Source organism: Rhinolophus ferrumequinum, chromosome 12, assembly GCF_004115265.2.
Source record: "Rhinolophus ferrumequinum isolate MPI-CBG mRhiFer1 chromosome 12, mRhiFer1_v1.p, whole genome shotgun sequence".
Lineage (NCBI taxonomy): Eukaryota > Metazoa > Chordata > Mammalia > Chiroptera > Rhinolophidae > Rhinolophus > Rhinolophus ferrumequinum.
The window spans coordinates 77194511-77331357 of NC_046295.1; the positions used below are offsets into that span (position 1 = coordinate 77194511).

Genomic DNA, 136847 nt, shown 5'->3' on the forward strand with positions numbered 1-136847 from the left:
CCCATTTTGCAGATAAGGAAACTGAGGCTCAGAGAGTAGAAGCAACTTGTCAAAGTCACACAGTGGCAGAGCTGGGACAAGAGCCCAGGCTTATTGGCTCCTGACCCCAGACTTCTAACCTGGACCCCACTCCGTGAGGCCTTGCACTGGCCTCAACAGACCAAGTACCCTCTAAGGACAAGACTGTCAGATTCATCTCGAACGATGCCCTTCCCACCTGCACCTCACGCATACTCAGTACTTGCCTAATTGAATGTGGCCCTGATCCTGTTCCCTTAGGTCTTGGGTGACAGCTAGCAATCTAGCTGGAGATAGAGCCAGGACTAGAATGGACTCCTGAGATTCTTAACGTCTTAGGCCACACAGGTGTCACCTCACCTGATGCACTCCCCTCTCAACTTTTGGGCCACATCATTTTACAGTCGAGGAGGAAGAAGAGAGGTAAGTGGCCAGGCTCAGAAGGGTGGGAACTCCAGGAGAAGTGACCCCCTTCTTTGGGTTTCCTCCGCCTCACCCCATTTTCTCCACATGGACAGTTGGCTTGCCTTGCCTCTTCCCACACAGAGGCAATGCCAGGAACTGGGGAACCATGGTCTCTGGGTCTCTGCCACACGGGGCTCACCTGCCAGCAGGAAGTAAGGGAACTAAGAAACCAGTACAATGCAGTTCGATCAAAGGCTGTTACAGGAGCCCCTCTGAGTGGCACCTAACCAACTTGGGACATTGGGGAAACTTCTCAGGAGAAGAGACATCGATGCCTGCGCTGTGGAAGGAGTCAGCCAGGCAAGGATGTGGGAGAGTGTTCCAGGAGGGGCGATGGCATTTGCAAAGGTCCAGAGGCAGATAACTTATTGGGCCCCAGGATGCTAAGGGACTCAGTCTGCTTGGAGAGTGATTGGGAATAGAACCCTTCCCAAACACAATCGTAACCCAACTCTGAATTTTGGACCAATCTTTTTTATGGGGGGGATGGGTACAGTTTTTATTTTCTACAACTCACATGTTTTATGATTTAACTCTTATGAGTTAAAAAAAAAATCCAATGAAGATATTCAATCAAATACAGACACTAAAGGCAGACACGTAGGAAAAAAAATACCAAAGGGAATGCACCAAAATAATAGTAATGTTTATTTAAGATGGTAGGGTCATTGGCGGTTTTTCTTTTGTTCCCACAGTTCTATACAGCACACAATGTTGTTATACGTGTCCAGCAGTTGTACAAGCCCCGTCTCCACACCCCCACCACGGCACCACTTAACTTGTTTTACTTCTCAAAGTAGCTAGTTCAGGGGCCGGCCCGGTGGCTCAGGCGGTTAGAGCTCCATGCTCCTAACTCCGAAGGCTGCCTGTTCGATTCCCACATGGGCCAGTGGGCTCTCAACCACAAGGTTGCCAGTTCAACTCCCGCAAGGGATGGTGGGCTATGCCCCCTGCAACTAGCAACGGCAACTGGACCTGGAACTGAGCTGTGCCCGACGCAGCTAGGACTGAAAGGACAACAACTTGAAGCTGAACGGCACCCTCCACAACTAAGATTAAAAAAAAAAAAGGACAACAACTTGACTTGGAAAACAGGCCTGGAAGTACACACTGTTCCCCAATAAAGTCCTGTTCCCCTTCCCCAATAAAAAATCTTTAAAAAAAAAAAAAAGTAGCTAGTTCATTCTGACCTTCCCGTAACTAATGCTTGCTTTCTCCCATTTTCTTTATTTCTCCCACTCCTTTTTGGTATCTAACATCAAATTTTATAGCAAGATATTTTTCCCCCTTTTCCTTAACTCTATACTACTTATTTTGCTTACCTCTGACCTTATCCTCAACCCTAATTTCACATGTTACTGGAAAGCAAGGACACTTGTCACTTGTTCTCTAAGCCCCTTGTTGTTGTTTTTTACAAATTAGAGATAACCTAGAGTCCTAAGTCCGCTCTATAATTGCTTTCTGGCAGTCACCCTGAGTTACATTTCTTCTGGAAGGCACTAGAGTCGAGTCCAGGCTCTCAAGTTGAGAATTAATACCCTGCCAGTGCTCCAAAGACTTTTGCATTTGGGGGCAATTTGAAGGCACTAAATAATTGAGGACACTTGGAAGGAAAGCGTCATCTGGGTTCACTGTGCGAAGTCCCCTCTCCCAGGTGTCATAGCGGGCGGTGGCCTCAAGGGGGCAGTGTCTGCTCAGAGATTCACCCAACCATCGGGAAGCTACCCCTGGTAGGGCCTACTGGGAAGGTCCAGGCCTGCCACGCCACTGGCCAGCTGCAAACTAGGAGTGCCCCACACAGGAGAGGGGGTTCGCTCTGGCAGCACCCCTCCCAGGAATCTGAAGTGACCCCCCCAATGGCAGTCAGGAGCCAAGCGATTGGGAGATGTGGATAGTGACATGTGCCATTTCTCAGGGCCTGCCCAATGGTGCTGGAAAACAGGCAGCCCAGGGTAACTGACATGGCGAGAACATGAACATAGCTTGATCACATCCAGGTAGATGTTACCTAAAACTATTATCACCTGGCACATGTGGGAGTTCACATCACTAACGCCATACAGCCAGCTTTCTCATCCCTGGGGACCGAAAGGGGTCACTTCTGGGCAGCCTGACCTCGTGGAGTCAGTGTCACCTAATAGCACCCCATTTAACTTCGTGCAAAAGAAGGGGACACGTCAGGAAGGGAAAGAGAGGAGGGAGGCCAGGTCAGGGGCCCAGTTACAGTCGAGGTTTCCCACAGAAGAGGTTGCTGGTAGTAGTCAACATTACAAAAGACTGTGGGTCAGTGTGCTGGGTGGAGTGACTTGCTCAAGCTTGGATCGGGGTGCAAACTCCAGATCCTGGCTGACAAGGTGCTGTCCTGCCTCCTCAGCAGACATTCAGCCTCTCTTGAGTCTCGTCCCCAAGGTTACGCACTGCCAAAAGGAGTCAGAACTTGAATCCAGAACTCACTGAGCCCTTACGCCCAAGATCTTAACCATAAATCTCTGCTGTGCTTCTTACCAGTCATATCTGCCCAAGGCCCTGACCTAGTGGCCAGGCCGGTGGCCAGAAATGAGCAGCCTCGGCCTTGGCCTTGGGCTTGACCTTGGCCCCTCTCTGCTAATTCCTCTGAGTAGGAGGCTCTGCTCTCTTCTCAGTGAGCTTCTCATTCCCAACCTCAGGAACTCTGAACAGGAGCAGATCCTCTCCTGACCTTTAGCTCCCTCGGCTTCTGGTGTTCATCCCAGAATCCCAAAGGATCTCAGCTGGAATAACAATCATAGCAGCTAACATGCTGAGCGCATGCTCTGTGCCAGGCCGCAAAGCCTAGCGCTCAAATGTGACTGTTGCATGTTTTCCGAACGGCAGCCCTAAGAGGTATACAGTGATTCCCATTCTCCAGATGAAACACATGAAGCTCAGAGAGGTTAAGCCCCTTTCCCAAGGAAACACAGCTAAGTAGCAGACTCAGAGATTGAAGGTTCCAGAGACATGCTCTTTAAGGATCTGGTAATAATTTCCAAACCTCTGAGTATCACAATTATCTGAGCGTGCTTTAAAAGTAAAGATTTGGGTCCCTAACCCATCCCTAGGGATTTTGATTTTGCAGGCCTGGGGCAGGCCTGTATTTTTTTTAATGAGCAGCCCAGGTGTTGTCGGAATCTGGCCTCTCCAGTGAATGTTCCTTAATGATTGACAGCTTTAAATACCAGTAATAACGTCTGATCAAATCCTGCCTCCAAACCAGCTATCTTTAAACCCATCTCTAGAGCCACCGGCCCCTAAGAGCCACCTCTAGATCAAACCCTGGTGCATTTTCTCTGGCTTCTCCCCAGAGCTCTCTCACAGGCCCAGGCATTTGTCAGCTCCGTTCCTGGGCTAGAGCTGACCTGCTGCTCCACCTCCACCCTGGCACCAGCAGACCTGCCCAGCTGGTTTGCCAGGGAACAGCTCGCCCTATTTTGCCATCTTAGTGCTCTTTTCGATTCTGATTTAGTAGTGCCTCAGACAGTGCCTGTATGGCTTGGGGATGCGGACCATGTGGAGCAAAGTTCTGGGCAAGGAGTCACTTTGAGCGCAGGCTCCTGTGTGTAGACACAAGGAGGCTGGAAGGCTCCCGGGACAGCCTCACCACCCCACCAATCACACTGGGCCGCCCACCTGATGCTTGTCTCTTAGTCAACTTCCACCACCCCCAGCAGTATCCTGAGGGAGTGTCACCAGACAGGAACGTCACCATGTGACTAATGTGGGTCCCGCCTGTATTCCAGCCCATCTCCAGATGAGTCCCACGCCTCCTGCTAAGGTGCTCAAAGGAGAGACAACAGGATATGGCAGAGGAAATCAAGATGCTGATGGTGCTCTAGGTACAGGGTGTGTGAGGGTGTGTGTGTGTGTTATCTTGTGGCCACACAGAGAAAGCTCAGCAGGACAGCAGGATGTGCCCTGTGTAGACCGATGCAGGAGGCTGGACTGGCGGCTCCACCTCACCAGACCTGTTTCTTCATCTATAAAGTAGGTAAAATAATACCCACTGTGGCCACTTCACAAGTGATCACAGATATAAAGGCTGATTTAATGATTGTAAAGATAGAGGCAAATGTCAGTTCATTTTATGATGATACACTTGTGAGTTCTAAGCATATTCCTGGTCCCTGGGGGAATGCAATGTCCTGATAGCTTAAAGTGGGACCTTAATGAGCCAACATCCTGGGTGCAGTGGGGTCTGGGAAGGGGTAAGGAGAGGGGAGCTGTGAAGGAATAAAAGAGGGGGCACTTAGGAGAGGGGGGAGAGGGCAGTGGGTTGGGAGCATATGAAGAGAAAATTCTTACCGTGAAAGCTGCAGATATCTGGGCATTGATATTCATTCATTCATTCGTCCATTCATTCAACAAGTATTTTTCCTTGTGGAGATTACATTCTAAGGTGGGGGAGGCAGACAATAAAGCAAATAAAAAAGAAATCCTTCTTTAGATGGTGATGAGTGCAGGGGGGAATAAGTCAGGGAAAAAGGATAGAACCTGACGCTTACTAAACTTGGGTCTCTCTTCTACCCCAATATATATTTACTGAAATCAAATTGAGGTCCTGGGCCCAGGAAGGGGCCTACTCTGAGACAGTTTTTATCAGAGGAGTGGAGACCTACAGGAGTGGGGGGGGGGCCTGTGAATACTTGGGGGGACCGGCAGGAGGAGGCAGGAGCATTTGAGGAACAGTGTAGAAACCAACATGGACTCAACGGGCGATCAAAGAGGAGAACAGGGAAAAGAGAGGAAATAGGGCAGATTTGGGGGCCTTTCAAGCCACTGAAAGGACTCTGGCTTCTATTCTAGACAAGACGGGAAGGACTTTGAGCAGAAAATGAACGAGATCAGACTTGCAATTTTACAGAATGCCTCTGTCCACCTGGTGGGGGCGATGCAAGGGTGGACGCAGGTAGATGGTAAGAGGTGGTCGGAATCTGGAAACAACAGTATTTGAAGGTAGAGCCAGTAGGATTTGCTAATGGAAAAAGGTCTGCTAGGATTTGGGCCTGAGCACCTGGAAGGGTGGAGTTGTGATTTACTGGAATGAGGAAGTCTGTGGGTTCTGTTAGGTTTGAGACGCCAACTCAATGTGGAAGTGAAAATGTTAAGCAATAGGCATTTGGGGATGGAGTTCATGGCATAGGTAGGTGAGACGTATAAATGTAGGCACCAGCAGTATAACATATCGATGGTACTGACAGCCAGGTGATTTCCGACTGAGATCACCGAGGAGTGGGTGTGGACTGAAAAAAGGACCAGAATGGAATCTGTGGGCACCAGTGAGGAGAGCTGGGGGAGGAGGAGGATCCAGCAAAGGAAACTGAGAAGGAACGAAAAGACCCAGTGGAAGGCTCCCGAAACTGTTCCAGGGGGAGGCAGAGACCAGCTGTGTCACTTGCAGCTTAGAAGGAGCCGATGGATGTCTCGAGGTCTTTGCTGATCTTGGCGAGAGGCGTTCCTGGAGAGCAGTGGAGAGTGAACCTCTGATTAGAGTGAGTTCCGGGGAGCATGCAATGAGAAGTGGGGACAGCGACTAGAGATGGCCTTTCCAGGAGTTTTTCTCTTATAGGAGGCAGAGAAACAGTACCTGGAGAGATGTGAGGCCAAGAGTTCAGGTTTGTTTTTCTGCTTGGGACTTCTTTAGGGTAAAATATATATTAAATATACATAAAATGTATCACTTTTACCATTTTTAAGGGTACAATTCAGTACCATTAGTACATTCACGTTGTTGTACAACTATCACCACCATCCATCTCTATAGCTCTTTTCATTTTGCAAAACCCAACCTGTCTCCATCAGATACTAACTCCACACTCTCCAGCCCTTGGACCCGGATGCAGGGAGGAGGGGAAGTGGTGAAGCGAGTCCCTTTCCAATTGTTTCTAGTTTCTCAGTGAAGTAGGAGGCAACAGTATATATCAAAGAAAGAAGCTCTCTCTAGCTTTATTCATAATCACTAAAAACCTCAAGAAGTCCTCCAACTAGTGACAGAGTAAACAAACAGTGATACCTCCATGCCATGGAATACTACACAGTAATAAAATGGAACGGACTCCTGATGTAGCCAACATGGGAATCTCAGATGCATGATGCTGAAAGAAGCCAGACTCCAAAGTTTATACACTGTCTGATTCCACTTGTAGGACATTCTGGAGTAGACAAAGTTACAGGAACAGAAACTAGACCAGGACTTGCCAGGGACTGGGCGGGGGAGGGGTCGACCGCAAAGCAGAAAACTTGAGGGACTTTGTGGCGTGATGGACCTGTCTGCCACCTGACGGTGGTTGTGGTCAGGTAGCTAACTGCAGGCACTTGTCTAGAACGGTGCACCAAAACATGTGAAGTTGAAAATCGTATTTAAAAGAGAATAGAGATCACTACTTTTTCAAAAACTTCTCTCTGCTTCTATTCCTGGTACCTACTATCACTACATGGCAAAGGTGGGTAACCATGAAGCTAATGACATTCAAGCTTCATTCTTTGTCTTAGAGGGCCCCCAAATTGTACAAGCTTCAGGCCTCACTCCCTGGGGACTGCCCCCCCCGGAATGGATGCCAATGGTTTCTCCTCCCTGGGCCCCCATGGGAGCCCTGTCTCCATCCTTGGCCCACTCTGAGCCAGCCACACCACCTCAGGGCCTGGTATGCGGTCCTCTGCCTAGAAAGCTCTCCCTCTGGATGTCTGCACAGGTGGTCCTCTGGCATCCAGGTCCCAGCTTAGCTGTCACCATCTCAGAGAGCCCCTCCTGGATGCCTAGACTCTACTTCACTCATCTTCCTTGAGTTCCTTCCAAAGGCACATCTCTCCCATTATTTTCTGTCTTTTTTTTTTTCTAATTTTTTTCCTGCCTTTTCTTCTTTTCCTCCCACTATTTTCTTGTCTGCTCCTTCCACCATCCAAGCTCCCTGAGTCCAAGGACCTGTCTGTCCTTCCACACTGTGGATAGAAAAAGGGGTTCTATGGAAAGTGATCTCACAGAGTGAGTGATCTGATCATCCATTCCTAACTGGCAGGTCCTGGTGGGAGTTCACGCCCCAGACAGATAACTTTTTTAGTAAAACGTTTATCGTTGCCTCAAGCCAGCTCTGTCCGCTGTTTCTGTGCCTCTAGGTGAACACCCCTTTGAAATGCCTCTTTTCAGACACTCCTAAGATGCAACCACATTCAAGAGAGAAAATCATCTTAACTATCCTATCCCGTAATGCAACCCCCTTTCCCCCCACCCCGCTTTCTCCCATCTCCACGGTAATCTTCCTTAGGTATCCTCCTTAATTTCAAAAGCATAACAAAACCGCAAAACTTTTGTTTTTCCAGAGTGTATGAGATCTTGCTCCCCGGCATATGTCGTCAGTTTGGCTCAAATAAACTCATAAACATTCTCTACAGGTTTGGATGTTTCTTATGTTGACAACACCCAGTTCCCAATGCCAGAGGAGTAGCTGGCCTGCAGAAGTACATGATTACTACATGGAGTGGGGGGACAGACTTAGGGAAGGACCAAGTGGGTGTCATTTTAATTCCATTTTACAGATAGGTGGTCTGGTCTGTAAAAAAAAAATAATATAAATGGAGCCACTTTGAAATGGAGTCTGAGCTGCCATATCAGAACTGCCTTGCCAGTCTTACTCCCCAAATCTTTGGAATGCTAAAACAGGGCAAATTAACCTTTGGACTGGGCCGAAAGCAACATTATGTCCCAAACAACTGTTTGCAAAGATAACTTAGAAAGCAGATACTATCAGGACTACCAGACTAAAAATCAAAAACATTCTTTAGAATTAGCATCACTATGTTAGCTTATCTGTACATATAGAAATTCCTTCCTTTTATTGATGTAATTGTTCCCCTTCCCTTTTTCATAAATACCCCTTGCCTTCTATTTTTTTCTCCTTTGCCTTCTAATCAGAACACTGGGTTTCTGCCGGAATCAGTGCTTCCCGATTAGCTGTTCTTCTTGATCTCAAATAAATGCTGTTCCCTCTCACTTGGACCTGTTTTTTTTAGGTTAACATGTCTCACAGAGGTCAAATCATCCAGTGCCAGTCAGGGTTCACGAACAGGCCCTTCTGCCACCAAAGCCCAGCTCAATGAGCAGCCAAGGAGGGGCCGCACCCCTCCTCCCCAGCGAACCCCAGGGCCCATGTTACTGGCACGCAACTGGCAAATGTGGAGGCCTGTGGGTTTGTTGAAGTTGCTGGTGTCCTTGAGAGCATGTTTTGTGCACAGCAAGAATTTTTCACACTTTCTTTGTCTTTAAAAACCGTCTACTTATTGAAATAATCAACCCAATAATTTGACTTAAAATTTAAAGCTCAACTTACAAATCTCATGTTGCTTAAAACATTTGGCACAATTAAGCAATCATTTTTCATTTCTAGCCTTTTCAGGGTTAGACACCTACTAAGGAAAACATTTTCCCATTCCAAGGGATTTGGGGTGGTTTTCCCAGCAGACTGAGGCGGCATATCGAATGTTTGGCCATGACTCAGGGGTCCTCCTGCCCCCCTCAATCCTGAGACCATGACAGGCCACTCTGACCGCTCATTTATAATTTCTGTGTCAGTAAGGACTCCAAGTGAGGTGGTATGATTGCCTGTGTATGCTGGGTTCCAGGTAACTAATTTTTTTCCAATTAACTGAGATTTGAAAACACCCTCTGCCCCCACCCAGGTTTTTTCACCATTGTATTAAATCCCTCTAATCCAAGTATTGCTTGATTTTATTCTGAATTTTCCACATGCAGAAATATGTATTTCCATATGCTTCCTAACAGAGCCACGACTCTTAGATGAGATTCGATTATACATATCTCCCCCTGACTCAATAGGAAAATCTCACAGGGGACACACCCAGGGCACACATGGGCTGGGCCTAGGTTCAGCCAAGGTCAAGAGAGGGAGGCCATGGTTAAGAGAGATTAAGAGCATGGGCTCTGGAGCCAGACCACCCAATTTAAATCTACCCTTGACAGACTGTGAGGCTCAGGCAAGTATTACCTTCTTGGTGCCTCAGTGTCCCCATCTGTAAAATGGAGATTAAATTCCCTGGGAATTCTGGTGTGAGGGAGGGGCAGTGTTAAGAGTGGGTGGTAGGCAGAAGTCTGGAGGTCCTGAGCAGGAAGAAGGGCTAGCTGCCTTGGGCAGTGCGTGTGGCTTCAGTAAGCACAGGTGGCGCAGGTACTTGCTCATAGCTCAGCCTAGTCACAAGTCAGGGTGATCTTGAGGTAGGGAAGATGGGTCCAAACCCACCTCTGGGGCAGAGATGCAGGAGGCCTGCAGGTGAAACTGACACCTCTAGTAGCTGACACCTGCTCAGAAATCACGGAGGGGCAGGTCCTAGGAAGGCAGATGTTCTCTGCTGGGCAGGATGTCTCTTGTCTCTCCCTTGCAGCTTTCCGCACCCATAAAGTCGGGATAAATCATAATACTTCCATACTAGGATCGTGGGAGCAACTGCGGTGGTGAATGGAAAGCTCTGAGCACAGACTCAGGCATGTCAGAAGCCCTTGATAAATGGCAGCCACTATTACCAATATCACTGTCATCATCTTCCCTTCAGGTTACTCGGCCTGCTGCCCAGCAAACCTGCCCGGGTTCAGGGCTGGTACTGGGCCCTGGGAACAATTTCCAGTGACAGCATCCGTCCAGCCTTTCAGGGAAACAGCGTGGCAGCCAATTTCTACTTTCTCTTGAAGTTATCGGGGTAAGTGCCGGAGGAGAGACCCAAGGAGTGGGGGCCCCTCCAAAGGAGCAAGCACAGAACACACTCGCTTTCAACCCTGTGAGGTTAAACAAAATGCACAGAGGACCGGGGTTCAGATCTTCTGTCCAGGGTCCTGGCCGCACAGTGGATTCTGGGTTACAGGCAATTCTGATGCATGCGGTCCAAGGCCTACTTTGAGGATACAGGACAACTTGCCTCAGGTGTAAAGGCCTCAAGGTGATTCTCATTGTCAGGCAGTCAAGCCAATCAGTGGACAAGCCATCTCCACCTAGGACATGGTTGTCCTGATAAGTCACACACCATTTAAAACTGTACGGGCTGTTCCCTCGGCCTCCAAGGCTTCTTCCTCCAGCTCCCTCCTGGCTCCGTGTCTCTTCTCCTTCAGCTTTTTATTCAAATGACCACTTCTCAGGCAGCCCTATTAAATAAACATTGCCCCCTCCCTGTCTCCCGCTGGTGTGTTTGGCCTGTCTTGTTTACTGGTGTCGTTCCGGTGTGTACAACAGGATCTGACAAACTGTAGGCACTAAGTAAATATTTGTTGAACCCACTGGCTGGAAACCAGACCTTTGGGGAAGCTGCCCCATCTTAGCGGCAACAATCTGCTCCATGGGGAAGAGGTTGGGCCTTCTTCAGAGACAATCTGGTGTGTCTGGCCACTGCCACAGGGTCTGGAGCAAAGAGCACCCATACCCGAGGGACAGACGGGGAGAAATTGCCATGCTCTATTGTTAAGTGAAAGAAGCCAATTGTGACCTGCTGTGTATAATTCTACTTTAATAAATTAACCATTTGGGTTCATTCAACACACCTACACTAAACACATAGGCAGGTCAAAGAAAATTTTGTCTCCTCTCCGCACACAGTACTTCTGACATCCTAATGTGTGGGGTTTTCCACACCAAGCAAATTCTGCAATTCTCGGTGGACGCGGACTGGGTGTCCTATAACTGACTTCTGTCACTAACTGCCCGGAGTTAACACAGATCCCACAGGCCAGAGTTCAGATGCTAATCACAAGTCCCAGGTTGTCACCTGTACTGATGACCGACTGGCTATAAATTGGGAGTTCTCCCGACCTCCTCCTCGTTTGATAATTTGCTTGAACACTTACTTATGTTTACCATTCTATTATAAAGGATACAGCTCAGGAAGAGGCAAATGGAAGAGGTGCATGGGGCAAGGTACGGGGGGAGGGGTACAGAGCTTCCAGGCCCTCTCTGGTGCGCCATCTTCCCAGAACTTAGATGTGTTCACTAACCCAGAAGCTCTCCGAACCCCATTATTTAGGTTTCTGGGCCCCACTCTAGACCTACTGAGTCAGAATCCAAGAGCTCAAGTTAGAATCTGGATTCTCAAAGATGTCTCCAGGTGATTTTTTTTCCCCCAAAAGACTATTTTTTAGAACTTATTTGCAGAAAAACTGAGGTGACAGTACTGAGAAATTCCCACACACTCAGCACCGAGTTTCCCACATTATTATATTCTCAACATCTTACATTAGCATGATACGTTTGTTACAATTAATGAACCAATACTGATATATTATTATTAACTACGGTCCAGGGATTATTTAGGTTTCCTTTACTTTTACGTAGGTCCTTTCTCTGTTTCAGGACCCATACTACATTCAGTTGACTTGTCTCTTTAGGCTCCTCTTGGTCATGGTGGTTTCTCAGCCCTCACTGCTTTTGATGACCTTCACCGTTTTAAGAAGTACTGGTCAGGCGTTTTGGAGGATGCCCCACTACCGGAATCTGTCTGATGTTCTTCTCATAAGATTGGGAGGAAGACCTCAGAGGTCAAGGGCCACTCTCATCACATCCTGTCAGAAGTACATACTAGCAACATGACTTATCACTGTTGATGTTGACCTTGATCACCCGGCTGAGGTCGTTTGTCTGCTTCCCAACTCATTTTTATGCCAGAGAAATAACAGGTGATGGAGAGAAAGGTCTCTGACGACCCTTTAAGGTCATGTTCAAAAGAAAGTAGCCACAGCAATGGGACAGCTCACAAGCAGAGAGCAGGTCTTATGTGCCAGGTAGGCACTGTGACAAGCACCAGACCATGACTTCATTTGCCCCCCCACAGTCCCACAAGGTGGGCAAAATCATTCTTATGTTATGGATGAGGGAGCTGAGCTTTCTTTCTTTTTTTTTTCTCTATACCATATTAGTTGCATCTTTAATCTGCTGTGGTTTTTATGGATAAACTTTCAAATATGACTATTAAAGTAGCAAAAATTGTAAGTTTATATCATATTTTAACTTGCCAGGGACACATATATCAGATCCTCAAATAGTGTTGTTTCACTCAATGTTGTTTCATTGATGAGGAAAAAAACAATCAGTTCCGGGCCAGGGCCACTGTGCGTAGTCTGCTTGTTCTCCCCATGTCCGCGTGGGTTTTCTCCAGGTACACACTCTGGTTTCCCCCCACATTCCAAAGATGTGCCCGTGAGGTGAAGAGGCAGGTCTCGGTTGTCCCCGTCTGAGTGAACGTGGGTATGGGTGTGGGGGAGCTGAGCTTTCGAGGGCCCACAGCCAGAGGCTCACGGAGCCACACCTTCTCAGCGCTGCTCTGAGCTGCGGGCTGCCTGGGAGTGTGGGGTGAGCCATGGGGTGAGCCATGGTGGCAGGGCCTCCCCTCCCAGGTTGGCAGCAGAGACAACAGACAGGTAGTGCTTCTTCCCCTCAGGGCCCAAACCGGAGCCCTAGTCAGAGGCCGACTGGCTCCTTCTGGCACGAGTGTTCCAAGCGGGAAATACCCACATGCCTAGAGGGTATAACCAGGCCAGGAAAAAAAGTACACAAGGGACCAAGGCGTCCAAAGCCTAGAGAAATAAAATCGGCTGGAAAAAAAAGGCTAAAATTTTTTCTTTTGGTAAATTTTCTTGATGGTATCAAAACAGAGCCTTTTAATCCTGTATCTGCCACATATATTTAACCATTCCCTTACTGATGGATGGTAATCACACTTCCCATTTATAACTACTATAGTCAGCTATGAATATCTATGCACCTGTAATTTTCTGTAGCCTACGCTAGAAGATAGATTCCTGAAACTCTAACTGCTGAGTTACAGGGCGGGAGTTTACATTTCGATACATACTACCAAAAGCTTACTTAGTTGTATATTCTTAGCAACTGTATACATTGTCCATTTACTTACATTATCACCAATGCTGGATGTTATAATATCTTTTTATTCCTTTTTTTGAAAGGCAAGGAAAACTCGTCTTATTTTCATCTGTATGTCTTTCATTATTAGAGAGGTTGAGCATAATTTCTGGTTTACTGGACATTTGGATTTCTTTTCACATATATTTATATACATTATGTATATATATACATACACACACACAATTCATGTCATCTTTTTCTTATTTTATAAGAACTATATATTACGGATATTAGTTCATTAAATATATTGCAAATATTTTTATCAGTCTGTCATTCATTTATCGTGTTTTCCTCCACACAGAAGTTTTTTCCTTTTCCGTTGGGTCAAATCTGTTGATCTTTTCTCTTACAGCTCGTTTTATGTCACAAGTAGAAAAGCTTCTCCCACTCTTTGCTCAGTTATCAGTTCCAGCTCATGAACAACTCTTAGCAACTCTTACCTTTATCCACCCACTGCCCCACCTGCCTGACCTTTCAAGGCAGAACTTGGCCCCTCAGAGTCCCGGTGCTGGCCGGAACCAGGGAGCTGCTGGGTACCCAGCCGTGGCCTCAGGCTCTTCTGCAGCTCTGCCGCCACCCGGGGGGCTGCAGCCTGGATGGCATCCTGGATGCTGTGTAGGTCCCACTGGGTCCTCAGGAGGGCATCGTCCAGGGTGAAGAAGCCATCACGCGTACGCCGCACTTGGGAGCAGACAGCAGTGGTCTTCAGCTCCAGGCCGATTTCATGCACCAACCTTCGCAGCTGCTTCTGCGTCTCATGCATGCACTGCACCTCTGCCAGGGACACACCAGGACACATACAGTGGTCAAGGGCATAGTCGCTGGTGTCCACTGAACTAGATGCACACCCCTTGCTACCTCTTGGCTGTGTAATAACCTTAGCAAGACACCTTCGTTCTCCAGGGCTTTGCTATTCAAAGTGCAGCCCAAGGGGCCACCCTGTGGGTGCTACCTGAAAGCTGGTTAGACCTACAGAATCTCAGGCCCCACCCACACCTGCTGAGGCAGACTCTGCCTTGTAAGAAGACCCCCAGTGATGCGTGGGCAGGTTGGTCAAAGCGCTGCTCTAAGACTTGGTTTGCTCATCTGTAAAATGGGTGGTTATGAGGAGTCTAAGGGATAATTGATATAAGGGGCTTAGCATGGGGAGTCTTGGTCAATGCACAAGAAAAGGAGTCTCTGTTTCACACGGTCGACAAAGAAAGGAGTGTGTTGGGGGCCGGGTGGGGGCAGTTGGGGCGGCGAGAGTGCTGTCGATGGCCCACATCAACTTGAAGGCCTGGGCAGCTCTGCAGACGCGCTGCTTGTTAAGGTCTGGCTTCACAGGGCGACTCAGCAGGAGCGAGGACAGCATTTGTCCTGAGTGCTGTGTGCTTGGCCAAGTCCAGCCCAGGACTTGGGAGGAAGCTGGCCCTGCTGCCACGGCCAGCCGAGATCAGGGCTGGGATGTGCTGCCCTCTGCAAGGGCATTCTGCAGGGACCCCCCGACACAGGAGCCCCGTCTCCCTGCTCCAGCTTCCGGGGCGACTTACCTAGGAGGAACTCTGGAGGCGCAAAGTGGAGGCACCGGATGCCGGCGATCAGCATGGGAGACTTGGTCGTGGGCCGGATCAAGCCCGTCACAGCCATCTCATAGGCCTCCTGGGTCTGCAGGTCGACGTTGGAGTACCTGGGGATCAGGAGCGGGCAGAGTCGGGGGGCCGGCGCGGGGTGGGGAGCTGCGCGGACTGCTTACCCCTGGCCCTGCCCACTCCTAAAAGATGCCTCTCCACCTCCCCTGCCCCTGCACGTGCCTTCGCAGCAGCCGTTCTGTCTCCCTTCCAACCCCTAAATGCAGTCTACCCTCCTCTGCACACTCGCCCTGGCTTTCCTCTCCACTAGGTCATACACTCGCTGGGAAGGAGGCTGGCGTCTCTTGCTGCCCTCAGCTTCCCAAGGGCTGGCCCAAGACCCAACGCACAGGAACACTTCCACAGGCTGTGGGAGAAATGAGTGGTTCATGGATTCTGCCCCAGGGCAGGCGGAGCCTACAGGAGCCCTGTGGGCATGTCTTGCTCTCTCAGCACTTCCTTGAGGGCCCCTCTCAGGAGGTGTGGGTCGGGCCCCACTTACAACACCAGGGCCTTCTGATGGGAGCCTTGGATCAGGGCCAGGATTCGGTCCAGCTTCTCTCTGGTCACATGATCTGGAACAGCCAGGGAATGGTTAGCATACAGGTGCCCACTGAGGGTGGGCAACAACAAACTGACAAACTCCCTTCCCTCAAAGCAGCCCTGTCCCTGGAATCTGGAAGGGGTTCCAGAGCATCCTCTGGTCCCAGGATGGGGGTTAAGAGTCCTTTGAGAATCTTCTGAAAGCTCGGACCTCTCTTCTCAGAAAAATACACATGAATTCAGCATTTTGAGGACATTTTTAGGGGGCTCACACACTCCAGGTTAAGTACATCTTCTTCTGGAAATGAGGCTCAAAGATGTAATGTGACTTGCCTAGTATTCTGATCTGGGCTTCCTGAGCCCCACTCTGGGGTTTTCCACGCTAGGAACCCTGGGAGAGAGGGTGTCATCTGCCTAAATGCAGAGACAGGTGGCAAGAAGTAGGAGTGGCTCTGCCTGCTGGTCCCACCAAGTGACCGTGGGGCAGACAGCGGCAAAGCCTGGGGACACTCACAAACTCTGCCGGCAGGCTGATCCTGCAGCCCAGCTGGGGCAGGCAACAACTTCTGGCTCCAAAGGCCAGAGTTCTGGGAGCAGGTGTGGTGACCAAAAGCTTGCCAGCTTGGAAGGGCCTGGGCCTCTCATCCTGTCTTCCTAGCTTCATTCATGCTGTTGTCTTACCTGGAATGCACCTGCCACTGCCTCCTCCCCTCTCATTTATAGCCCAGCTCAAATGCTGCCTCCTCCAGGAAGCCCCTCCTGGAGCATGCTGCTTCTTCCTCCTGGCCCCTGCCACTCTGCACCTGGGTCTCTTTCCCACCATCTAATTTATTTGGTTTTTACATTACATTTTAATTGTGTAATTGATATGTGAATCTTCTTTAAAAAATTCAGTCGGCACCAACAAACATCTCCCCTTCTCCAAATTCTGGCTTCCTCCCTCCCAGAAGTGTCAACTTGGTTGTTGTCTTTAGATGTGTTTGAATGCTGACACACACCTACACATACAAATATATAGTGTTGCCTCGCCATAATTGTAATCTTCTCCAGGAGAGGCAGAGGTGTGTGTCTCTTCTCCTTGCTAGACTGTGAGTTCATTGAGACTGGGGACCCCATCTGATTTACCATAGGCACCCCCAGTGCCTGGAACAAGGTTGGTGCTCAAAAACACCTACCAAATAAGCAAATGCAATCGATCCTATGCAGTAAACCACATAGGGAGAGCGAGAAGTGAAGAATGGGCCATCTGGACATGCACCCCTCCCTTCCTCCTTCCCTCCCTCCCCTATGTAACAAGCACCTCCCACATCCCAGGCCCGGAGCTACGTGTGACCACAGGATGGAAATTACAGTCCCTGCTCTCAATGCTGACAGTCTGGTGGGGAGATGGCTATTAAATCGTCACTAATTATGAGTTCATTACTATTCTGAAAGTCCATCCAGTCCAAGCCTGGAGGCCAGATAAGTTTTCCTGGGGAGCTGACATTTAAGCCAGTTGGGGAGGCAAAGGGGAGCACAGCGCACTCCTGGAAGACAGAATGACATGTCCGAAGGCCCCAACAGCACCCTAAGTTTGGTGCATCTGAGTAACTAAGAGGGAGCCCACGTGGCCCTTGTGGGGGTGAGGAATCGGGGAAAGCAAACGCGGAGGCAGCCACAGCGGCTCCTCCCATGTACCCCGGGCTCCCCCAGGCTCTCACCGTACGTTGTCTTCTCCACCAGCCGCCCGTCCTCACAGAAGTCGTCTGTGGCTTTGCCCAGGAGGCCGCGTACTGTGTAATCCTACGAGGACACGGAGGGTACTGTCCAGACAGTGTCCCTACTCTAAGCCTCAGTGCTGAGGGAGGTGCTAGACTGAGGCTGGGGGTGGGGTCCCTCAGGTCCCCTGGGGAAGGGCCCTGGACTTTTCAATGCAATGAGGACTGGCAGCCTGCAAAGGGTGCTGGCGACTAGACCGTGACCGCGCCATGCCTCCACGCCACTCACTCCAGCCAAACCTGACAATTGATCAAGCTGGGCCCCTCCTAGCATAGCCTGTCAGCTTCTCTCAACCCTCTACGTATGATTGATGTAGCTAACTGCCACAAATCAGAGTAATGACGACGAGATGACAGAGGATGCCAAGAGGGGCACTGACTGAGCATTTACCATGTGCTAGTGACTGCACTAAGTATATTATATGTAGTCACTAAATTAATCTTCAAAGTGACCCTACAGAGGAGGTACTACTACCATTCCCATTTTAGAGATGAGGAAATGGAGGCACACAGATGTTTAGTAATCCACCCAAGGACCATAGCTGGTAGAACAGTAGAAGCTGGTTTTGAACCAAAGCCATTTGGCTCCCCAGTTTGCGCTATTAACCATTAAAAATTCACACCCTCTAACGTGACACCTCTGCATACACTGGTAGTGCCAGACTCCACGGCCCCAGCCTGGACGCAAGCTCCCTGACACCTGGCCAGTGACGCCCACTTCTCAGTCTTGGGGAGAGAATGGAGTGGTGTCATGTTAAAGTTCTAGTGTCGGACAGGCCCAGATTCAAATACCAGCTCTGTCCCTTTTGGGCCGCGTGACCCCAAGCAAGCGACATCCTCTCTCTGAACCTGTTTTCTCCTCTGTAAAATGGGTTCAGCACAGATCCCACTTCACAGGGAAGTTGTGAGGTGTCTACGTACAGTGCTCAGCACAGAGCAGTGAACATGCAATCATGCCAGCAGTCGTTACTACGGATTGCTACAGTCTTCCACAGCTCATGACCATAAAACATGCTTGCTGATGGCCTGGGTGTTTCCGCTTGAATCCTCTCAGCTTCAGAATCCTGCCAGTGACACCCAGGGAAAGGACAGTCCATCCCCAGCCCCCCGTACCTTGGTGAGGTGAGCGTTGTACATGTCGGTGAGGAGACTGCGTCCATGTCCCACGCCGAGCACTGAAAGGCACCCAGCCTGATCTTACACTTGGCTCCCCTTTTCTGTTTCCCTGAGACCCCAGCCCCAGATCCGCCAATAGAGCACTCCCATCTCCAATGCCGCTGAAGCCAGCGAGGGGCCAGGGCGGGCTTCTACAGGGGGCAAGTGAGCTCCTCTGGGTATATGTAAATCAGACTTCTAGGCCCCACACACAATGGTCCCTGACTCATGGTAGGGAGGGGCTTCTGATACACTCAAAAGTAAGAGACCACTGGCCCAGTCACATCAGCAGTGGCTCTGAACATGTCCTTTAACCTCCCTGGGCCTCAGGCTCCACATCAGTAAAATGGGGATAAAAACACTATCTGATTCTCGCGGTGTTGTGAAGACTGAGACAATGCACAGGAAGCGGTCAGCACAAAGGAAGGGCCCCATAAAGGGGCTTTGTGGCCACTCCCTGCTTTTCCCTGCCTCTATTTCTTCCTCTGGCTGAAGGAGAGAATGACCCTCTATTCACTCCTGGAGAGGGAGAACAGGGAGGGGGGCATGAGATCATGTCTGCCTGTGCCCTAGGAAGTGAGACGAGGGGACTGTGACTGTCGCATATGGAGGATGTGGATACTGCCTGACCCTGGGGACACAGATGGCTCATGACTCAGGGCTTTGTGTGTCTAGCTCCAGTGACATCCAGACCCTGGTTAGAGTGGCCAGAGTCACACACTTGGCCACTCCACGCAAGTGATGACCGTTTCCCCTATCTGAACCAGGGGCATCCACTAGCTAGTCATGTGACCCAGGACGAGTCACCTCAGCTGAAGCCTCACTTTCTTCAGCCAGAAAATCATACAATAGCTACCTAATAGGACTGCTGTGGTGAATACATGTGCACAAAGGGCTCCGTACCACATGTCACATTCAGGAATCATTTGATAAAGGTGGGCAATTGTGAATTCCACTCTTCACCAGCTGATCAGACTTGGGGCAGGAATCAGAGGACAGCAGTAGTGGGTAACGGCTGTCAGGGTGGAAGTGGGCTGGGCTCCTAAGAGCTTCCCAATCCTCTATCACTGCACCCCCAGACTCACCACATCACCTACCAAGCACCCCAGACGCCTGGGCATCTAGCCGGTGTCCCACACCAATCTTCAGGCTGGTGAATGCTGGTCCACGTACTGGAAAAGAAACAAATGAGGTCCCTTTCATCAATGAATCCAGACTCCAAGATTCATTGATGGGCTCCAAGATTCATTAGGGCTGCATCATTCCTACCAGGTAGCCTCGTGGAGCCCAAACCAGGATCAGCTTGGACTCCCAGGCTTCCCCACCATGGAATCTGGGGCCTAGAACCATTTCCGCGGTTCCCTGGGCCAGGAGAAAGGGCAACCCAAGACGCCTGTTACTCTGCCTATCACCATTCCCTGAGTGAGACACGCTGAGTGGACTGGGTATGACACCGGCAATCATGATTTTGGGGTTCCCTACCCAGCTCCTGCAGAAGGAGCATTCTGGCCACTCTCTCGGTAAGAAAATGGAGCCTGTGAGCTCCTTAAGGCAGGGCCTGGGTCTGGCTGTTCACTGTCCTACCCCCAGAGCCCAGAACTCACCAGTTGCTCAGAAAATAGCTACTGAAAGAATAAATGACTCATCAAAATACATAAATTAAAATATCTGTAGTCTTTTTGTCTATCAATTATACCTCAAGAAAGCTGTATACACACACACACACACACACACACACACACACACACACGGAATAAATGCAGGAATGAACCAGAAGCATTTACACCTCTGTAAATCAAGAGGAATCCAGGGGGAGGTTATGGGGTGGTTAAGAGCCAAGCTATGTTACTTAATGTCAACAGTGAGTCTCAGTTTTCTCACCTGTGAAATGAGAAGAAGATTCACTTCATAGGATTGTGATGGTGATTGAATGAGATGGTATTTGGGATAAGCTCAACACAACACCTAGTACAATGGAGATCCTCGATACATCTTACTAGTTATTGTTATACCATAGTCACTGAATGTCACTGTTGTAGGGGGTTTAGAAGACCCTCATCAAACCCCTTGGTCCTGCGGACTTCTACCTGAGGGTCTCAATTCCCACCTGGAGTCCCAGGATAGTAAAGGGGTCAGTAAGCTACAGTCCACAGGCCAAATCCTACAGCCTATTTGCATAATGGTCCACAAGTTAATTTCTTTTTCCGTTTCTCAGTTTTTCAAAAAAATCAAGTGAATAATAGTTTGTGACATATACAGTGTCCATAAATAAAGTTTTATTGGAACACAGCTAGGCTTGTTGCCTTACACATCACCTAAGCTGCTTTTGCACTACAATGGCAGAGTTGAACCTGCAAAACCAAAATTGTTTACTATCTGGAAAATTTTCCAATTCCTGGTCAAACTTTATCCCCCTGTGGCCCTTGAAAGGTCTGGGACAGCAGTCTGAGCGCTGAATCGGAAACTGACGCTGGGCAGAGATTTCCTGGGAAGTGACACCCAGGCCCCTGCCTGAATGTGCCTTACCCAGCAGATGGTCTGTGAGGGTGGGCACACTGGTGGCCGTGAGGGTCAGTTCCTTTTCTTCCCTTCCTTCCACGGGGGCCAGCAGGAAGCGAACACGTTGTTCAGGGGCAGGAGGCTTCCCAGCATTGAGACCTGAGCATACACGATAAAGGACATCTTGTCATTTGTGTTCGAACACCTGGAGGAGGACAGGCAGGGAAGTATGGAGATGTAGAAGCCCACGGTGCAGGGAACCGAATAGCCGTAGTTAAGAAACAGACCTGGGTTCAAATCCTGACTCTATTACTTACTAACTGCTTCTAACAACGGACAATTCTGTTTACCCACCCGAAAACAGGGCAAAGTAAGGAATAACAGTGTATAGAACACATGATTAAGAAAGCGCTCTGCCCAGCCGACTAAGTCACATGACTTTTTTGTGTGTGTGTGTGTCTGTAAGGACCAGAAACGGAAATGGACTCCCGGGAGAAAGCGAGCGGAATCGTCAGGCCGGAGGCACTCACCCTTCAGAAGCTGCAGCTCCACGATATCCCGCAGGTGCTTCCATTTTAGCCCCGGGGGTTTGTAAGCCGCGAAGAGCCCATGCAACCGCGCTAGGCCGGCGGACCCCATGCCTGAAGCCGGCGGTCCAGGCTAGCAGCAACGCTGGACGGACGGAAGTGCCGTACGGTCCCTCACCCAAACACTGTCCTTACAAGGGGCGCCGCCATGTTTCTCAGCCGGAAGCGGTTCTCGTCTTAATATCCTCGGGGGGAACGTGCTGCGGCAAATGAAGTAGAGCCCAGCACTGAACCCCAAAGCTAGCGGGCCTTACTTGGAAGTCCTTCCTGGGGGTGAGGTGAAATGGGAGAGTTTCACACCGGTAGAGTAGGTGGCGCACAGGTCGTCTGGGTTTCCTTCTCATACTTAGCGATAGGGCCCTTTCCTGTCCGAGCTACAGTGTTTCTCCCGAAAAGGCCCTACTCAGAATACTAGGGATCGAGTCCTTTTGCCCTTTCTGGCGCCCGGTCGCCAGGGAAGTTTGGAGCCTCGGCCTTGCCCCACCCATTCTCCCTTGGACCTCGGAAGTGCCCGCTGTCATGGCGACGCAGCTGCTCCGGCCGTTGGGCCCCCTCCGCCTCCTCCGACGCTCCCCGGGGCCGGCTGCAGGCAAGTGGCGGAGGCGGGAACGAGTCCTGGAGGCCCCCCCACACCTTTGACCACGACCTTTTTCTTGCTCGCAGATGTCCCCCTCCGAGCCGCGAGCCATGGCACCAGCCTGCTCTACCCCGAACACATCCCCACCTCCCCGCTGCAGAAGGCGCTGTTGGCGGTGGGCTCTGCCGGAATGGCCCTCTACAACCCGTATCGCCACGGTAAGGCCGCCCGCGCCCCGCGCTCCGGTGGAGACGGCGAAGGTTCGGGGCGCTCCCAGCACTGGAAGCCTGGGCAGGTCCCGACCCCTGGCAAAGCTTCCGTTTCCTATGGATAACAACAGAATAGACTAGGCCAGGGTACCCAAACTTGGCTCCACCTCGTAATCACCCGGAACGTTTATAAAAATGCAGATGCCTGGGTCTCACCCTGAACTCACTTAATCTGTATCTGTCAGGCGTGGAGAGGGGCGAGAGGAAGGGGCGTGGAATCTGAGCTTCTGCCTTTTGAAACTACTCCCCAGGATATCCTCTCATCCAACCACAGTGAGCACCTCTGGACTAAATAGGTCATTTATAAGCACCCATCGAATGGTAACATCCCACTAGAAATTTAACCTTTGAGAAGTCAGGGACCATACTGCCCTGTTCCAGGGTATCCGCAGCCTTTTGGGTAGTGCCTAGCACATAGTAAATGTTCAATAAATGTTTGCTGGATGTACGCCTGGAACATCCTAGGATTCTACGGTGCCTTTCTCATCCCTCCCAGGATCCTTAAGTCTGGAATGTACTATTGCTCCTACTAATAAAAACGATAATACTAACTGCTCACTGAGCACTTATTCTGGCTGCTCGCTGCGCTAAGTGCCCAAAAAAATATATACACGTTTTAAGAAAGGAAAACTATTAAAATTGTAATAATATATACCGATAACAAAAAATGAATACAAGCCATATTTGACTTCTTCAATTACAAGAGGTGCTCCAAGTGGTTACCATCAGCATCCAGACACTTCTGAATACAGCGAACTACTGCTGGAGCAACGTTGACCAGTGTCCACTTGTATCCATTTTTTTGGGACCCCTGGGAGACATGTTTTTGATTTCTCACGTTAACTCTGTGAGAAAGGTGTCATCGGCACTTCACAAACTAGGACACGAAAGCCTGGAACTGTGAATCAGTTTGCACAAGATCACTTCGACAGTGGCTGCACCTGGGCCTGAACTCAACACTGATGCCAAAGCTTGTACCTGTCAGTGGAGCCATGATAATCTGTTGTGACAAGGGACATGAAAGTGATTCATAACCTGTTTAAAGCTCTGTGCTAATCAGAGCCACCTCACCCCACTAGATTGATAACATTAATACTAACAACTATAGCTATGCAGAGCCCTAACTGTGTGCTGAATGGTTTGCTAAGCATTTAACGTTCATCCTTCGTAACTAAGAGGTACATCTTACCTGTGTGTTATCACTTAGGAAATTAAAATTCAGACTAGGTCAAGTAACTTACGTAAGATCATATCTTCCATCTGTCCCCATTTCTTTCCTTTCAGACATGGTTGCAGTTCTAGGGGAGACCACAGGACACCGTGCCCTGAAGGTCCTCAGGGACCAGATGAAGAAGGATCCAGAGGGTGCCAAGATCCTGCAGTAGGCCTCAGCTCTGCCTGGAGGGTTGGGGGGCCTTCTGTGGGGATCCTGCTCTCTCTCTCTCTCGTCACATTGTGTCAGTCTTGTTCCTCTTGGGAGTTCTTCTTGATATCCTGGCTATGGATGGCTGCACAGTCTGGGCACTGCCCAACTCCAGGGGTGCCACTCGCATAGACACTACGGTGACGCCTGGGTAGTGTCGTGTGGTGGCTTCAGCTCAGTTCCAGCCACGGGACTTGGTACATTCTCTAAGATCCCATAACACATGCTCGCTGTATCCCCCACCCGCTCCTGCAGTGCCGTTTCTGAGTACCCCGATCACATCAGAGGCCTGGCTGCCTAGATTGTACCCCTGCAGGCAGGAACCACAACCATAGCTTGGGGTGGTCTCCTCCATCCCTGTCATCTAGAATGTGTTCCATCAGAACTTGTGGCCCCGTTGCTGCTCTGACCCGTCACCTCTCACACCCTTGCTCTAGCTGAACCTTTCACCTGCCTTTGCTGGTGCCCTCCCAATACCTGCGTCCTGCTTTCTGCCCTGCAGGGAGCGTCCCCGGATCTCCCTGTCCACCCTTGACCTGGGCCAGCTCCAGAGCCTACCTGAGGGCTCCCTCGGCCGCGAATACCTCCGTTTCCTGGATGTGAACGTGAGTTTCCAGCTTCTGTGCATTTGGCAGTCACTAGGAAGGTGAAATAAGTGACATGGGAGTGATGTCCCCAGGAAAGAAGAGCCCTAAGCTGCCACCATGGGCAAGAGTGCTTTTCTGTCTCTTGTGCCAAGACTATCATTTTTTGTGGGACAGGTAAACGGGCCAATAACGTCGCTCCAAGCAATAATACTTGCCAACATTTATGAATCTGTTACTGCATGCCAGATGCCAGGCTCATACGGGATCTCACTGAATCCTCCCAATAACCCTGTCAAGTATGTTTCATTATTATCCCCCTTTAATAGATGAGGAAACTGAGACTCAGAGGAGTTAAGCAACTTGCTGACTTCACACAGCCAGTGTTAATGGCAGCAGTATTCAAACCCAGGTCATGCTGTTAACTGCTTCACTGTGTCCCCTGTGCCAGAGACACTGCCTTCCCTGGGGTGTAGCAAGTTATAGCACTCTGCACCCCAGGCAGGGTGGGGACAGGGACTGGGGGAGGGGAGCGGCCCAACTACTGAGGAATTCGTTCACTTGTTCAGCATCTGCCATGTGCCGTCCATTGTTCCAGGTTCTGGGGATACAGCAGTGAACTACACTAAGTCCCTGCCCTCATGAAGCGAATATGCTGACTGGGGAGGTAAATAAAGCAGTAAAAGAAAGAAATTTTCATATGAAAATTCATGCAGAAATATTTGAGTACTTAGAACATACCAGGCACTGTTCTTGGTGATGGGGATGCAGTGAACAGAACCAGCAAAGAGCCTGTCTGTGAGCTTCTAGTCTAGAAGATGGCGCTGTGAGAACAGCAGTCACCGTGACAGAGGACCAGGGTGGCCACTTTAGACAGGTGGTCACGGGAGGCCCCTCTGAGGAGACATAGAAGAGGAGGAGGAGCCAACCCTGAGGAGGCAGGGGAGGAACATTCCAAGCAGAGGGACTGGCACATGCAAGGTTTTGTGTGTTTAAGGGAAGGAGAACTGACCCAGGTAGCTATAAAGTGAGTGGGGAGAGGCAGCCAGTGGTTGGGATCAGCCAAGCCAGGCCCTGCTGACCGTGGGAAGGAGTCTGGATTTTGTAATAGGAGCAATAGGAAGCCATTGAGGGTTTCAAGCAGGAGAGTCATATGACCTGATTTATAAAAGAACCTTAGGATACAGGTAGGTACCTTTCCTGTTACTCTCCCCACCCACCCATGTACCTGCCAACATGAACATATCCCAACAAAGGACCTCTGTGAAGTGGCTCTCCAGCCAAGCTGCAGAAGCCAGCCAGGCGGGAGAAAGTGAAAGAGTGAGCGGAGGTGGATTTAGAACTGGGTTTCTCAACCTTGGCACTATTGACTTTTTTGAACTGGATAATTCTTTGTTGTGGGGACCGTCCTGTGCATGGTAGGATGCTTGGCAGAATCTCTGGCCTCTGCCCACTAGATGCCAGTGGCACACCCCTAAGTTTTAACGACCACAAATGTCTCCAGACATTGCAAATATCTCCTGGTGGACAGTTGAGAACCATTGAAGGTTATTATTCCTGGAAAAAAACCCTACTCCCCATACTCTCCTGACACTTATCCATGCCCCATTTTATACCTTCTCCCTCAGATTTGACCTGGATGCAAGTTATTTCATTGGTGTGAAACCCACCAGGGTGACCTGCCCCCAGTGTCACCCAGAGAGAGACAAGCTTTTTCTGAAGTTCCCCCAGAGCCTTTTGTCCTGTTTCTGTAGAGGGGATGGGACTACCAGGGCCTCCCTGGGCAGCTTGCCCAGTCACAGACCTAGTTGTGGTAACAGCCCTAGACATTGTGACAGTTCTAGAGGACGGAAACCAGTAGCCCAAAGAATGTGAACTAACACCTTTATCCCGGCAGAGATTTAGATCAAAGTTCAAGGTGAGGCCACCCTCCCTGAGGCTGACCTTGGTAGGGGATGTGGTCATCTTTGTGGCATCAAGATTACAGGCATGGGCTCTAGTTAAGAGCCACCTGAGTTAGAATCCTGCCTCTCTTTCCAGCTCCATGGCCCTGGGAAAATCATTTGACCTTTCCGAGGCTCAGATTCCTTATCTGAGGAAAGGAGACCTAATGTTTACCTTCCAGGGCACTCATATGACTTATTAGTGATGGAATCCAATAGACTTTGTTTCCAGTCCTGTCTCAGCCATTTGATGAGCTGTGTGATCTTGGGCAATTTATTTGATTTCTCTGAGCCCCATTTTTCTTATCTATATCATAACAGTATCTACCCCCAGAACGTCATGAGGATGAAGTAATATAAGTAAAAGATATACAGTGCAGGCACATAGTAGGGACTCAGTAAATGTCGCTGCTGTCACTATGATCACCTTCAGCTTCACACAGGAAATAGAACTGTGCAGAACAAAGTAGGACGCAGGACCCAGTGAGGTCTGGACACAGACCATAGCACCGACCATAGCACCGAGCCAGCAACCCCAAAGCAATGAAGACAAACTTCTCGACCTCTAGACAGGAAGACCAGGCTATTCCCACTCTCTGGGTGCAAATGAGGATTCAGAGAGGCAGTGGGTGGGAAAAAGGAGGACAGTTGACGTCCATCCCCAGGGTCAGAAAAGTGCCCGGGGCTGGCCTGTTACTTGCGCATGCAAGAGATGTTTCTTCATCCAGGCCCTGAAGTAAAAACAGTGAGCACCACAGAGCTGGCCCTGTCCTGTGTGGCCGACAGGCGGCTGCAGCACTGTTGATAGAAATAGAACGGAAGCCACATAGGAAATTTAAAGTCTGCTGCGCACTACTTGAATAAAGCAAAAAGAAACAGGTGGAATTCATTTTAATAACATTTTGTTTAGCTCAATATGTCTAAAATATGATTTCAACATGTAGTGAACATTTTGAAAATATTGACATTTCCCATTATTGTCCTCATGCTACGTATGTGAAATCCAGTGTGTGTTTTTCACGGACAGCACATCTCAAGTGGAACTTGTCTCATTTCAAGGCTCAAGGGCCGCACGTGGCGAATGGTGCTGTGCTGGACATTAGCCATCGCCTGCACTAAACATCACGATACAATTGTGTTGAGTGTCAGAGAAAGGTACAGGAGGCTACAAGAGACCATAATGTGGGCAGGAGTGAGCTCCCCTGGGAGGGGACACTTAAGCCCGGTCATAGGATGAGCAGGAATTGTCAGGGTGACCATGAGGGTGGTGGGAGAGCACCCTAGGCTGCAGCTCATGTTGAGGATCTTTCTTCTTTTTAACTTCGAATTGTGGTAAAAACAAACAAACAAAACGTAAGATTTCCCATCTTAACTATTTTTAAGTGGACAGCTCAGTGGAATTAAGTATATTTACATTGTTGTGAAACAATCTCTAGAGCTTTTTCATCATGTAAAACTGAAACTCTCTACCCGTGAGACAACTCCCACTTTCCCCTCCCCCCGGGGCTGCTTTGCCATAGATTTCAACAGGTTACATACATTGTGTGTGAGTTGGGTTAGGCTGAGGGGGGTGCCAATCCCACTGCATTCCCTTTCCTGGGACTCCCCTGTCAGCAGGTATAGACAGAAGCCAAGTCCCCAGAGAGTTTTTTGGGAGGTGGGATATGAGTGGTAGGAGTGGTTGACAGAGTCAAGGACAAGCTGGCAGTTGGGCCTTGGGAACTGTGGGGAAGGGGTCTAAGGGAGGCCCACGTTTGTCAGAGGGTCTCCCCAGACACGCGAGCGCCCACCCGGTTCGTAGACGATGAGGAGCTGGCGTACGTGATCCAGCGGTACCGGGAGGTACACGACATGCTGCACACCCTGCTGGGGATGCCTACCAACATGCTGGGTGAGTGCCGCCCTCAGCGGCCTCGGGAGTGGGGGATGGGTGGGGCGGGGCCTTCGGGCCAGCCTGTCCACCCAGCTCTGTCTGCAGGGCCAGGGCAGGGCGCACCTGTCTCTGCCACCCACCAGTTGGCTGGCTCGGTGCCTCATTTTCTGCTTTACCCAAACATCTTGGTGCCTTCTCCTCGGGCTCCCCTGCCTCTTATAGCCCCTACACTGATAGAGCAGCATCTAAGCATGAGGGCTCCCTCTTCTGACACGCTCAGCAACTCCCCAAGGCCTAGAGGAACCAGCGTACCTATGGAGTCCTCTGCATTCTGACCCCAAGCTTCCTTTCCAGCCCTTATTTCCTTTGGCTCTTTCTTGGACCCTCTCCTCCACCACTCCAAGCCAAGTGCCCCAGGGCCCAGCACAGACCAGACTAGACGTGGCTGACCGCTGGTAGCACTAACTTCCCTTTCCTGAACACCACTGGCTTCTCTTCCTGGCCCCTGCTCACCTGCCATCTCATCCCCCGCCCTGCCCCCAGGGGAGATCGTGGTGAAATGGTTCGAGGCTGTCCAGACCGGCCTGCCCATGTGCATCCTGGGTGCACTGCTTGGACCAGTCCGACTCAGTGCCCAGTAAGTTCTCGAGCGGCCAGGGGTCCGGGGAGAGCTCAGAGGGACCAGGGCTCCAGGAAATCGAAGAGGATGCAGCCTCTCTGAGCGGCCCCGATGGTCCTCCAGGAGGCCTGGGTGGAAAGACCAGGGTGGAGAGGTGAAACTGGCCTGGCGTGGGGTCTCCAGGGCAATGAATGAAGTCTGGATAGTTCACGGGACCCGAGGGTCTCTTGGGCCGGCTTCAGTGCCAGGACAGAATGATGTGTTCAGGGCTGGGGGGCAATCTAGTGTTAGTTTCTGGAGTTAGGTAGCGTCCGATTTAAACCTGGGCTTTGGCACGTTCAAGGTGTGTGGCTTTGGGCACGGGATTCTAACCTCGGTGAGCTTGTTTCCTCATCCGAAAAGTGGCAATAATAACTATCTTTTTCTTCTTGGGTCTGTGTGAGCATTAACTGAGAAAATGCACATTGATGTAATATATGGAGGAGGTATTTTAGAATTGTACATTTGGAACCTATGTAATTTTACTAACCATTGTCACCCCAATAAACTTAATTTAAAAAAAAAAAGAACATGCACCTTGACTGCGGGGCACATAGGGACCTTGGGACCTTATGTTTTCTTTTTCCTCTGCTTCCCCACAGGAACCTGCAAGTTCTGGTCTCGGAGCTGATCCCATGGGCAGTTCAGAACGGGCGTAGGGCCCCCTGTGTCCTGAACCTGTACTACGAGCAGCGCTGGGAGCAGCCCTTGACGTCTCTGCGGGAGGAGTTGGGCATCACAGACCCCCCCTACCCCCCATTAATGTCTTGAGCCTGGCCTAGGCCCTGAGCTGCTGAGCCAGGAGGGCCCGGCCTAGCTGCCCTCCCCTACCTCAACCGCCTCCCCTGGGGGCAGAGGTCTCCTTTGCCACTACGTTTGTTCCTTTTCTTTGAACACTGACCCTTGGACATCATTTATCAGAATTTGTCATAACCACTGCCGAATGGCTTTGAGGGCCAATCCAGGAGGAAACAGGCAGTGGGGTTCCCAGGGGAGCCTGGAGCTGCCAATGAACAGATATCAGTCATCTCGGCTTGTACTGGCATGTCTCAGGTCCACAACCTCTGTTCTGGACCCCTCCCTGCCAGCCGGGGCTTTCTGGGTGCCAGGCTGGGTGTCCTCCCAGGAGTGAGGACTATACCCACTTCCAAAGGTTGGAGAAGAGGGAGGCAGGTGGGGAGGGGAGTCTCTGCTGTTTGGATAAAGGCTCCCATCAGGTCACGCGCCTGCTTCCGCTGCCTTTGCTAAGGCAGGTTGACACTGGCAGCCTGGGGCCTTTGAGCCCCGGGGGCAGACATCCCCTCCAGTCTGTGCTTCAGCTGCTTGCCCCATTCGTCTGGTCTGAAATCGGGCAGATCGGGATTCAAGCTCCCAACTCCTCCGGTTTTCTTGCACAGGGACTCAGGGCAAGTCCATTTTCCTCTCAGCCCATTTCATCATCAATACAAGGGAAATGAAAATAGCACCCACTTCCTGTGGTTCCTGTGGGGGTTTCATGAGGTGACGCAGTAGAAGGGCTTCACAGAAAGGACCCAAGGGGCAGAAGCAATTGTGTTGTGTTTGCAGGTGGAGGAGGCAGCTGTGAGACCAGCTTCATTTTGGAGTGGCGACTAGGCATTTTCCTTGAGTCAGAGCCAAGGAGTGGGGAAAGGCAGGGAGAAAGGTATTGGTGAAGAGTAGATGGCCCCATCTTTGGATTTAGAAGCACATATACTCTCAGAACAGCAGTTCCCCATTGCGTGGATAGGGCAAGTAAGGGCCAGAGATGGGCAAGGAATTGCCTGGAGTAACTAGAACACAGGCCACAGGCCTCTTGATTGCTTTTCCTGTACCTCAGTTTTCCTATGGATCATAATAGCTACCATGTGTTTATAGCTGTACTATGTGCCAGGCACTTGCAGGCATTATTGCATTGACACCTCCAACAATTCGAGAAAGGTGGTACTATTGAGTTTCACTAATGGGGCTCAAACCAGTGGTTGGTGATCTGAAGACCTGCTTATCACTTCCTTACGTCTACCACACCCCTGTCCAGAGCTCCCTGTCTAGGGTAGAGGCGGGGCATGGGAGGCTGGAGGCCAACCTTGGAACCGGGGCCTTTTTAAGAGGGAAGCCTTGTACTGACCTCTTTGAATTTCTGCAGAAAGAGGAGGCGGCTGTGGGGAGCTCCTCATACCTCATCAGTCGTTGCAATATAAGCTACCTTTCCAGAACTGCCAGCTGTTTCCATGGCTTCCCAGGGCCCCAGGCGCCCCCAACTCCCAGTCAGTAAAAGTCAACGGTGCCACGGTCAGAGGAGAAAGGTCAGACTCAACTGGCCTCCGCCCAGCTGGGTAGCTCACCTGCTCCGGCCACTTTCTGCCTGTATAACCCTGGGCCTTCCAGCACTCAAGAGACGGGTGCTGGCATCAAGATTAGCTGGGAGTGGGAGTCCTGTCTCCAGATCAGAGGGTGGCACTTCTGCACCAGCTCACAATTAGAGAAAAATTACACTGGCGATAGCTGCCACTTACTGGGTTCTTGCCATAGCCTGTGAGGCCCTGTCAACTTCTGCCTAGAAACTTCCATTCTTCATCTCAATAAACCATGTTGGCCTTTTTCCTGTGTTTTTGCCCAGGTCGTTACATAGTCCGCTCCTTGTTATGCACGTGTGTTTCAATGTCGCCTTGGAGAGGCCTTCCCTGTCCACCTCCCTGAAGCAGTCCCCCTCCATCACATCACCGCATTGTCCAGAGTGCATAGCACTCTGAAGTTAATCTTCCTTGTTCATTTATTTCTGAGTTCCGTGTCTGCTCCAGGACAGGGACCTCGTTCTTTCCGTTCACTGCTTGGCACAAGGCGGGGCTGCTGCTTCATCACTAAAGGAATGGGTGCCCGGCTTCGTGCTGATCACCCCTCGTGCAAGATAGTCCTTACAACAACCTCACTTCAGGGTGCAGACCCCGGGTCTCAGGTCTGGGGAATGTCGTGGGGTCACAGCTGGGGTGTGATGGAGGGAGCCTGTCCTGGGACCGGCAGGTCCTCTCCCAGTAGCCAAGGCGATGCGGGGATGCTCCCTTTCCCTCTGCCTGATAACAGCCATATGTAGCTGACCCCAGAGCAGTGTTTGGAGGCACAGGCTCTAAAAGTGGACAGATACGACCTGCCACCTACCACAGTGCAAACTTGCAGTCACGTCATCCCTGTGAGCCTCTGTTTTCTCATCTGTAAGATAGGGAGGATGCCTGCAGATCTCACAACAGGGCCTTGTGTGTGTGTAATGCTTTAGCACATAGAAAGCACTTAGGAAATGGAAGCTGTCATTTGCCAGGAAGGCCCTTGGAGGCCTCTGAAGTCACCATGTACACAATAAGCCAGAAGTATTTATTTTGGGCACACCCAGAGTGGGAGGACTTAGACAGCTCAGAGGTCACTAAAGGCCAAAGGCAACTGATATCTATGGGGTAAGTACCTACTGTGTGCCAGGGGCCAAACCACTCAGTCCTCTGGGAAGGTTTAAGTCAAGTGAGTCCAAATGTCAGCCTCTGATAAGTTTGAAGATTTAAGTGCTGATTTTAGTTCTCTAATGCAGGGCAGATGGGGGTCATGTCCATGGAAAGGAGCCCACTGTGAGGTCAGCCTAAGCTCAGCTTGTCCCACAAATGACAGCACCCAGCTCCTGCCCTTCCTAAGAACCCTCCTTGGCTCTTCACTGCATCAGGATAAACACAGCCACAGAGGCTCTTCCAATCACTTCCACCACATGTAGCCTGATGCACAAGCCCACTAGTCTTCAATCATTTCACAAATATCTTCTACATGTTTGTTGAATGCTTGGGGTTCCACAATGATCAAGACAGCTGCATGCCCTCCTTGGAGTTGAGCAGTGATGGCAGCTGAGGGCCTGCCATGTGCCACCCCATGCCAAGAGCTTGACAAGCATCATCTCACTGAATCCATACCAGGCCCAGGAGGCAGGGATCATGATGACTGTATTCCCATTCTGCAAATGAAGACACTGAGGTTCCATGGGGACCGGTGGTTTGCCCAATGTCTCGCAGTCGGGACTGACTACAACCCAGACACGTCCGATTGCAAAATAAAGAGACATCACAAAAATGTGTGGAGGGTGTTGACAGACGTACAATGAGTACTTGGTGAGGGAAAATCTAGTGACCTGATCTCCACCTGCCCTCTCGGTGGGTCCAACTAGACTATCAGCAACTTGAAGGCAGGCTGTTTTGTTCCCTCTATGTCCTCTTGCACCTACCTACCTTTCAGGCCTGGCCCAGTGTCTGGTGGGATTACTGCTTTGGCTTCACTAAAGCGACCAGCTTGCGTGAAGGAGAGCAGGAGGTCTGGTCACCACTGCCCTCCTCCAAATTCTCACTTGTGCTCTTTGCATGTGACCTCAGCGGTCAGTGTGGAAATAATTATATTTATACCCCTGGATCCTGGTGCAGGTAAGTTCAGAGCCTTCAGTTCACGCTCCATCATTCATTCAGGAAACATATGGAGCTTCTGTTATTTGCTAAGTCCTGTGGATACAATCAGAGGTAAGTTTCATGTCTAGATTTTGTAGGTGCTTTTTGGTCAATGAGCCTGTAAGCTACAATAACAAATGTGTCAAGGCTCATTCAAATGCTCCCCAACTCTCCACACAAACCCTGTGAGGTAAGCACTCTTAGTATGTTCTCATTTTTATATATAAGAACAAATGGAGACTGAACTTTCAACTGAGAAGCTGACCCAAGTCTGTTGGATGCCCATGTCCATAACCACGGCACCACACTGCCTCCTGAATGGAACATAGGAGGTGTTGCTTTTATGAGAGGGAGGTGGTGCTTTAATTTATGTAGGTCCCCCAAAAGTATGCACCATATATATGTGTGTGTGTGTGTGTGTGTGTGTGCATATATATATATATATACATATATATATTTTTGTTTGTTTGTTTGTTTTTTTACTTGTGTTTTTCCAGGACCCATCAGCTCCAAGTCAAGTAGATGTTTCAATCTAGTTGTGGAGGGTGCAGCTCACAGTGGCCCATGCGGGGATCGAACCAGCAATTTTGTTAAGAGCACCATTCTCTAACCAACTGAGCTAACTGGCGCCCCGCACCCTATATTCTTGAAGAAATAGGTCCAAATACTTATCAGACCAAAATTTCACTTTTAATCCCTATGAATAGACCCTGAAAACTGCCCCTCCACCATTGTAAGGACTTCTGCTGGACTAAGGGATTAAGGGATCAAGGGATCTATTCAAAGACTAGAGGCAACTGTGGATGCTCAACATGTTTGATAATCAAGGAACCAAGTTTGCAGAGGCCCAGAGTGACACAAGGCTGGGAAGCTGGCCAATGGCCCCGAGCTCAGCAGGTGGCATGACAAATATTGTCACTGACTTAGAGGTTGGTTTGCTACAGAGTCCAGAGCCATCACAGGCCAAAGTTGCGTGCAGGTCTCCAGGTCCGTGCCCTTTGTACCACCAGGTGTGCCAAGTTGCTTACAAGATACCCCGGATGGGAAAGGATTCCTATACAGTAATCGCGATGTCAAGTTTACTGTTGTCCCAGAAGCAGAGGTGACAGGTGCTCAGGTCTGCAAGTCTTCTGAACTTTATAAAGGTTACTGTGACCATAAAATATCTAAATGGAATTGAGGGAGGAGTTGTCAAAATTAAACTTGGTGAAACTCGAACCCCACAACCTTTGAATGACCACCCCAGGTTCAGCTAGAAGACCAATGCGCTCTCCATTGAGCAACAGAGACAATTAATGTAGCTTACCCCTAGCTCACTTCTCTGCATGAAACCACCCTTTCACTAATAGCTCTCGTCTAGGATGTGTCGCTGGGCCTTTGCCGAAATCTATCTGGTTCTGAGCACGGACTCCGGATTCTCCGCCGACGGTGCGGGTAGGGGTGCTCTCCCCTATGTCCGGACGCCTGGGGATTGGGGGTTCGGGGTGCAAGCAGAGCCCACCTCTCTCTTCCGGGTCCTGGGCGTGCCTCCGCGGCCGGGCGGGACCGCGCGGCACGAACTACAACTCCCAGAGTGCCGTGCGGGGCCTCGCCCGAGGCCGTCGCGCGAGTTGGGCAGGCTGGGCCTGGCGGCATCGGGCGCGCTGGGGCTGCGCTACGCCGCTGGTTCTGCCGCTCACCGGCGGCGGCTGTGGAGGCGCAGGAGGCGGTGTTGCCGCCCGGCGCAGCCAGTTTGGGCTGCTGGAGGCGGGCGGGGGAGGAGCGCCGCTGGCGGGCGGGGCCGGGCGGCGGGCGGGGCCGGCCGGGCCATGCTGGGCGCAGAGCCGGCGAAGCGCTGCTGAGATTCGGCTCTGCGCGCCCAGGGGCGGCTAATGCCCCCCGCGCTCCCCACTCCGCTCCAGCAGCCGGGCCGCATCTGGACTGGGCGCCGCGCAGCGGGGCCAACGCCGGGTGAGCATAGGCCAGGCCAGTGGGTCCCCAGGAGGGGGAATGTGCCCGGCCGCGTCGGGAGGTGACGGTACCGGCCTGGGGTGGGAGGCGCGCCCTGCTCCTCTGTCTCCTTGCCCGGCCATCTGCCCGGCGGTCCGCATTGGGACGGGGTCCTGATGGAACTGGGCATCCCCTTCTCTCCACACCCTATCCCCCAGCTTGCCGGGATGGATTCTAAGGCCAGAGGTCTGAGGATCTTGGCGATCCTGGTTTTGGAGTTGGGGGCGCTGGCTAAGCACTCCTCCCAGCTTTTGCTTTTTGCATCGAGGAGGAGAAGGTGGTCTGTTAGGACTCCCTGTTGTCCAGACCAAGACCTCATCCTGTCTTGGAGTCTCTCAGACTCCATCACAGCCATGACCTTCATCCCCTCCCCAGGAATAGGAGAACCCAAAGGAAAACTGAGACCCATCTGCTGCCTCCTTCAGCAAATCTGTAAAGTGCCAGGAATAGAACCCAAGAGTCCTAATCTCAGCCCAGCCAACTGTTCCCCTCCCCCCTGAGCCCAATCCCCAAATATTCATCTGAGTGGCTTGCTGAGTGTTTGTGGGGGTACCTTCAAGGCCCTCTTCCTCTCCCTCAATCACCTTTCCTCTCTGGGCGGTCACCTCTCAGGTACCTCCAGGCTCCGTCGCCCTCTATGGGCCAGCAGAGGCATGGCGCTGCAGGAGCCTGTGGGCAGGGACTGAGCAGGGCCCCTTCTCAGGAAGCTGTCCCTTTGGGTATTGTGGCTTGGCCTGGTCATCCACAGAACCCTCCTAGATCTCTGGGTGGGGAATCGAGCCAGAGGCACTTAAGTCAATACCGCCCCTCCAAGCCGTTTTGGTTAGGAAACCTGGATGTCAGGAGAGTGGACTGTCCTATTTCGGCTAGAAGGGTTTCTGAGAGCAAGTCTCACTACACCCATTGCACAGCGGGGGAGACTAAGTCCTAAAGTGGGAAAGGGACTTGCCCAAGTACACTTGGTGAGTCAGAGGCAGAGATGGGACTAGGGGGCTAGAATCCAGCCTCCTGCCTGTCACCCCTGGAAATCCTCACCTCAAGTCCCATGCCTCTAGCCTGCCCCTTCCAGACAGCCCTGGAAAGGGACCGCATCCTCAGCCACCCTCCTCAGTATTGTTAAACCCTACTATAGGTTGATCTCTTGGGGTCATAGTAGCCTGGATTACTGGGCCAGGAAGCGGAGGACCTAGACATTGGAATCCACTGACTGCCCTATGCCCATAGGCCACAATGTTGCTCGGAGCATCTCTCCTGGGAGTGTTGCTGTTCTCCAAGCTGGTGCTGAAACTACCCTGGACCCAAGTGGGGTTTTCCCTGTTGCTCCTCTATCTGGGATCTGGCGGCTGGCGCTTCATCCGGATCTTCATTAAGACCATCAGGCGTGATGTCTTGTGAGTACCTGGTCTAACCATTTCTGGGGTCTCCCGTACCATGCTGGGCTCCTAGTCCCCAAAAGCTCCCCAGACCAGACCAGGGGCGTCTACTCTCACAGGGCCCCACACCCTGTGCTCCACACCCTTCCCCTGGTACTAGTACCTGGTGTGTCCACCTCCAGGGTCAAAGTCTCCTCCTGGGGAATCTCCTTAACTTGGTGCTCTTTAGCCTGGGGCAGACTTAGGGGACCGGGACATAATATGGAACACCAGGTGTGTTGAGGAGACATCTGCAAGCGGTCCTGAGGACATGCAGCAGCTTGTGAGACGGTCACAAGGAACGCTGTGGGAAAAGTCTTGTCCTTGGGTTGGCGTGAGTCTGAGAGCGCACTGAGTTCTAGAGCAGGGCCCCAAATCAGATGTCTGGGAGAACCTGCTTCCCACAGAAAGTCAGGTATGGGCCACAGGGATATCCTGCTCTGTGCCAGGGGCTGGCTGGCTCTGGGGCCCAGAGAGGAACAAGGCAGACCCAGTCCCGGGCCAGCTATTGACGGGTCAGGGAGATAATTAGGGGGCACAGTAAATCCCTAAACTGGCAGTGTCCTATGGGCAGAGACCCTGGCAGTCTTGCTTGCAATAGTGTCCCAGTGCCCAGCACAGTGACCTACACCCAGAACAGGCAGCTCAGCATTTGTCAGTCTGAGTTGATGGCAGAAAGAAGTGTTGAGTGGCCATTGCAGGAAGGGTGGGAGTAGCAGAGAGATGTGGGAGCACAGACAGGGAGAAATGGCTTCAAGCCAGGGCCTTGGGCAATCAGAGAAGGCCTCCTGGAAGAAAAGTAGTTGTACTTGAAAGATACCTCAAGGTGGTAGGAGCAGGGGACTCCAGCCAGAGGGTATGGTATGGCATCCGCAAAGGCTAGAGGCCAGGAAGCTGGGAGAGGTCAGGGTCAGAGGTGGCAGAGGCAGGGCAGGAATGGGTTTGTGTGGCCAGCGATCCCACAGACACTTGTTAAACATCTCTGTTCCTGGCACTGAGTGGGGCCCAGGGGGCAGGTGGTGCGCAGGGCAGAGCTACCCTTGCTGGGCGCACAGGAAGACTGGACACATTGCACACTCATTCTTTATCTACTGTGGTAATGAGCGGGGAGGGGGGAAGTAGGGGGAGTATGATACGGCGTTGGGGGAGGCCCTGAAGGAGGAGTCTGGGCCTTGACTTCGGCCCGGGAGTCCCAGAAGGCTCCGACAGAGCAGCAAACTCCGAGCAGACAGAGAGGGTAGTCGGAGTGGAACTCTGGCGTCAGCGAGGAGTGGGGTTCAAATCTCAGTTTGGCCACATTCCACCCATGAAGCCAGGGTAAGCCGTGTGCCGGCAGAGCATCGGTTTCCCCTTGGGTACAGGGAGGGAGTAATCGCCCTGGTCCCTGGTGTTACTGTGTGACATCAGTGAGCTGGTGTGTGTAACGGTGCCCAGCACACAGGTGCTGGACCAGGGGAGTGTTGCAAGTGATTGGACTCAGGAAGCTCAGGCCTGGGGGTCAGCACCCTGGGCCAGGATATCGGGACCCCCACTGCCAACCCCAGCGCTCACAGCCCCTTTGCTGCTCCCGTACAGCGGCGGCATGGTGCTCCTGAAGGTGAAAGTAAAGGTCCGGCGGTACCTGCGGCAACGACGGACAGTGCCCATTTTGTTTGCCTCTACGGTACAGCGCCACCCCGACAAGACGGCCCTGATCTTTGAGGGCACAGACACCCACTGGACCTTCCGCCAGCTGGACGACTACTCAAACAGCGTGGCCAACTTCCTGCAGGCCCGGGGGCTGGCCTCCGGTGACGTGGCTGCCCTCTTCATGGAGAACCGCAATGAGTTTGTGGGCCTGTGGCTGGGCATGGCCAAGCTGGGCGTGGAGGCGGCGCTCATCAACACCAATCTCCGGCGGGACGCCCTGCGCCACTGCCTGACCACCTCCCGGGCCCGGGCTCTCATCTTTGGCAGCGAGATGACCCCAGGTGAGCCCCAAAAGGGCAGGGAACAGGCAGGGAGTCCCACAGGACCCTGCACAGACCACAATGCTCCTACAACCGTGGGGGAGGCTGTGTGACTCAGAGGTTCAGGGTACGAGCCCTGCTGTCAAATGGCCTGGGCTCTGCCTTGGTAAGCCAGAGATCCTGAGTGAGACACTGGAATGCTCTGTGCCTCAGTTTCCTCACTATAGAACCCTCTCGTATCATTTTCAAGAAGATACGTCTCCGGAAGCACTAACAAAGTGACTGATGCTAGATGAGCCCTCAGATGTAATGGTAACCTTTCTTGTGACTAATTAGGCCTCATGTCCTCATCTGTAAAATGGGAACAAGAATCCATTCTCGGCTCTCCTGCAGAGCTTATGTTTTATTTGCTGTCACATTGGGCACTGACCGAGTACTTTACAAGAGCAGCTCTTAATCTTCACAAGTGAGTGAGGGGTTGTCATCAGCTTTATAGATGAGGAGACTGAGGTTCAGAGTGGGGTGAGGAACTCACCGAAGGTCACACAACTGGTAAATGGTGGAACCCAGATTTGACCTTGGGCTTGACCACAGTGTCCCTGTTCTTTCTCCCCATGTTGCTGTAGTTTGTGGGATAATGGACAGGGAAAGTTATTAAGATGCTGAGAGGGGAGGAGGAAGGATGCAACAAGGAGAAGAGAGAAGGTTGGACAAATCAAGAGGAAGTGGGGCCAAGTGGGCCAGGACTGGCCCGTGCTCAGGGCAGGTGAGTATCTGGACACTTGGAATGCACAGGAGAGCCTGAGAGAAGGTTCCCCCTGGCTGAAGAGGCTGGAGGGCTGCTGGCCTGCCTCTGAGCCTCACTCCTCCCTTCTAACTGGATCCCCATGGACTAGTGGGGTAAGAGCACAAACCTTGGTGTAAGATAGAGCTGGCTTTGATTCCCAGCCCCAGCACAGTCTAGCTGTGAGCAAGTCCCTCGCAGAGCCTCAATTTCCTCATCTATAAAATGGGCTGATACTGGTGCCTACTTCCTAGGGTGTGTGATCAGGAGAATGCATGTAAAGAGCCCACTGTGTAGTTAGCCAGCAGCTAATGGGAGCTGTTGCTTCTCGCAGCATCTTCCTTATAATGAGGTCCCAGGTGCTTCACCCATCTCTCTCCTCCCACCCAGCCAGCCTCCCCTGACAACATGCCCAGCGCTGACATGAGCAGAGGGCCTGGGAACACAGGGTTTCCTGGCCTGCCTACTGATCAGCCCTGTCTTCCCTACAGCTGTCTTTGAGATCCATGCCAGCCTGGACCCCTCGCTCAGCCTCTTCTGCTCCGGTCCCTGGGAGCCCAGCTCAGTGCCCGCCAGCACAGAGCACCTGGACCCCCTGCTGGAAGATGCCCCCAAGCACCTGCCCGGTCGCCCTGATAAGGGCTTCACAGGTGGGCCCCCTACTCCCACAGAGGGGTTCTAAGATGGCCAAGGACAGATCACTGGCCTCGGGCCAGAGGCCTGGGTTCTTCTGTCAAACTTGTCATGTGACCTGGAGTGAGACATGCCACATCCCTTCTGCCATCTGGGAAAATGGGGGCAGTAACACTGGGGTTACTGTACAGGTTAACTGAGCTGATGTGTATGAAAGTGCCGGGCACAGAGGAGCTCACAAAATCCAATTCTTAGATGTGTCGGACAAGCCTTCATGGATGCCTCACGCGCAGGGTCACGTGGAACCCAGGAACCGGCTGTGTCTGAATGTCCTTTGGGGTTGGGCCAGGGGCGAATCCCTTTGAATATTCATCCAGCACCTGTTCAGTGCTGGCTCCTGTTGGGCTGTGATCCTCTCCCTGCACTGGGCTGCCTGCCTTCCCCTCTCCTCTTCCAGTCAGCCCGCCGCCCCTTGCTTCTCTTCCCCCACGCTGCCTTGTGGAGCCCAGGCCTTGCTGAGTTGCCTGGTGGCTTAGAGCTCGGGCTGAGTTCATATCCCAGCTCTATTGCTTCCCTTGTGTGACCCTGAACACCTGAGCTGCCCTCAGAGCCATGAAATTGGCACAGGTTACAGAACCTATTCTATGAAATGACAATGAGGATTGAAAACAATGCAGTGGGAAGCTAGGTGGTGACAGGAGGTGCTCAGTGACTGTGCATTGTCCTCGTTACCATCTGTCATATGCAGATGTTATCTCCTGGAGCTTTTGGAAGCCACTTGAGGGCAGGGACTCTGGCTGGTCCCGCCTAGTGCCCTCATGGTGCACAGCTTAGGCCTGGCATCCAGAGAGCAGGAGATGGTGGGTACAGAACATGCAGAGTCATCCCAAGGTGTTCCTGACCGCCCAGAACCTCCAGCCTGGTAGGGCTGAGCCTTATACAAAAACCGTAATGGGACAGCCTCTAGACCAGGCTGCAGGGTGGAGGAAAGAAATGGCCAGTGGTGCAAAAGCTACCTTAGCACATTGCTTCCTGTAGCTAATGCCTCCCCTCACGCTAAGACTAGGGGGAGGCATCACCTCCTTTGGGAAGCCCTCCCTGCTGCCTCCTCCCCTCCCTGAAGCCTGGGTCAATTGCCATCACTGGGCTTCAGCAAGCCCTGTGCTTCCTGGCCCTTTGGGTTTGGTATTAGAGTGCCTGTGTCCTTCCTCATTCCTGTCCCACTTGGCTGCAGCCTCCACCAGGGCAGGGCCTGTACCCATCTTAGTCACTGATGTCTCCTGGGCCTGACACAGAGCGAGGGCCCAGAAAAAGGTTGTTAAAGGAAGAGATGCAGGCATTACAGCAGAGTGGTCATCAGAGCCGGCTTACTGGAGGAGGTGCGATCGGAGTAGCCACTGACTGATGCACACATACGGACGTCTGTCTTTCTGTCTGTGCCCAGCCAGCCCTGTGCTACCCCCTCTCACAGCCACTCGTGTGTCTGTTTTCTTCAGATAAGCTCTTCTACATCTATACATCGGGCACCACGGGACTGCCCAAAGCCGCCATTGTGGTACACAGCAGGTAAGGGGCAGGTCCCTGGGGGGACAGCTGGGGTGACAGGGCCCAGGAGCCTCCCCTCCTGCGCCTCCAGGTGCCAGAGCACTCTACCCTCTGCCCTCCCAGGTATTACCGTATGGCTTCCCTGGTGTATTATGGGTTTCGCATGCGGCCCAGTGACATTATCTATGACTGCCTCCCGCTCTACCACTCAGCAGGTAACCCTGGCCCGCCCCACAGCCTCCAGCACCCCAGGGCCTCAGGAACCCCTCCCCTCTTGGCAGGCAGCATTTGCAGTCAAATCAGGGTTCAGATCCAGACGTGGCCATTGACTAGAGCTCTGAATGAGGCTGGCCACACCAGTCTGATGGCGTGTGTGGCCGTGTCCTACAGGACACCTGGACTGGTCTGACTGTTCAGTTCATTTCCACAGGCATGCATGGCCTTGCTGCTTGGTATTGGGGGCTTATGGGAAGACAGAGATGGAATAAAATATGGTTCCTGCCCTCAAGGTGCTTAGAGTTGGGTGTGCGTTTGGGGTAGGATGAATGATGGGCACCCACCTGACTCTAATACAAGAAATGGCATGGTGAGTGTGGGAGAGGCAGGGAGCAGGAGATTTGCTCCAGGGAAGAGCCCAGGAATGGCTGGGAACGCTTCCTGGAGGAGGTGCACCCCATGCAGGCAGACGTGCAATACAGAAGCCAGGTTGGCTAGCTTGTTCGCCCCCAGCTGAAGGGCAGTATTATGGGCATAGGAGCAGGAACTTGGGTCCATCTCCAGAGGCCCCGGGTAACAGACTAAGGAGTGTGCCCTTGATCCCGTAGGCACTGGAGGCCATGGAAGGTGTCTAACGAGGGAAGCGATGGGATCGTTAGTGGTGGAGGAAGAAGACAGGAAAGGATCAGGGGAAAGGGCCTTTGGGCTGGGCAAGAGGAAGCTCTGGAGGGAAGGGTCTCACGTCTCCTGACCTCCAGGCCCACTCTGCCTTCAGGAAACATCGTGGGAATCGGGCAGTGTCTGCTCCATGGCATGACAGTGGTAATCCGGAAGAAGTTCTCAGCTTCCCGGTTTTGGGATGATTGTATCAAGTACAACTGCACAGTGAGTGAGAGGGAAGGGGATGAGCCATCCCTGTTCCCTGGTGACCCTTTCGCCAACCCCATTCAGGGACATGTGTCTTACAGTTGAGGCCACCTGTCGCTCATTGTTCTGCTGGGAAGACTGAGGCCCAGAAACAGAAAGGATCACCCCTGGGGTGCGTGGGTGGGGACAAGACGAATAGGGACAGGGGCCTGAGGGGCTGGGAGGTGGGAAGTGAGAGCGACTCTGGGGGCCCAGACCCACGCCCCCTCTGCCCGCAGATTGTACAGTACATTGGCGAACTGTGCCGCTACCTCCTGAACCAGCCGCCGCGGGAGGCAGAGACCCGGCACCAGGTGCGCATGGCCCTCGGCAACGGCCTCCGGCAGTCCATCTGGACCGAGTTCTCCAGCCGGTTCAACATCCCCCAGGTGGCTGAGTTCTACGGGGCCACTGAGTGCAACTGCAGCCTGGGCAACTTTGACGGCCAGGTGCGGCCCAGGTTGGGGACTCGGATGGGCCACAGAAGGCACTGACAGCAGCGGGGAGGGCAGCAAGGGAGTGTGGGTGCTGGAGAGCCCCCCCCACACTGTCCAGTTTCGGGCCCATGGTGGGAGAGCCCAGGCCCAAGTCTTGGCCTTTACAGGTGGGGGCCTGTGGCTTCAACAGCCGCATCCTGTCCTCCGTGTATCCTATCCGGCTGGTACGTGTGAACGAGGACACCATGGAGCTGATCCGGGGGCCCAATGGCGTCTGCCTGCCTTGCCAGCCAGGTCTGCCCCAGTGTTGGAATTGGGGGTCCGAGGGGGAGGGATTGGCCCAGGAGGGAGGTGGGACAGAGGTGTGTGGGTAGGTAACTGTGTTCTGACCAGTGGCCATCAATCAGGTCTTAGGGCTACAAGTTATTTATTTCTCCATCCATCCATCCGTCCATCCATCCCTCCATCCATCCCTCCCTCCCTCCCTGCACGCGTCTCATCCATCCGTCAGTCTGTCCATTCACTTTCATGTTGAGGACCGTGGGTCCGGGCCTCCTGGGATGATCCTAGCTCGGCCCCTTACTCTGTGCCTGAGTGCCCACATCTGCAGTGGCGCTCATGGCAGCACCCCCTCGCGGGTGGCCCAGAGCATCATGTGCTACAGGACGTGAGCAGAGCCAGGGGCCCAGGGAGTGCTGGCTTTGGCTAGACTGTCCATGTCGGGCCCTTTCATCTGTTTGTTCATCTTGTCATCTGCTCGTTTGACCAGACATCACTGGGTGCCTATGTGTGTCAGTCCTGCCAAGAGAAGTTCCTACCCTTGGAGGGGCTCCCGGGCTAGGGGAGAAATGGATTTCTGTGGGATGCAGAGTGACCAGAAGTCAGATCAAGATGCAGGGTGCATTTGAGGGGGTGGGGGACCAGTGGAAGAGGCCACCCAGGGCAAATCTGACTGCCTTCCCTGCCCCCAGGCGAGCCGGGCCAGCTGGTGGGCCGTATCATCCAGCAGGACCCCCTGAGGCGCTTTGACGGCTACCTCAACCAGGGCGCCAACAATAAGAAGATCGCCAAAGATGTCTTCAAACAGGGGGACCAGGCCTACCTCACCGGTGGGTGGGACTTCTCCCCACCCTTCGCATCTCTGTCAGAGGGTGGGGCCGTAGAGGAATGAAAGGGCCTTCCCCTACCTTCAGAGAACCTCCGCAGGACTCCCCAGGCCCAGCCCCTGCCGTTAAGCAGGTCCTTGGGATCTGGGAGGGCTGCCTGGCCCGAACTTGGCCTCACATAGCCCCTCCCTAGGCGATGTGCTGGTGATGGACGAGCTGGGCTACCTGTACTTCCGAGACCGCACAGGGGACACATTCCGCTGGAAAGGCGAGAATGTGTCCACCACGGAGGTGGAGGGCATACTCAGCCGCCTGCTGGACATGGCCGATGTGGCAGTGTATGGCGTAGAAGTGCCAGGTATCTGTGTGGGAGGTGCCAGTATGTGCGGGTAGGTGCCACCAGGGGGCACTGCCAGCCGCTCACTGTCCACTCTGCTGCCTTCAGGAACTGAAGGCCGGGCCGGAATGGCTGCTGTGGCCAACCCCGCTGGCAGCTGTGACCTGGAGCACTTTGCACAGCTCCTGGAGAAGGAGCTGCCACTATACGCCCGCCCCATCTTCCTGCGCCTCCTGCCTGAGCTGCACAAAACAGGTCTGTCCTCTCCCCGGCTCCAACTCACACGTTCCAGGCCTCTGCCCCTTCGTACTTCCTTCTGAGGAGATCTAGGAGTCTGTCTCCTGACCTTCACCCATAGCCTAGCTGGGTAGTTGGTAAACTGACCTCCCTGTGTACAAGTGAGCAGATTGAGCCTTCAGAGAGAGAAGGTTCATCCATTCCTTAGTGGAACAAATATTTATTGAGTACCTACTATGTGCCAGGCACGGTGCTAGGCCTTGGGAATACAGGTAACAAATTCTGACAGGACCTGTGCCTTCTTGGAGTTTTTAGAGCAGTAGGGAGGTAGCCTCAGGATAGGGAATTCCAAGATAAAGAAGGGATACAGATCAGACAGACAGAAAAGTGAATGAATGGGGGTCGGATGACCAGGAAGCTTCCCTGAGGAGGTGACATTTAAGCTGAGACCTGAATGGAAGGGAGGACTTTAAGGGCGTGGAAGGCAGTCCAGGCTGTGGGCACAGCAAGCGTGAAGTCCCTGAGACAGAAAGGCACTTGGACACTAGAGAGTGAAGGAGGTCCCCAAAGCTGGAGCCAGTAAGAGAGGTGGGCAGTGGCATGAAGTGGGAGAGAGGCTGGTCGAGGCCGGAAGCCCAGGGCCTGTGAGTTGGGTAGGGGCCAGTAGGGAGCCACAAAAGTGCTTGAGCAGGTCAGCTCTGCTTTCTACAAAGCCCTCTGGCTGCTGCATGGAGAGTGGGAGGAGTGGGCAGAGGAGTGAATGACAATAGTTGTCATCCAGGCGAGAGGGGAGTGGTGACTCCACGTCACATGGCAGGGCGGTGCCATCCTTCTCTCTGTTGGTCTCCTGATGGCTTTCAGGAGCTCCCTCGTGGGCAGGAAGTGCTGAGACTCGTGCTCAGACCCTCCACAGTCCTTGATGCCCTGGCTCTCCCCCCTGCTCAGCCTCAGGCCTCCTCCCACGTGGCCACCTCCCATGTGGTCATCACGTTAGCCCTGCCTCCATGGAAGGCCTTCTCCAATTGATTTGGTCCCTGCCAGGTGGTGGCGCTGAGAACACCTGCAGCGGTAGGGAGGCCCCTGGTGCAGTGTTGACCAAAGCTGCGAGCTCCCTGCGGACTGGACCACAGCTGTGACTTCTCTGTCCAAGAGAGGCAGGGAAGTTGTCAGACGTTGACTTGCAAAGAGGCTTTGCCGCACCCCACCCCAAATATACTTAGGGGCTTAAAACAACTATTTTATTTGCTCACAATTTGTGGGTCAGCCATTTGGGGTTAAGTTCAGTTGAGTGGTTCTGTTGGCCTCACCTGGGTCAAAGGGCTGCCATCCCTTAGGGACTCAGAGGGGCTGGAGGGTCTAAGATGGCTTCTCTCATGTCTAGCTCTTGGCTGGTTGGTTCTGCAGCGCTGTCCAACAGAACTTTCTGCGATGGAAATGTTCTGTGCCTGCACCATCCAGCAGCTACTGGCCCCACATAGCTATGAGCACTTGCAATGGGGCTAGTGTGACTGAGAAACTGAATTCTGTTTCATTTGAATTAAATAGCCCCCTATGGCCAGTGAGTACCTCACTGGACAGCACTGGTCCTAGAGGGTCTTTCCTGAGATGCTTCATTTCTGCTCCATGTGCCTTCTCATCCTGCAAAGGCTAGACTGCTCCCGGCACCCCCAAGAGAGTGAGGGTGGAAGCTACAAGGCCCCTTGAGGCCTAGCCTCATTCAGAACTCTCACAACATTGCTTCTGCACATTCCATTGGTCAAAGCAAGTCATGAGGCCAGTCGGGTTTCGAGTAGGGATTGAGAAAGACTCCAGCACTTGCTGGGAGAACTGGCCGAGCCACATGGCAGAGGAGTGTGCCTACAGGGAGGGGAAGAATCTGGCCATTTCTGGCAATCTGTCAAACCCAGGTTCAAATCCCAGCTCTACCTTTTCCTAGCTGTGTGACTTTGACCCAGGGGTGTGCCTCTCTGACTGTCAGTTTTCTCATCTGTACAGTGGGGCTAATCCCACTGATTGAAAGATGCATAATTTACTTGTAACATACTATTAAGAAAAAATGGCTGCTACTTCAGCTATTTCAGAGATGTTAAAATCTGAAAATATGTGCATCTTAGAATCCATAGAATATGGTTAAACACTCTCGGGTTGGTGTGCAGATTAAATGCCATCACACCTGTACCTGGGAGGTGCTCAGATAAAGGCAACTGTCACAGAAGACCCGAGTTCTGCTCCTCACTCTGCTGTCACTCAGTGTGTGGCCTTGGACAAACGGCTTCCCTTCTTCAGGTCTCAGTTTCCCCACCTGCAAAAAGGAGATAGGTAATGTGGCCCCCCTACCCCTTTGCCAGGGCTGCTCTGAGAAGCGGTACATATGAAATGGATGGAGCCTTTTTTTTTCATATTTAATATATTTTTTTGCAAACTACAGAAGGCTTGGCCCTCCTCAACCCCTCCTCAGCTCTGGCGGGCAGGTTCCCAGGGGCTCGGCCACTGCCTGGCACCCACCAGCTCTTCCCCCATCTTCCTGCTCTCAGGCACCTTCAAGTTTCAGAAGACAGAGCTGCGGAAGGAGGGCTTTGACCCTGCCGTCGTGAAAGACCCACTGTTCTACCTGGACGCCCGGAAGGGCCGCTACGTCCGGCTAGACCAAGAGGCCTATACCCGCATCCAGGCCGGCGAGGAGAAGCTGTGATTTGCCCCGAGTCCCTCTCAGGGCCAGCAGTTGCTGGATCCAGAGCCCCAGCTCCCACCCCAGAGGAGTCCTGGGCAATGCCAGACCAAAGCAAGCAGGGCCCAGCAGCTCGACTCTGAGGTGCTGACCCCCTCCTTTCAAACTGCCAAGTGACTCACTGCCGCCTCCCCCTTCCCCAGCGGCTTTCTGTGAAAGCCTCACGTTCATGTGTGTCTTCGAGGCCAACCAGGGCCTCTGGGCCCCAGGCTGAGACTGACTGGGCCCATCAGGATGATGTCTTGGGTCAGGGCAGGGGGAAGTGGAAGGTTGCCAAGTACTCCTCAGAGAGCAGGGAGTTTCGGTGGGACCAGGGCAGAAGCCCCCAGACTCAGGAAGACCGCAGAGTGGGCAGGGCCAGTGGTGGCCGTTGGTCCAGTGGCTGAAGAGGACCCTGGCCTGGAGCAGCTCTAATATGACTCAGCTCTGCCGGCGTCTCCAGGAGGATAGGAGAAGGACCCTGACCTGCAGCGGGCGGCCCAGACTGAGAAGCCCCTTCTCCTGTCCTCTTCCTGGGTGGCTGCCTGGCTGGCCCTCAGGCAGCGCCTTTCTGTCTTTGTGGGTCTGTCCATGTCACCTTCTCCGTCTCAGTCCTGGCCTGGTTCTGAGAGGAGGAGGGGGGACACTCGGGCCAATAAACTGCCGTAACTCCCCCCAGCCTGTGTGCACGCCCCCTGAGCTTACTCCAGCCTGCTCAGGCCCCACCTCCTGCCCCTCTGGCCATTCACTCACTTGGACTTGGGGCCACAGCCCCGCCCTCAACAGGTTCTCTCTGATGGGGCGGTTCCCACCTGAGTCTGGCAAGGTGTTTAGCTTGAAAGTCCACACTAGCTGTGTCATTTACAAGCTTGTGGCCCTGGGTAAGTGACTTAGTCTTACGAGGATTCAGAGAACTGAAGAGGAAAGGGCTGCTCAGAGCCTTTGAGGGAGAAAACCCTAACCCAGGGTAGGATCCCATCTCCAGACCCTTGCTCTTGCTATTCCCTTTGCCTGGGGTGCATTTCCCTGGAGTTTGGGGCTGTGCGAAGCCAGAGAAGGGCTGCCTAACCAGCTCGGGCAGAATCCAGGAAAGCTTCTAGGAGCAGTCAGCAGTGCCGCCCAGAGCCAGCTGTGCTCCAGGCCCCATCGCTGGAGTCACACCCAGCTGGAAACTGCATAGCCTGACGGGAAAGGCGTCCAATCCACCCCAGGGCAGTGGGAAGTGTGTGCCTCTGGCTTTTCACTATTTAACCTTCATCGCTTTCTGTCACTTGGCCAAGGTCACACAGCAAGTAGTGTGGGCTGGAATGCAAACCCCAGTCCCTGGCCCTTCCCACTGCTCCACCCACCTGGTGCAGAAGACAACAAAGCCAGAAGAGCTTCCATTCCATGCATGCCTGTGGAGCCGACAGCGGTCCACACCCTAGGCCAGCAGCTGACAGTTCAGGTGGAGGGTGGCCAGGATAAGAAATCTGGGGTGACTCCTGGAGGGGGGCCTTTGAAAGATAGAGGAGTCTGGTGCTTCTCTTGGGGGAAAGCAGGGGCCAGGGGTGGTGGGGATAAAGCTGGAGCTGGGCGCTTGGAGAGGGGTTAGGGGGTGGCAGGCAAGTCTGCAGAGTCCTAATCTGCAGTGCACTGGTGTGACCAGCAGAGGGCGGGCAGAGCTTGCAGAATGCTAGAGCTCACCCAGGGGAAGCTGGAAGGAGACAATTCCCACCTCAGCCCCAGGCAGGTACCCAGCCCAGAGCACGCTGTGGTGGGCCTTTGAGGGCCTATACTTGGGCTTGCAAGGGGTTGGGCTTGGCCAACAGTGTGGCCTTGTGTCTTTAACCCTCAGCAGTGCACGCTTTCCAATGGGAAGGAGTCCATGCCTTCCGGTTGAACAGTCACCGAAGGCAGTATGGAGTGGTCGCCTCTGCACTCATGAAGTAGGTACTCATGCTGTTATTATGTTGGTGCAAAAGTAATTGCGGTTTAAAAGGTTAAAAAAGTGGCAAAAACCGCAATAATTAATAATTAACGATGGCTACTGTTTATTGGGCATTTCCTGCCATTTAAATAGTGTTTAACAGTTTACAGAGCACCTTGTAAGTACATCTAAGGAGCAAATTCAAAGGCCTCTGTGTAGGGGGCTGGGTGAGGGGTGAAGAGACCCTAGATGTGCCCTCAGGGAGCCCACCATCTGGGAGTGGGGGAAAGGGGGGTAGCAGCAAAGAGCCTGTGCTTAGCTGTACCTAACCCAGTGCCCTGGCTGGGGTGAAATGGGGGGGGGTATGTTTCCTGGTCAGAGAGGCTTTTTAAGGAAGAGCTATCCAAGAATTGGAGGGGAAGAGTGTCCCACACAGAAAGCAGCAAAATGGAAAGGCCTGGAGGTGCAGGGAGGGTCGGGGAGATTAAAGAAGTGCAGCGAGGCTGGGCAGGGTGTGTGGGGAGTTGAGCCAAGATCTGAAGTGAGTCCTTTGTGAGCGCTTCTTGCACACCTCTGGAGACTGGGAGCCCCGCTAGGAGATCCTTGCATCCCATCAACCCGCTTCCTCAGACTTTGCTCATGGCCACCATGTTTGGAGCATTTCCTATGTGCCAGGAGCTCTGCAGAGCGTTTTTGTGTGCATTATTTCATTAAGTCCATAACACAAAGCAGCTATTTGGATCCCCAGATGAGGAATCTGAGGCTCAGAGAGGCAAAGTCTGTCCAGAGGCCACAGAGCCTGTGAACGGCGGTGCTGGATGCAGGCCTCTTCCCGGAGCCTCAGTGTTCCCATCTGCAACCTTCACCGGGGGAGGCTGGAAGGGGCCTGCCTCCAACGTCTCCGGAGGTCTTACTATCCTCAAGACAGGCAAGTGGCCGCCCAGGCCAGTACTTGGTGTATCACTTTCAATTCCTGGGAAGAAGGTTAAATACCTCCGAGGGGCCCATTGAAGCGGCCAGGGAGGGGGCAACCGGGTGACTTTCAAAGGGGCCTGAATGCATGGCCGGCCCCTCCCCCCGAGGAGGGGGCCCTGTTTCCTCCCAGCCTAATGATATTCTGGGCTCAACCCTCATCTTTGGCGGCAGTTTAACCCGAGCCGGGGCGGATTTCTTTCTCACTGATCTCAGCTTGACACCCAATTAGCACAAGAATGGGAGGAGGAAGCCTGCGAGAGGCGCCTCCCAGCCTCCCGGGGCACACGAGGGGAGCAGGCGGGAAGACAAAGGGCAGCGGGCAGGGGGGCACCCGCGCCCTCGCCTCCCCCTCCGACCCTGCCATTGTCTCCCTAGCAGCTTCAGAGAGGATGGAGGCCAGCGCCCGCCCGGGCTGGCCGGCCTGCTGGAGGGGATAGGGAATGGGGCCCAAGCCCCTCTTCTGCGTGGATCCCAGGGGAAGGCACTTGGGTGAGCCTGCCCATGGGGAGGCAGTGAGAGTCAGTGAGTGGGAGTAGGGATCCTGAAGGCACAACAACCTGGGCTGAGCCCTGACACTTAAAAGTCCAAGGGCAAGCCACCATTCTGAACCTCAGTTTTCTCATTTGAAAAATGGGGATATGGTCCCTGCGCAGAAACAATCAGGTAACGCATGTAAAGCACCTGGCTGGTGCAAAGTGGGCATTCAATAAATACTCATTAAATGAATAATGTTAAACTATTATTCTTACTAATTAAAAGGTTGAGGGCGGTAGGCTTGGGGTCAGAAGGAATGACTTTCTAAGAGTGAAAGCCAGGCATTAAGAATGGGCTGATTTACCCAGAAGTGAGCTCCCAGTCTCTGGGGCAATGGAAGGAGAAACTGGAGGAACCCCTACCTGTCGAGATGTGGGAAGGATTCCTACTCCTCCGGGAGGAAGGGAATGCCTCTGGCCTTCCCATGGCCCTCTCCCTCCCCACCTCCACCTCCCACAATTCCTTTGGGAAGCCTTCCCTGATCTCAAGGCTGGATTAGGGGCCTCCTCCTGCTCCCACAAGCCCCCGTGTTCCTCCCTCATAACACTGATCTCACTGTGTGGTCAGTTTTTATATGTGTGTCTCCTAAAACATCAGCCCCAGGAGGGCAAGGACCCATTGGTTGTATTAGTGTAGAATTAACCTCTGGTCGTTTGCAGAAAGAATGTCAAAGAATTCACAAGACTCAGAAAGTAGGAAAGCAGGGACAGTTTTATTGAGGGTTGATGTCACGCAGGGAATCATGCAGGGTCTCCGGTCCCACTCCCCACATAAGAACGCAGGATATGGTGAGGCCAAAAAGGAACACCCACATAGCCATAGATAGGGGAGTCATACCACTATATTCTCGCTGACGGTGGGTTGAAGACACAGGAAGCAGGAGCCACACTACCTGCAACCTGCCATCCATTTCTCTCTGCCAACCAACCTCACTTGCTAGCTGCAATCCACTGTGCTAACTGGAGTCCGCTCTTGCTAGCTCAGCCACCATCTTCTTGCTAGTCCCCCATCTGCTGCTAGCGTAGTCACAGCAGTTATATTAGTGGCCAATGGCTACTGGTTACAGCTGACCGCCAACTAGCCACAGCTGATGGCCATCCAATCACAGTTGATGGCCATTTACTACTCCAATGAGCACCTTTCCACGTGAGGGCGAGAGCCTAGAAACTGCACTCCTGGCTCTGTCCCCACAGTTGGGCAGAGTGCCCGTGGCAGTGTCTAAAGAAGGCTGCCGCAGGTGGTGAGAGAAATACCAACAGAGGGGTTGGCTTGCCGGGCGCAGAGTCTTAGAATAGACAACTGCAGCGGGTTATTGTTTAGCTGGGCTTTTAGGTTTTTCTATGCAGGATACAGGGGGCTAATTATCTTGCAGTTGTTTACCATCACTGCTGGCCCTTCTGAGAACTCTTGTTGCAGTTAGCTTCCTCCGAAAATTGTCCTGGTGTTTGTCAGCCTGCAAGTGTAGTGCTAGCTAGGAGACTCAGAGCTAAGTGGTTAATCTTTAAACCTATTCTTTCCAGCTCCCAGACTCATTCTTATTAACTCTTTTTGAGTCATCAGTTAATATTTAGGCTTATTCTTGTTAGCTCCCAGACTCCTTCTTACTCTTTTTCTGACTCATCACTGGTTTTGTTCACCATTGTGTTCCCAGCACAGGCACTGCGCCTGCACTTAATAGTTGCTCAATGAATGTTTATCAGATGGATGATGCTCTTCAAATGCTCCCTACCTCTCCCATTCCAGCGCTGGGAGGCGGCAGTTCCCAGAATCAGAGCAGTGGGCTGGGAACAGAGGCTCTAAGGCCTCTGAACACCTTCTAGGAAGGCCCTTATCTTGTTGGCAAAGAGAAGCCATTAAATGACTTTGAGCAGGGGAGTGATGTGTTCATTCATTCATTCATTCATTCATTCAGCAAGCATTTACCAAACCCCTACAGCACAAAGTATAAAATATACAGTACAAAGCTCCTTACCACAAGCCAGGGATCAAAGATGAATCAGGCATGGTTTCTGCCCTGGAGGAGCTGGGTCCAGTGGAAGGATCCTGGAATATTTTTGCTGAAAGGACCTTAAGAGATCATTTGGTCCGAAACCTTCTTTATAGATTGGGGAAACTGAATTCCAGAGAGGGGGGAGTGCCCACCCACATAGTATGGTGAACATAGGGCCTCTCTATTTTACCACAGGATTCCACTGCACTGTTTGAGGATCAGGACTGTGTCTCATTTGTCCTCCTTTTGTCAGTGCCCTGGGATAGTGCCTGGTACACTGAAGGGGCTCAGGGTGCCCATGGGTTGAACTGTCCAGTGAAGCCAAAGCCAGAAAGAGGGAGGTAGGAGACAGGCTGCCAGCAAAGTGGGTGCAGGTGAGAGGTGATGGGATGGTGGTGGAAGAATGTGGGGTTGCAATATCAGCTTAGAAGGGAGAAAAATCCAAATATGGTAACTGTTTAGATGTAGAAGAATTAAGAACAATGTCCAAGGTTTCTTGCTTGGGTGTTTCAGTGGGTGGCAGTAGTACACTTGAGATCAGGGACACAGGGGAGAGCCTGTTTCTGGGAAAGAGGCACTGTGCCAAGAACTCATTTAGTCCTTACTACAACCGTATGAGGTAGGGCTGTTATTATCCCCATTTTACAAATGAGGAAACTGAGGCACAAAGATGTTAAGGGATTTGTCCAAAGACACAGCTAGGAAGTGGTGGGACCTGGATATAAGCTGGCAGTTGAACTCCAACCTTTTAACCATTACATCATTCGGCCCTAACCACCAGGCTACATCACCATACTCCTCTAACGTTGAGTTCAATTTTGGAAGTGTGGTTTAGATACCCTGGGACATCCACTTCACTCTATTTCTAGTAACAGGCTCCAGTGGTCTCCCTACCTCCTTCTTTGTTCCCCTCCAAACCATTCACACTGCATCCAGAAAGGCTATTTTAAAACACTGTTAATAATACCACTCCCTCCCAAAGCCCTTCAAAGGCCTCCCATTGCTCTTAGAATAGAGATTGAAATTCTTACCTGGCTCACAAGGCATGATTTGGCCCCTGCCCACCTTTCTAAAGCCTCATCTCTTACCAGGCCCCCTGCTCCCCAATTTCCACCTTCCTTTCTTGGTGATCCCGCATGTTCTCCCACCCAGCGCCTTTGCACCTTTCTATTCAGCGCCTTTCTATTCTCCACACTGGGAATGCTCCTACAGGTTTCTCTCCCGTGACAACCACCTAGTTAATTCTATTCAGGCGTTAGAGCTCAGCTCAAGTCCAGTCCAGTCCGCTTTCTCTCGGAAGTTCCAATAACTCCAGATCATCTCTTTCCGTTTGAGACTTCGTATTTGTTAGTAAGACTGGTATGTTTATTTGATCAGGGTTAGTTTCTCCCACTAGACTGTGAGTACCCTAAAGGCAAGAACCGAGTCCATCCCGTTCACCCGTGTTCCCACAGCACCCACCAAAATGCCTGGCACATGGAGGACGTGCAATAAATATCTCTTGTATGAGTTAAATCCCAAGTCGACAGCGAAGGGGGTGGTTGGACAGTGAGTCGATAGCTCAGGGGAGAGATTTCTGGGCTGGAAATAAAGATTTGGGGGCCACTTATAATTCAAGTGAGAAGAGTGGACGCGCTTGCCCAGGCGGTGTGCGGACTGAAGAGAGATTCGTAAGTAATCCAAGATAAACAGTAACGTGGCTCACGGTCACTGCGCAAAGATGCCAGGGGCTCTCCTCCGCTAGCTGTGGCTCGTACAAGTCGCTGCCCCCCCTGGCTCCCTGAGCCCGGTCCCTAAAAGGCAGATGACCAACTCAAAAGACTCCAACAACGCCGGTGACCTTCCCTAGCCAGGCCTACCTTCAATAGCTAAGGAGGACGGTTCCCTAGGCACCGCCCCTTCCGGCCGCGGATACCGGAAGTTGGGCGCGGGAGCGCCGGAAGTTAGAGGGAGTTTCCTGTGAGCTGGGCTTCCTCAACATGGCAGCGCCCTTGTCAGTGGAGGTGGAGTTCGGGTGAGTCACAGAGTTGGGGTGCCATGGGGATGGATTGAAGTTGTTGGGCCCGGAACTCCCCTCCTTTTGCCTTGGGGCCTGTCACGACCTAATCTCCGAGGCTCCTGGCGCCTTCTCTGAGCTACGCCACCCGCCTCGGAGGGTCTGAGAGGCTCGGTCTCCCTTGGCGACCAGGCCGTATGTCCGGGAATAGAGGCGCAAACCTGGGCGTGGAGGTGCGCCCCGGACACTCCTCGGTGCCCACCGGACACTCCTCGGTGCCCTGTGCCCTGCTGGACTCAAAAGGCGTGACGGTCAGCAGGTGGCTTCTCTACTTTCTTTGCCAATACCGTTTTGGACCAGACCCGTGTGTCTGGTACCTGATCTCTTAGAACAGAGCATAACCACTCTTCACCCCTGATTCTTTCCTTTGGGCAGCAAGTTCCACTTACACGGTTCTTGAAGCCTTGTTTCTGGTTGGATGTGTGGCCAAGACGAGACTTCCTTTCTCTTTTCCAAGATTTGGGAGTGTTAAACCTGAGCCCTTTTTAAGACAGTCAGTAATTTGCTAAGTGCTTTCTGCAGATCCTAAGTCAGGTGGAGATATAGAGATACGTGAGATAGCACAGCGGAAGAGACTAACCCTGACAGTACGAACAAAATGAAAAGGGCAGGAATTGGGGCACACATACCAGTAACTGAAGAAAAAGATGAGGGAGGATGTCTCCTCAAGCCACTGTCTTCTATCTCCTACAAACAAAAAGTTTGTCATATAATTTCGGAGCTGAGAGAAACTGCAGAGCTTAGAGAGAAGGCAAAGAAACCGTGAGAGACGGGTGGTGTAATTTCCAGAGTCACATGGAAAAGCTGGGATGAGATGCATGTGTGTGTTTGAAGATAAACAAGCCAAGGCTTATGTAGAAAGGAAAAGTCTGGAATGGGAGTCTGTTAATAAAACCTCTGTCCATAAATGCCTTTCCTTTCATTGGATACCCTCGGTATCTTTCATGTTTTCCCTTCATTGAGTGGTTCATTCTCCAGTCATTTATTGAGTGCCTACCATGTGCCAGGCAGTGAGCCAGGCACTGAAGATACAAAGATAAATAGAACTCTGTCTATGCCCTCCAGTGTTCAGCATTTCTGTCTCAGCAGGGGGTAGTCTCATGAATGTTAAGTGCATTTTAATTGATGATATTGTCTGGCCCCTTGGATCCAATTAGAACTGTACTGGTTTGGACTCCTGACTGTTTTGCTTCACTGACCCTTGTTCCAGCGATGCCTCTCATAGCCTAGAGGTTCCAGGAGAATCCCTACTGATTTGACCAGCCTCAGCAGAGTTGAAAAGGGAGAAGTTGCAGACTGCTGACGTTAAGCTTTATCTACAGCCAACTTACCTTTTATTCTCACTGAGTCAGACATGGTATTTATTCATCAGAAATGTCTTCTGTCTGCCAGGTACTGTGCTCACAGCAGCGGGGAAGTCATGGAGGAAGATAGGGTCCTTGCCCTCCAGTACTTAAAGACTAGCTTAATTACCCCTTTTCTGATCTGAGCATCTCTAGCCTCAGCCCCCCCCCCCCCCCCTTACTTCCAAGAGCAATAGTGAGCCCAACAAGGCAGGACAACTTTCCTTCACCCATTTACTCACCTAACACCACTGCCCACCACCAGTGTCCCATGAGAATGGCAGCTTCTCAGGAAGCAAGAGTGCCCACGATGCATGCCAAACCCAGATTCCTTCTCTCTTTGTCCTTTTCTCAATGTATGTTTTTGCCCCTGGCCTTTCTTTTATTTCCTACGTATCTCAGCAGATTCCCTTCACCCTGAACCTGAGCAGATTTGCAAAGAAGCTGCCTTGCCTGTTATTCTCTCCCTTTCGTTCCCACATGCCACCCGGATCCTTGAAGAGTCTGGGTTCGGACGTGGCCTCTTCCCCCGAGCAGATGTCCTCCCAGCCCCACCAGCTCTGATAGACTCTCCAGAAGATCTCTCACACGTTTCACTCTCTTGTCCGTGACTAGTCCTGCCACCTCTGCCTTGCCTCCTGAACTGGCCTTAGCAGAGCATTTTCTCCGGTCACACGGGACTCAGCATATGTAATGCAGATGTGTTTTGTATCCCTGCGGTCCATACGTGAGATTCCGTCCTCTTTTTCCCTGTTCCTCCTTCCTGAGTCTGGGAGGTATTGGCAAAGGGAGGGAATGCCAGTGAAGTTAGAGAATAAGTGGGAAAAGTGGGCATTTTCACTTATGGCAAATTGAGTGCCTACTGTGTGTGAGGCCCTGTTTCAGGCAGAGCTTGCATTCCAACAAGTAGTGGGGAGACATAAAAATATAAGATAAAAAGGTGATAAACTGGAAAAAGTGAAGGCAGTTTTGGGAATGTCTATACCAATTACTGATGCCAATAAACATCCCTACCAAGAACTGGGGAGTGGAGGGAAGATGAAGTGTCGTACGATGTAAGTCCTTAATTGACTTTGAAAAGCAAATCCTATCCGACAGAGAGAGTCTGGCTTTGGTTCTCCTGGGGCCAAAACAGGCCCTTTGCCTGCTTCCTTGAATCACTCCAGAGACTGGGCGTTCACCTTTCTTCCTTCCAGATGTGCTGACAGCAGAAAGGCCAACCCCTCCCTTGGGGGCTAGTGAACCCAGTTGTGATAGGTCACTCGCTGAGCCAGACTGGCTCTCCCTTCATCCATTTTGTAAAGGGAAAAACAGCCTCGGCCTCTGAGCCTGGCACCACCAGGTTTGGCCATTCTTGGTTGTTTGCCTGGGTCCCAGTGCCTCCAGCTCCCACCCCTTTTCTCTGACCCCCAATTCCTTAGCCCCTTGCCTGTGGCCCTCCCCCACCCCAGCTGCTGCATGTGCCAACCCCCACCCAGGAGAGAACGAGGCTCTTGGAAGGGGATAAATGGAGGCTCTGTGCGGGCTTGCAGCTGAAATGGCCCTGCGCGCGGCCACAGATGGGCCTCTTTTCCCCCCTCCACATTTCTGCATCAACAAAGCGTGACCTTGTTCGATGACAGTCGCCCCATGTTTCCTCCATGACAATGCTTGCCTTGCCTTTGCCTCCCAGTGGACAGTCTCAGGACATCTCTGTTCTCTGAAATTGGGAAAGGGTGGTGGGGTGGGAGGCATCACATCCGTCAAAAGCCTGTTAAGGCCTTCTCAGTTAAGTTCCACGTGAAGTCTGGGATGAATCAGGAGACCCAGAGGGAGAAACCGTGTGGGCCGCTGCAAGAGCCCTGGGGTCCACGTCATAAGCCCTGGCTTCAGGCCTTGGCTCTGAGCATCTCTGCTGTCCCAGCCTTCCCTTGGCCAGGTGCTGGCACACAGAAGTGAACCAAACTCTGCCCTCAAGGGGCTTTCTGACCTTTGGGGAGTCTTGGTTTTCCCTGCCAAGGCTGCTGGGCTGAGCAGAAACCAGTTAGAATTCAAAGCCTAGTTGAGCCACTACCTCTGTGATCTTGGACAGGTCACTCAACCTCCTCAGGCCTCTGCTTCTCCATCAGATGGAGTTAATAATGTCTGCCTCCCTCCCTCCTTTCCTGCGATGCTCTGAGGATGAAAGGAGATGAAGAATGGCCTTGGAAATGGCAAGGTTATTGCTAAGGCTGGTGGAGTCTCTTACCCTCCAGCACTGTGGTGTGCCCTCCAGGCCAGCCGTGGGTGGCACAAGCAGGGACATTTCAAACCCTCACCTGGCCAGAGGAAACCCCTCAACACATACAGGGTCTCCAGCGTGCCTCATGGTGGCCTCTCAACATTTTTGTAGATGGAAAGACTGAGGCTTGAGAACATGGAATCGCGTGCCCAAGGTCTGGGCGTCAGGCAGAGGTGGAGCCTGGTTTCCATCTCGAGGCCTACAGCCCCAAACCTGAACCTGTATGCCAAGCTGCTTCTTGAGAAAGCAGAGGAGTAAAAACAAGAGTCTGCAAACTTGGGTACTTGATTATTGGTAAAAAAAAAAAAAAAAAAAAAAAAAGGTTATTTACACCCTGCTTTACTACTTCAGAAAGTCACATTTTGAGAATCAGTCACTGGTACCCAGGGTGTTCCTGAACCTTGGGCTCTGCATCAGGTTTCAGTCTTAGCCTGGTATTTGCAGGAGCTTACCTGGCTGTCTTTCTCTGGCCCTCCTTCCTTTGCAGAGGTGGCGCAGAGCTCCTGTTCGACGGTGTAAAGAAACATCAGGTGACCTTGCCTGGACAGAAGGAGCCCTGTGAGTATGGACTGTCTGAGCCCCTCTCTGGGTTACACTGGGCAGGCGTCTACAGGGGTCCCTTCAAGTGGGAATGGGTCGGATTTCCCTGGCCAGTGGGAGAGGGAAGAGCGACCACCAGAGTTCCCTTCGCCCATCCTGTCTAGGATCAGCCAGCTTTGTAGGAGGGAGATGGCGTACCTTAGTGCTCAGGAGGGCGGGTTCTGTATTCCTGGGAATTCCCTCAGACCTTCGGCCAGTGGCCTCCCCTCTCTGAGCTTTAGTGTTCTTACCTGTGCACTGGCCATGGTGATTCCTATCTCTCAGGGTTGCTAAAAGGAGCCTCTCTATTAGTAGATGGCAGCAGAGAGATGCTTTGATGAAAGTGGTAGCCTTCATTGGGAGTGTAGCAACGTGGGTGGGCCCACGTTATGGTGAGAGGATTCAGATGAGAAGAAAATATCCAGCCACGAGGGAGGTTCTCTAAGGGAGACAGTGGGCTTTTCTCAGTTGTGCATTCAAATACTTGTTCATCTTTCTTTAACAAAGATACACTGAGCACCTCCTGTGTGGCAGACCACGTACCAGGCACTGGAGAGACAGCCGTGAACGAGAGCCAGTGCCTGCCTTCAAACTCGGGGGTGGGCAGAGGTCCAGCTGGGTAACTACCAGTGTGGCCTAGAGGCAGGGGCAGGTATTACAGTTGTGGAGGTCCCCATAGGCCTGGCACTGGGTCCTAGCAAGTGCAGGACGGCCAGGCCCCAGAGCCCGTCACACCTAGGGCTGAGATATGATACTTCTGGGGAAGAGAGGAAATCTGTCACCAGGAGGCGGGAGCATGAGGTTCCTGAAGGCAGGCAGTAGAAAATGGTCAGTGAGTTTGACAGAATTCTTCTAGAACTGGACCCTCATCCGTCAGGAATCAAATAATGATTGCCCAAAGTCATTGGCTGCCAGTGCTGTGTCTGAGCCTCCATTGGGTTGGAGAGCAGTGGCACGGGGGGGTCTGTGTGCCACACTGAGGCTGGGGGACACTCACCAAGGTACAGGGCACTGCCCGCCTTGAGATAGCAGTGGGTATGAGACTAGGGTTAAATGTCAGGATTGCGGGATTGTGTGTGTCCCTGGCGGAGGAAGACCAGGGGTGATAAAGGCAACTACTACTCAGTTTGGCAGATGGCCATGCAGCCTTAGGAGGGAACAGTTGGCCTTCTGAGGAAGCCTCTCAAAGATTCAGCCTGAAAGACCTGGCTGGAAAGTTATTAAAATATCACAAGTTATGATTTATTTCTCCCTGCATTTGCTTGTCCCCAAGTTTAATAATTCCAGCACCTTTCATTCGTTCATTGGCTGAACGCTCACCAAGTGCCAGATGTGGAAGTACTTTATTATTTCTTGTAGTTGTCACATAGTGTTTTGAGTGCCTCCTTTGTGCCAGGCACTGTACTAGGTTGCGAGCTATTCGGTGGCGAACAAAACAAAACAGCAGGTTCTTGCCCAAATGGAGCTTACGTTGTCATGGAAGTGGAGACAGGCAACAAAGAAGTAAACCCCTGTGTGTGTCACTGTGACTGTACCAGTGGTTGCCTGGCACGAGGGGAACAAAAGGTGCTTTGAGTGAGACAACAGGTAGTAAGGGAAGTCCTCTGTAAAGAGGGACTGTGGGCTTAAGTGAAGGATGGAAAGGAGCCAGCCTCATAACTCGGAGGGAGAGCAGAGGTGCGTGGGACTCATTCCAAACAAAGGGGGGTAGCACGTGCGAACGCCCCCTGGTAGAAGCCTTCGGGGTGGCCAAGGAACTAAAGGAAGGCCAGTGTCACATGGGGCAGGCTGAGTGTGGCATGGCCCCGATTGGTTGTGCAAATACTTGTCACAAATTCCCAGGTGGTAGCTGTCATTTTTATTCCCATTTTAAAAAGTGGAAACTCAGAGATGTCAAGGGTCTAACTCCAAGTTGTATAGTTATTTACATGGCAGAGCTGGGATTTAGAAGCAGATTTCAGGGCCTCCAGAGCCCTTGCACAGTGCCACTCACATGGTGACATTTACCCTAAAAGGCTCCCCTAATCACGTAACATCTCACACCTGCAGTGTACTTTCCAGTTTGTACACTTGTATTCATTTATATTCATGCATTCAACAGCTACTTACGAGGTATTATCAAACAATACGGTAAATGTTTGTTTTTTAATTTTATTGTTATCATTTTAATTGGGGAATATTGGGGAACAGTGTGTTTTTCCAGGACCCATCAGCTCCAAGTCAGGTCGTTGTTTTTTCAATATAGTTGTGGAGGGCGTAGCTCACTGGTCCACGTGGGAATCAAACCAGCAACCTTGGTGTTATGAGCACCGCACTCCAACCACTGAGCCAACCGGCCGTCCACTGGCAGCTCAGCTCCAAACTCAAGCTGTTGTTTCTCACTGGCCCGTGTGGGAATCGAACCGGCGACGTTGGTGTTATGAGCACTGCGCTCCAACCTTTGAGCCAACTGGCCACCTAACCAATACAGTAAATGTTTAAATTTTATAAAAACTCATTACAGTAAAAGACACATTGCCATTAATCCCCCTCAAAATACTCCCCCTCGCTTTGAACACACTTATGCCATCATTCTTGCCACTTTCTAAAGCAGTTCTGGAAGTCCTCTTTCCTGAGTGTCTTTAGTTGCGCTGTCATGGCTGCCTTGGTGCCGTGAATCGATTCATGGTCATTTTGACTTTGGGGAAGAGCCAGAAGTTGCACGGTGCCAAGTCTGATGAATAAGGTGGGTGAGGACACACTAATATTTTTATTTGACAGAAATTGCCGTACCAGAAGCGATGTGTGACACAGAGCTTTTCCGTTGTGATCACAAAATACGGTGAAAATATGGTGAATGCTACTGCCGAGTCTATCCAACAGAAAGGCAGGAATCTTCAATATGGAAAGCTGTGTGTCAAACCTTAGTAACAGTGTGTGACAAGTTTCATCTTGTTCCGTGCAGGCAGTTGGGTGTGAGCTATGGTTGAGAGAAGGTGTGTTTTAAAGTGTGCCATAAATCATCATCATGACAATGCTCCGTGTCACACATCACTTCTGGTACGGCAATTTCTGTTCAAATAAAAACATTATGGTGTGTCCTCATCCACCTTGTTCACCGGATCGGGCACCGTGCGACCTCTGGCTCTTCCACAAAGTCAAAATGATTCAGGACATTGAGGCAGCCACCACAGCGCGACTAAAGACACTCATGAAAGAGGACTTCCAGAACCTCTTCAGAAAGTGGCAAGAACGATGGAAAAAGTGTGTTCAAAGTGAAGGGGAGTATTTTGAGGGGGTTTATGGCAATATGTCTTTTACTGTAATGAGGGTTTTTTTATTTATTTAAACATTCACCATATCGTTTGGTCACACCTTGTATTTTGATTTTAGTGGTGACCCCAGTGGGTATTATCTATCATCAAAGAAACCAAAACCCGTGAGAGAGAGAGAGACAGAGACAGAGACAGAGACAGAGATAGAGACAAGAGACGAGACAGAAGAGTCCGTTACTCAAGCAGGGAGTCTGGGCCAAGACCCAGGGTTTTGATCCCTCCTCCACCACCCGCTGCTTACAGGGCAGTTGGGGGCCTGTCCTCCCCTCTCTGGGATAAAAAGAAAGGAAGCAGGGTGGGGAATCTGAAATGGCCCCTTTGCTCAATCTTTGGGCCCTTGGCTGTGACTCTACCTCTGGTTCCCATTTTTGCCCTCCTGTGCCCAGAGGCTTGGGTCACATCGCAGCCGCATTGCTGGTTGGCAGCTGCCAGGCCTTATCCTGGCACATGGGAGCCCAGCAGTTGCCACTGGGAGAGTCTTACTCGTCCCCCAAGCTCGTGCCCAGATCTGTTGTCTGGCAGCCTTCCCAGCCCAGGGGCTGCCACTTGGCCAAGCAGGTCTTGGAGACTCCAGCAGAGAAAATAGCAGCCATAAGATTATGGATTGTGACAAGCCTCACAAACAAGGGGACTCCAGGGCCCTGGGTCCTGGGCCAGGGGAGAGCTTCCAACCCGGCCCACTTGGGAGAAGAGGATGGGCGAGGCCAAAGGGGGTGAGACTGCAAGAGAGGAGCCCTGGCAGTGTACAATAGCAAATCAGTTACTTCCAAGGGCCTCTGTTTTCCCATCTGTAAAATGGGAGGTTGGGCTAGATTTCATCTTCATTGAGCAGGTTATCTATTTGACATCTACAGTTTGGAAACTTTGCTTCCAGATCTAACTATACAGCTCTGGGAAACAGGGTGTGCTGATCCAGGGAGAAGGTGTGCGTGTAGGGGGCACGTCTTAATAGCCATTTTCGAGGAACAGTTCATCTCTTTGATTGGCTGGTGTTGGTAGGCACCCACCAGCTTTGGGTATTGTGGCCACTGGGGGCTGGCTTTTATGCTTCTAGGATCCTTAACTCAAGGCTTCCAGCCCATGGGTTGGTCAGTGGCCTGAAGCAAACCCAAAATGTCGGGACAGACTTTCCCAGCGTGGGCATTACCTGCCCTGTGCTCCCCCCACGCTCCCAGGAGACGCGTCTGCCTTACCTTTTCCTGCCCTTCCTCCTCTGCCTGCCATTGTATTGCAAGGTGGCTGAGAAGCTCCCGGCGCTTTAAACTGCTTAGCAGGCATTTCACAGCCTCTCTGGGGCCAGCTGTTCCTTTCTCTGCTCTGGGGCCTGTTTGCTGATCCCCTCCCCCCCGCCCTCCTCTCCCCCACACCCCTCCCAGTCCCTGTGCAAAATTGCTTTTGAAAAGATCCACTTTCTGCTTAATTAAACAATGAGGAGCGTCCCTTCGCACATCTGTAAACCTCCTTCTGAGGCCAGTTTAGCTCACAAACTGCTCTATTCTTACCCCCATTCACTTGTAAATGGACCCTCTGATGTTCCCTCTACCCTCTCTTACTCCCCCCGTCCCAGCTCTTTCTTCTCCCTTCCTACTAGGGCCTGGGGTAGGCCCCCCCAAGAGCCTTGTTTAGTGGATTTGGTGGGGACAGGAGTGGTTTAACCTATGGAAGGGAAGGCTCAGGGGATCCGTTTCTCCCAAATCTGCAGGGCGGGCATGAGGATGAGGGGACATATTTGTTAGCAGGGTCCCCATGGACTAACCAGGCTCGGTGGGAGTGACAGGAAGACAGATTTGTGGTTGGGAGAAAAGCTCTCCCTGGGGCGTTCAAAGAGAGGCTGCCTGAGGGTCTGTTACAGCCGGGATTCAATATCAGATAAGACCTTGAGATTGTTCTCTTTCAGCCTGAGGAGCTAGGATTGACATCATCGGGGGTCCTGCCACATTGGGTGGTCAGCCTCCCAGACGACCACCAAGTCCACTGGGTCAGGGACTCTGGTTTGAGCCTTCGTAGGTGCTACCTCTAAGGCGCACGTGTGGTGTCCTGTCGCCAGCGGCTCTTAGGAGAAGGTTCTGGCAGCCCAGAGGTTAAGGCATCCTAAGCCACTGGGCAAGTGTACGTTTGTCCTGTGTGTTTGGCCCGGGCTGGGCCTACTACTAAGCTTATGCCTAACTCCTCACAGCACTCTTTGCAGGTTCGATTATTATCGCCACCGTTTGTCAGAGGATGACACTGAGACTTAGGGAGCTGAGGTGACCTCCTCCCTGAGGCCATCTAGCACACAGTTTCCGGCTCCAGAATCCAAACTCTTAGCCACTGCACAGTGCAGCAGCTCCCATCACTTGCTCCTCCCCAGATGGACAAGCCAGGTCCCGAGGCATCCTGTGCTGGAAACCTTTTAGTGGGGTGCCCCCTCCGTCCTCGGCGGCTGCATGCCCAGCGGCAGTCTGGCCTCCAGTCCCCACGGCCTCAGGAGATTCCTCCCACCTGGTTGCCCTGGCAGCTCCTTAGGGGTCTGAACATCCAAAATGGAGGGGAGGTCTGGGTCTGGGACGCCGCACCACTCTCCCAATCCCTCCATCCTCTCTTTCTCTGTCTGACTTCTGAAAGAAACGTACTGAGTCCCACAGAGAGCCCCAGCCAGTCCCAGCACGGTCTGATTAATGGTTGACTGACTGTACCCCACCCTCCAGAACGGTCTGAGCATTTCCCCAGGGTGCCCTTGGGCAGTGTGGAAGCTCAGCACAAAGGGTACAGGTTCTTCTTCTGAATCGTAGAAGAATTACAGCGTGATGTGCCAGGCGTGGTGGCAAGAGCGCTGTATGAACCCTCTTATTCCATCCTCACAACGGGCATTCTTAGCGTTCCCGCTGATATCATTCCCATTCCTGCAAAGAAGGAAGCGGAGGTTCGTGGAATTCCTTAGCCAAGGTCCCATAATCAGGAAGTGATGGAGTCGAACTCAGACCCGGGAGGCCCTGTTCGCCACCTCTCCTCCCTCCGTCCCTCCATGGTTCTCCACAAGTTCAACCGTCATCTGGTGGGGAGGGGCATGGCCCTGCGTGCCAGGTTCTGTGCGGTGGCCTCAGAACACACTCTAGTGATGGTGACGTCATCGATTGGAGTTGCACGGGCAGTGGCAGTGTGGGCTCAGCGCCCTCGGAGCATACGTTAGGTAAATCCCCAGAGGTTCATGAGGCGGGAGAGGCCTCTTCCACAGGAGGCCCCCCGTCAGGACCCACTCGTGCCCTGTAGGATCTGCCACCTGACTACCGCTCAGCCTCTCTCATGCTGATCTTCATACCTTCTCCGTTCTGTCACTTTGAACCTGCCAATTCCATCCTGCTCTTCCTTCTGCCTGAATGCTCCCCGACCCCACCCTATTCACCCTTCCGGCCTCAGCTTCAGGGCCATCCTCAGAAAAGCTTTCCCTGATCCTACACTTTTCCTATCTAAAGGAGATAGCATTGGTCACAACTAATTACGTGAGTAAGGTCCAGCTCTCCCGCCGGCCTATTAACTCCATGAGGGTGGGCTCTGTCTGACTTGTTCAGCACCTTCTCCCAAGCACCTGGCACATAGTACTTGCTCAGTAAACACCTTGCAAATGATTGCGTGGGATCCCAAGAGGGAAACCACCCTCAGGGGCAGTGGGAAGGCAGTAGGACACAGAGAGGGAAAGTGAAAGTGAGATTCCCCACAGGATCCCCAGGCCACCAGCCCCTGCCTCTGCTTAACCCTTCCTTCTCCTCTGGGCGCCTTTGGAAGCAGACCATCTGGCTTGGAGCCATTTGCATACTGTCTGGGCCTCAACAAGCCTAGCAAGATGTCCCTGGGGGTGTGTTTCAGGCCAGGCCGAGTGGCCCTCGCAGCCTGCGAAGGGACCCTTGAGTTCCATCTCTCCCCACCCCCAAATCCAGGCATAGGGGAACAATGTGGATGGTGATGCACTGGCCTCACCATGGTAACAGGCTATCAAGAATGTGGGCAGGCCTGGGGGGCGCAGAGGAGGGAGGGAATGACCTCAGCAAAGAGGAGCATCATGATAAATGAGCCAGCACCGGCAGCAGACTCACCCCCAGCCCACCCCTCTGGGACTCCATGACGGTGCCATCACTCGGATGACCCCGATATGACCACTAGCCACTGCCACCACCCCCACCGCCTAGCCGGAATGGAGCACAAGTCCCTTCCTGTTCCCCACCTGGGTCTGGTTCTGTAGAAGCCAGCTAGGGCTGTGGAGATGCAGTGGGGGCCCTCAGGCCAGGCACCTCCCGGTCCTCAGTGCCTCCCTGCCTGCCAGGACCGGCTGATGGATGTGTCAGACCCCGGCGGCTCTATCGAGCGGCCACAAGATGTATGTGCTGGCGGCCCACCGTTCAGTGCCAAGATGGAGGCCAAGGGAAACCTCTGAAAGCCAGGCCTCAGGGGAGGAACCCAGCCAGGAGGCTAAATGGACTGCAGCTAGTTGGAGGCAACGCTCCCCACCTCCGGCCCCTCCAGGGACTGTGAAGACTTTGATCTGCTTTGTTTAAAAGGAGGAATTAACACTGAAAGGTGGCAGTTGCAGTCCATGGACGTTTTGCCCATGCCCTGTGCTCTGCTGGCATATGAGCCAGGGAAGTTGGCATGGAGCAGAGTGAACTAGTCTGTCCAGGGTACAGCCTGTCTGCCTGCCGGGGGGATGGCATGCAGGCCAGAGAGAGCGCCTTACAAATGCTGTCCAGGGCTGGTGCTGTGCGTGTGACGCGCTGCTGGGCCTAGACTGGGGAGAGCTCATCCTCGTTTCCCAGGCAGCCTTTCCCTCACCTCCGTGCGGGGTCGGACTCCAGCCCCCGAGCTTTGTCTCAGGCCTGGGTCCAAGACAGCAGGCCCTCCTGAGATATTGACTTGGGTGGAGCTGGCTGGCCCTGAGCCCCCTACTGGCTTTGCAGAGACTAGTTGTGTCCCCAGGGCCTTCGGTCCTCAAGTCCTCCCAGGAAGAGGAGGGACTCCTGCAGCCTCAGCCGACCATCTGAGCCATAGCCTTCGAGTTCACAGGTTTCAGTGTTCCGTGGCCTGGAACCCTGTTCCTAGGAAAGGAGAGGTGACACTGGGGCCAGGTGGCTCTGAGCCTTCCCATGATGTGCAAGGAGCTTAGTGGCTATCCCAGAATCACAAGCAGCAGATCTCAGTGTCCAACAGAGCAGGGGAAGCCCTTTCGATCCTGAATCTCTTGCCTCTTCGAGGTGGCTGCCCCCGGGCTGGGGGTGTGGGGGGCACTGTGTGAAGGGGTAGTCGCCGGGCAATGATTTGTCTGTGTCTCTGGCTGGTGAAGGAGCCTTCTCGCTTTCTGCCAGAGGAAATTAACTGATGTTATCAGCTCAGCAATTGTTTTTCTTCCCTCACAAAGGGAAATATATGCAGACCCCTCTAAGAGCAAGGCGAATCCTCATGTGGGACTGGCCACAGAGATAAAGGTGGAGGGTGCTCTGCAGGGCCCTCTCAGAAGCCTAGCTGTGGCGATTGCAGCCCATCTTGCAGGACTTCTGTGTGGGCTCTGTCTCCCAGCGCCTCCGCACGTGGCCGTTTCTCCTGCTGTCCGCCTTGAGTCCCCGGTGCCTCTTCAACCTGTCACCAATGCGAGGGGCCACTTTCTCTCAAGACCCCTCTGGCAGGTCACTGGCCTGTGCCAACCCATGTCTTCACCTTGGGAATCCACACGTTCAGGGGCTCTGGTCTAAAAGAGGCCCACTGAGGCCTCCTGTTCACTTCCTTCTAGCCCAGACAAGGCCCGGGGGCTCAGGAATCATTTGGGTTGGACAGAAATCTGATCTGTGTCTTCCTCTCTAGGGGACATCCGGAACCTGCTTGTCTGGATCAAGAAGAATTTGCTAAAGGAGCGACCAGAGCTGTTCATGCAGGGAGACAGCGTGTGAGTCCCTCTCTCCCCTTCCCTGAGGGCCGTGGGCGGAGGGAAGGAAGTGGGAACCCATCCTCGGTTCACCCACAGCCTTCTCTTGTCCCCTTATCGTCCTCTTATCCTCTGAGGACAGAGCTTCTGTCCGCTTTTCTTGTTACCACACGGGATTGTTGGGAATTTTTCAAACGTCCGGGTCAGAAGACTGGTAAATTTCTCAAGAGACTTGGCTTCTTCCTGGTTGCCACAGACTTGCTGTGGAGCCTTAGGCAAGTTACTTTACTTCTCTGGGCCTCAGCTACTCTCTGTACAGAAAGCTCTGAGGGAAAGATGCTGCCCGAGGTCCCTTTCACCCTCTGACAATCTCGGATGCCTTGACCCATAGAACTTTCTGCGATGATGGACATGTTGTGTATCAGTGCTGTCCAGTATGATAGCTGCTAGGCCCGGGAGGCTACTGAGCCCTGGAAATGTGGCGAGTGTGAATGAGGAACTAAATATTCGGTTTTATTTCATTGTAATTTAAATTTACATGTAGCTAGTAGATACCACAGGTCGAGGATGCCGGGGAGTGACTGCAGACACACAGGCACATTTGTGCCCAGTGCGGATGCCCCTACCCCTGGCCCAAAGCTTCTGTCCCTGTCCCAGGCCCAGCTCAGCCTCCTAGGCAAGGAGCCAGGTTCCATGGATCAAGAAGTCACTTTACTTCTACAACAAGGCCAGCCTAATGTGTCAAAGCGGTGGGCAGGGCACTTGTGGGACTCCATCTGCCTCAAAGCGGAGGGCACCAGCAGGTCCTGGGGCTAAAGCTGCCATCCAGCCCCTGGCTCAGGTCACGGTCCCCAGTCATGGAGGCCACCCCCAAGGACAGCAATGCTCCTTGGGCTACTGCCAGCAGGAGCCAGGCTGCGGCACCTCTCCACACGTCTGCCTCCCCAGCCTCCCCAGCATGGCTGCTCTTGGGCATTCAGGTGCTCAGAGCGGCTGGCAGCCTGCCCTGATTCGGAACAGCTGAGCTCGCCGCCTCTCCAAGACTGGCCTGCAGGAGGCCTCGAAGGGTGACGCGAGGCCCCTGGAAAGAGACACTGCCACCGGGGCTTACCACCACCACAGACTCGGCAAGCAGGCACCTCACACACACCCCCTTTCATCTTCGCACATGCCTTGTGGGGAAGGCCCTGTAATTGACCCCATTTCTAGTGGAGGAAACTGACACCCAGAGAAACAAAGTGACCTGCCTGAGGGCTGGGCGGTGGTGCTGGAATTTGCACCCATTTTGCATCTGGCCCCAAGACCATGACCATCTGATCTGGTTTCCTTTCAACTTAGACTGTTACCTCCACTTCCTGGGAGACCTTTAACCAGGACTTCCAGAGGAAGGGCTCCCACCACACTCCTGCAGTCCAGATGTCTAAGCCTCTGTCCCCCTGCCCTTCGCTCCCTGCTACTCACCACCATCTTCCCCACAGGCGGCCGGGAATTCTTGTGCTGATTAACGATGCCGACTGGGAACTGCTGGTCAGTACCGCGGACAGCCCTCCCCCAACCGCACCCCTCATGCTTTCCTAGGAAAGCCTTTCATGAGGCCCAGATAGGGGGACTGGATTATCCTCTGTCCCACTCTAGCCTCCGAAGGAGGCTATTCAAGTCTCCCACCCCGAGTGAGGAAGGAAAGGGTCGTTGGGGGAAGTGGTAAGCTCTCCTCCATCCTGGACCTCTGGTAGAGTCTACCTTTCCCAAAGCAGCCAGGCGCCACCCCCCTTCAGATCCTCCCGACACCTTGGGACAAACTGGAAAAAATGACCCTGATGGTCTCTTCCTGTTTCTCTCCCGGACCAGGGTGAGCTGGACTACCAGCTTCAGGACCAGGACAGCGTCCTCTTCATATCCACGCTGCACGGTGGCTAAGGGCCCCTCTCTGTGCCTGGGCGCCCTTGGGGTGGGAAGAAAGAACAATCAGACATCCCCCTGGGCCCTGCTTCCAGATCGTCCTGTCCCCCTTGGCTGCTTTCTTCCCTCCTCTGTCCCCTGAGCTCCCTCCAGGCAGGGAAAAGAGGCCAGGTGCTAAAAATGAGCCTTTCTCAGGCACGTGAGCAGGGGAAGGCGGGCAGGCGCTTGAGCCCAGGGCTCCTCCCAGCAGCTGAGGTGGGGGAGGGTGCCCGTTTGGTTTGTCAGGAGTGGAGGGGGGCCAGGTGACCCAGCTGCCTTCCACTCCTGTGTCTCAAGCTAAACCCTGAGTGGCCACTGACCAGGCGCCCCAGCTCCAGGTCACAGTGTCTTCGTGGGGAGGATGAATGGTCTTGAATAGCTGATGACTTCCCAAACATTGGAGGAGTCCCCGCCTCAGTTTCCCCATCTGGACAGCAGAGGGCTCTGCCTATCCCCCACTGATGTCATTATGGAACCCCAGCTGGGGTCCCCTATTCAGTGCGGGCCCCCTCCCCCCCACCCAGCAGCTGCTCTTCCAACCACACCCCTCCTCCTGTTCCCCCCACCCCCAGCCCTTGACCCTGGTTGGCCTTCCCCCCCACAGGCCACCAGATGGGCTCCTGAGACCCTCCCCCAGCACAAGGCTGACTGCAGCTCATTCTGAAGAGGAGGGAGTGGGCTTAGGCTTGGACTGGCATAGAGGCCTGGGAGGGTCAGTGTGCCTCAGTTTCCTCCTCAACGACAGCTGAATATTTACAGTGTCTGAAAACAAGTCATACTCGGGGGCACAAATGTAGACTTCATCTCCCTTCCCACCTCCTGCAGGAAGCAGTCTGGGGTAGGCAGCACCTGGTAAGCAGGGTGGTTCGCCCCTCCTTCCTCTGTCCCTTCTGGAAGTCTTGGGGCCTCGGTGTCTGCAACAGCTGGCCTTGGGCAAATAACAGCCTAGGCTGTTTACTAGCCCTGCCTGGGGCTTTATCCTTAGAAACCAGTGGCACCCGGAGCCTCTCAGCCATGGTCTCTGGTCCAACCTAGGACTTTGAGAGCTGCCCTTCACCCAAAAAGGGGGCAGAGGTGAAACCCAGAACTGTTCATTCTGTCTGGGGCTGGCTGAGCTGATAGGGCCGTCTGGAGAAGGGGGTGGCAGAGCCAGTCTGCTGACCAGCCTGGGTCCCAGGACACTTCCCTACCCGTCTGTCCAAGGCCAGGCTTTGTCCCACCGGCTGCAACCAGCAGCCCCAGAACCCAGAATGGGGGTGGCATAGATAAGACTGCTGAGCCCCTGTTTCTTCGGAGCTGGAGAAAAGCTTTGTTTGCTGAAGGGATACCTCAAAAAAAAATGGGGGGCATTAACATCATCCTGCCCAAAATGTCGCTTTTCATTAAATGTCAATAATTTAAGGTGAAATTTCTCTTACTCTGTTGGAGTGAAAGTGCCAAATGGTTGTCCCAGCTGTGTGTGGGGGATGTGTGCGGACGGCGTCGTTCTCAAGGGGTAGAGGACCCACACCCCCCTGGCTGGTGAGCCTCCCTCCAGCACTCTGCAGGTGGAGGCTCTCTGGGTATTTTTGTGGGTGGGGGCAGCCAGCCATGTTGCGGTTATTGGTAGGAAATGGTTTGGGTGCAAATTAAGGCCAGTGTTGGGGTCCAAGTGCTATATCTCCGGAGGCTGTGTGACCAGCCCACACTAGGTGCTGAGGTCAGAGTCTCCATGTTAGAGACAGAGCAAGGGCTGCGAAATGGCCCCCTACAGCCTCACTTTACAGGGTTAGCCTATCCCTAGACCCCGGGAACCTGGAGGTCCCTCCCTGCCTTCTGCCCCGCTGGAGTGGCCCGTTGTCCCACACAGGATTCCAAGTCCTGGAAATTGGGCCCGAGGATTCCTTTCCCACCTGGACTGGGGTGAGGGGGGGTAGATATGGGATATCCCTTCAGCGCACCCCAATGAATGCTGAGCAGTTGGACAGGAGGACGTACTGGGAAAACCAGGTTCTCCGAGGCAGTAAGGAATGCCAGCACCAAGGCTGAAATTGTCCAGGTTCACTGCATTTTGGGTCATTTTCAGCCCAGAGTCTGAGAAGGGTCACGGATAGGTGACCTAGGCTCGGCCCCAGCAATGCCCGCTGCCCCACCAGGCAACTCCTGACTCCCGCTTGTGAGGAAATAAACGAATAAATAAACCCCACCATCTCCGATGATTTGTCTTTAATGAAAAGGATTCGTTTGTCCAAGTTTGATTTCCAAAGCCGAGGCGATTGCCTGGCTGGAGCGCATCATTCCCCACGCTTCTCCTCCTCCTGCAGCGGCTGAAGGCGCCTCAGCCTGTCCAGTCTCTTTGGGAGGGCTGACGGAGGAGTCGGCTTATTGGGGATTTAGGGGACGGTTTAGGCTTTTTTGTTTTGGGGATATTGATGGGGAGATAGGTGAGAACCAATTCAAAACGAGTTAGCAAGCGCATTCCGCTGGCATCTTCTTTCGCCCCCGACTTCCTGCGGCTCTGCCCGAGGGCGTGCTCCCTGGACCACATTAGGGCCCCGCCGCCGCGTGCCAGCTTCGTTCGCGGCCGAAATTTGAAAAAGGGGAAAACGACGCGATCGACTGGAGGCCCCCGCCAGCCAGCACCGGCCACCCGCAGAGGAGGAGGAGAAGGAGGACGACGACGAGGATGTGGATGGCGGCGCTGGCGGCAGGGACCAGCGTCCCTCCTTCGCGCGCCCGGCCGGGGCCAGCCAGCCGCCGCCCCGAGCGAGGGGTCTTGCCCGCGTGAGCTCGGTGCCTGCGGCTCCCGCCCCTGTTGCGCCCGGAGCTCAGCCACAGATGTCCAGCCACAATTCTCGGTTGGCCGCAGACTCGTACAAGAATTGCGTTTGGACAATCAGTGGCGAAGCCCCTGAGTTCAGGGCCCCGGTCTCCTGCGGGGTTCGGCTTTGCTCCTTAAAAGCGCCAGACCAGGAGATCTCCAGAGCTGCGCGTCCGACTACCTCGCAGAACGCCCAGCGGTCGCGGCCCATCCCGCGGTAAGGTGGACGAGCAAACACGCGGATCCCGACCCTGCATGGGGATCCCCATCGTCCCTGGCGTGTGTCTCCTTCGATCGGCCTGGGGTCCCTAGAGGAGCCCGCGTTGGGTCTGCGCCGCCCCAGGTCAGGGGAATCTCTTCCGTCAGGCCCGGGGAACCCCGACTCCCCTCTCCCCGCCCCCAGCCTGGGCTCCCCGGCTCGCCAGGAATCCGGAAAGCAGGGGCCCGAGGCCGGGTGGCGTTTCCGAGCCCAGGGTCCGGGCTGCTGGACTCCTGGGTCCCCCGCCCCCGCCGTCCCCGCGCACGCACCGGCTCGGGCGCTCTCCGCTTCCCTGTGGCTGAGTCGCAGCCGGGGCTCCGGCGGTAGCGGTGGCCCCGGCGGCTGGGAGCGCTGGAATGCGCCGCCGGGTCACCTGCCGTGCCCGGGTAGCCGGGCTGGAAGCCGGCGGGCTGGCGAGGCGCAGGGCTGAACCCGAGCGGGCGCCTCTGGCGGCTCGGGGCCGGGGCGGGCTTTTAGTGGGCCGCTCCAACAATACGGGCCTGGCGCGGAGAAAGGGGCTCGGCTGCAATTGGTACTGGATTTGAATAACGCCACGGGGCCATCAATGGTCATTGTGTCGGCGGGTAATGAATCTCCGCTGTCTCTCGGGCTGGCCAGGCAGCTGCAACCTGCGCTCAGGCAGCTCTTAAAGACATAGCGTGCCCCTCCCCAGGGGCGCCCCCCCTCTGCACCGGCCGGACCCCTCGCCCTCCCACCCCCACCCTACGTCCTAGACTTCCAGTGCCCCGCCTGCTCCCTCCGCTGAACCCTTTGCCCATCGTCCCCTCCCTCCCTTCTGGGCCAGGCACCCGCATCTCCGCCCTGCACTTCCATGGACCTGACTGCGGCCCCTGGCCTTGGCTGGGCTACCCAAGGGACTTTCAAGGCCCAAACCTGGCCTCTGGTCTGCATCTAAACTGAGGCCTCTGGAGTCCTCCTTCCTTAAGCTCCTGCCCAGGGGCTTCTAGCTGGAGGGTAGGGGGAACAGTCTGGAGGTCACAGGGTCACCCCCTTAAAAGACTCTGCTGAAGCATAAGGGAAGGATTGCAGTCCTGACCCGCCAGGCTGAAGATGCCATCTCCTGACCACACCCCCACTAGGGATCTGCAGACTGTGGGGAGCAAGGATAAGGGCTTGATTCCCAGGACACCTCCTGCAGGCTCCTGGATGCCTCAGCTCTGGCAGGAGGTGTGTGTGAAAGCCGGTGGGGGGACGGGGGGAGGGGGACGTGGAATCCAGTAATGCTGCCTTGTCATTGTCTCTTCCACTGGATAGCCCACCGATCCAGGAGGACAGGGGCTCTGTCTGGCTCTGAGTCACCCCACACCCCCATTCCTGCCAAGTCTGGTGTAGCGAAGGTTCCCAGTCTACTGGGAGATACATACCCGGTTTCTCACCCACAAAGCTCAGCCCAGCTTTCCCAATGCATCTCACACCCCTAAGGTGAGAGTGTGGCCATTCTTCCCACGCCTGTCCTCCGTCCACCCCAGGGTTCCCCAGGCCCCCAGAACTGCCCGGCCCTGCAATCCTCTCCTTTTCTCACAGTCTGTGGGCCGCCTCCACATGCCCTGCTGAATGGTAATTATCGGTGCATCTATTCTTATTCGGACAGGAAGTGCCTCTTACTGATCTTTGTGCCTCCCCGGCCTAGTACAGTACCATACCCCCAGGTCAATCTTGAATATCCATTGGTGACTTAAAAATGAACCACATAAACCTCTGAGTGTTTCTTACAAAAGTTGAAGAAATATGGCTTCTGGGGAGTAATACTTAAAGTGGGGGTTTTCTAGAGAGGGAGCCCTGCTAACCCAACTCCGAGGTATGCTCTATCAGATAATAATAATAATAATAATAAAACAACAGGTGCTTTATGTGCCAAGCACTGTGTGCTTTAAAGGTAGCAGTAGCCTGTTGACTACTCACAACAACCCTGGGAAGTAGGTACGGTTATCAGCCCCATTTTACAGATGAAGAAACTGAGGTTGGTGGCAGTTAAGTCTCTAGTCTGCAGCTGGCCGGTGATGGAGTCAGAGTCAGAACCCAGGGTTGTGGAACCCACTGCACACTTACAGTTTCCCAGCCTTTACTTCACAGATATGGAGGGGACTGACGTAAATGCACATTCCAAACTCAAGACACAGGAGAACACTCTGTGTCTCCTTATAAATTAGAATCCGGTGCTGGCCCTACCTTGCCCTGGCAGGAACACAGCATTGACGGAGCGGCCATTGTGGCCTCCGCACAAGTGGAGAGCTCTTGGGCCTGTTGGGACAGCCATATCCTAGGAGGAGGGTTCGTCAGTCTCCAAGGAATGTCAGGGCTCTTTGAAGGCCATAATTCCTGGGCAGAAAAGGGCGAATTCACGTCACCCTCAGGGAAACTAAGGAGTCTAGAAGGGTCCTACGGCTAGTCAATGAATTGATATTTATCGAAGGCCTACTGTGTGCTAGTCAGGGACTCAGCAGTGGGCAGATGTCCCCAAAGGAGAAGCACAGGGGAGGCAGGTCACAGGCGTGGGGAGAGCTGTCCTGGTCAGTGAGTTGGGGGGTTAGGTGAAGGCGCTGATGCTGGCACTGTGCCAGCAGAGGTTAGCACACACTCCAAAGCTAATAGGCAAAAAAGAACTTGGTGAGTTCTGGGAAGGAAAAATCCGGAATGCCGGGGGCACGGAGAGGAAGAGAAAGTGAGATGAAGCTGGGGTGACCCTGCCCGCCCTGTAGGACACAGGGAGGATTTGTGGTTTTTATCCTAACTGCAGTGGGGCTCCTGAAAGGTCTGCCAAGTTCAGATTTACATTTTTAAAGGTGTGCTGGCACTGACGTGTAGAGACTGGGGTAAGGGGGAAGAGGCAAGCTGGACCACAGGAGACCAGTTAAGTTATTGCTGGTTTGCCGGTGAAAGCTCAGGGTGACCTGGGCTTAGGTGAGGCAGAGCGGGGTTTCAAACTGTGTTCTTGGTAGGCCTGGTGGCCTTAGGCAGGTCACTTGGCAATGAGTAACATTTAGTGGCACCTGAGGTGTGCTATGTATATGCTGGAGACTGGGGGGAGGGGGAAGAGAAAGATGAACAGTCTGATACTGCCTCTCCAGAAGTATCCATCCAGTGGACCAGTGGCCAGGCAGACACACAAATACCCAGCCAGCCCCAGTGAAAGAAGCAGAGCCGTAGGAAAACATTTGAACTGAAATAATCGCCAAATTCTCTGGGACTACAGAAGAGGAGCAATTCATCAGGGAGGCTGTGGGAAAACTGGAGGAGGCAGCACTGACTTGGGCTCTCGGGGCAAGTGAATTCTAATAGCCTGAACCTTAGTTACAGCCTCTGAAATGGAGCCATTATGCCTGGCCTGCCTCCCTATGGATGGTTGTGGTGTGGGGAGGACACAAACACTCGCTGCGTTGGCTTGCCGTAAAGTTGTGTCATTATCTTCACACACACGCGCACACATGATACATGTTCAGGCTCATCCGTGCACTCAGTGGCTCCTAGCCTCTTCCTTAACACCAAGGCTCAGGAAGAAGGCAGCCAAGTTCTCCACACTGCCAGTTAAGCATGGCCTTCCCCCCAGGACTGGCATTGGACCAAACGCTGTGCCCAGCACAAAGGACATGCTCAGTAAATGTCTGTTGAATGAATGAATGCATGAATGAATGAATGCCTTATTGGAGTAATAAGTAAATGAATGGGTGGATGGACAGACAGATGAATGAAAAAAACAAATGTTAAGACACTTGAATGAAAGATGAATGAATAAACAATTGACTGGGAACATGGATGCCGCCGATCCGCTAAGGTTCTAGGTGTGGAACTGGAGCCATTGCTGTGCTGAGGCTCATTAAAGGGGCCAAAAGGGGGCCTCTTTCATGCTGTGGCTTCGAGTCTATGTGTCAAAGGAAGCCCAAGGCCCAGAGCACGGCAGGCAGGTGCCCAGGGAGCAGTTGTGGTGACAGGTCGGTCGGGCGGCATCTGTGCCAGATATTTCCAACCCTGGAGTCCAGTCCCTAAATGTTCCCATCAAACCAGGTTTCCCTGAGGCCTGGCCTCAAAGCTTGTGCCCTGCCATTTCTCAGCGTGGCTCCCCAGGCCAGCCGCAGCCTGCTCAGGGCTCCAGTTGCCCCATCTGTACAGAGAGTTCTCATAGAGGAGCGGGGCCCTTACGTGGTCACCGGCCAAGTGACCTGCCTTCAGAAAATGAACTGACAACCTAACACGTCCCAGTCTCAGAAGATGACAAAGCCAGGCCACTGTCCCCACACAGGGGATGCCTAAGAACCCCAGTGCCCTACATAGCATGCTTCAGTTTATAAAAGATACCCGTCCCCGTGACACGGTGAGGGCAGGGCAAGGCAGCCTTTCAACTGCAGCAGCGCACCGGGGCGCTTCATCCTTTTCACACCGCGCTGTTGTCTTCATTGCACTTGCTGCTCTCTGAAAGCCTCTGACTGACCAGCTGTGTTACTTGTCTGTCCACTAGAATGTCAGCCCTCTGTGGACAGGGATCACGCCATGTTCATTGCCATACCCCCTCACCCCCCCGCAGGACAACGCCTGACCCGTACAAGGTGCTAACTTTTATTAAATGTCTGGATAAAGGGATAAATAGACAGACAGATGCCTGGGTCATTGTAATCCAGGTAACAATACCGTGTATGAAGCACTGGGCGCTGGGCTAGCCCTTTGCATGGATCACTCTACAACTTTGTGAGAAATGCCGTTACCCTCCCAATTTTGCAGACCCAGGGGCCTGAGGCTCAGAGGAAAGAAACGACGTCCCCCAGGGAGAGACCTACTGAATGACAGAGCCAGGTTTTACACAGCAAAGCCCACAACCTTAACCATGCCACCATCTGACACCTTTTACTCTATTACCCCAGCAGCCGGGGAGGTCGGACACATCAAGTTAAAAGTTGGGACTCAGACATAGTGTATGATTCCATTTATAGAAATATCCAGAATAGGAAAATCTATAGAGACAGAAAGCAGATTAGTGGTTGCCTAGGGCTGGAGGGAGGGGAAGTTGGGGGACATGAGAAGTGAAGGCTAATGAGTATAGTTTCTTTTTGGGATGATGAAAATGTTCTAAATTAGATAGTGGTGATGATTGCACAATTATGTGAATACGCTAAAAACTATTAAATTGTATGTTTTAAATGGGCAAATTGTATGCTATGTGAATTACATCTCAGAGAAACTGTTATTAAAAAAAAAATTGGGGGCTCAAAAATCTCACTTTGGCCACTTACGTACGAGGCACATGACTTCACGTCTCTGAGCTTCAGCTTCCTAATTAGTAAAATGGGAAAAGTAAATGTCTCGTGGGGTTATTGTGAGCATTAAATGAGATCATGCATGCCATTATCCCCATTTTATCAAGGACGAAACTTAGGCCCAGAGAAGGGAAGGGACTTGGCCCAGAATGCACAGCTAGTGGGTGACAGGTGAGGGTCTGGGGCCTGGGCCTTGCGGCACCGCTACTTCCTTTAGCTTTATGTAGACTGGATGGATGTCTGTGCATCCACCCAACCCCGTCACCACCACCACTCTATTCCATCCTCCACCTTCTCCTGGCTCCGAGGTCCTGTCTCCTTACTGCCCATGCTGGGGTACACTGAGGTATCAAGGTTCCCCCAGAGCACAAGACCCCTTCTCCCCCAGCCCCCACCCTGTTCCCCTCCTGGGGCCATGATGCTGTCTTGCTTTTGCTTGTAATAAAGAAAATATCTCAGCTACCCTTCCACGGTTGCTTGGCAACCCCAAAGGGGGGTGGGGGAGCAAAGGGGAGGAGGAAAGGAGGAGGACTCTGGAGCCAATCTGGAGACAAAGAGTAGGATTTGGGTGACATGGAGCCCGTTCTTAGTGCTAACCTGGCCTGGCCAGGGCAGCGGTGGGGGGTGGGGGCTTCCTCCTACCCCAGTGTCTCACACCAATAAATATGGATTAGGGAAATGGGCAGAGTTTTTCCCACGGGCCTGAAAAGCCACATCTGACCTTTCTACCCCCTTTATGTACCAACGTGACAGTCACAGAGAGCAAAGAGCAGGACCCCCTGAGATGCCTCCCCCATGGCCTTCTGACTTGGGGAAACTTTTCACCCTCCTTCCCCTGGCCCCAGACCAGGTCACAGGCCCGCCTGGCCCCTGTCCCAGGCATGAGGAGAAGGCTGGTTTCCAGGTGGGAGTTAGGAGCCTCCAACCTCAAGGGTCCACCTCAGGCCCTGCCTGCCTGGATGGCACAGAGCCAGGCGTGAGGCCCCGGGTCAGCCTGGAAAGGCACTCCCTGCCTCCTGTGCCAACCTCTGCCCCACGTCTCCGCATTCTGTGCCCTCTCCCCACCCCACCTCTGCCTGGGGCCTCCTCCATAAGAAGCCCTGTTCTCCGCCAGTCCCTCTACATACCCCTGTCTCCCTTCTCTCTCCCAACTTCACTTCATGTTCCTCTTTTCCCACCATCCTCTCCTCATTTGGTTTCCCTTTTTCCCTCTTCTCCACTAGGGTGAGTCTGCCCCAGTCCCCCTCCTTCCGCAGTTCCTCCTGAAAACTAGGAAGCCCTTGAAGCTGACAGTCCCCTAAGTGAAGATGGCAGGACTCGGTTGGGAAGGCGGGAGTGTGGGGGGTGGTGATCTCTCTCCCTGGTGCCCTGGCTCGCTGGCCCAGAGGCCGGGGGTGGAGAGAGGCCGCTCTGAATGGAGTCAGTGTAGAGACAGGAAAAGCAAACACTACAGCCCGGGCCATGCTGACCGGTTGCGGGGAGAGGGGGACAGGATGGGGCAGGGGCCTGGGCTCATCTCAGCCTCCCCCAGCATCCCTCTCCCGGCCCCTGAGGGCCCGTGACTTCCAGGGCCCTTGGCCCACAGTGTCTAGAAGGGGAGTGGGTTTAGGGGCTGAGGACAAGCCCTATGGGATACACCTTCGCCCTTTCCCAGGAGTCTTTCCCTGCCCAATGCCCCACCCCCAGTCTTCTTGCCCATTAGATGCCAAGAAAATCTGTGCCTGGGAAGGGCTGTCTGGCTCCTGAGGGCCTGCCTGACCAGCCCTTCTCAGCAGCAGGAACTGGGTGGGGAAATCACCTTATACCAAAGTCGGCCTCAGCAGTGCTATCTGCCTCCCGGGCCGAGGGGGACCCCAAGATGCTCTGCCCAGGTGAGTGCTACTCTGGCCCCACAGCCAGGCAGCAAGGGGAAGGTGAGGCTGTCCTTGGGGCTCCCTGGGACCTCTACACACTCTGCAAGTCCCCGGGAATCTGGCATTTTTTGTTAGACTGTCTCACCCTCTGGCTGCGGGGTGTGTGCCACTGGTAGTTTGGTGAGAGAGCCAAAGGGATGGTTTGAGAAATTGTAGGTAAAGTCGGGATAAGAGGAAACAGGAGGGGTTGGAGTCTGGGGAGCAAGACTCCTGGATTCCAAGCCAACTTTTGGATTAAATTTATGGAATCCCGGAGAGTCCTATCACGGTTTCCTTTGAGCACTTTGGATTCTAAGACTTTTGGAATGAGATCAGAGAGGGCTAGCAACTCTTCCTGGGTGACACAGCAAGTTGGCAGAGCTGGGACTCAAACTCACCGGGCCTTCTTAAGATGCCACGGGCAGTACTGTTTGTGCTATGGATGCCACATTTGGTCACCTCTCTTTCCCTCTCCACGTACAATTTGGTCTCTCTGGATTTAGGGGGGTGGACTCTGGATAGCACCTCCCAGGGCCTCCTTCACTTTCTGTCCTCTCTCCAGGCACCATGTCCAGGGCCGAGCAACCCCTGCCTGGGCATCAGAGAAGCCACAATCTCCTCTGACTGTCCCTGAGAAGCCATGGTTGGCCTGTGCCTTATGGATCTCAAAGAACAGGACCCGCTTTGCTCTCGGTGACTAACTTCATGCTGTAATCAAAGCCCAACCACTTTCTGGAAAGAAAGGTTACCAGCCGACTGTATGCCACAGCATCCCCATGGCACCCACCTTGAGGAGCCCTGGCCGTGGGACGTGGCTGGGAGGACGTTGGCGAACAGAATCAGGCAGCCCTCACTGAGTCAGGCACTTTTCTGAGGCCTTCCATGAATGGTCACCACACTCCTACAAGGTGGGTTCAACTTTACAGATTGGAAAACTGAGGCACAGAATGTTGAAGTAATTTTCCCAGGACACACTCCTGGGAAAAACCAGAGCTGGGTTTCGAACTCATAGCCTGGCTCTAGAGCCCTGAGCCCTTAAATGTTCTCCTATCCTGCCTCTGAATCCTAAGAGGTCTCCACTAGAGGTCATTGTGTCTAATCCCCTTCACTAGGTGTCTGCTCACAGACAAGAATCAATCTCGTTTTTAAAGGCACCTGCTCCAAGAGTGGAATTCCCCCTGGGAGTCATCAGACATTTATTTATTCATAGCCTTCTGGCTGGGAGAAGAGGCCCTCCCACCGGAGAACTCACCAGGGTCCAGCTGCCTCATTGCCTCTCTCTCCTCCCCACTGCGGTATAATCAGAAATGAACCAGCCTTACTCGGGTCTCAGCTCCCCAACCTTCAAGCTGTGTGGGCGTGGACAAGTGACTCAACTTCTCTGAGCCTCAGTTATCAACCGTAAATGGGTTAATAATACACCTGCTTTGTGAGGTTGATGAGGTTTGGATGTCAAAAGGGGATGCAAAGACTATACTTTCCGGAATTGTTTCTATATAATTTGTTACTGGAGAATTTTCTCTGAACATACCGAAAACACTGAAAACCTCATGGAGGCACAGCGTTCCCCTGAGTCTGTGGCTGGCTCTTGGTCTTTTTTCTGTAACTGTCATTTGCCATTGATAATTCTTCTCTTCCTTTGGGAGAGGAAGAGGAGGAGGATGGCTCCCAAGTGGTCTCCATCGTCATCGTTAAAAACACTCACACACAAGGATGAAGGCCAGGAAAGGGTTAGTGATCACACACAAGGATGTAAATACTTATTTATCACCATCATCATCATCACCACCATCCTCCTCATCAAAACACTTCCACCTGCAAGATCAGAGCCCCCAGCTTTGGGCCTGACAGTTTAGTCTCCTTATTACAGACAGGGAAATTGAGGCCCAGAGTGGGCCACTTGTTTAGGGTCACATAGCAAATTGCTGGTGCAGCAGGAAGCAGCTCTCAGCGCTTGGATCGCCGTCTCTTCTCCTTCCGGTCCTCCTCTGGCGTGCCCAGGGTCAGGCCCTGGCACCCAGTCCCGCCCAGGCAGAGCCCAGGAGCGAAGTGAGCAGCGTTTGGAGCAGTTTGAAGCAGTAGGCGCAGAGACGGGCGCGTTCTCAGCCCTGGCTCTTTGTCTGCTGCTTTGTGATGGTAAGTGCTGCTCCTAAATCAGTTCTGTGACACTTATTGTTGCCCAGGGCGCAAAGAGTCTACACTTTTCCCCTGAGGTCAAGAATGTGGCCGGTCCCCAAGCCGCCTGGAGCAGGGGCCTGGGTGGCTGGGGCTGGGGCTGGGGCCTCACCCCGAGCTGGGGCGAGATGGGGGGGGAGGGGGTCAGCGGGAACAAAACACTTTGAAATGCCTCCTCTCCATCACTGCCAACATTGTCCACTGGCCGCGGGGGGCCTGGCACCGCCTCGCCGGGGCTCCGGCCCCCAGCCCTGGCCAGGCCAGACCCACCATCTGAAAATGGACAGAAGGTTATTGTCCCTCCCTGCAGTCCTTTGTCTGCCCCAGTTCCAGATGTCTAGGCTGGGACCAGGGAGCTGACCCATGGTGGGCAGGAGGGAGGGGACAAAGGGGGAGAGCACGGGTCACTGCATCCTGAGGGGTCGTTCCCAGACCCTGAGATCCCACCCAGCCGAGGCCCAGTCACCTTCTGGGCTGTCTCAGCCCTGGGATTGTCCCTGTTTCCTTGTCCCTCCTCCTCTTCCACCAGACCAGGGGCCAGCTTCAGGAGGGAAAGCTGCAGGGGTGCAGGAGCTAAGAGCAGGGCACCTTGGGGCCCCCATAGCTCTTCCTGGTAACTGTGATCTTGGGTAGTTGTGCCCTTCTCACAGCCTGCTGTCCCCATGTAGGTACCACTGGACCAGGGTTCATTCATTAACAAAGTAAGGACAGAGGCCTCCAGCTCTGTGCCGGGTGTGGGGATGTACAGTGGTGGGTGGGCCATCCTGATCCTTCCAGATTGGGGTTAATGGTCATAATAATAAGAGGTAATATTGCCACCCACTTTCTCTGTGTTGGATACTGGCCTAACCGCTCTACCTGCGTTATCTCATCCTTTCACAACAAAATTGAGGAGACCGTAGGTACCGCTCTTATATCCATTTTCCAGCTCTGGACACTGAAAGTCTGACAGGGAGAGCCTCTTGCCCCAAGCCAGCTGCCAGGAAGCAGCAGAGCCGGGCTCCTCGCCCAGGCCGACTGCCGCCACCAAGAGGAATGATCTGCTAATAAATACTGGGAAGGTGTTGAGTGCAGAGCCTGGCACAGCTCCAGCCTCAGGCTACGGGATCTGGTGGTGCTGGCGGTTCCACCTCTTAGTTTTCCCATTTCACAGATGGTGCCACTGAGTCCCAGACCAGGGAAAGCCAGCCTGCAGGGAGGAGCTCGGGGAAATTTAAATAGCAACACCAACAGCGATTCTGGAGCGAATAGGGCCGACCAGAGAGAGGCAGGCAGCCCCCTGTCAAACCCCAACTCTGTGTGGACTTGGGCAAGTGACTTAGATTCCCACGCCTCAGTTTCCTCATCTGTAAAATGAAAATATTCCCTACATCACAGGGTTGTTGTGAAAATTAAGTTAGATTACGTATTTAAAGCACTCAGCACCATGCCTGGCACACAGCACTCAGTTAATGATAGCTATTATTATTATAGTTCCGAACGGGGTAACAAGTATCCCTTTAACTTTCTCTCACCTGGGGTCACCTGAGGACAAGGCTCTGTTGAGGGGAGGGGAGCAGGTTAGCAGTCATTTATGGGGGTGTGGATAGCAAGGCTTTGTCTTCTTGAGGTCTCTAGACGTCTTGTGACCAGCTACTCCTGTGGGTTAGGGGGAAGGCAGAGGGGCTGGACCGGGAGGGGAAGGGGTGTCTGGGCCCAGAGGAGTTAACAGCGCTCAGGCTCTGGCCCAGGCAGGGCTGCCACGCTGCAGCCGGTTAGGCAAAGGAGCCAGGGCTGCTTCCTGATGGGCAAAACAGCTGGCGGTCTGGAGAAAACAGCTGGCCCGGGCCCCAGCCTCCTAAGGACAGAGGCAGAGCCTCAGAGGACAGCTCTACACTGGGGTCCTGGGAGAGGGAGGCATGGCCAAGAGGGAGAGTCCTTTGGAGTGGGTGTGGGTGTTGGGTGGGACTGCAGGAGATCAGAGTGCGTGGGCAGATTCCTGGAGCAGAGGCCAAGGTAGGCTAGGTCTAAGCAGAGTGGGCAGGGTGACTCCAGCTGGACTGGGAGGTCTCTGTGTCCCCTCAAATAGGAAAGATGAGGGGAGCAGATGGGGGGCAAGCCTGCACTCAGCCCTGGGTCTCTGGGACCCGGGCTTGGAACCTGAGGTGGGAGCCCAGGCGGGCCTCCTGGACTCCTATCTGCCGAGCTGCCCCCAGGACCAGAAGCGGGGCGTGGGCTCCTCCTTTGGCCAGGATGCTGGGCTCCCTTGGCCACAAAGCAGGACGGGCCCAGAGAGCCCCCAACCCAGGCGACGTGAAGCTGGCAGCTGGTAAGAAAGAGCTCCATACAAGCATCTCCTTGACTGTGGGCCCCTGTTCTCAGGCTGCTTGACTGCCAGGCTGTGAGGACCCCGAACCCTGGGGCTCTGTCTGGGCTTTGGGTTACCTCCAGGCTGCCCCCAGCCTCTGGCAGGGAAGCTACACCTGAGACTTCGTCTGAGGTTGAGCAGGGTAGGCAGAGGGTTAATGGCAGTGTGGCCAGAGTCAATTGGACCAGAGCCACCTTCCTGGGTTCCTGACCCCCAGTCCCAGAGGCCAAACACCCCTAATTTCTCTCTGACCAAGGGGTCTCCTCTAGCCCACCTTCCTAACCTCCTGGAAGAGGGGATTGGCCCCCACCTGGGGTGTGCCAGCCTCAGCGATCCTCTCCCTGATGAAGGCCACCCGCAGAGCCCTTGCCAGTGGGCCGGCCTTGGAGCTGAGGCTCCCAGCGGAGAAGGCACTGGGGAGGGGGACAATTCTGGGGTCTCTAGTTCCTGATGCCAGAGTGAAGCCTGAGGCGCTAGCTCCACCACCTGGCCTCGATCAGAACTACAATATGGGAGTGCCGAAACCCAGAGCTGCACTAGGTGTTCTCCAGGGTGGTCTGGGCCCTATTCCGACAGATGGGCCCAATTTTTTTCCAGGCATGTATTCCACATGACCCGGAGGATGAGGGCTTAGGCCCATGGAACAGCAGCTTCAAGGCTCCTTGCTTTAACCTCCACTCGCAGAGTTTCTGATTCTATAGGTATGGGTGGGGCCTCGGATTTTGCATTTCTAACAATTTTCAGGGGAGGTTGATGCTGGCTGGACCAAGGATCATACTTTGCAAACCTGCTTTAGAATTGCTGTGAATTTGGCCCAATATTACCTTTGTGGAGTATGTCTTATTATTATATTTGGGGGCAAAAAAAAAAAAGAATGTCAGTGGGAGTACAGGTGCTTGATCAGCCCACTTCTGCAATGACCTCCTCGTATTTCTTTTTTTTTTTAAAAGATTTTATTGGGGAAGGGGTACAGGACTTTATTGGGGAACAGTGTGTACTTCCAGGACTTTTCCAAGTCAAGTTGTTGTCCTTTCAGTCTTAGTTGTGGAGGGCGCAGCTCAGCTCCAGGTCCAGTTTCCGTTGTTAGTTGCAGGGGGTGCAGCCCACCATCCCTTGCGGGAGTCGAGGAGTTGAACCGGCAACCTTGTGGTTGAAAGCCCCCACTCCAACCAACTGAGCCATCTGGCACTGGCCCATCCCACCTTCTCCGGTCTTCTGTATTCAGTAACTAGCCCACCATCCAGCCCGACTGCAAACCATGTAAGTCATCCTAATTCCTCGCTTCATCACCCACATCTAATCCCATTACACACCTCAACCCTGCCCCCTGTCATCTCTCCCTGTCCGAGGGTATCCCGGCTTCCATCCTTGCCCCCATAGTCCACCCTCTGAGCTGCAGCAAGAGCAATCTTTTTATTTATTTGTTTGTTTGTTTGTTTTTATTTTTCCAGGATCCATCAGCTCCAAGTCAAGTAGTTGTTTCAATCTAGTTGTGGAGGGCGCAGCTCACAGGGGCCCATGTGGGGATCGAACCTGCAATGTTGTTGTTAAGAGCACCGCGCTCTAACCAACTGAACTAACTGGCCACCCCAAGAACAATCTTTTAAAGACAAATCATGTCACTCTTCTGGTTCCCCCCGCCAATGTCTTTTTATTGTACTTCAAAAAAAATGTCAAAATCCCGCCATGGCTTCAAGGCCCTGGATGGTCCTCACATCTCACCACACTCCCCCGCCTCACTTTGCTCCGACCGCCCAGGCCTGGCTTCTTCCCACCGTAGGACCTTGGCCCCACCTGCTCCCTCCACATGTAACAGTCTTCCCCCAGAGCTGCTCCTGGCTGGCTCCTCTTATGCTCTGTGATGTCTTCTCTGACCCCTCAGCTCAACGTTACCACCCACCCCCCAGCTGTTCTCTGTTCTTGTTAACTCGTTTTGTTCATATAGCCCTTACTGTTCTACCTACCTTTTCCCTAGTTTTGGGGAAACTACCTACCGTGTTTCCTCAAAAAATAAGATCTAGCAGGACAATCAGTTCTAATGCATCTTTTTTTGTTTGTTTGTTTGTTTCTAATGCATCTTTTGAAGCAAAAATTAATATAAGAACCAGTCTTATTTTACTGTAAGACTGGGTATAATATAAGATAATATAATATAACCCAGTCTTATTTTACTATAAGACTAGGTTAATATAATATAATATAATATAATATATATAATACCAGGTCTTATATTAATGTTTGCTCCAAAAGATGCATTAGAGCTGATTATCCAGGTAGGTCTTATTTTCGGGGAAACACAGTATTAATTTATCAGTTTGCTTGTTTCCTGTCTGTCTCCTCTCACCGGAATGTGAGCGCCTGAGAAGCAGAGATGGTCTGTCTCGGATACCCCTATACCTAGAATTCTACCTGTACCTAGCATGTACTCCATAAATACTTGCTGAATGAATGGGTTACATAGGATGCCGTATAAGGGTATGTCCCCCCGACGTGACACCAGGGAAAGCTTTCCAGAGGAAGGAAGTTTAAACTGAGATCAAAGGGCCTGTAGGAGTTTGCCAGAAAGACCAGTTCAAGCAGATGAACGAACAACAAAAAAGGATGTGGGAAGGTCCTAAAGCATGGAGTGTTCTGGAAACTGTACATAGTCCAGTTTGGCTGGAGCAGGAACTTGGGTGGGAGGGGCGGTCAGAGGAGTTGGGAAAGCATCAGGTAGGCCATACAGGGCCTCATTGCCCCTTGAGGGGTTTGAGCTCTATACTGAGGGCAGGCCTCGGCCCCGTCAGGGTGTTAATGTCAGGCATTTTAGAAAGGACTGCTGAGTGCAGAATGGTTTCCAGGGAGAAAGTGGGGTAGGGTGGCGTGGGAGGCTGGGAGGTGCAGGGGCCCGGGTGAATGTTAGGTGCTGATACCCTGAGCCAGGCGAGTGCCACATACAGGAGACGTTGAGGAGGTGGTCTTGCCAGGATGAGGGATGGACCTGGTTGAGAAAGAAGGACTTGTCATCAGTGACACCCAGGTCTCCAGCTTGAGGGACTGGGTAAGTGGAGGTGCTGTTCCCTAGAGTGGGGAGGCCTCCAGAGGGGGAACAGGTTTGGGGGAAAGATTGAGGTTTTGTTTTGGACAGATGGAATTTGGCTCCAGGGGGGCAGTTGGGACACATGTCAGTTTTCCAGAAACAGGGAGTGGTCCATGTGGTCAGCTGCTGAGGAGAGCCCTCTTGGGTGAGGAGAAAGTGTCCATTGAAGGAGTGGCCAGGAGGATACTGGTCTTGGCAGGAGCGGTTTGGCTGGAGCAGCCTGGGCCTGTGTCGAGCAGTGAACAGAGATGAGGAAGCAAGACTGGGAACAAAGCACAGATTCCCCTATCAAGAGGTTTGAAGGGAGAGAGAAGCAGGGCTGCAGCTTGGTGTTTTTGTATTTGAGGTTGGGGGAGATTTAAATCCTTTGGAATGTGGAAGGAAAAATCTAGAAGAGAGGGAGGTTGGCAATTCAGGAAGGGCAAGGGGATGGCATTTGGAGCTCAGGAGTGGTTCTGTTGTGCCGAAGTAACAACATTGTACCAGCCAGTGTGAGCAGAGGCCAGCTTGGAGACAGAGGGTGGAAGGTTTAGGGGCTAGAAATGAGAGTTCCCAGGTGGTAGCTTCTCTTTTCTCCAAAAAGTAGCAGCAGGGAGAGGCCTTAGGCCTTCCATTGCAGGGCCGCTGGCCAGAAAGCACTCCCTCCCTCCTCCGCCCCCGGAAGCTTCAACTGGGGCCTGGAGGAGGCTTTGGAGCCAGGACTCCTGGCCTCCAGGGTTCCACAACCCCACATTCTGTCCCATCACTAGGCAGGTTCATTCCTTGCTGAACTCCCACCTCTCTCCTCTCAGTGGAAATAGTATGCACGGGCTTAGCCCTCTTCCCTGACTCTGGGAAGAGGCTGAAGAGAGACCCAAACCTGCCATAGGAAAGTAGGAAACCTTCCTGGTGGGTGGGTGGGGACAGTGAATGAAAGGGGAGCCTGGCTTCCTCTTCAGTCTTGTCTTCCAGACTCAGGAATTCTTCCTGGAGCCAGGCTCCATGCAGAGAAGCTTCAAATGCATTCATTCTCTCAAGGAATTCTTGCAATCTAGCCCAAATGAGGACCTGAGGCTCAGGGAAAATGCCCTGCCGGAGGTCCGTGGCAAATGTGAAGCTGGAACCCTCCATTGGTGTCTCCAGACCCCTCACCTTTCCTGCCCTCTCCTAAGAGAAGCTGGAGACCCTTTCCATCTCAGCAGAGCCTAGGACCCCAGCTCTGCCCCAGGGAAGCTTGCTTTGGAGGGGGGCTAGGACACCGTGAAGGGCTGTGTGGTGCCCTCTTGGTTTGCACTCAGTCTAAGAGTGAACTTTGCTCTCTTAAAGGACCGGAGCAGTGCCAGTGCCGCCGACTGAAGCGAGGGCGATGTCGCACGGGGGACGCCAGGCTCGGACTGCAGAGGGATGGCGCCCAGGTCAGGGAGACAGACCCCTTCCCCGCCCCGCAAGCCGGCTCTCAGGCCCACGCGACGCCTCGCTTCTCTGCGAAGTTCCATCTGGGCCCGCCAGGGGGCGCCCGGGGGCGGTGGAGGGGGCGGGGCCGGGGAACCCCGGAAGGGCCGAGCGGAGTCTATCCTGTCTCGCGGGGTGGGCGGTTGAGGTCCGTGGGACTGAGGTCACAGGGATCCGGATTCAGGGGCGTCGGGTGCTCGGTGAAGCCGGATTCTGGGGGTTGCACGCTCAGGGATTTGGAGTGGCGAGTTCGCAGACGCCGGGGCGGCTCGGATGCCGTCACCCCAGACCCTCCCATCTTTCCCCCTTTCTCCCTCCGGCTTCCAGCCGGGCGGGGGCTGCTCCCGGGTTGCGTCTGGGGCAGGTCTCCCGGTCCTGGCCCTGCGGTGCCCCTGGCAGAGGAAAAGACACTTGAGAACCCCCGTATAGGGGTAGGGAGTGAGAACCCACTCTTGGGGGGTACGTGCCCCCAACTCCTCCTCCTGGCCGCTTCGGCCCCACCCCGGCCCCGGGCCCCGCCCCGGCCCGGCCGCACCGCCCACTCCCCTCCGCCGGGCCGGGAGCCCCGGGGGCCGCCGCCGCCGCCCGAGTGCCCGCCATGCGCGCTGTCCCCGCCGCCGGGCTGCTCCAGCTGCTGCTCCTGCTGGGGCTGCGGCTCCAGGTTGCAGGCGTCGCCGAGCTGCTGCCGCCCGCCGTGGTCCTTGCCATCCTGGCCCGCAATGCCGAACACTCGATATCCCACTACCTGGGCGCGCTCGAGCGGCTGGACTACCCCCGGGCCCGGCTGGCCCTCTGGTGAGAGACCCGGGCATTGGCACCCACTGAGTATTTGCCCCAGCCCCAGGGACAGCCCCTACTGTCCAGATGGCCCCATCTGCCCCCTGCCCAGATTCGACCCAGACAGGCCCTCCACAGCCCCAAATCCCCGGGACAGGACCCCCTACCCCCTGGCCCCCTGGACTGACCTCTAAGGCCTTGCATTGACCCTAGGACACCCACCCTGGCCCCTACTCCTCCTCTTCGGACCTCCTCTGGGTGTAAGTTGGGCCCAGCTCCTCTTGCCCTAGGCCTCAGAGCCCAAACTCAACTTAGAGTGGAGAAGACAGGAACAGCTGGCATCCCCTGGGACCTGAGGTGGCAGGGATCAGCAAGATTGGGAGTTCCTGGGGTGGGGGGAGCAGTGGACATGCTGTCAGCACTGGAGGAGGCCGCTCTGCAGGGCAGTCAAACCTGCTCCCCCTCCTCCTGGGCTGGTTCCAGCCTCACTCTGTAGAGGGGTGGTCCTGCCAGCTGATGGCAGCGCTCCCTCTCTGGTGTTCCTCCCCCAGGCGTCCCCATAGGGCACGGGACTCAGAGGACACAGTCTGTGGAAGCCAGAACAGGGAGGAGTCCCAAGCTGAGGTTGGGGATAAACTGAGAGAAATGACAAACTACTCCTCACAACACACCAAACTTGGGCTCGGGGTGGAGCCATGGCCCGGGGCGGCTGCCCACAATTACCACAGTTTGGGAGTTCATTAGTTTCCACCCCTGCAGGACTTGACACGTAGTTAGTCTTCACTTCTGGGCAATTGGCTTAAAGGGGCAGTACCACCTAAAACCTGGGCTCTCAGCTAAGTCCCCCCACACCCCATCCCCACTGAGTCATGGGAGCTCCTTCTGCAGAAGAGGACAGGCTATGTCTGTGGCATCTGAGCTCGGGCCCATCAGCACTTCTTAGGGACACTCAGAGTGTGGTTCGGTCATTAGTACAACTTTTGGGCAGAGAGAAGCAGCAGCTTTTCTGTCCAGTCCTGACTCAAAGAGGGGAAGAAGCTGACCTGTAGTCACACAGCGAGGAAGGAAGGTAACCAGGGAATGTGGCAGGTGTGTTCTTCCAAGTTGAGGTACTTTCCTTCTTTCCAAATGCACTTGCGTTCTGTTATCTCAGCCCTCTGGGCTGGTTTCAGCCGCTGCAGGGCAGAATCTTATAGTTACCGAGGGAGACAGTGAAGCCCAGAGAGGCATGGGACTTGCCTGAGGTCACACAGTGGGTCACAGACCTGTGATGGGGATCAGCTGTCTGCCTTCAGCCTCTCCTCTGCAGTACACCTACTGCTGTTACTCCCAGGAGAGGCCAGCCTCACAGGTGTTGATGCTCGGGGGTCTGGCTGCCTCGGGGCTTTGTCCTTCTGTAGCTGTGCCCCTCACCCTACTTCCTGCTGTGTCCCCAGGTGTGCAACGGACCACAATGTGGACAACACCACGGAGATGTTGCAGGAGTGGCTGGCCGCTGTGGGCAATGACTATGCAGCTGTGGTCTGGAGGCCGGAGGGGGAGCCCAGGTGGTCATCTGAGGGGAAAGGTTCTAGGAAGATGGGCAACAGCTACAACCCAGAGAGGAAAACGGAGAGCCCAAGCACAGCCTGCAGGCCAGGGAGAGGCACCTACCCCATGGCAACATCTCATCTCTTTACTCCCTCAGGTACTACCCAGACGAAGAGGGTCCCAAGCACTGGACCAAAGAAAGGCACCAGTTTCTGATGGAGTTGAAGCAGGAAGCCCTGACCTTTGCCAGGGGCTGGGGGGCTGACTATATCCTGGTAAGAAAGCCTGGCCTAGGATTAAGCTTCCAATGGGTGGTAATATCTGTCCCTGACAGAAATTTTGGTGTGACTTAACCTCCTGTAGGCTGGATCCTTCAGCTAGCAACTTGGGTCAGACACCAGGCCAGATATTGAGCTTGGATCCCTATGCTTGAACTCAGACTAGGTAGTAAGCCTCGATCCCTGAGACAGATCCCAGGGTACATACTAAGCCTGGATCCCTGAAACATCCCAGGGTATACACTGAGCCTAGTTCCCTGGACTAGAGCTCAGAATAGGTCTTTGGATCTACTCCCTAAGTCAGATCTCAGATAAAGTTCTTAGATCAGCAGCTCAGGTCTAAATCTTTGGACCCAATCCCTGAGCCAGTGCCTCAGACTAGCTCCTTGGTCCAGAAACAGATCTATTGGTTTGTAGATTAGACCTCTCTAAGGGTACCCCATTGGATCCTGGGAGCCACTCAGTCTCTGACAATCTGGAGGGATCCCACTCAGTGAATCCCTGGGGTCTGCAGCCCAGGCAAGGCTGGGGCCTGTGACATCCCCCTCCTCCAAGTTTGCAGATACAGACAACATTCTGACGAACAACCAGACACTGCGGCTTCTCATAGAGAAGGGGTTGCCTGTGGTGGCCCCAATGCTGGACTCTCAGACCTACTACTCCAATTTCTGGTGTGGGATCACCCCTCAGGTGAGGCCGGGGATGGGGACCTCTGGAGGCTTGAGGTCCTGGGAGAAGGGACATGGAAAGCAGAGTGCCTGAAGGCCTCGGGGTCTGTGGGCCATGGCAGGGAGCAGTGTTCTGGGGATCGGGGGCGCCCTCTCACAGCCCAGATCACCCCCTTCCCCAGGGCTACTACCGCCGCACAGCCGAGTACTTCCCCACCAAGAACCGCCAGCGCCGGGGCTGCTTCCGGGTCCCCATGGTCCATTCTACCTTCCTGGTATCCCTACGGGCAGAGGGGGCAACTCAGCTCGCCTTCTACCCGCCTCACCCCAACTACACCTGGCCCTTCGATGACATCATTGTCTTCGCCTATGCCTGTCAGGCTGCTGGTGAGGACAGCTCTCCTTGAGTGTTCTTTGGAAGCCTCTAGGCTTTTGCACATGCTATCCCCTCTGCTTTGCATGCCCTTCCCCAGTCTACAATTCATCTTGTTAACTCCTTTTTGTCCTTTGGGTCACAGCTTTTCTTCAGCCCACTGCTCCAGTAGGTTAGTTAGATCCTTCTTCTGGCTGTCCCCCTCATGGCACTTTCATGGATTCCTTCATTAGGCAAATATTTATGGAGCGTCTCCCAGGTACTGGGGAGACAGTGATGAGTCAAATCAGGCAGTCCCTGCCCTCCTGGAGCTTCCCTTCCCATCAGTCAAAGGAGTACACGAATCAATGTCCAATCACAGCTGTGACGGGAAGGAGAGTTTCTTGATTTTAGGTGCTCTGGGAACTTAGAATAGAGTTGACCTGGTCAGGGAAGGCTTCCTGGAGGATGTGGACACTGGAGCTGAGATCTGGAGTGTGGGCAGGATTAACAAGGCGAACAGAGCAGAAAAGATCGTGTCGCGCCAACGGGACCGGGAGATGCAGAGGCTCATGGTGGCAGGGAACACAAGAAGACAGGTGGTTAGGGACAGTAAGGGTGGGGGGCTTGGTGTAGGCTGAGGCAGGAAAGGCAGGCAGGGCCAGCCGACGTGGACCTGACTGGTAAGCGTTTGAACTGTTTAGCCCGAGAGCACTGGGCAGCCGTCAGAGGAGCCCGTGATGGGATCTGAACACTTAAAAGATCACTCTGGGAGTTATTTTAAGATGGAAGTTACAAGAAAGTATTTGGGTTTGAATGGGATGAACCCACTTCCGAGGACGAGTCGAAAACGAGAGCGAGAATGTTGGAGAAAGGTTCTTGAGAAGGTTCCAGAGAAGATAATTCAGGGTGTAGATTGAGGGAGGAGTGGTGGAGACATGAAGACTGTCTGGTGGGTAGAGGAGAACTCTGCTGGTGGTCAGGGAGAATGACAAGTGACAATTTAATCCGGCAGTGCTGCTCCTGACTGAGCAAACAGTATATGAGGGGTGGCCAGGGAGGGGAGCATTGGCATTGGTGTTTTAGTGCACTAGGTGCTGGTGTCTGCAGTGCAGACACGCAAGAAAAAAGAATCAAGTCTAAAAGGAGTGAAGGTGAAACAGATACGTGGAGAAAAAATGAGAGGAAGCAAAAGTCTTTTTTCATTGCTACCACTACTTCAAGTATCGGCCACTGTTCATTGGTCAGGTTTGAAGGAATTTAGTGAGTGGCGGTTTTGTCTCATCATCCAGTCTTCCAACACCCAGCTATTGAGTCTCTCCTCTGGGCCAGGCTCTGTGTTCCATGCTGGGTGTGGGATGAGCTTAAATAGATACCTACGTGCACCTGTGCACCTGCCCCTGTGGAGTTCACAGTCTGTAGACAATAAAAAGTAAAGCATTACAATAGCGGTGACAAGTCTTGAAGAAATAAAAGGCCCCTGGTTGCCAGTGGGGAAAGCGCAGAGGGGGCAGGAGAGTAGGTGGGGTTAAGTACAGGGATTTGGGTGAAAGGTGATGGTGCTAGATCCGGGTCGGGTCTGGACAGAGGTGGGAGAGACTACGGGGTGGAACCATGGCCTGGCCCAGTGGCCCCCCGTGGCTGCAGTCCCTCGGGAGTTGGCCTGCTCCTGCCTCACCCTCATCTCCCAGGACAGGAAGTCTATCTTGCTCACCTCCGTTGCCCCGGCACCCAGCGTGTGCTCTAGACATGTCTGTGAAATTAATAAATTTCAGCAGAAAGCTCCCTTAGATACTGTTTGAGCCCAGCCCTTTCTTGCTCCAATCCCACAGGTGGGGACACTGAGTCCCAGAGAGGACTCATGCACTGGGTCCCTGGCAGCACGGGGCCCACAACCTCAGCTGGGTTCTGAGAGCCCCACCCCCGAGGCCAGCACTCACCTGTCCTCTCCCTGCAGGGGTCTCGGTCCATGTGTGCAATGAGCACCGTTACGGGTACATGAACGTGCCGGTGAAGTCCCACCAGGAGCTGGAGGATGAGAAGGTCAACTTCATCCACCTGATCTTGGAAGCGCTAGGTGAGGGCTGGGAGCCGGGCGCCCACCTGCTGCTGCCCCCTGCCTCCCCACGTGCCCCTTCTCCTAGGCCCCAGACCCGGGCCGTCGGGCTCGGGCTCGGGGACCCAGGCTCACCCCTAACTCGTTCCCTGACTCTGGGCAAGTCCCTTACTCCGCTGGGCCTCAGTCTCCCCATCTCTACAATGGAGGCAAGTGGATTGTATGATCTGAGGGACCTTCGTGCTGGGCATTCTGCTGAGGGGGCAGAAACAGGGGGAGCTAGGACTCCAGGGTCACTCCTGTCAAAACCACAGGGACTCATGATTGGGGGTGCTTTCCTCTGCAGTGGATGGGCCCCCCATGTGGGCCTCGGCTCATGTGTCCCGGCCCCCAAAGAGTCCCACCAAGATGGGATTTGATGAGGTAAGTTCCCTCAGCCTGCACGACTGGGGTCCGAGGTAGGTGCACCCACCCTTCGCCCCTCCCTTGTACCCACTCCCTGCACCATCTCCCCTGCCTCTTCCAGGTCTTTGTCATCAGCCTGGCCCGCCGGCCGGACCGCCGTGAGCGCATGCTGAGCTCACTCTGGGAAATGGAGATCTCTGGGCGGGTAGTGGATGCTGTGGACGGCCGGTGAGGCTCCCTGGGATGGGCCCCGGGCAGCTGAGGGGCAGTGTGGTCCATCGATGCTCCTTAGATGTGAGAAAAGCACATGAGTGAATGAATTGAATGACTTTCCTGTTCCATGAGGTATTCAAGCAGGGCCTGAGGAATTCTGTCTCAGGGAGCCCCCAGGTAGACAGAACTAGGACAAGAGACTTTCCTTCAGCCCACGGGAGGGAGGAGAGTATGGTGGTGAAGGCCCAGATCGGAGGCTCCCGGGCTTGGGCTCCAGCTCTGCCCCTTAGCAGCTGTGTGACCTCGACAAGTCACCCCTACCTCTTCAGCCTTATGTAAATGGCCAATCAGGGTGCCTTCCTCTTCGGGGTGTGTAAGGGCTCAGGGAAGATTTAGCCAGGACCTGACACAGTACGTATTCCATAAGTTAGGTGTCTTCATGTATATTATCAGGGTTATTCTTCTCCATCCTGAACTTAGGTCCCTAATGGGTGGGGTGGGAGCAAACCAGTCATGTTCCCCAGGCAAACCTGGGGTTATGGGGTTCCATGTGCCTGCTGCTGTTTGCTGCATATGCCCCCAGCCTTTCTGGCCGTAGGATGTCCATCCTTTGCTTGGGCCTCTGCCATGTTCCCCATATTCATCCTGGGGTGCACCCCCCTCAGGCCACCTCCCGCCTTTCCATGCTGCCACCCCCTCCCCTGAGGGTCACCCCTGCCCAAGGTGCCTGCGGTTCCCCTGATCCAGTCACTAATGGCTTCAGGCCACATGAAGTGGTAACAAGGCTGAAACCTCCTTTACACCAGACTCCAGTGTGACTGTCCTCACACACTGGCCAGGTACTCCTGGCCCGGTCCCTGGTGGGCACCCCTCACCCCATTGCACTCGTCTCCCTCAGGACACTCAACAGCAGTATCATGCGGAGCCTCGGCGTGGACCTGCTCCCTGGCTACCAGGACCCCTACTCAGGCCGCACGCTGACCAAGGGCGAGGTCGGCTGCTTCCTGAGCCATTACTCCATCTGGGAGGAGGTGAGGACCCCGCCCCCCCCGCCCGCTCGGCCCATTTCCTCAGGGAGAGCAGGGGTCACCCTCTTCACTCCTCCCTGTGCAGCCTTCAGTGATTAACAAAGACCCGGCCAGCAGTTTTAAACCTCCCATGTGCTCAACCCTACACCTTATTCATTCGACAGTCTCTATTGAGCACCTACTGTGTGCTAGGAGATATTCTGCTCTGAGAGTACAGAGGTGAACAAAAAAATGCAGCCCGGGCCCTCCTGGGGCTCAGGGACCAGAGGGGGACACAGAAATCAGGAAAGAACCAAGCTTGCAATGGAGGGGAGGTGTACGGGCTGTTGTAGCATGTGGCCCGGCCTGGACTGCGGGCCTGGTACGGGAACAGGTGGGCCTAGCCATTGACTGGCAGGGAGAAGAACCTCCTTAGCAAAAGAAAACAGTGGGCGCAAAGGCCCTGAGGCAGGAAGGAGTTGGGTTCCTGGGAAGCGATGGGAAGAAGAAAGGTGTCCTCAGCACTCTGCCAAAAAGCCTCGGCCCAGAGCTGGGTGTGAGGGCCGCTGAGAGGCCGCTGCTCGGACACTGCAGGAAGGACCAGGGTCCCTGAGAGGTCACTGCCTGGACAGTGGCCCCCAATGGGGGCCCATTCCAGGAGGTGGCGCACAGACGCACCCCTTGTTTTTATTTTCTGCTCTAGCCCAAATATATACATGTGAGCTTATATTTCTGTTTGTTTTCTACTATCTCTGAACAGATTGAAGGATGATGTATATTGATCGTTTACTGAGCTAATGTCATGTTCTTTTTACATTTCCAAAAGTTACAGAGAGTGCTTTTTGTTAGGGATGTTGGGGCTAGGGTCTCCCCCACCCCACCCAGCCGAGCTTCCTTTAGGAAAGCTCAGGAGGCCTCAGTGAGGACCCGGCCCCTGGAGTCCAGCCAGCGCAGGCTCGGATCCCAGTTCTGCCACTGCCTGGCTGTGTGTCCTTGGACAAATGAGTTTGCCTCTCCATGTCTCTGTCTCCTTACTGCTGTACAGGGCCATCATGTGTGCTGCCTCCTGAGGGCAGGCAGGCAGTAGCCCTGTGGCCCCGGGGATATGGTAGCGCTCAGTGAATGCAGCATGGGTTCCGACTGCCATCATGAGTCTATTTAGAGAGCTGGATCGGGGGCCTGGAGGGCCTTGAGTGCCAGAACGAGGCATTGGGATTTCAGTCCCCAGGTGGTGGGAGCCCTGGCAGGCTCTGGAGCAGCTGAGTGATGTGGCCAGCACTGAGCATGAGCACATAAGTGAGGCCAGGGAGAATGTCAGTGTTAGCCAGGTGGCAGGGGACAGCCCGAATCTAAAGAGCCACCCCCTACCCCACCATGTACCACAGGTGGTTGCCGGGGGCCTGGCCCGGGTTGTGGTGTTTGAGGACGATGTGCGTTTTGAGAGCAACTTCCGGGGGCGGCTGGAGCGCCTGATGGAGGAGGTGGAGGCAGAGAGACTTCCGTGGGACCTGATGTAGGCAGCCTGCGCCCCAGAGGCAGGGAGAGGGGCGGGCCTCTGGGGGTCTGCCTCCTGCTTGGAGCCTTCCTTCCCCCAGCCTGGCCCTGGAGGATGGGGTTGGGGAGGGGTCCTGCAACACCCCATAGTGTGACTCCTGGGTTCCTCGATGTCACCTGCAGCTACCTCGGCCGGAAGCAGGTGAACCCTGAGGAGGCAGTTGCCGTGGAGGGGCTGCCGCACCTGGTGGTAGCTGGGTACTCCTACTGGACACTGGCATACGTCCTGAGCCTGGCAGGCGCCCGCAAGCTGCTGGCCGCCCAGCCCCTGCGCCGGATGCTGCCTGTGGACGAGTTCCTGCCCATCATGTTTGACCAGCACCCCAAGTGAGTCTCAGCTGGGGGCAGGGCAGGCTCATCCCCTCCCCACCTCAGCAAGCAGTAAGTCCCCTGGCTGGGCAGGTGGGGAGACTGAGGCTGGCAAGGTTCAGTCACTTCTTCCAGGTCACCAAGGAGTAACAAGAACCCAGCCTCATCCTGGAGTCAGACCAACAACCTCGGTGTCAGTTCTCTGCTGCCTGGGTGGTTTTTAGTCAAGCAACTTCTGTTTTGAGCCTCAGTTTCACCATCTGGAAAATGGGGATAAGAGAAACCCTGCCTCTCATGTTTGTTATGAAGTCTAGCTGGGGAGGGCAGTGAGGTGCTGTGGGCAGGTGAGGTGCCAGGCTGCAGACCAGCATGAGGTCTGGGTGGAGGGGCTCATCTCAGCCTCCCTGAGCTGTCCTCCTGCCTCTCAGTGAGCAGTACAAGGCACACTTCTGGCCCCGGGACCTGCGGGCCTTCTCGGCCCGGCCCCTGCTTGCTGCCCCCACTCACTACGCGGGGGATGCAGAATGGCTCAGCGACACGGAGACATCCTCACCTTGGGACGACGACAGTGGCCGCCTCATCAGCTGGAGCGGCTCTCACAAGACCCTGCGCGGCCCCCACCCGAACCTGGCTGGCAGCAGTGGGCACAGCCTCCATCGCCACCCCAGGGATGAGCTCTAGGTGAGGGCAGGGCTGAGAAGAGACTCCCAACCCTGTGGCCCTCACATTTCTCTCTTCTATGGCTGACTCTGCATCTGGGTCTGTTTTCCTCTTCCTATTCTGTTTTCCTTCTCTCCCTCCTACTGGCTGTCTCTGTCTCTGTATCCTTGGCTGGCTCTGCATTTCTCTTTCCACCTTTAGCGCTCTCTCTCTGTCTCTGGCTTTGTTTCTTTGTATCCGTTGGTATCTCTTTCTGTCTCTGATTCTTTGTGTCTGTCTCTGCCTTCCTCTGTCTCTCTGACGTCTGTGTCTGTTTCTGTGTCTGCCTCTCACAGTCTGACTCCTCCAATTCTTTCTATTTTTCTCCTCTAGCTTGTCCTGTCCCACCAGGTCCAGGTGGTGATTCCAGAAGCGAGCCCAGGAGCAGGCCATAGCTGTCCAGCGAGCAGAGTTGGAGATTGCTGGCAGGAGCTGCCACCAGGAACCATAGACCCAGTGGAGACCTGGCTGCCACCTTAGGCATGGTCATTCTGCCCTCTGGCCCCATCTTACATCAGGAGAAACCACTCAGAGATGGGTCCCCTTCCCCAAGGTCATGTAGCAAAAGGGCAGGACTGGCAGCTCTTACCCTGCTGGGCTGACTCACAGCCTGGAGTGGAGGGAAAGAGGGAGGCTGCGTAGTCTTCTGTTTCAAGCTGGGCAGACACAGGAGCCCTGCCCTCCCTGAGGACCCAGCTGTTGGGATCCCTCCGCCCCCTTCTACCTCCACCTTAGTCCCCCCGCCCCAAACTGGATGCCTGGGTTTCACCTGCCAGGGCTCACCCTCTTCCCTGGCCAATGGGAAGTGCAGGGAGGTGGACCCAGCACACAATAGGTCCTCAATAAAAGCCAGCTGGCATTTGCACTTTATATTTTTTAACTCATGGCTGAGCCTCTTTGCTTGTCACTAGGTCTGGGAACTATGGATGAGATGAGCAGTTAGAGAGGAGGGCAGCTTGGAGGAGGAGGCAGGCCCACTGGGCAGCAACTGCTTAGTCTACTGGTTGGTAAATGTGGGAAGAGAAGGAGCCCAGCCCACAGTGAATGCCCACCCACTGGGACACACATGGCAATCACTGGCCTCACCTTGCCGGTAAGGGTGGGCCTAGGCTGGACCCAAGGCGTCTGATGCCTCCCACCGGTGGATCTTCACTTGTGCATCTGGAACCCCTCCGCTGGAAGTGGGTGGGGAAAATCCAGGGCTCCCCTCTGGCCTGAATCAGCTTGGTGGCCAGAGGGCACTTGGTGGCAGAGCCTGGACCTCGTGGGCCAGGGCGCCCTCTGCTGGTATGGGGACGATGATGGGGAAGAGAGCCTGGGGCATTTGGAATCTGTTCCTGTGCTGCGGTGGGTTACCAGCCCCAGCTCCACTGCCTTCTGCTTTTCTGCATGTGAACTGCTGGCCTGCCTCCATCCTCCTGCCTGCTGCCCCTGTCAGGCTTCTGGGCCTAGCAATTGTCTCCAGTGCCTGCACTCAGGCAGCTAGAGGGGGTGGGGAGGTGGCCCCTTGCCTTGGCTGCGGCTGCCTTGGCCAACACCAGCACAGGACTGTGAAACCGGCAGCTCCAGGTTTTCTTTTTCAGAGGAGCCTCTCTCCCATGGCAGCCCCTTGACTTGGTCGTGTAAGCACCTGTGTCCTGGCACAATCCGCCAGGCACCCCCTAAGGCTGGGCTATCCTTCATTCTGGCCATGAGGTCCAGCTGGCCTGGCCTTGGTTCCCGAACCTGGCAGGGCTGTGAGAAGGACTTTGGGCCAGAGCTGTGGGATTGGTGCTTTGTTCGTTCCAAGAGTAAAAGCCATTGATTCTGGATGGCTATGACCTTGAGCAAGACACTTCTCTTCAGGCTTCAGGTATCCCCTTCATTCTTTAAAATGAACATGTATTGAGCACCTCCTATGGGCCACGTTTAGGCACTATGGCTACAGCAGTAAATAAAACTGACACCAAACAAACAAAAACCCTGACCGTGGAGCTGACATTCTAGTGAGGGAGACAGACAGAAACAAGTAAGTAAATATTACAGGGTAAATGCTACAGAGGAAAATGAGGGAGGAGATATCAAGTACGATTTGAGAAGTTAACAACTCAGATGAACAAAGATTTGAAGGAGGTAAGGGGGAAAGCTATAGGGACATCTAAAGGAAGGCCATTCCAGGCTGAGGGAGCAGCACATGCAAAGGTCCTGAGGCAGAAGCAGGGCAGACAGGTTCAGAAGACAGCAAGGAGGCCCATGTGGCCGGAGCAGAGTGAGTAAGGAGGAGCCAAGTTCTGGAGATGATGGATCCAGGGTCAGGGCCAGAGCAGAGAGGACCTTGGAGGCCATTTTGGCTTTTACTCTGAGATAAGGAGCCCCCAGAGGGTTTAAGGCAGATAAATGACTTATATTTTAACATGTTCACCCTGGCTACTGTACTAAGATAAACTGGTATGTGTGTGCAGGGCGACGTCCAGGGTAGAAATAGGGAGACTGGTTAAGAACTCATTGTAATAATCCAGGGGAGACACGATAGTTCCTCACAGCAGGATGCTGACAGTGGGTGTGGTAAGAAGGTAGAGCGGACAGAATTTCAAGAGGAGAAGAAGCAGCTTTGCAGACACTGAAGCCACTGCTCCCGGACCCGCCCTGCTTTGCCTAGCCGAGGTCAACCCCACAGGTTCTCCGTTCTTCAACATTGCTGGCAAACACTTGGGCCTCCTCTCCTTCAAGCTGTTTGCAGGCAAAGTTCCAAAGACAGCAGAAAACTATCATGCTGTGAGCATAGGGGAGAAAGTTCATGAAGGTTCCTGCTTTCACAGAATTAATCCGGGATTTGTGTGCCAGGGGGGTGACCTCATACACCATAATGGCCTTGGCGGCAAGTCCATCTACTGGGAGAAACATGATGATGAGAATTTCATCCTGAAGCTTCAGGTCCTGGCGTCTTGTCCATGGGAAACCCTGGACCAACACAAACAGTTCCCAGTTTTTCATCAGCTCTGCCAAGGCTGAGTGGTTGGGTGGCAAGCATGTGGTCTTTGGCAAGGTGAAAAAGGGCACACGGGTACTGTGGCTGCCGTGGAGCACTTTGGGTCCAGAATGACAAAACCAGTGAGAAGGTCACCACTGCTGTCTGTGGACAATGCTAATGTTGATTTGTGCTTTATCTTAACCGCCAGACCGTCCCTTCCACAGCTCAGAAGAGCACCCTTCACCCACAATTCTTTGGGTTCCGTGTTTTCCTTATCTCCCTCCAAGTCTAGCTGGACCGAAGAGTTAAGTTTATAATTATGAAATAAAAATGAAAACAACAACAACAACAAAAGAAATTGAGGATGATGCCAAAGTTTTTGGCCTGAGTTACTGGAAGAATGGAACTTCCACGAACTGAAATGGAGAAGACTGTGTGTCGGGGCAGCGGAGGAGGTTATTTTTAGACGTGTTCATTTGAGATCAAGGTGCGCATGTCAGGTAGGGGTTGGATGTATGAGCCTGGGAATCAGGGTTCAAGGCTGGACTGGAGATGGAAGCTTGGAATCCGGTCCTGACTCCGAAATCCTGGCCCCTGTTCCACCACTGGTTACCTGGGCAGCTTGTTGAAATGCAGATTCTTGCCCCCTCCTATCTCCAAGCTACAAGGTTCTGGCTCACTAGGTGGTGGGGGAGGTCTGACTGTTTTTGAACCAAACCACCCCAGGTCATTCAGAGGACTTGACAAGTTTGGGAACAACTGCTAATCTGCTAATTCTACATACAGTAACATTTACTTTGATGATGTTTGAAAATGTAAACAGCTGTGTCAGCACCGCTACAATGCAGATGTGGAACATACATAATTATATACCACCAGCACCACCGCCGCACACACACACCCCCCCCCCCATGCCCCTGTGCCACTCTGCAGTCAATTCCCTCCTCCCACCCCAGCCCCTGGAAACCACGGATCTGTTTTCTGTCCCTATGGTTTTGCCTTTTCCAAACTGTCGTATGGATGGAATCATACATTATGTGGTCTTCTGTGTCTGTCTTCTTTTATCCAGCATCGTGTTTTATTTGGAAGTTTCATACAAAACTGAGCTTTAATATCTTCCCCAGTACTTTATACTATAGTTTCTAATCCTAATATGTATTATGAGGAATGTGTTATGAAATTTTCATCTAGATTACCAAATACCACCCCAGCCCCGTGCCCTCCAGACTACTCAGGGCAGTAGTGTGCAAATATCTTGGTTTTCTATGTATGCCCTGCTGTGAAGAAGGTTGGGAATCCTTGCCCTGAGGTACACTGGCTGCTCGGGGGAGGCATGAATGACAGAGAAAGTGAGCAAGTTGGGATGGGATCAGTGGGTAAGAGCTGTGTCTAGTAACGTCCCTCCTGGAGGACTGCTTCTCATCTGCTCTGCCCCTGACCCCCGGTAGGTACACCTGTGTGCAAACGAAGAGACAAGGGGCTTTCCTATGAGTAAGTGGCAGTAGCTTTGGGGCATTGGCTGTTTGCCTGCTCAGAGAGATTTTTGTGTCCTTTTGGTTTCACAGCCGAATTACAGATGCTGAAGAGCCCTTCCTGGATGGTGGCGGGCTCTGCAAACCTTGGTCTTAGCAAAACTGTGGTCTTGCTAGCCACAGCATGGGTCCTGGGGGCAGAGAAAGCTGGTTTGAGTTGTGTTTTGGCCCTTTCTAGCTCTGTGACCTTGGGCAAGTGTCCTGACCTCTCTCTAACCTCAGTTTTCTGCTCTGTAAAATGGGGTTGACACTTGTGCCAATCTCATTGGATGTCGTGAGGATTCATGAGCTAATGAGAGTGGCATGGTGACTGGCATGGAGAGAGTCCAGCGCTGATGGTCACTGGCATCACGTGACCTTTCAGACAGTGACAGAGTGAATCAAGATGGACTTGGGAAATCTGTCTGAATCAGAACAAGTTGTGGGGGGCTCTGGAAACAGATAACCTAATTTCCAGTTTCCCCTCTGCCACTTTAACTGTCTGTGCCACTTAGCCAGGTCCTTTTCTCCTCTGTAAAATGCCCATTTCTCCCTCTGAAAATGAAGGGGAACGACAAGATTTACCCTCCAAGATCCCTCCCGATGGTGTGTGGGAAGTGGTTCTCAAACTTTAGAGTGCACCTGAATCACCTAGAGAAGTTGTTACAACTCAGATTGCTGGGCCCCACCCCCAGAGTTTCTGATTCAATAGGTCTAGGGTGGGGTGCAATAATTTGCATTTCTAACAAATACCCTGGTGATGCTGATGCTGCCGGTACTTGGACCACACTTTTAGAACCACTGGTTTGGGCGACCGTAGAACCAGGACTGTCAGCTGAGCCCAGAATCCATCCAGCCTCAGAGGCCCCGGCCAGTGATTGGTTGGCCAAAGGGTCCAAGAGGAGCCAAACCTTGATAGGGCAGGGGAGAATTCTGTCTCCCAGCTCTTCCTTCTCCCTGGGGCAGTGCTGTGGCAGTTGCATCAGGCCCCTGGGGAAGGTGCTCCTGGATGGAAATAACTGGTAATCGGGCCCTTGGGTAAATGGAGTCTGGAGCCTGAGCTGGAGGACTCGGGCCCAGAGCTGCAGCTGCTCCTTCATTTGTGGTTATTTCTAACACACAAGAAAAGCCCATGTTCATTGTTGAAATTTAGAAAAACAAGGAGAAAAACAAAATCACCAGTGTTAACATTTTGAGATAGTGTCTTCTGGTTTAAAAAATTAAGTCTCTTTTATTTCTTAAGCTGGGCGGTGGCCTCATTAATGTCTGTTCTATGATATGTCTTCAAACAACCATCTGCACCATGTTATGGGCAGAATTTTGTCTCCCACAAGTTTATATATTGAAGTCCTAACCCCAGAACCTCCAATGTGACCTTATGTGGAAACAGGGTCATTGTATATGTAATTAGTTAAGATGAGGTCGTATTGGAGTAGGGTTGACCCCAACCCAGTATAACTGGTGTCCTTATAAAACGGGGAAATTTGGACTCAGACACACACAAGGAGAATACCATGTGTAGACTAGAGTTCTGCCACCAAGAAACTATCAGAAGCCAGGAGAGAGGCCTGGAACAGAACCTTCTCCAGCGCCTTCAGAGGGAGCACGGCCCTGCTGACACCTTTATCTCAGACTTCCAGCCTCCAGGACTGTAAGACAATATATTTTTGTTGTTTAGGTCACTCATTTTGTGGCACTTTGTTATGGCAGCCCTAGCAAACTAATACATTTTACATACCCTGCTTGGGCAGAAGAAGGGGTGGGGGGAACCACACAGGCCAACTCTTTCAAAAGGTGTGGAGGGAAATGCTTTAATCATTTCATCTGGTCTGTCCCATTCCAGTGGTCAGCCGTGGGCTCCTTGAAGACTGGTGGGATGTGTTGGTCTAGTGTCCCTTGCACTGGGCTTAGCACATTGTTAGGAGTCAATATTGCTTCAATGAAGGTGGGAGCATTGACACACCTGTCTTGGGGGTAGCAAGAGACATTTTACAGAGGTGTTTCACCTAGGCCTGGAGGCAAGAAGTTTATTTTGCGCAGCAAGGACAGCTCTTGCTCTGAAGGGGGGACTTGAGAGTGGGGGAAGTCAAAGATGAGGGAGGGTGGAGGTGGAAGGAATCCCATTCGATAGCTTTATTTTTCTCTAAGAAAAAGGAGAGTTGGATATGGCATGGGGAAGAGGCAAAGGTTTGGAAAAGCCTCCGTGGGGAGGTGGAGGGGTCCAGGGACAAATAGAACAAGTGCTGGGCAGTCGTAGGGCTCAGCTGAGGGTGGAGGCAATGATTTGTGGGTTTGGTCTTTGCGGAGCCTCAGATGATTGGATTAAAGGGATTGGGGAATCCCTCATTTATTCAACAGGGAGAAAATGAACAGGTCAAAGGGAGGGGAAGGCTCCCTAACACTGAAGAATGAACCTGGTAGACATTAGATAGTGAGAGCAAAGCAGAAACGCAGGTTCTATTTGGAGAGGGGGCAGCTGGAATTTAAAATTTCAGGTGAACCAGTTGTGTGACCCTGGGGGTGCATGGCTGAGGTGCAGGGGAAAGTCACGGAGATGAGCATGTCAAGGAACTGGAAGCCAGGGTTGGCCCTGAGGATGCTAAAGTCTCCCAGAACCCAGGGCGGCACCGTGAGGCACGTGACAGCCCCTCATGCTTGGCTGACAGTGAAGCATACTAGTTGAGAAGCTGGCGGCAGAGCGAGAACCTCACTGGAGTAGGTCTGTAGACACAGCGGCATTCAGTATGCAGGAGGGCAGTGAGGAGCGAGGGGAATTCGGACCCTTCCTCCTGTCTGGACAAAGACAGAGGCGATGTGGGAGGAGGAGAGTCTGGACGGTGCACAGAGGATGGCTCCCTCTCTGCACCAACAGCGAAGTAGAGACAGGGCTGGATTTCCAGAAGCAGGGTGCAGCTCCAGCCACTAACTTGTTCTGTGCCCCATCTCTGAGCCCACTTCCTAAAACATATCAAAGGGAGCGAGTTAGAGTTGATACTCCTTTGAGTTCTGGGACTCGAGGAGGACCGAAGGCAGGGTAACGATGGCGGTGGGGTTTAGCTGGGCATTGAACCGCGGGGCTAGCCCGGGCAAAGCCCGCTGGTAGCGTCGCGCGTCTCCATGGCGACGGGCCGCGTGGCCCGAAAGCGGGCGGAGTTTCGGGCGGGGTGGGGCATCTCTGTGACGCCAGGGGCTAAGCCTAAATGGCGAAACCCGAGAGGCTCACGGCGGGGTTTGAACTGGCCAATGGGCGAGCTGCCGACCGGGTGTCGGAAAAGGAGGCGGAAGCGGGGAGGAGCCGCCGCCGGAGCCGGACTACATCCGCCACGGCGTCTCCATGGCACGACCCTGGCCACCGACTTCAACGACTTCATAAGGAGGCGTTTCTGGGCGCAGCCGTGTCGCTCCTGGTGAGAGGCCTCCGCTAGGCGGGACCCCAGGCGCTCCGAGGCGCGCCGCAGCCGCTGCCCGGCCTAGTCCCCAGGGGCGGGATGGCCCCCGCCGGGGTGGCCCCCGCCTGCAGCCCTCGGGCGCGCTCGGCCGGCTCCCGTCAGAACCTGGACCCCCGCCCCGCCCACCGGCGCGGGCCTCCTCCCGCTAACGGGCGGGCCGGTTGCCTCCCTCCTCACCTGGCCACCGGCGGGGCTCGGCTCGCTTCTCTGCTGCCCTCTGGCAGGGCTTCGCCCTTCTCTCTATGGGCAGAAACTGCTTCCCTCCTGCCCGCTGGTGGGTGGTCGTCCCTTCTGTCCGCCGACGGAGACTGGCCCCGCGCCCTCTCGCCTGCCGGTGGGCGTCGCCCCGTCCGCCCTTCCCTCCCCGCGGGCCTGGGCACAGCAGTTATTTGTCCGCTCGTTGTAGGTAGCGCTGTCCCCCGGGACCGCCTCCGGCTCCCCGAACCCGCTGGCTAATTTGCCTTAACAGGGGACCTCTCTGGGGTCCCGCCCCGCTCCCTGCACAACCCGACGTCTAACCCGCTCTAACTCGAATGCTAGATCCCGGACGCTGCTGCTGCGCCAGGGTATTTTCCCTCCGCAGTCGGGGCTACCTGCTAGCGGCGGAGCGCCCCTTTATCCCCGGAAACCTCCGTTCCTCGCTCCTTCAAATACTATTGGTCCTCTCCGGGTATCTGTTAGACGGGAACGCCCCTTCTCCTAGGAGACAGTTGCCCTGGTCCCGCCCAGAATATACCCCAATCATACAGCTCCCTGCGTGGGTTCTGGCCCTTTGGGGCCCACTTGGGCCCTAGCGGTTCTCTCCCGCCCTCCACGAAAGCCAGCCAGCACCTCAGGTTTTACCCTTGGTGGCCACACGCCTTCCCTCCTGGGTGGGGCCTGGGTGTGGCGGTCCTTTAGCTCGAAGTTCCTCCGCCCGTTCTTCCCTGGGGAGGGGAGCTCCCACCGCGTCCCCCTACCCGCCCACTGGCCTCCGTCACACGGGGCGCTCAGCCTCTCCTATCTCCCCCCACTTTGGCAGGACAGTTGCTGTGCGACTTGGACAGTAGAGAGGAGCGCCTCCCAAGTTTTCATCCAAGTGCCACCCCCAAAGCTTCCTCCCTCCTCCCCCTCAGAGAGGACGTTTGATGCTGGGCCCCTGAGATTCTCATTGACAAGCCCCTCTGGGTCCCCCTGAGCAGAGCCTGCTGACCCAATTGTCCACCTTTGCGGCTTTGATGCCTAGTCATGTCTGCCTCATCCTCAGGCGGCTCCCCCAGGTACTGCCAATGTGGGGGCCCCTCCACTGGAGGGCAGGGAAAGGTGGTCAGGGGCCTCCAGGTTGGAGGCTTCTTTTTCCAGCTTTCCTGTTCAGTGTACTGAAAGTCTGGACCAAAATATTTGGAAATCATTTTTAAGGGGAAGGAGGAAAAAAATTCAGACACATGATCTCAGTTCTCCCTCCCTCCCCAGCTGCCCCAGTTCCTGGTAGCAAATAGGGTCACCATTGTTGTTTCAATGGATTACTAGGCGTAGATGGTTTTTGAAAGGAGACCAAGTAAAAAATAACAATGATACAGGAGGTGGATGCAGCAGTTAGCAAGGTGTTCATGGAGTCCAAGTGTTTGATGGGAATCCCAGTTGAGGGAGAGATTACCCAAGTCTGCTGGCTTCTAGTGAACAGAGATGTTCTAAGTGAGGAGGGGAAAAAAATCTGCTCAGATTCTGTCTTCCTTGGCTAAATGATTACCACATTTCCCCGAAAATAAGACCTAGCCGGACATTCAGCTCTAATGGAGCAAAAGCAGCATCTTTTGGAGCAAAAATTAACATAAGACGTTATATTATATTAATTATTTATTATAAGACCCAGTCTTATAGTAAAATAAGACAGGGTTTTATATTAATTTTCATTCCAAAAGACGCATTAGAGCTGATTGTCCGGCTAGGTCTTATTTTTGGGGAAACATGGTGGTAGGGCTCGGTATTTTTTCTTTTTTTAATCAAGGTGTGATATACATATAGCAAAACACATCCTAAAAGGCTCAAGAATTTTTATATTGCATTTTTATGTTGCATTATTTTCTCCAAGTTATTTGTGGGGAGGGTAAAGTCATATTTTAGTGTTGTCCCGAGGCAGCGGGATGGATCGAATAAACTTTTCAAGTCCCTTCCCATCCTGGAATTCTCAGATGTACTGCTGCCAAATTTTGGAGATTAAATGGTTGCTCTATTTGCAAAGCTGGCGATGGCGCTGTTTATGTATAAGCAAGATGAGTGACACATGGTATACAACCAAACCAAAACAAAACAAAAACAACCCTGCTTCCGAGAAGCCTAAGGAGTAGCAAGTAGAACATTTTAGGAAATAGTAATTTTTCATCCTGTTAGTTGAATATTGGACTGTTGCTTTTATCTAGTTGAGTCCCAGGGACTTTGTTCCTGAGCCTACTGCTCTGTCTTTTTATGTCAGTCTTTCACTGAGTATTTCTCCAGGGCTACCTCTGCTCTGGGCAGTACGCTGGGCACTTTTACTTTTACCCTTAGCCAAACTAGTACCTTGGCTGTTGCTCATGTGCTGCCTGCTTTTTGTCACCTGACAGGATGACAGCTGGGCTTTTCAGTGAAAGGTCACAATACGTGTGATGCGATGGCAGGTTAAGAGGCCAGCCCTGCAAATGTCCATCACCCCAGTTTCCATCTCACTGCCGGCACACCATGCCTGTTTGGTGCCTCGTGTAAAGGGTGCCACATGATTCCAGACTGGTTCTCCTAGCCATCAACTTGCTACCCACCACATCTAGTATAAAATTTCAGGAGATCTAGGAAATAGAAGAGCCCTAGTTTTCTGCTTACCATCTGGTTTTTGTGCCTGGGTGCAGGTTTCCATCGTGTGGGAAGAACGGAGTAACAAGTCTCACGCAGAAAAAGGTCTTGAGGACACCTTGTGGCGCACCCAGTTTGACTGTGACGGTAGGTGACATGCATACGTGCACCCTCCAGCCTGCAGCTCTGCTCAAACTGCTTCTGCACACCTTTTCCGGGAGCTGCCTTACCCTGCTGGCACCACTGTGGCCTGGCACTCTGCTAGGTGCCTTCATGCAGATCCTGCTGAGCGATTGGGTGGCTGTTTGGTTTGTTTGTTTTTGTTTTTTTGCTTATGGTAAGGCTGCCAGGTGTGAGGAGGTTGTCGTAATCCTTCCAGAAAAATTTTAAAAGTCTTTAGAACATATTTAATGTGCTCTAAATAATAATAATAATAATAATAATAATAATAATAATAATAATAATGAAGAAGAAAAAAATAACAAAAGATTGGGAGGGGATAGGCGCTGATGGTGGGTATGTAGCTGGGGTTTTGCCTTGCTTATATTTTCTTTAGAATCCATAGAACCTTCTTAGCTCGGCTTTCTGTTTTCATCGTCTCTTACCTGCCTGTTGCCTGGTTTATTTTGCGCCCTAATCATTTTGTGTTTCCTGTGCTAACGCGCATGCCCGGTTTAGATTACGGTGTGGAAGGATTCACCTGCTTCCCAGCTGTGCTGTGCTGAGTCTAAGGAGGAGCTCTGCATTCCAGCAGGCTGGGCCAGAGAGCCAGCTCTGAGGACCTGGGCCGGGTTTGTGCTCTTTTGTAGAACCTGCGGGTCTTGCAGACCCCCTCTCTTAGCTGGCCCTGGATCTCTGGTGGTCTTCAGCTGGGATCTCTGCAGGAGTCTGCTGAATGGCACTCCCACCTTCGTTCCTGCCTGCATGCCAGTAGTTAGTAGCAGTCCTGCTCGCTTGGTGGCTAGGCTTTCAGTGGCCCCAGAGACTGAGCTCTATTTTTTATGCCCAGTTTACTCATCCACAGATCAACCTTTTTTGTGTTGTCCTCCCCGGCCTGCCAGAAGCGAACCATGAAGGACCGCTCTTCAACTCCCCCCTTACATGTTCATGTGGATGAGAACACCCCTGTCCACGTCCATATAAAAAAACTCCCGAAACCGTCAGCGACCAGCAGCCAGGTAGGAGCATGCCAGTGGGGCAAGGTGAAGGCTGTGGAGCAGGGCGACACCTTCCAGCTCAGCCTCCTTGTGCTGCTAACTCCCAAGGTTTGAGAGACATTCGCTCTCGGAGGTCAGCTGCCTAGTTAGAAGGTAGGCAGGACTGTCATCCAGAAATGACAGCAGAAGTAGCCTTAGAAGAGGCTCCCCTGCAGAGTTGGAGATGGATGCCACTAGAGTGATGCCATAGCCAGCTGTGTGGGTAAGTGACGCTGGGTTTGTCCCTTTCCACAGAAATCTCATAAGCGCGGAATGAAAGGGGACACCGTGAATGTGCGGCGGAGTGTCCGGGTGAAAACCAAGGTACCTTGGATGCCCCCTGGAAAGTCACCTGCCCGGCATGTGGGATGCAAGTGGGAGGTAGGCTCGCTCTGTTCAGGCTTTTCTTCTCGGACTGGTCAGGGTCTAGCAGGCCTCATACTCGAGCTGGTAGGACTCGGGGTCGGCTGTAGCTGTTAGACACATTCCAGTAGGTCCTGTTTACTGAGCGCCTTGCTAAACCCTGGAAGTACCTGCATCTTCTGTGGTAGGTCTTGCCCACCCCTGATGCACAAACCAAGGCCTGGAGAAGTGATGTCTCAGAGAAAGTAGCAGAGCTGGAGTTAGAACTCAGAGGGGTCTCATTCAAGAGGCTGTACTCTTGGCTTCTAATTTGTTTGTGAGGAGCCACATGTCTTTTCCCATGTAACTGTGATAGTATCTGAAGTATAACTAAAATATATATATGCCAGTGTGTACATATCCAAGAAAGCATCGCCTCTTCTGAGGTGGTCTCCATAAAAGACCATGTCCATATTCCACAGATGTCATCAAAGCCACTTTTGGAGCAATCTGCTGGGGCATAACATCCTTTGGTATTAGTTGTCAAGAATCCAAGAGAACTGTCTCTTTTTTTAGCCTCAACATGTTTTGCTTGTCCATCCATCCATCCATCTGTACAGTAATTCCTGCCCATTTATTGAGACTTGTGCCAGATACTGCTGGGCACTGGGGTTATAGCTGCAAACTGGCAGACGTGCCTTCCTTCTGCTTATATTCTAGTCAATTGCAGTGAGAAACTCAATGATAGGACAAGGCCTTTTGGTCATGTTTTAGACAAAGATCTCATTATTTGGGACAAGTCAAGGACTTGAGATTACTTTAAGATGCTGATACCTGATCTATTGTGAAAGATTCAGTCTTTTTCTGATTACTTTTACTGATTACTTTTAAAGTTAGAAATAAAAAATAAAAGTAATTAGTCTGAAGTTTATAGTCATACTTCATGGTTTTGACTCCCTGATTTACCAATTTGTCCCAAAGAGGCAAAGGGAGTATGGAGTATTATTCTAGGGAATAAATGAGAACTGTTCTGGCCAGTTTGTGTATATATATACATATATATATATATGTGTATATATATATATGTATATATATATATGTACAGTACAAAGAAGATTGGAATTCAAATGATGTCTTACGTTTTTTTACCATGGGGATCTCACTAATAAATAGTGAAATGTAAATTAAAAACTATATTTTAAAAACAAAAACAAAAGTTATTTTTATTGAGTGGGAAAAAGTTGAAAAGATTACAAATATCTTGTGTTGGCAAGCATACGGGGTGTCAACGAATCTTTTTAGACAGTTCTAAGAGGATCGCGAAACTGATTGAACTGTCCTGGAAGCAGTTTGGCAGCATCTATCCAAACAGTGATTCTATAGTTTAGCACTTAGGAATTTATCCTTAAAAAGTCACAGAAGAGTACAGGGATCTGTGCTTAAAGATATTTGTTATGGCATTGTTTGTAACAGAAAAATTGGAAGCAACCTTAAGTCTATCAGGAGGGTATTGGTTCAATTATGATACACCCATACAATGGAATACCATGCAACCATTTGAAAGATTGAGGTAGATATTTACACGTGATAATGAATCACGGAGCCACACAGCATGTAGAGTTTGGCCCAAGTGGTGCAGAAAAGGGCACATGTGTGTCCACGTGTGTATGGATATGTTTGTATGTGCATAACGTTTTCTGGGAGGATATACAAGAAGTGGTAAGCGGTGATGACCTCTGGAGTGTGGGAAGCTCTTAATGGTTTATTTATGTATTTTTTTTTTGTGGCCTGCGTGAATTTCTTTATAACAAGCATACTATGTTTTATAATTTAAAGTGCTTTTCAAAAAAGTGAAAACACTCGGTAATTTTCAAGGTATACATCAAAGTTATGCCGCTGTAGAAATTGACTCTTGTTGACGTACGTTGCTAAGAGCTGTGGTCCCCTCTGGAAAGCTCAATGTCTCTTCCAGTCTCGGGGCCCCAGGATCCTAGAAAAGGAGGGGCCCAGAGAGGTGACTTGTCATCTCTCAAACAGTAGCTCTCTTTCATGCTACTTGAGCCAGCCCTTCTCCACTTTCCAGGGGCCCTCCATGTAGCTGGGAGACCCCAGCCTGGCCCTTTTATTATGGACAAGAGAGAAAAGACCCTAGGAAGAGGAAGTTTGCAGTAGAGCTGCACGTGGACCCCAGAAGCTGCTGCATGCATATGGGGATTCTTGTTTTTTTTTTTTTAAAAAAAACCCTTCTGATACATAAGATTAGCTTTGAGAGAAAGAAGGTCTGGATTTTTTTTCCTCTACCCTATTATTAAATAAAGTGATCTATTTTTATTATGGAAAGTTGAAAATGCAGAAAAATAGACAATCACCTATAATTATCCTGTTCTAACATGCCTGCTATTGAGTTTTACAAACTTTTTTGTTGAAAAGTGTAGGAAAGACACATCAGAAATGTGTTGCTTCAAGTTTTTCGAAAGATCTGTGTAACCATCACCCAGCTCAAGAAACATGTCACCAGCTCCTCTAGAATCTCCCCTCTGGTCCTATTCCTGTCACTACTGCCCCCAAGGGTAATCACTGTCCTGAAACTAATATTTTGGTACTTTACCATCACTGTTAACTATGCAGAGGTTTTTTCCTATGTTGTTTTTTCCCCCCACTCATTATCATCATAATATCTATATATTTTCCTATTATCCTTCTTTTAAATATTAAAAGTAACTTTTTTCTTATAAAAACAATGCATAGTCATTGTTGACAAATTATAAAATCCAAATCAGTACAAGGAAGAAAGTAAAAAAGACCTGCGATCCCACCACCCTGAGAAGACCCATTTCATGTGTAGGTAGGTGCATACCTTCCTGATCTTACGAACAGACTCATTCTTTTGATTTTTGTAACAAGGGATCGTATTTTACTTACCACATATGTAACATTCTTTTTTTTTTTTTTTAACACATTTTGACTGTATTTGCATTGCACGTTATTTTTTAAGGCAGTATTCCATTGTGTGTATATTTGTACCGTTACATATTTAACCAATACTATCTCGTCATACGTTTATCTATATCCTTGCCTTGAATTTAAATATTGATTCACATTCTTAGATATTATTATTATTTTTTTTCAAGATTTTTTATTGGGGAAGGGGAACAGGACTTTATTGGGGAACAGTGTGTACTTCCAGGACTTTTTTTCCCAAGTCAAGTTGTTGTCCTTTCAATCTTAGTTGTGGAGGGTGCCGTTCAGCTTTAAGTTGTTGTCCTTTCAGTCTTAGTTGTGGAGGGCGCAGCTCAGCTCCAGGTCCAGTTGCTGTTGCCAGTTGCAGGGGGCGCTGCCCACCATCTCTTGCGGGAGTCGAACCCTCAACCTTGTGGTTGAGAGCCCACTGGCCCATGTGGGAATCGAACTGGCAGCCTTCGGAGTTAGGAGCATGGAGCTCCAACCACCTGAGCCACCAGGCTGGCCCTTAGACATTCTTGATAAATTCCTAGAAATAGAATTGCTGGGACCAAAGACACATGCATTTTTTAAGTTGTCCCCTGTAAGTCCTATTTGCTTGACATAACAGTTACACCCTTATTAAACACTTCCTTTTATTCCTGATAACCATGATCTTTCCTTGGAAGTTGGCACAGAAGGTCATCCACCTCGGCTTAAAAGGAGCGAAGAACTGTACAAATGATGAGAAGTAGCAACTACTTAATATACTAGAATAAATTGACAGAATGAGCCAAGTTGAATTTATCAAAACCCATGGAAACCCTGGTCCCCAGATTATAATATTGTCCTTTCTGAAGTCTTAAAAGCAAAGTGTTACACAGTTTTACATAAACTTATCTGAGGGGCAAATGCATGTAAAACAATTTTTTATGCTGATGTATTTAAATGTTTTCCAGACATCATACTATAGTATATTATTCATTATGCGTTTCTAATAATATTTTGCTATGTAACCAAAATAACAATGATTAGTCCTAAAAACTTTATTTCTTAACATCATATAATATCTGGTCCATATTCAGATTTCCTCTTGTCCTTAAAATACCTTTTACAGAGATTTGTGTACCTCTGCAACTACCCACATCATGCATTCATATTTATTTCAAAGACTTTTGACATATTTTATTTCTACCCTAGGTATATGAAGACATCCCTTGCTTTAGGAGTTACTACTTTTGTGGCATGTTCTTCCTCCCGGGGACCCTGTGGTTGTCCTGTTAGCCACGTTAGCTCTTTCCCTGGACAAGCACGTGTGGTGGAAATGGTTGCGGTTTTGCCTTACGAGTTTGTCTGTTCTCCGTCCTCTCCCGTCAGAATCCACCTCATTGCCTGGAGATCACGCCACCATCTTCAGAAAAGCTGGTCTCAGTGATGCGGTTAAGTGACCTCTCCACAGAAGATGATGACTCGGGTCACTGTAAGATGAACCATTATGATAAGAAGATTGACAGTCTTATGAACGCAGTTGGTTGTCTCAAATCTGAGGTGAGGGAGGTGGGGCGGCTGGGAGAGCTAGTTCCCCGAGGACAAGTGGGTCCTGGTGGGCAGTCCCATCCGGCTGCCTCTCTGTAGGCTTCCCATCCTTCTCAGCAGGCTGCCCAGGGCTTCGGATGCCCCTGGACAGATTGCTGGGGTGACCTGGGATCCCTCTCCCTTGAGCACGGAGCCCAGGCCTGGCCCTGATCTTGCCTGATGCTCTGTGTGGATGGCCTGTTTTCATTTTTTACAACAGTAAATGAACCCAGTGATATTATTGTCCCCACTGAAGGACACTGGGGCCTCCTACTTTCCATTTTACACAAAAGTAAAAAAAACAAAAAACCAAAGAAGTGAAGGAAGTTTGTCCTCAGTTGCTGGGCTGTGTCTTGGGGTGGCATATGGCAATGGGATTGGAACAACCCAGAAGACCACGGCCCCCAACCTGGAAGTTGGTGGAGCTGGCATGAAGCCTAGGTCTTGACTCCTAAGGTGACCTGTATCTTTAATTCTCTTCCCTGCACTCGGGGCTCACGGGCCTTCCTGGAGAATCAGGCTGGCTGCCTGGCAACAGTCCCTTCTTCCTTCATTGCCCACAGCACCAGGGCCTTTTTGTGACATCTCTCTTCCTGTGGTGAGCCAGCTGAACCATGGTTTGTACCCTGGTTCTGTCCCTAACCAGCAAGCTGCGCGGGCTCTCTGTACTCGGTTTCCTCAGCAATGAGGAAATGAGGAGAGGAATAACATCTGCCCAGAGGCTTGGGGACAGTCAGTAACTAAGACTGCACCCAGAGCACCTCAGTGCCTATGCAGCTCGCACTCAGGGTGCCTTTCACTCGGTCTGAAGCACAGGGCCTAGCGCTGAGGCAGAGGGGGGAGCCGCACCTCAGTGACCCCTGCCTGCTGCCCCTGCACAGGTCAAGATGCAGAAGGGGGAGCGCCAGATGGCCAAACGGTTCCTGGAGGAGCGGAAGGAGGAGCTGGAGGAGGTGGCCCACGAGCTGGCCGAGACCGAGCATGAGAACACAGTCCTGAGGCACAATATCGAGCGCATCAAGGAGGAGAAGGACTTTACTATGTAAGGCGTCCCTGCCCCCGGTCGGTCTCTCCTCAGTTTACCCTAGTCGCAGTGTGAGAGCTGAGGAACCCCCCACAGACTGTAGTGAGGGGAGGCGGTCAGGGAAGCCTTTCTGGAAGAAGCGATATTTCAGGGGAGTCCTGTAGGCTGGTTAGGAGTTGGAGTTGGGCAGGTGGTTGCTGGGGACCCTCTTGTATGAGGGTCCCAAGATGGGAAGAGTTTGCGGCTGAGACATGGGAAGCAGGCCAGAGTGAGGCGAGCAGGGGCCGGCTCTCAGGAGGCACTTTGAGGAGTTTGCATTGAGGCAGTTGGGAGCCATGGAAAGGATTTCAAAGCAGGGAACGGTGTGAGCAGACTCTGCTCCATCGTGGAGAGGGCATGGGAAGGCTCAACAGCAGATCTGTGCGTGGTGGTTAGGGGGCCGCGGCAGTGGCCGGTGGCAGAGGTGACGCCAGTGGCCGAGAGGCAAGCAGGGCTCCAGGTGGTGTAATGTCCGCTGGGGCGCAAACTCTGCTCTGGTGCCCAGGTGTCTTTCCAGAAGCCAGAGGGCCAGCCCTTCCCCCTCCCCCACTGTTCCCTGCCCAGAAGATGAGCCTCACAGGGCATTGTGAGGTGAGCCTCCGGGCAGGCAGGGCCTGAGAGGGCTCACAGAGCCCTGTTCTCTCTGGCCCCAGGCTTCAGAAGAAACACCTCCAGCAGGAAAAGGAGTGCCTCATGTCCAAGCTGGTGGAGGCGGAAATGGACGGGGCTGCTGCCGCCAAGCAAGTCATGGCCTTGAAGGACACCATCGGAAAGCTGAAGACGGTGAGTGGCAGGCAGACCTGCCCCGCCCCCCTGGGGGCTTGACGCAGTCATCAGGCTGACTTTATGACATGTCCAGGCTGGGGGAGGGCACTTGTAACTCCTCAGCCCCCACCCCCAACTCTCACTTCCCAGACCTGACCCTCAAGGCTGACTCTGATGGCCAGGGCCTCTGAAGAGACCTCGTCATGGGTCTCCTGGGATCACAGTGAGCTAAGGCATGCGTTTTGATTCCTGCAAATATAGTATCAGCCACCAGGTATTGTCATTCTGCGCTTCCTCCAGGAAGCCTGCCCTAACTGCACTTGCCCACATGGAGCTCTCCAGCCCCTTTCCCCACTTGTTGCTCTCAGCAGGCTGAGTGCCGGCCCATCCTTTCAGGTCCAGCACCTCTGGGAAGCCTGCCCTCACCACTCTGGCCCTGCACACAGCCCAGGTCTTCTCGCCTGGGCTTGCTGGCGCCAGCACCTCTTACGTCCCCTGTGTGGCCTGCCCCTGCTGGCTCCTCCCTTCTCCTCCTGTACCTTATAAGACTGCTTGCTGTCTTCCAGGAGAAACAAATGACCTGCACGGACATCAATACCCTGACGAGGCAGAAGGAGCTTCTCCTGCAGAAGTTGAGCACATTTGAGGAGACCAACCGCACCCTCCGAGATCTACTGAGGGAACAGCACAGCAAAGAGGTGAGCTCCTGGCCCCGCCCCACCAAGGGCCTGTGGACTCAGCTCCATCCCTCCAGTACCGTGTGCCCATCCTCTCTGAGCCTTAGTCTCTTCTATAAAAAGAAAATACTGTTGCTGCCTGACCTGAGAGGGCCGGAGAAAGACTTGATGAAATCATTCACCTGGGCACCTGGTAGACAGGGCTGTCTCAGATGTGGAAGCTGGACCTGGTGGTACAGAAAGGACCTTGGAAGTCAGGAGAAGGGCAGTGGGGAGTCGGAGGGGCTCAGCCCATGCCAGGGCTCGTGCAGCAAAACAGGGAGAGTATTGCATCTGAGCTTTGGTGGAATAGAAGAAAGACTAATGGCTGACAGACACACATTGTATGGTATCACTTTGTTTTCTTAAATGATGGTCTCTGAGATATAGTTTATATGATAAAGATGAACTGGGACTTGAAGGAAACTGATCAGGCTGGGAGGTCCATGGGAGGAGCTGAGCTCATGGAGGTTCATGAGCCCACCTAGTTGACCTCTGTGGTTGTAACTTCCTTCTTATAAACCTCTGTGGTTTGAACTTTCTGTCTCCCTGCCTTCTGTACCCTCCATCTTGGCACACAGGCCAGAATGTGCACGTGTCTAGCCGGGTCCGCACGTTCTGATGTTGCTGCAGCTCTTTTTCCTTTTCCCGAATAAATCCTTATGGTGATAGACTACCTAGTCAATCTTATTGTCCTGTTGACGTATATTAGCAAATGATCCTGAAAAGATGGACAGTATAAGCAGCTCTCTTCCTGTTTGGTTCAAACCAAAGGGATACCAAGAGTCTCAAAATGCCCGGCCTGATGAATGATGACATTTTTCTTAGTTTCTGTTTTGTTTCCAACATTGTCAACGTCTCTGTTTTTATTTTTAAAAATTAATATTTAAAATAAGTGACATAACGTGGTGTACATCACTGTCCAGCTTTCCAAACAAAACCTTGTCCACATAGTTAAATCCTCTCGTGATGACCTCGTCTCCGTCCCCTCAGAGGGGACCTTCATCTCGAATCTGATAGTCTCATTGCTTACGTACACATCCCTGAACAACATCTGGCGTTGTTGAGCACGTCTTCAAACTTGCCCTAAATGGGATTGTGCCACATGTGTTCTTCTGAGTTTGCTTTTTTCACTCAATATTTTTATGAGGTTCATCCATTTTTGTCCTTGAGGCCTACGGTAATTAATTTTCACAGTTACATCCCATTTTATGACAATACCATAATTTAGATATCCATTCTTCTGTTGATGGAGACCTAATTTCAGTTGTCTGCTATGACAAGCAGTATGTTGAGCACTCGTGTACACTTTCCTGGTGGGCTTGAGAGTTTCTAGAATATATTTCTATGAATTTTACTAGTTATAGTGAAAATATTCTCTTACAATAGTTACATCTGTTTCATTTCTAGCTCGGTGTTCTCAGGCGGGTGATTTTTACCTCTCTGGGCCTCAGTTTTCCTGCTTGTAAAACCGGAAAATTAGGGCTGATGCATGGATAAGGGCTTTGCTGGCTGCCGAGCACGTGATAGGGTGTTTGTTGGATGGTGGGGTTCTGCTGCTGTCTGTCCTGGGACGGGGGCCTTCAGACAACCTCTTCTTACCCAGTTTTTTTCCTTTTTTAATTTTTTTTAATTTATTATTATTATTATTATTTTTTATGGATCTTTCTTTTTTTTTAAAGATTTTATTGGGGAAGGGGAACAGGACTTTATTGGGGAACAGTGTGTACTTCCAGGCCTTTTTTCCAAGTCAAGTTGTTGTCCTTTCAATCTTAGTTGTGGAGGACGCAGCTCAGCTCCAGGTCCAGTTGCCGTTTCTAGTTGCAGGGGGCGCAGCCCATCATCCCTTGCGGGAGTGGAACCGGCAACCTTGTGGTTGAGAGGACGCACTCCAACCAACTGAGCCATCCGGGAGTTCAGTGGCTTGTGGGACTCAAGGAGTTGAACCGGCAACCTTGTGGTTGAGAGCCCACTGGCCCATGTGGAAATCGAACCAGCAGCCTTCGGAGTTAGGAGCATGGAGCTCTAATCGCCTGAGCCACCGGGCAGGCCCCCGTTTTCTTCCTTTTTTGACTTTGTAGCTCCTACCCTCCTGGAAGTGTCGACTCTCCCACTAGAGATGAAGGGTCAGCTAATTTGCATTCCTACCCACAGCAGGTGTTCCCTGTTCAGTCCAGGCTCTCATCTCTTCCTGACCATGTGGCACTCAGGGCTGCACCCCCATCTCGGTGTTTACTGGAGAGCAATCTATGGTCGGGGGCTGCTCTGGCTCTGGGGTCAGTTGGCTTAGGGCCCAGGTCTGCCACTTCCGGCTGTGTGATCTCCCAGCCTCGATTTCCTCATCTGTAATGTGGGGGTGGTGATAGTGCTTTGCTCCTTAGAATGGGAGATTTGGTGCAGTCATGTGTTAGTTTGGGGAGTGTCCCCCTGAGGGTTCGGGGGCATGGTATAATGGGCAGTGAGAGCAGCTTCAAGCTCTGGGTCCTTGACCTAGGCTGTCATCCCGTGTCCTTTGCCTCTTATTGCTGGAAAAACCACAATGTTGGCTTCTTTCAGTTCCTAGGTCCCCAGGAAACTTCGGGACCAGAGATCCCTTTTCTTTTGACTGGTGTAGGGGACCTGTGGGACGAGAGGGAAAGAGAGGGGAGCCTCCTCCTAGGGATACTTTGTTCAGGTGCCCAGAAAGAAGAATGGAGACAGTCACAAAACACATCCCAGTGGGAAAATGGGCAAGTGTGTGAGCCGTTCGGGGAAGAGGAAACTCAAATGGCTAAGAAACTTAAGAATAATTAGGGAATACAGATTAAAATAGCAGGAGGTGTGCTGGCAAAGACTGGCAACAGACAGAGGTTGGCTCCTGCCCGGTGCCGTCATGTCCTCCTTGTGGCAATGGGAATCAGTGTACGTGTTTGCAGGGCACTACAGCTACCACAGATCACACACCTGCCAGCCCAGCGCCCCTCCTCTTGGTATCAACCCTAAAGAAACACTTTTTGTGTGCCCAGTGATGTCCATTGCTGCAGTTTGTAGCTGCAAAACCTGGGACCAGCCTTATTGCCCAGAAGTAATGGGGAGATGTTAAAAATGCAATAACATGTTAGAGACAGAAAGCAGATTAGTGGTGGCTGTGGGGAGGGGCCAATGCGGACTGACTGTTTACTGGGTACAGGGTTTCCGTTTGGGATGATGAAAACGTTCCAGAACTGGTATTAGTGATGATTGCACAATATTGTGAATGTACTATAAATATGTATATGCCACTGAATTTTACACTTAAAAATGGTTAAAATGGCAAAGTTTATGTTATAAATGTTTTACCACAGTTAAAAAAAATTAATAATGTAATGTATCAGAAACTATTGAATTGTACATTTTAAATGGGTGACTTTTATCTGAATTTATATCTCAACAAAGCCATTTAAAAAAAAAATCAAGTTGTAGCACAAAAATACAGTATGATATCATTTTGGTAAAATTAGACATTAATCCCTTCCCACCGCCCTGCTCCCCAAAACATACTGTTTCTTTACGGGTCACTATATATAAATGCATAGAGAAAGGATGGACGGGACACTCATCAAACTACTAGTAGCAGTAGGATGGGGATGAGGGGGACTTGAGCTTCATCGGTGTTCACTAAATATTTTATCGTGAGAATGTAATGTATTTATTACTTCTATAATTAGAAATGGAATTTCTAATTTTGGAAAAGGAAAAGAATCGATAGGATGTAGCCACCGGGGTTCATTGCTTCATGATGTGGCTTTCCCTTTGCCTTCCCTCAAAGGATTCTGACAAGCTGATGGAGCAACAAGGAGCATTACTAAAACGGCTGGCGGAAGCGGACTCCGAGAAAGCGGTACATAAAGCCCCTCCCTGCCCCCACCTGCTCTTGTGGGTTACTGGCAACAGAGCTGGAGCCCTGCCCTGACATTCCTTTGGGTCTTAGTTTCATGATCTGTAAAATAGGCTGATGTCCCCTGTCCTACCTGATCCACTGGGCTTGTCTAGTTGATCACCTGAACCACCAAGCTGGACACCAACCTGAGGGATGGTGGTGATGGTGATGGACTTAACAAATCATCAGAATCTGTCACCTGACTTTCCTTATTTGTGTTACGGATTAAAAGCTATCAAAAGGTACAGACTTTCTGACTCAACAATTCCAATTCTGGGAGTCGCTCCCAAGGCAGTGTGTTCCAAAGTCTATTCCATGGAACCCTAAGTACCTCAAGATGTTAATGGGTGCAAGAAGCAAAGGGGGGGCGCTGATCCATGGCCAAATACATTTGGGAAACTATTGGCGGGCATGAACAAAAAGTTCAACAGGTTTCTTAAGTCCCAAGATCTTTTGAAGTCTTGGATGTATTAGTGCTTATTGTGAGTCAGAGAGGGAGAGAAAGGAGATGGAGGCCACGTTTCCCAAGGTTTGGCCCTTGGCCCTCAGTGCTGCGAGAGAACTCAGCAGGAATTGCAATGTTGCCTAAACCTGCATTCCCAGCTCCAGAGGCTTTTGCAAATTATGATACATCCATCAATTGAAACATTAAGCTGCTGTTTCAGAAGATGTAGAAGATTTAATCACATTAGGGCAAATGTGGGAGTGTAAGTTTCAGAACAAAATGACTGACGACTTCTTAATGTATGTTAACAGTGTGTCTCGATCTCTGGGTTGGGTGTTGTTGTGGGGGTTCTTTAGCGGTTTTGTGTGTGTGTGTGTGTGTGTGTGTGTGTGTGTGTGTGTGTGTTCCAGTGTTCTCCACAGTTAACATTAGTTTATTTTAAATTACAAAATAAAATACATGTTTATTGTCTTAAATATTTAACACAGATGTTAGCTGCTTCCCACCAGGGTCTGTGACCTGGGCCAGTGTATTTGGGACCTCGGGCCCTGGTGGCCAGGCCCCCACAGGAGTTTCTCTCCTCTCTGGGCTGGGCCTCCTTGCCCTCTCCAGGGAGCTCACGACAGTGTGTGTTCCCCTTCAGCGCCTGCTGTTACTGCTCCAAGAGAAGGACAAGGAGTTGGAAGAGCTCCTCCAGGAAATACAATGTGAGAAGGTACCATCCCTGACAGAGCTTAGTGGGTAGGGTGTGCTCTGGAATTGGAGACGTGGGTTCAAATCCTAGCCCTTTCACTTTCTCCGTCTCTCCAAAGGCTCAAGCAAAGACGGCATCCGAGCTCTCTAAGTCCATGGAGTCCATGCGAGGGCATTTGCAGGCACAGCTTCGGTGCAAAGAGGCCGAGAACAGTCGCCTATGCATGCAGATCAAGGTACCTGCTGGCCCCACAAGTGGGGAAGATGGGGGCAGGGGCCTGGCAGTCCAAGGGCGGTGGCCTGGCCAAGGCTATCATATTCAGGAAGGCTTTGCCCCAAAGGATTATGGGGCAGCTGCTGCCAAAGAACTTGTGCTCCAGAGAGACTCTGGGACAATGGCAAAAGCAGTGGACCTGGAGGTCTTCGGTGCCCTTCCCCGCAGCAACTGGGTTGGGTTCCGTGCCCCTGAGCCAGTCACTTCATCCCTTAGCCCTCAGTTCTGTTAACTATCCACAGGAGAGGGTGGTCTCGGATGCTGCTTGCATGTGTAAGCCAGGGACCTTCTGAGGTCACAGCTCTGTTGAGTGACTGAGGGATATATGACCACTGTGCTGGGAGTTCAGGGAAGGATTGCAGAAGACTTCTGTTCTAACATTGGGACCTGGTGGGTTCAGTGATCCACCGAGCTGCTGCACACAGTGGATGACCCGTTCTCTCCCTCTCCCCCATTTCCTCTTTTTACTGGGCCTCTTTTCTCCTTCTCTCCCCTTGACTTTCTGCCTTGCCTCCCCCCTGCCTTTCTTGTCTCTCTCTCCTTCCTCTTACTCACCCCTCTCTCCCTCACCCCTGACCTCTCCCCTCCCAGAACCTGGAGCGCAGTGGGAACCAGCACAAGGCGGAAGTGGAGGCCATCATGGAGCAGCTGAAGGAACTGAAGCAAAAGGGAGACCGAGACAAAGAGTCCTTGAAGAAGGCCATCCGAGCCCAGAAGGAACGAGCTGAGAAGAGCGAGGAGTATGCTGAGCAGCTGCACGTGCAACTTGCTGACAAGGTAACAGGCCTGCCCTGGGGAGGGCTGCTCGAAGTGGGGCGGGGGGCGGTGGCTGGATAGGTGAGTAGTGCGTGGGTGGCTGCACACAGGTAGAAAAGCTGGGTAGAGGTGGCTGGGTGGGTGAATTCAGGGAAGATGGCAGTGGAGCAGGTGAATGGGCTGGTGGGATGGCTGAGTGGGGGGGATGAAATGGATGAAAGGGTGCTAATGGGGTCGGGTGGCTGGCTGGAGACGGTTGGAGGGTATGTAGGACCATTTAATCACATCAGTATTGTGGGTGGGAATGACAGTTAAGGAAGGATTTGCAAACAGGGTGCATGTGATTGCTGGCATTCTAGAATCCACCGCTGGCCTCCCACTGTCATTCTCGGTGCTCTCTAGAGAGGGATTGCAGGAGTGAGGTTTAAGTTCCCAGGTGAGGGGTCACCCAGGTGACCCAGCCCCCAGCTACCTCGCCCTCAGCACTGACACCAGGCTGACAGGCCCTGTTGTTCCATATTCCCAGGATCTTTATGTTGCTGAAGCTTTATCCACTCTGGAATCGTGGAGGAGCCGCTACAACCAAGTGGTGAAAGACAAGGGGGACCTCGAGCTGGAAATTATTGTCCTGAACGAGTACGTCAGTGTTAGGAGAGGGAGCATGGGTGGATGGAGGGAAGTGGGTGTGCAGGGGGAAGGAGGCTGGCCACCTGAGGCAGGTCTCATCACTCACATGGCTGCCATTCGGTCTCCTCCATCAGGGCTGGCACTGGACTGAGACGTGGACAGCCCTGAGATGGGCTTTCTGGTTGGACCTGGGGTCCTAGCTCCTGCCCCAGTCCTGAGGTCCTACCCCATCAGCAGGCACTGTGGAGGGAGGGGCCAGGCTTCCCTGGTCACAGAGGCCAGGCCTGACTCCAGCTCCTGGGCCAGCTCTGGGTCCTAATCTGTGCACCCCAGGATGTGGGCCCAGGCACAGTGGAGGCTGGGCTGGCTGGTGATCTCTGTGTCTCTCTGCTGTTTTGCCAGCCAGTCAGTAGGTCAGAGGTTTGGCCTATACAGGACAAAAGTGTACTCTACAGTGGCTATTCAAGTGTTCTCAGAGCCAGCTATATTCACGTGTTCATTTGTTTAAAAATATTTATTGAGCATCTATCATATACGAGGTTATTTGCCGGCCTTCAGGGTTATAGCAGTAAAACAAATGCGTTCTCTGCCCTCGTGGAGGTAGGCCTGTACTCCAGCGGAGGAGATGGGGCTACAGGCACCTGGGCTCCCTGGGCTAAGGATGGGTCACAGCAGACTAACTTAGTCTCCGGTCAGGAAAAGCTTCCCTGAGGAGGTGTCTTTTGCTGTATTCAGCTCAATTTAGTAAATATATCCTGAGACCCTGCTATGTGCAGGGCCCTATGCCAGGTGCTAGCCTCAGAAAGTTCTCCATCTAATGGGAGAAAACAGATAATTAAGGTGGAAGGATATATGGATAGGGGAGAGGTACCCTGAGGAGGGAAGTCTGAGCTGGGTTTTTAAGGTGAGGTGGAGTTTGCCAGGTCAAACGACAGATGCGTTGGCTTGGGCCTCGTCAGTGATCTGTAAGTATTTGCTGACTGCACCATCATTGACCGACACTGAGAGCATACACTAGGGACAGGTTCTGCGTTGGGTCTGTAAGCATCTGTGGCCCCGGTTTCTTTGAGCCCCTGGGCTGTGATCTTGGATTCTAGCCCTGGTAAGTGACTGAGGGGCAGGAAGAGGGTGTAAGGGCAGGTGGGCAGCCAGCTGCGGAGTTGGCTGCGTTCCCTTCATCTCATATACATTTATTGCAATTCCTGCCGGAGCTAGGTGAGTGTTCACACATGTGAACAAGCCAATCACGGCATCTGCCCTCACCTGGGAGACACAGAACCCCAGTGTGCTACGTGCCAGAGGGAGAGGGACCCCTGGGGTATCCTTGACCACCCAGCCTGGGAGTTCTGCCCTAACTTCAAGACCTGACCGGCTGAGAGGTTCAGGGGGTGCTGTGGGGTGTGGGAAAGGGGTTGAGTCTCTGGTCCTTGTCGTCAGGTAGTGTCTTGGCCTCCTGCGAGGCTGAGAACGGAGAAGTCCTTTGGAGGGGTGGTATGCGAGACAAATCTTAAAGTCGGTTACAAGAGGTGGGCTACATGGGGATATCACAAGTGGCAGTGCCGGGGCAGGACAATGCAGCTGCTTCTCAGAGTGGAGATTAGGAAGCAGGCAGGGTGCCGAGACGTGGGATGTGGCCTGGGTAGGAACACTGGACCCCACGCCACACAAAGACCCGGTTCCTCAAAACCTGTGTGTAATTGATTCCCCTTGTCTGCTTTCATTTTGTGACCTTCCAGCCGAGTGACAGATCTTGTAAACCAGCAACAGACCTTGGAGGAGAAGATGCGGGAAGACCGGGACAGCCTGGTGGAGAGACTACACCGGCAGACTGCTGAGTATTCTGCTTTCAAGCTAGAGAACGAGAGGCTGAAGGTCTGTAGTGAGAGCCGGGGCCAAGGCAGTTGGGACAGTGGAGCGGCTGATGGCTGGGCATTCCTGGTTGAGCCCCTGAAATGACCATGAGGGTCTTCAGAGGGCCTGGAGGGGGCAGCGTGATTGAGGAGGGCCTTGGACTCAGCAAGGCCCAGACTCAAGTCCTGGCTCTGCCTCTTACTAGCTGCTTTCTGACCTGGGTGAGAGATCTCATCCTTTGTTGCTGCAGTGGCCTTAGTGGGAGGTCTTTGTGAGAATGTGGGGATGCACGTGAAATGCCTAACATGACACACTCCGCCCAGGCACGAGCAGTGGACATGACTTTGAGGTTAACATTGACTCTCCTTGGGGACTGCTGGGCCCCTTCAGTGCGTTAGTTCTCATTTTAATCTCCCAGTAATGTGGTTATTATCTCTATTTTATAGAAAAAGGAAACAGACTTAGGGAAAGGTCACGTTTCTTGCCAAGATTTTGCCCTTGGATGTTGGAGTTGGGCTTTGAACCTGAGTCTGATTCTGGAGCTCTAGCTCTTAACAGCTTGCTATACACCCTCCTAAGAGTCCTGGGGCGAGAGGCACCTGAACAGAGGGTGACATTTCAGAGCTAGGTTTGATCTTGGTTTTCAGTTGATCTGGACAGTAACATCTTTTACTGATTTTTGTTGTTGTTGTTAACTAAGATTGATTTTAAGAAAATACAACATATGAAGAGGTTCATAAAATGAACACACACTGTCATCCGTCACCCTTATCGAACCTTACTGGCATCCCGGTGACATCACCTGTTTACAAACACCCCTTGCAAAAGTGACCGTTATCCTGACTGATATCATCACAGATCAGTTTGCCTGGTTTTGAACTTGGTGCCTACGTAGCTTTTATTCAGTGTTGTTTGTGAAGGTTGCCCCTGTGTGCAGGGGTGGGGGGGGGGTATTCGTTCTCAGTGCTGTACAGTATAACACCGCCACAGCACATTTATCCATTCTATGGGGGGTGGACATCGGGGTTGTAGAACATCTTTGTTCATCTGTTGATGGACATAGTGGGTGTGTTTTTACAGGTTATACGCTTGGAAGTAGATTTGCCAGGTCATAAGGTGGTGTGTGTAAGTTCGGCTTTGGTAGATGTTACCACACAGTAAACTAGTTGTACAGATGTACACTCCCATCAGGGGCATGTGAGAGTTAACAGTCGCTGCGTGTCTCCTTGTCAACACTTGGCATTGTCAGTCTTTTTTCCTTTTAGCCACTCTGGTGGGAGGGTAGGGTATTTCTTTTGTTGTTGTGCAAATTAAAGACAGTCTCCAAGTCTAACAGTTAGTGGAGAGGTTAGTGACGGGATGGTATCTGTGTAGTGTAATACAGTGTGGCCATTCAGGGATGTTTGTAGAAGTGTATTTTCTTAGGTATTATAATTACAAATGTAAAATCAGCTCACAGTAAAATCTTAAAACGTTACAGAAATGGGATGTGGAAGTAAAGGTGTCTGTTAACTGTTGATGTGTATCTTTCCAGTTTCTCCCCCACCAATACTAACACATATTCAAACACAGACACACCCTTTCATCCATCCATTATTCTGCAGCTTGCTTTCCTCATTCAGCCATGTTTCATGGATGTCTTGTTAGGTCAGTTTTTTTAAGCTTTATCTCTTTTTAAAAAGATGACTGCTTATTATTTTATTGTATTGAGATACATGACTGACTGTGCCCCCTCTGCGAAGGTGAGCATTTGGGTTGTAAGAGGACATTTATTGACCTCCGAAGGAGTTCATCATGTAATTGTCAGTTGATAAAGTATGTAGCAGAGCCGTGTGGACAGTATAATCCCATTCTTGTTGAAAAACATAAAGTCACTACACAGCTGTCAATAGGTAGCCGTAAACCAAGGTATCTTGCATCATGAGTCATTTTTCTGGGTCTTATATCCATTTTCTTTTGTGATTGTTATTGCTTTTGTGATAAGAACAAGAAAACACAGACATCACTCATTTGCATCTATATTCACTTGAGTTGGTCCTGTGAGGCGTCTTGCTCCGATGCGTCTCTGAGGAAAACGGCTGGTGTGGGTTTGAATAGGTGGGGCTTCTCTTTGCTGGCTCCTTGGTATAGGAACTGAGGGTGGGATGACCGCCTGCTCTGGAACCTTCTGGTTGGTCACTCACGAGCCACCCCTTCTAGGCTTGTTTCGCTCCGATGGAGGACAAACTGAATCAGGCACACATTGAGGTCCAGCAGCTGAAGGCGTCAGTTAAGAACTACGAGGGGATGATTGACAACTATAAGAGTCAGGTAGGCCTCTCAGGCGCCCCTGCCTTGCCAGGGCAGCATCTCCCAGAGGCTGGGGGGGGGTCGCCACGAGGCCTCTCCTGGGCAGGGGCTGGGTGTGGAAGGCTCTGCCCAAGATGCTGCCTGGTCCCTAGGTGATGAAGACCAGATTGGAAGCAGACGAAGTGGCTACCCAGCTGGAACGCTGTGACAAAGAGAACAAGATCCTTAAAGATGAGATGAACAAAGAGATTGAAGCGGTACTGCTCCCCTTATTGGCTTTCTTCCCCCACCCAATTCCCTGTCCGTCCGTCCGTCCGTCCGTCTGTCCCTCTCGTTTGCCTTCACCCTCCCTGCTGTGGATAAGAAAGACCGACAGATGTTCTTACTGCTGGGCCGGTCCCTCGACCGTGTATGTGCTCTTTCCTCTCTCTCATGTCCACTCTCTTGTGTTCCTTTACCCCCTTTTCCCTCCTGGTTCTCTTCTTTTTCCAATTTCCTGAAAAATCTCTCCTGCTTGGAACACTCAAGTGGATTTAAATCCACAGACTTGCCAGGTCTTAGGCATGCCTGTTTCATTCAGTGTGGTGTCTGTTTTGAGCCAACCTAAAAATATGCCTCATGTCCTGTTCCCCAGAAACCCTTGTTCTCCTAGAGACAGCGTGGCTGTTTTTCTAGAAGAAAAGGGATCATATTCATAGTGACCTTGGAGATGGGCTGAGTCCTGACTTGTGGCATACCCCGGGGCAAGTCACTGCGCCTCTCTAGTCCTCAGTCTTCTTAATATAAAGGGGGACTACGGCCAGATAGGTCGTACCTTTCCCTCTGACCTATAGGTTGTGACGGCCTTCCTAGGCACTTGGGAGTTAGATTAGACTTTAATCTTGTCTCTGCCCGTGACCTTGGGCAAATGAGCCTTTGACCCTAAGTGTCCTTAGGATCAAACTTTGTAGGTTATTGTATGAATTCACTGAATAATTCCGAGAGCCCTTAGCCTGAGTCCTGGTGCTGTTACTCAATGAGTTAAGGAGTGGCAGGCTCAGGTCAGGGCCAAGTGTGTCCCCCCAGAGAACAGCCGGACACCCTCAGTGGCCTTCAGGAGAGCAGGCTGTGCTTCCGTCTGTGGATCTGGGGCCAGGGTGGCCCTGCCCTAACTCCAAAGGATGCTGCCCGGGCCCTTCCCGACGGTGGGATTTTCTCCCCCGCTCCAGGCACGCAGGCAGTTCCAGTCCCAGCTGGCTGACCTGCAGCAGCTGCCTGACATTCTCAAGATCACGGAGGCGAAGCTGGCAGAGTGCCAAGACCAGCTGCAGGGTTACGAGAGGAAGAACATCGACCTCACAGCCATCATATCAGACCTGCGCAGCCGGGTAAGGGAATGGCAGAAAGGGACTCACGAACTGACCCGAGCAGGGGTCCGCTTACCCAGATGAGCTGCACGCCCCCAAGGGAGGACCACTTCCTTTTTCTTGGCTGTCGTTTCTGAAAGTGGTGAGCGATCATCAATGCTGTGAAATAAAAGTCTGGTGTGCCAAATGCCTCGTGTTTGCACAAAGTGATTGTACTTATAGGAGCCGTCACGCGATTGGTTGTTGGGCCCTGCTCTTGCCCCGTCCCCAAGTGCTCCAAGTCTCCGCCTGCGTCCGCCCTTGGCCTTGACCCTCTGCTGCTGTCCTCAGCCATGCACCCACCGACGGCAAGCCGTGGATGTCCTTTTTTGCCATCGTTCTCTTGCTTTAGTTGCCTTTCCTACTCTTAACAGATCTGTTGCCTGAGATTCTGTCCTGAAAGAGGACTCCCTTTGTCTAGAAGCCATCTGCCTCGGGTTACTGGAACCTCGCCTGTGGGGCCTAAGAAATCACATGCCTCTCATTTGCAGTGTGATCTTGGGCAAGGCCCTTTTCCTCTCTTGACCTGCTTCCTTGTAATAATAATAAAAGTAGCTGCCATTTTTTGAGCACGTGCCCTGTGCTCCACCATTGTCTCCTTTAATTCCCCCAGGAACTTTCTGAGGTATATTATTTCCCCCATTTTACAGAAAGCAGCCCAGGGCATAGAGGGGAGAAGTAATTTCCTGAGGTCACAGAGCTAATCCTTAGTCAACAGGGATGGGAACCCAGCCAGCCAGCTGTCCGGTTCTCAAGCCCATGTTCTCAGCACTCTTCAATCACCTGCCTCCCCTCCAACCTGAGCATTCTGACAGCCTTTCCAGCCCAGCTGTCTGAGGCTTCTGCGTAAAGTGGCCCTCTGGCTAACTTGTCAGACTTGCCCACCTGAGAGCATTCATACACTGCCTGTTGCCTTGCCTGCCGTTGTCCCCAGTTCAGGGGAGAATGAAGTCAGCGGTACTGACAACGTAATTGGTAAAGCTCCCTGGTGTGTCGGGTCGACCTGCTATCTGCTTCTGCCTTCTCATGTCTGCCCTGGATCCCACTGAAGGGCCTCTCCTGATCAAGAAAGCGTCATCATGGTTCTTCAGGATCCAACCTGGCTTCTCTCAGTGCAGGAAAGCCTTCAGTCTTGGGAGTTGGGCCTAACCTGTCCCTGCTCTCCTTTCTCCTCCAGGATGTGCGTTGAGACTTGGACGCCTGCTGAGGGCAGCGTGTGTCTTTCCTGGGTGTGGATGACAGGTCACAGGGAGAAGGGAGGGCTGGATCGGGAAGTTCTTTTGTAAACCAGTCTGTGTTCCTGTCATTTTAGATCGAACATCAGGGGGACAAGCTGGAGATGGCGAGAGAGAAACACCAGGCTTCCCAGAAGGAAAATAAACAGCTGAGTCTGAAGGTGGATGAACTGGAGAGGTTAGAGGCAGTTGGTCCCATCTCTGTCGTCTCGCTAGGAACTGAGACTTTCAGCCACTTAGCTGCTTTGGGCTTAGTATGCGGAAGTGTTTGAGGGACTCAAGGCCCTGGAAGGTACTAGGCAGACCTCAGAGGAAAAGCTGCTTCCATTGCAGTAGTAAGCATTGTGGGAGAGAGGAAGGTGGTCTCAACCGGGGGGGACGCCCCAGAAGAGTGTGATCAAGACCACCCCTAGGCACCACCTGTCAGGCATGCTTTGTCTAAGCAAACCCGTAGAGCCAGTACACAACGGTGGGGGGCCTTCTCCTCCCCTCATTCTGCTATGTGCCTTCCCCAAGACCATTCTGATCCTTCTGTTAGCTGTGGACTGTTGGACGCCATCAGAGGTAAAGACCACATCTTTTGGAATTGGAAACCCTGGCCTTGGGGCCCATGATTTAATCCTTTTGAACCTCTGTTTACTCATCTTGAGAAAGGGCTCGAGGTAGGGAAAACAGTCTAGCTCAGGGGGTTATTGTGAGACTCCAATGAGATAATCTTCAAAGGGCTTAGCACATTACCTGGCGTACAGAAATGTACAGTGTACATTTAGTGTGTTAGTGTGTAGTTGGTATTACTCCAACTTAAATATGAGGAAACTGAGCTCGGGGAGAAGTTAAGTGACTTGCCCAAGGTAACATAGCTGGTACCTGGCAAAGCTGCGACTTAGCCCCTTGACTGTCTTCCTCTAGAGCAGGGGTGTCCAAACTTTTTTCAACGTTTTTCCCCAAGGGCCATATGTGGTGAAATACACATACAGCCGGGCCACTCACTCGAGGTGAAGTACGTATTGCCTCACCTGGTTTATTTAAGTAAACTAAATGTATTTTTGGAATTTGCTGCAGGCCAATTAACAATGGATTGCGGGCCTCAGTTGGTCTGCGGGCCGCAGTTTGGACACCTCTGCTCTAGAGCTTTCAGCATCTGTAAAGTGAGGGCTGGAGCCTTTGTTTTAGAGATGAAGGGCCTGAGGTCCTAGGAGGCTGTAACTGCTCAGGGAGCCTGCAGGTAGGGACTAGAACCAGGTGGTCCCCTTCTGGGCTCCGCTTTGCTGGCCTCAAAGATGCAGCTGGATTAAGCCGGAATAGCAGAGCTCCTTATGTGGGGACACGTTCCAGAAGTGCAGTGGGGACTGTGTGCACATCAGGATGGTCACTGTTGCGCCATGGCTTGTCACATAGGATACTGAGTGGTCCAGCTGAAGTCCCTTTGCTGAGGGAGGCAGCATTGAACAGAAAAAGTTAAGGGCATGGGTTTGGGTGCCAGACCTGCCAGCTGTGCTGACGGGCCAATGACTTTTCATCTCTGAGGCTGAGTTTCTTCATCTGTAAAGGGGGGATAATAATGGAACCCACCTTCCCAAGCTGCCAGTTGCCATATTACATGTGATACCGTGCACACTTAGCACAGGCCACGCTCAGTCTGTGCTTGCTTTTCCTGCTCTTCATACAGCTGCTCCAGTTGCAGTTCCTGGCCTCCTGGCTGATCAGCAGATTCCTTTGGTTTATTCCTGTGGCTCCTTGGAGATTCTTGGCGTGATGAGAGCCCCGGTCCAGGGGTGGCTGGCAACCCCCTAGTGGGGTGGAACGAGAGGAAGGGGTATAGCAGCATCTGACTGAGTGTTCTCACCTAGGAAACTGGAAGCGACCAGTGCCCAGAATATCGAGTTCCTACAGGTGATTGCCAAGAGGGAGGAGGCAATCCACCAGTCCCAGCTGCGACTGGAAGAGAAAACGCGGGAATGTGGGACGCTGGCAAGGCAGTTGGAGAGCGCCATTGAAGATGCTAGGAGGCAGGTCAGTCTCAATTCCATTACTATCTAGCTCTGTGACCTTGGGAAAATCGCCTAACCTCTCTGAGCCTGCTTTCCCATCTGAAAAATGGGCATATAGTAGTACCTGCCTCAGAATTCTCCATAAGGATCAAATGTTCAATTACTATAAAGGACCTGGCACTTGACTCACGACTGCTCATGCAAGTACTGCCTGCCTGGGGCCCAGATAGGTCTGCCACATCTTAGGTGGTGACTCATGGGTATTGGAAAGGGCAGGGAAAGCTGGTCGCAGAGGTTGTCTCCCTATTTAGCTCCAAAGAAGTCTCCGTGGCAATGTGCTGGTGCTGTCTGGGAGACCCGATAGTGGGGAGTGGCCTGGCCTTCTCCTTGCTGGGTCTTCCAGGTGTCAGATAAGCAGCACCCCCATTGTGCCTTCTGGGCAGGTGGAACAAACCAAGGAGCATGCAGTCTCCAAGGAGCGAGCAGCCCAGAACAAAATCCTGGACCTTGAGACCCAGCTGAGCAGGACCAAAACTGAACTCAGCCAGCTGAGGCGCAGCCGTGACGACGTGAGTGGGCTGGAGGGCCGGGGGGAGTGGAGTGAGATTCTGGCTTCCTGGGCCTGCAGGGCAAAGTGTTTTGTTGGTTGTTTTTATGAACATGACATGTTTTTCTTTTTCTCTAATCATTTTATTAACAGCTTTATCAAGACATCATTTACATACCATAAAATTCACCCATTTAAATTGTGTTTAGTATATTCACAGGGTTGTGCAAGCATCACCACAACCTAAGTTTAGAATATCTTCAGAAAGAGACCCTACACGCGTTAGCAATCACTATTCCCCACTCCCCTCCCGGTCAGCCCGGCAACCACTAATAAAGCTCTGTGTGGCCATGAACTTGTCTGTTGCGGACGTCTCACACGCTTGCCGCATGCCCTGTTCCCCTCAGGCTGACCGCCGCTACCAGAGCCGGCTGCAGGACCTGAAAGACCGCCTGGAGCAGTCGGAGAGCACCAACCGCAGCATGCAGAACTACGTCCAGTTCCTCAAGTCGTCCTATGCCAACGTGTTTGGGGACAGTCCCTACACCACCTACCTGACCAGCTCTCCCATCCGCTCCAGATCTCCGCCCGCCTGAGGCTGCTGGTCTTGGGCCAGACGCCCAGACTGATGTCTTGGGAACTGAGGAGTTGAGTTGCCAAACCATGCCTGGAAAGCCTGGTGGTTTTCCTCTCTCCCAGTGATGAAGTTTGTTCAGTTCAGGATCTCGTCCTCAGCTAGGCTCTATGAAAGTCCCTCAAGCAGCAGGGGATGAAGAAACAGGGATCACTTCGTTCTCTCCTCTCTAATGGAAGTTTTTCATTATCTTGCCAGGCCTTAAATCTACTACTATTCGGGAACCAGATTTGAACTCACCATGACTTTGCTCATTCGTTTCCTGAGAGCACGTTTGGACTGGACTTTTTCCTCCAGTCCCCAGAAGCCTTCTTGAGGACTCCCTTGGGTTTTCTAGGACCTGAACCAGCAGGAGCTATGAGCCAGAGGTCCTCACTGCCCCTCCTGGGCTGTGGGCATGTCCACTTTTTTTCCTTATTTCGTGGGTACAGTGTTTTCCCCAAGGCTCCCTTCCCAAGCCCAGTGGAAACCTGTCATACCCGAGTGTCTTTTGAGGCCACTTGCCCCCATGCACTTCACAGTAGATAACCGAGGGCTCATGTCCAGTTGGCCTTTTAAAAATGTAATCCCAAGCTCATTGATTTTTGTTTCTCTTTGCCAGGTTTGTATCTATGGATAGAAATGCACTTATTCTTGAAATATTTGTGTTGTTTTACAAAAAGCTTTTACGTATAATCAATATTTAAGACTCCATTGATTTCCTTTACCCACCCCCATTCCCCCTTCTAAAATGATTTAGTTAAATGCTGCAGGAGAGCCAGTAAACATTTTTATAAAGTACTTGGTGCATGGAACATTAGGCTCTTTGTTTCATTTTGGACCACATTGCTTCTTTCTCCTTTGTGTGCTCTCATAATCCCGTGAGGTGACTTTGCTGTGTTTGGTGGCAGATTACTTTAGCTGTTAAGAGGAAGGTGGGATGTGTATAAATTACTGTTTTTAAAACACTAATTGGTTTCTGAATAGTAAGATTATTGGCTATTTTTGTTCTCCACGTTTTCCTGTATTTAAAAGAAAAACAAATTCTTTAGAGAATAAATTTTGTATTGTGGTGAACCCTAACCTTTCGTTCCAGATGGCATTGGCCTTCTGGGTGATCCAGTCTTGTCTTCTCTCAGCCACACTAACCCAAGTCTGAAACACCAGAGAATTCCCCTATGTTCTCAGAGGCAATGGGCCGCACTCAGTGTTTGGATTTCACGACCAGAAAACTCCTTTCCGCCCCAAATTCTGGTAACTTTTGTAGTTTTCAGGTTTTAATTTTGCCAAGGAAGTTCTGAAAAAACAACTTCCAGCTACCATTGCCACAAAACCAAGCCTGTTTTCACGCCCTTAACATAAGTGAACTTAGAAGACCTTACCAAGAAAAGACAGTTGGCAATTTTCTCCAATGTGCATACATATTTATATAACTCATTCTTA

At 52.5% G+C, this 136847-nt stretch overlaps 7 protein-coding genes, 1 long non-coding RNA gene, 1 other non-coding gene and 2 pseudogenes across 28 annotated transcripts; 8 read left to right on the top strand and 3 right to left on the bottom strand.

The window, feature by feature from the left end:
- The first annotated feature begins 4250 nt into the window (after nt 1–4250).
- On the top strand, nt 4251–12256 carry LOC117031945 (uncharacterized). Its single transcript, XR_004424647.1, has 3 exons — nt 4251–4482; nt 10057–10200; nt 11873–12256. It is a non-coding gene; the product is annotated as an uncharacterized LOC117031945 (long non-coding RNA).
- Nucleotides 12257–12384: 128 nt separating this feature from the next.
- TRUB2 (TruB pseudouridine synthase family member 2) lies at nt 12385–21643 on the bottom strand. Its single transcript, XM_033122956.1, has 8 exons — nt 21501–21643; nt 20998–21129; nt 19569–19643; nt 18430–18491; nt 17260–17341; nt 15519–15591; nt 14939–15075; nt 12385–14180 (listed from the first exon to the last, which is right to left on the bottom strand). The coding sequence occupies exons 1-8, from the start codon at nt 21607–21609 to the stop codon at nt 13849–13851; spliced, it is 1002 nt and encodes a 333-aa protein (XP_032978847.1). The 5' UTR covers nt 21610–21643; the 3' UTR covers nt 12385–13848.
- A 375-nt stretch (nt 21644–22018) lies between these two features.
- On the top strand, nt 22019–31483 carry COQ4 (coenzyme Q4). Its single transcript, XM_033122957.1, has 7 exons — nt 22019–22146; nt 22221–22352; nt 23688–23784; nt 24329–24431; nt 28115–28244; nt 28770–28863; nt 29487–31483. The coding sequence occupies exons 1-7, from the start codon at nt 22077–22079 to the stop codon at nt 29653–29655; spliced, it is 795 nt and encodes a 264-aa protein (XP_032978848.1). The 5' UTR covers nt 22019–22076; the 3' UTR covers nt 29656–31483.
- Nucleotides 31484–34098: 2615 nt separating this feature from the next.
- Nucleotides 34099–35991, bottom strand: LOC117031581 (forkhead box protein E1-like). The gene is made up of 3 exons (XM_033122057.1): nt 35953–35991; nt 34849–35372; nt 34099–34513 (listed from the first exon to the last, which is right to left on the bottom strand). Exons 1-3 carry the CDS (start codon nt 35989–35991, stop codon nt 34402–34404), a joined length of 675 nt encoding a protein of 224 aa, XP_032977948.1. The 3' UTR covers nt 34099–34401.
- Nucleotides 34990–48283, top strand: SLC27A4 (solute carrier family 27 member 4). Its single transcript, XM_033122370.1, has 13 exons — nt 34990–35297; nt 36561–36727; nt 38324–38718; nt 39973–40131; nt 41611–41680; nt 41783–41874; nt 42651–42760; nt 43021–43230; nt 43386–43512; nt 44190–44327; nt 44518–44682; nt 44770–44916; nt 47433–48283. Exons 2-13 carry the CDS (start codon nt 36567–36569, stop codon nt 47588–47590), a joined length of 1932 nt encoding a protein of 643 aa, XP_032978261.1. The 5' UTR covers nt 34990–35297; nt 36561–36566; the 3' UTR covers nt 47591–48283.
- A 6645-nt stretch (nt 48284–54928) lies between these two features.
- On the top strand, nt 54929–70540 carry URM1 (ubiquitin related modifier 1). The gene is made up of 5 exons (XM_033122371.1): nt 54929–55027; nt 59160–59230; nt 68392–68473; nt 69931–69979; nt 70301–70540. Exons 1-5 carry the CDS (start codon nt 54993–54995, stop codon nt 70367–70369), a joined length of 306 nt encoding a protein of 101 aa, XP_032978262.1. The 5' UTR covers nt 54929–54992; the 3' UTR covers nt 70370–70540.
- A 2046-nt stretch (nt 70541–72586) lies between these two features.
- LOC117031582 (uncharacterized) lies at nt 72587–75678 on the bottom strand (annotated as a pseudogene). The gene is made up of 3 exons (XR_004424582.1): nt 75640–75678; nt 73719–73859; nt 72587–73367 (listed from the first exon to the last, which is right to left on the bottom strand). The product of XR_004424582.1 is annotated as an uncharacterized LOC117031582 (transcript).
- A 6397-nt stretch (nt 75679–82075) lies between these two features.
- LOC117032573 (small nucleolar RNA U3) lies at nt 82076–82285 on the top strand. Its single transcript, XR_004424759.1, has one exon. It is a non-coding gene; the product is annotated as a small nucleolar RNA U3 (small nucleolar RNA).
- A 234-nt stretch (nt 82286–82519) lies between these two features.
- CERCAM (cerebral endothelial cell adhesion molecule) lies at nt 82520–100346 on the top strand. Of its 5 annotated transcripts, none has more exons than XM_033124112.1 (15): nt 82520–82744; nt 89515–89603; nt 90302–90435; nt 91854–91964; nt 92105–92222; nt 92781–92915; nt 93076–93280; nt 95203–95322; nt 95648–95724; nt 95828–95934; nt 96818–96950; nt 98312–98439; nt 98604–98807; nt 99218–99470; nt 99822–100346. In XM_033124112.1, exons 4-14 carry the CDS (start codon nt 91891–91893, stop codon nt 99468–99470), a joined length of 1554 nt encoding a protein of 517 aa, XP_032980003.1. In that variant the 5' UTR covers nt 82520–82744; nt 89515–89603; nt 90302–90435; nt 91854–91890; the 3' UTR covers nt 99822–100346. The 5 variants fall into 5 exon arrangements, with proteins under 5 accessions (XP_032980003.1, XP_032979999.1, XP_032980000.1 ...); XM_033124108.1 differs by lacking the exon at nt 82520–82744 and adding an exon at nt 87490–87605; XM_033124109.1 differs by lacking the exon at nt 82520–82744 and adding an exon at nt 87490–87605 and having other exon boundaries at nt 99840–100346.
- Nucleotides 100347–101720: 1374 nt separating this feature from the next.
- Nucleotides 101721–102616, top strand: LOC117031583 (peptidyl-prolyl cis-trans isomerase A-like; annotated as a pseudogene).
- A 4387-nt stretch (nt 102617–107003) lies between these two features.
- ODF2 (outer dense fiber of sperm tails 2) lies at nt 107004–136376 on the top strand. Of its 15 annotated transcripts, none has more exons than XM_033123227.1 (22): nt 107178–107356; nt 110260–110350; nt 110882–110994; nt 111228–111381; nt 111655–111780; nt 116059–116229; nt 117138–117298; nt 117973–118102; nt 118651–118782; nt 122588–122659; nt 123787–123858; nt 123956–124072; nt 124702–124887; nt 125393–125502; nt 127230–127365; nt 129544–129654; nt 129786–129890; nt 130842–131000; nt 132331–132431; nt 134104–134266; nt 134688–134813; nt 135199–136376. In XM_033123227.1, exons 1-22 carry the CDS (start codon nt 107193–107195, stop codon nt 135385–135387), a joined length of 2889 nt encoding a protein of 962 aa, XP_032979118.1. In that variant the 5' UTR covers nt 107178–107192; the 3' UTR covers nt 135388–136376. The 15 variants fall into 15 exon arrangements, with proteins under 15 accessions (XP_032979121.1, XP_032979120.1, XP_032979123.1 ...); XM_033123228.1 differs by having other exon boundaries at nt 111655–111723; XM_033123231.1 differs by lacking the exon at nt 107178–107356 and adding an exon at nt 108479–108657.
- Nucleotides 136377–136847: the final 471 nt, after the last annotated feature.

What these genes read in the sequence shown, in the direction of transcription:
- TRUB2 (XM_033122956.1), bottom strand. Translation starts at nt 21,609, where the DNA reads ATGGGGTCCGCCGGCCTAGCGCGGTTGCATGGGCTCTTCGCGGCTTAC. An exon ending in GGAGCTGCAGCTTCTGAAGG is followed by an intron (nt 21,130 to 21,500) that starts GTGAGTGCCTCC and finishes GTGTATGCTCAG; the next exon opens with GTCTCAATGCTGGGAAGCCT. An exon ending in GGTGGAGAAGACAACGTACG is followed by an intron (nt 15,592 to 17,259) that starts GTGAGAGCCTGG and finishes TGGCTGTTCCAG; the next exon opens with ATCATGTGACCAGAGAGAAG.
- COQ4 (XM_033122957.1), top strand. Translation starts at nt 22,077, where the DNA reads ATGGCGACGCAGCTGCTCCGGCCGTTGGGCCCCCTCCGCCTCCTCCGA. An exon ending in CTACAACCCGTATCGCCACG is followed by an intron (nt 22,353 to 23,687) that starts GTAAGGCCGCCC and finishes CTTTCCTTTCAG; the next exon opens with ACATGGTTGCAGTTCTAGGG. An exon ending in TCCGTTTCCTGGATGTGAAC is followed by an intron (nt 24,432 to 28,114) that starts GTGAGTTTCCAG and finishes CACGTTTGTCAG; the next exon opens with AGGGTCTCCCCAGACACGCG.
- LOC117031581 (XM_033122057.1), bottom strand. Translation starts at nt 35,991, where the DNA reads ATGCCTCTGCTGGCCCATAGAGGGCGACGGAGCCTGGAG. An exon ending in GAGGGCGACGGAGCCTGGAG is followed by an intron (nt 35,373 to 35,952) that starts GTACCTGAGAGG and finishes CTCCCACCCCAG; the next exon opens with GCCGGTACCGTCACCTCCCG. An exon ending in CCAGGACCCGGAAGAGAGAG is followed by an intron (nt 34,514 to 34,848) that starts GTGGGCTCTGCT and finishes AATTCCATTTAG; the next exon opens with ATATTTTATGGTCACAGTAA.
- SLC27A4 (XM_033122370.1), top strand. Translation starts at nt 36,567, where the DNA reads ATGTTGCTCGGAGCATCTCTCCTGGGAGTGTTGCTGTTCTCCAAGCTG. An exon ending in GTATCAAGTACAACTGCACA is followed by an intron (nt 42,761 to 43,020) that starts GTGAGTGAGAGG and finishes CTCTGCCCGCAG; the next exon opens with ATTGTACAGTACATTGGCGA. An exon ending in GTATGGCGTAGAAGTGCCAG is followed by an intron (nt 44,683 to 44,769) that starts GTATCTGTGTGG and finishes TGCTGCCTTCAG; the next exon opens with GAACTGAAGGCCGGGCCGGA.
- URM1 (XM_033122371.1), top strand. Translation starts at nt 54,993, where the DNA reads ATGGCAGCGCCCTTGTCAGTGGAGGTGGAGTTCGG. An exon ending in TCAGTGGAGGTGGAGTTCGG is followed by an intron (nt 55,028 to 59,159) that starts GTGAGTCACAGA and finishes CTTCCTTTGCAG; the next exon opens with AGGTGGCGCAGAGCTCCTGT. An exon ending in ATGCCGACTGGGAACTGCTG is followed by an intron (nt 69,980 to 70,300) that starts GTCAGTACCGCG and finishes CTCCCGGACCAG; the next exon opens with GGTGAGCTGGACTACCAGCT.
- CERCAM (XM_033124108.1), top strand. Translation starts at nt 87,575, where the DNA reads ATGAATGGGTTACATAGGATGCCGTATAAGG. An exon ending in CCTGATCTTGGAAGCGCTAG is followed by an intron (nt 95,323 to 95,647) that starts GTGAGGGCTGGG and finishes TTTCCTCTGCAG; the next exon opens with TGGATGGGCCCCCCATGTGG. An exon ending in ATTACTCCATCTGGGAGGAG is followed by an intron (nt 96,951 to 98,311) that starts GTGAGGACCCCG and finishes CATGTACCACAG; the next exon opens with GTGGTTGCCGGGGGCCTGGC.
- ODF2 (XM_033123227.1), top strand. Translation starts at nt 107,193, where the DNA reads ATGGGCGAGCTGCCGACCGGGTGTCGGAAAAGGAGGCGGAAGCGGGGA. An exon ending in GCTCTGAGGACCTGGGCCGG is followed by an intron (nt 110,995 to 111,227) that starts GTTTGTGCTCTT and finishes ACTCATCCACAG; the next exon opens with ATCAACCTTTTTTGTGTTGT. An exon ending in AAGCGGACTCCGAGAAAGCG is followed by an intron (nt 122,660 to 123,786) that starts GTACATAAAGCC and finishes GTTCCCCTTCAG; the next exon opens with CGCCTGCTGTTACTGCTCCA.